The sequence below is a fragment of the Acomys minous genome (genome assembly GCF_964271855.1).
Source record: "Acomys minous genome assembly, chromosome: 13".
In the NCBI taxonomy this organism is placed as follows: domain Eukaryota; kingdom Metazoa; phylum Chordata; class Mammalia; order Rodentia; family Muridae; genus Acomys; species Acomys minous.
Window position 1 is genome coordinate 64977010 of NC_140495.1, and position 144179 is coordinate 65121188.

General features: G+C 45.3%; 1 protein-coding gene and 1 long non-coding RNA gene across 2 annotated transcripts in view; one reads left to right on the top strand and one right to left on the bottom strand.

Annotated features, from left to right (window-relative positions):
• The window catches only part of LOC311581226, an 18182-nt gene extending 1687 nt beyond the window's left edge, over positions 1-16495 (top strand). Inside the window, exon 4 of the long non-coding RNA XR_014773701.1 lies at positions 16333-16495. This is a non-coding gene — a long non-coding RNA (uncharacterized lncRNA). The remainder of the gene's footprint in view (positions 1-16332) is intronic.
• A 5205-nt stretch (positions 16496-21700) lies between these two features.
• Positions 21701-98869, bottom strand: TNFRSF21 (TNF receptor superfamily member 21). The gene is made up of 6 exons (XM_084753312.1): positions 98303-98869; positions 76326-76977; positions 74377-74871; positions 46588-46853; positions 25360-25588; positions 21701-23122 (listed from the first exon to the last, which is right to left on the bottom strand). The coding sequence occupies exons 1-6, from the start codon at positions 98396-98398 to the stop codon at positions 22893-22895; spliced, it is 1968 nt and encodes a 655-aa protein (XP_084609438.1). The 5' UTR covers positions 98399-98869; the 3' UTR covers positions 21701-22892.
• Positions 98870-144179: the final 45310 nt, after the last annotated feature.

Here is a 144179-nt window from a genome sequence, read left to right on the forward strand (position 1 = left end):
TATGGGAAACCAGGTGGATCTGGAGTAAACACAACTCCAATCTCAAATGAGAATGAGAATTTGAGGTATCGAAAAAGGAGGCGGCTGTCCCCAAATACTGAGGAGCATTAAGAGCACTCAGCTAGTCCTTGTTTGATCAATAATTGCTTAATTAGCAGCGGGGAGAGTCAATCCCTTAGGAGAGATGCTATATGCTGCTTTCTCTTTGTTACTGAGCGTAGCTGTGCAGGTCCAGACTCAGGAGACCTGTTGTTACCACATTAGGGTTATAACCTGCACACCAACCAGCCAGGCTTGGCCATCTATCCTCAACAAGCCAATTAAAAGTGCCAAATTAACAGTAAAAAGCAGAAAAAAATAGAGACTTCTTTAAGGAGGCCACAATGGAAAAAGGACCAAAGGAGATACAGCAACCACTACACCCAACACCAATTTCAGGGCTCAGGGTGTACATAAAAAACAAGAGGTACATGTGATTAAACAGTCCAGTCAAGGAGTGACCTCTGCCCATTCCTGTCTCTGCTGCAAGTTTTTACAAAGTCTTCTAGTAAGCCACAAGGTTCTTCAGAAGGAGGTAAGGTCCTTCTATGGATGTCGCCAAGGCTTTGGCTATTTTTTCTCTCAGCTGGAGATTCTCAGGGAAATTCTTCTTGGGGTCCATTCTTTCAATAGCTTGATAGCCAATCTAAATATCTCTTGAGAACAATTGCTCTCAACTTGTGGGTCACAGTCCCTTTGGGGGAGTCAAACAATCCTTTCACATGTTGTTGTTCATCAGAAAACACACATATTTGCATTACGATTCATAACAGTAGCAAAATTACAGTTATGAAGTAGAAACAAAAATAGCTTTATGGTTGGGGGTCACCACGACACAAGGAACTGTATACAAGGGCGGCAGCGTTAGTTGAGAACCACTGCCGTAGACTGTATTCATCCCTGCCAGACAAGCTGGCTGCATGATGGCCTTGTGACAGTACTGACAACATAGAACCACTCATGCCCACAAGGTCCTTCATTTGTAAGGTGGGCAACCCAGGGTCATTGGTATTATCAAAAGTAAACTCAATGGACCCGAGGATTATGAAGAACCACAGAACCTAGGGACAAAGATGAGCCAAAGAGCCCCCAGGAGAGCTGACTTCCAAGCACTCTGTTGCCAGGATGGGGACCAGATGCTCCTCCTGACACCAAACTTTTCCTTTCTTCCCGCTCAATACAACATTTATTGAACAGCAACTGAACTTAGCACCAGTAGTCACCAGTAGTGAGACATCGTTGTCCTGTCCCCCCTACCCCTGAGTGCCTCCTCAGTGAATTCCCCCAAATCTCAGTTTGTAATGTCCACAGGAAACCCATGTTGAAAATCTACTGGGTTAATCACTTTAAGCAACTGCACTGAGATGCCCCACCCCCAATAGCAAAGGTGCTCTGGATTTGTAGCCACGCCCCACCCCCAATAGCAAAGCTGCTCTGAATTCGTAGCCACACCCCATGCCCAATACAAAGCTGCTCTGGATTCATTTGCGGCATTAACTCATAATACAATCCCTGCCATCGAAAGACGACCTTCTATAAAATGCACAGCAGCTGGGCAAGGTGACACACTGCACTCATGTCCTATGGGAGCCCTCCCTCACCCTCTCAGCTCTCCAGGTCTTCAAAGATTTTTTTTATGGTACTGCTAGTTTTCCCCCTCACAGGACAGCTGCCACATCCATCCTCTGCAGGGTTCATTACCTGTCTTCCTTAAGCAGACATAAACTTTACCCATACTGAACCCCTGGCCTGCACTGATCTGTACAGCACCATGGGTTGTGTGGGCACACTGGGTCCAACCTATTCCATCACCTACTGACTATGGCTCTTGTGAAGACAGAATAGCAGAGAAGGGAACTGAGCAGAACCCAAGAACCAAAGGATGGTGGGACTTTAGAATCACAGGAGCGTACTAAGTATGCAGATTTCCTTTTTGCTTTGTCTCAACTAAGTGCCCTAGCGAGGTGCAGAAGTTTATTAGGGACATGGTACAGGTGCTTTAGTCATATAAGATTCTGAGAAATGCAAATGAAGTCTGATACAGTCATAGAAGGCACTGCGTGTGTGTGTGTGTGTGTGTGTGTGTGTGTGTGTGTGTGTGTGTGTGTGTATTCATGTGTATACGTCCATGTGAGTGCACATGGGTGTGCACGTACTTGTCCCCCTGTGGGTATGACTATTGTTAGAAGTTCTGGCTCCTCTATGGTTCTTTCTTTATCTGCCCTCTCTAGGTAACCCTGGTTAGACCCAGGAGTCAACCGGGTCAACACACTGACATTGAGAAGGCTTGAGCTCAAAAGGGCTCAGGGAGGGAAAGCCCTGAATCACTGCTGTGGAATCAGACCTGGGGATCTGGAGTTGGTGCAGACATTAGGCCACAAGATGGCTGAGTAGGACCTGCAGCTCAGGCTCACCTCCTGCTCTGCCTGGGAGTGAAGCCCAAACACCTGCCCTGATCTGTATTTGTTACAGAAAAAAAAGAAAAGAAAAGAAAAGAAAGAAAAAAGAAAAAAGAAAAAGAAAGCAAGCAAGTGGGAGGATGGAATCTCCCCTTCTCATTAACTTGCCTTCCTGGGCTTGGCAGCACAAAGTGTCTTTCCAAACTATGCCCCTTGGCCTAGTGACAGAATTTTCCTTAAAGGTTCTACCTGAGGAAGCAAAGGGGGGGTGGATAAGGTTTGTGTAAGCCTGGTGTATAAACAGGTCAGGAAAGGGCTACCAAGAGGAGAGGGGCATTGTGGGATGGACCAAAGAGAAGCCAGGATCGGCTGTGGCCTACAAGGTCTGCAAGGATCCCTGGTTAAATGGGCGGGGGGGGGGGGGGGGGGGGGGAAGGGGGGGGAGTTCCCTCTTTGCTCTTCAGGAGAAGTCAGCCAGGCCAGGCAGGTTCCGGAGTTTAACTTTTGAAAATCCTAGCTTCCTTGGGCTAACGTGGCCTGGAAGTGTTACATAATGCCACAACTTAGAAATGAAGCTAGTGGTTATAGGGAACATGGAGATGAGTTGTTGGGTCCCCTGAAATCTCCAGAACTCCCAAGCAGCTTGGCAAAAAATGCAGCTTGGAGCCTCAGGCTGGATGAAGCCTAGAAATCTCCAACTCCATAGAGACGTCTCATCCCCTGGTCTGAACCTGCCCAAAACCAAGATACCTTACACTTCATGCCAACCTAATCCTCCTGAAGTATGCTTTCATCTCACCCCTCCCTGGGTCACTCCCTGGCCCCACAGGGCCTCCTGCTTCAAGTTTCAACTTTGCTGCCCCATTCCAGGCCCACCATTATCCAGCCAGCCTTGCCTCACTCCCAGTCCACATCCCTTCCCACCCCTACACACCCTGCCTAAGTTATACAGAACTGCACCCTTGCATAGTTTCTCTGTTTGTTCCTACCTCTGGTATGCCCCCCCCCCCCCCGCTTATATCCAGAAACTTGTGTCTTCTTTCTGTCTATAAACTGCCTACCCATCATAGTGTGTGTTGTTATCAACCCATACTCTTCCCTTATGATTCCAAATGCTATTCTAAACTGCCCAATAACTATTGACCTATAACACTAACTCTAATGCAGACACTAATTCTGATAGTAAAGCACGGGTATTATATGCTAACTATTCACTAGACTAAACTTTAGGTAATTTTGTATGTTAATACATTTACTCTACCATTGGGCCTATGATTGAGCATTTTTATTTTCTCCACTTTTCATGTCTGAAAATAAGAAAGAGGATACAGCATTGGCCGTGGTAACAACTCACAGATGTGGTGGCTGTTGAATATAATAGGTCTTCAGTGAGAGTGTGACAGGAGGAAGCAGTACTCCACCCTCAGCCCCTAAATAAATCTTCCTTGCACAGTGCCACAGTCCAGGAAAGGCAGAGTTCGGGCTGAAGCCAAGAGCTGAGGAAGATCTGTGTTCATCATCCTAACTACCCAGTGCCTTGTCAGGGAATCTCATACAGTGCATACGCACATTCCATCTTGTCAAAGGCGCATATAAACATTCGGGTAATATTTCATGCCCTCTGATTGAAAAAAAAAAAAAAACCTCATAGCCCCCAGTGAGGAGTTGTTTTGTGGTTCTATTGTAAATAAGTGTCAAACCCCTACAAAAGAAAAAGCACCACATGAACCCAATGCAACCGTCACCCAGGGCCTAAAGAATCAGTGCACAGTGACGTTTGTCACACCTGTTCCCCACTCACACACATACTGGGCTCCAAACCCTGAGCTATTGTGAACAAAATCCTAGATGCCACATTGTCTCAAGGTGAAGATAGCTGAAAAAATAAATGACAAGTGTTGGGCCCTATGGCCGAATCTGTCAGCTCTCTGAGGCCTTGAGGACAGAACCGAGCCTGGCTCAAGTTTCAGCAACAGTCTCTGGTAAATACTTCCACATAGGAATGATTCAGCATGGTCTATCCGGGTACATCCTGGTGCGAGAGCCCTGCTTGCCAACAGCCACGTAACACAAACCAATTGGTCCCACAATATCAGGCCACTGTCCTGGGAGACTTATGCCCTGCCCACTCCCAATACTTTATATAAGAGAAACCTGCCACAATAAAGTTGAGACCTTGCTCCACGGTATTTTTCCTCAGGGCCTCATAGGAGGAGACTGGGTCGCCAACACTCACCATCCCGCTCAGCCCCCAGGGAGAGGAACCGGTGGGTCAGGGTCCCCTCCCGTTCCAGCCCTACCTGCCGGTGTAAGAGACCCGACAAAAAGTTCATGTGAAGTTAACTTTTCCTTAAATGAAGAGTAGACCCTATGAAAGACTAAAACACACATTTCCCAGGACAGACAGAAAACAATTTGTAGGCTTTGAATTTTTTTCAAACTTAACTTTATTTGGGGTTCTTTTAATGCTTATACCTCCCTTCCAACCCACCTACCCTAGATAGGAGAGAAAAGAAGTTAATGGGAACAGGAGAAGTAGACCTTTTTAGACTCTGTTCCTTGGAGCAACTCCACTCTGCGTTGTCAGGATTCCAGTAGACCCGGTAAACAGCAAAGTCTAGCAGCCAAGAGACCAGCAATTCAGCAAAGGTGACTGCAACCGCAGTAGCAGGAATCTGGAGCAGTTCTGTCTAAAAGCATGTTGAAGTGGGGCACTGAACAGCCAAAAATATGGATATATATATCCTTTCAGAGAGTCCATACTAGGATGTTTATCAGTTGTCAAAGACCAAGCCCCAGCAAGAGACAGATCCTCTTCTAGTGGGCAAACACCATGTGTTCTCTCAAATGTCTATTTCCAGCAGACAAATACAGCACATGCTCACACAAGTCTGTTTCACAACCCACACTTGGGATCAAAACAAAAGCATCTTTATAACCACTACAACAATTCTGCTCTACTTAGGTTGCTTCTTAACTCCACAGTTACCTTGTTTGTCTTTCCTTTTCTTTCCCATGTGTATGTGTGTGGCGAGCATGTGTGCATGTGTGTGTGTGAATGCTTACCAGTGGTCACTCCTAGGTGCCCGTGTGAGTGTGGGTGTGGAAAAGAGAGGTTGACTTTGGGTGTCTTCCTCTATCACCTTCACTTTATTCACTGAAGCGCGGTCCCCAACTGCAGCTGGAGCTCTCTGATTTTGGTAGTTCAGCTAGCCGCCTAGCACGCTGGAAATCCCCTGCCTCTGCCTACTTAGTATTGGTGCTCTCAGTGGGCTGCCAGGCTCACCCAGAGTGCACACGATGCTGAGGCTCTAAAATTCTAGTCTTTTTGCTGCCATCTCTCCAAGGTTCCAGTTTATTCTGTACATCTGTTGTATATGTTGCCCTGTACTTTATCGCATTAATGGTCTCACTCTTGGGTTTGTCTCTCGAACATTCCTTGCATTGGGAACAGCCAATTAGCAAGATCCATGTTCTCCCCTGACTGCACACAACACTGGTTTCGTGTAGCTCCATATGATTTGTCACCCACTCATCCTTCCTTCTTAGTGTCCTGCCTTCCTTCCAAACCAATCTCTCGTAAGGGGAAGAAAGAATTAGCCAATAAAGAAGAGGGGGGAGAGAAACAGTTGGTGGATGACAGGCATTTGTAGGGCAAAGGAAACATCTCTGACAAGAAGAGCTTGGAGAAATCCAGGGCTATCGGAGAACAGGAAAAAAAAAATGTGCCACAGGGCTGGCTCAATACGTTGGCTTGGATAGAGGGGCAGATAGTGAAGCTTCAAATAGACTTGGGTCGCAATGCTCATTAGAATTTGGGGAGCTGGATGGAGAAGGTTAATAGTAGAGAGAAGAATTCCTCTTAAAAGAAACAGTTCTGAGGAAGTTGGCCTTCACCTGGTTTCTCCAAGGTGTTTTTACCTTAGACACCGTCTCCTATTAGAATATATTATCCCATGCCCAGCTCCACGTAATCTCCTTCTACGATCTGTCCTCAATGAAGAACTAACTGGCCTGGCTTCTGAGACTGTTATCCAATGGCAACGCATGTCTATTTAGTTTACAAACACCTGCTTTCCCAGAAAAAAAAATGTTCTCAAAACAGAAACTAGCCCAGATATTATTTTTACCCATTTGCTTCACTGCTACAGCAACACGGAAGGGCGCTGGTGTAAATAACTCATTTTATTGCAGTGAGTGTTTTTATTAGATTGACAGCAATTTGCAGCGCACCTGTGGAAACCTAGCTAGAATGGTTGATCTCCCAGCGCAAGGGCTGCCAAACCACTTAGCCGAGACGTTTGAGGCTACGTCTATAGAAACCAAAATAGAATCTAAGCTGAGTGAATACCCTCGGCGTCGGGGCAGTGCGCGTGCACTCACTGTCACCGGTCCGGTCTGTTCAATGCCTGTGCTTAGCCTCTGAAAATAGTATCCTGTGCTCTGGGCTTGCTGCGCTTCACCAGTTTCCGAGTTCAAAGGCTGATGGGTAATGTTTTTAGTTTCAGGGACCGTGACTTTGAATTGCTGTGAACTATGTAATAGAAAGCTCTGAAGTGACAAGTGTCATTAAATGACCTCTAATGTACCTTCCTTTTACATAATGCTCCAGCCTTCACGTCATGGATAGCTAAAGCACTTAAATTTATAGCCAGCAATTTTTTTTTCTGTCTTAAAAATAAGCCAGATTTTAACCCACAAGTCGTGGACTAGTTTAGCTGGTGGGAGGGAGTGTTTGACTGCTGGATGCAGCGTCACACTTGACAAAGACTGAAGTTGGCAACCTCATCTGGGTTTCTCAAACTTAGTTTCAGGGTCTCCACCCAAGACAGAGCACAGCCATCTCTCCAGTCCCCCTCCCAACCAGACAATAGTTAATTTCTACCTATCTGTAACGCCCTGTTTGAGCCAGGAGTCCACAGGACTGTGTTCTTCCCTGGGGCCCATGTTTTGGGAGGGGGGGTGTTTTGTTCGGTTGGTTTGTTTTGTTTCTAGGCTCTAATTATATCATTTTGGTTGATGGCTGTTCTCCCAACTCTTACATCACCTGGAAGCTCAGTTGTGCCCCTTACCCTGGGAACAGATCCAGTCATACAGAGGAAGAACTGTTTGTGGAATTACTTAGAGCCTACAGTCCCCCGTCTTTAATAGACTCTTCCCTCGGTATGTCATGATGGGTTTTTTGTCTTACCCCGTCTTCCAGGCTTGACTGTCCAACATACGCTACTAGCACGCTATACCAGCGTCTGCTCTCAGGGCCTAGGCTGGGCTCCCACCTACTGCTTAGACTCTAGATTTTAAAGTGTGAGACCTTGGAGTTAGTCCTTGCAGCCTGCAAGTGCTGTATCCCAAGACACCGTATCTTTGGAGCCTGCCTCCTTACATCACCAGCTGTGGTTACATGTGGACCTTCAGACCTAGTCTGCTTTACAGCTCAACCAGGCTCATCGCCCTGTGAACACAAGAGAAAGCAAGTGTACATGTCTGCCTCAGCCAGGCCTTGCCTGGGTTACCTGTGCCACGTTACCACCTTCTAACTGTTGGATTCTCTAACTCCGGACTCTGATTCCTAACCAGAATTGGCCTGACAATAGTAATCATGTCTGTCACATGACCTTTGGTCCCTCAGAACCCTCAAAACCTCCCTAGGAGGCTCTCTTACTCTGAACTGTGATATCCTCTTACTTTGAATTTGGCTTAACTGTAAAGACTTCATTAACAGTGACAGGGGCTGTCTTCCCATGTGAGGCGGGGTTGCCTATCTCAGTGTGTCCTATATTTGCCTCTGAAGAAAAGAGCTGTTCCACAAGACAGTTTTACAAACTGCATTTGTAGAAGCAAGCAAATTAAGGGATTTTAAAATTAGATTATATATTAATTAGTATATGTTACATCGTCATGCGAACTTAATTAAGTTCTGGGTCAGCAATGTTAAACGGGTTACTGCATTATAGACTTCTTGGGTCCTTTAATATACAGCTGGTGAGCATGAAAATATTGGCAATCCAGGCTGGTGGGATGGTCCAGCAAATAAAATACTTGTACACACAAGCCTTAAGACTTCAGGTCAATTCCGAGAACTCAGCTAAAGGTAGACTAGAGCTGACTCATGAAGCTGTCCTCTGGCCTGTGCACATGTGACATGGCACACACACACACCCTACCTCCACTCATCATAAATAAAATAAATAAAATACCAGCAATAAGTTGGTAGAGGTAGTCAGAGATGTAGCTGTTTTTCAGGGTACACTGCATATTTTACCATAAGTACCCTCCCCAAAAACACCATGTAAAAGATACTATGCTAAGGGTCATTTTCTGATACCAAGCAGGAGCTGCCTGAGGAAAGGGCCATTGGCAGAACCTTGACTGAACAGGAGAGTCAGGCATAGCTGGGGCTTCCCTAACCATTAAATGAAATAGTACCTACCTGGGATGTGTAGTCCCTGGTTCAGTCTCCAAGACTACCTCATTTTTAAAAAGAGCTGTGGGGACAGTTAGTAGGAGAGGAAGGCTCCCCATCTCTAAGGACTAGGGGAGGAAGATGGAGGGAGGGTGGGGCCGGAGGAAATGAGGGAGTGGGCTCCAGTGCGGATGTAAAGGAAATAAGTTTTTAAAATATCAATTTAAATTTTGAAAAAAAGAGCTGGGCCTTTGTCTTATGATATATTCAGAAGCCAACTCTAAATGAATTAGAGACTTAAAGGCAAAACCCCAAGCTATAAAACTCTAGAAGAAAACAGAGTCGGGAAGTCCTTTGCCCCTGTTCTGGGCAATGAGTTCATGATGATGTCACCAAAACCACAGGCAACAAAAGCAAACGTAGACAGTTGGGACTCTGTCCGCATCAGTTACCGCCCTTCTGCTGTGACAACACACCAGGCACTTTATAGAAGGAAGAACTTACTTGGCTTCTGATTCCCGAGGGATAAGCGTCAGGCATGGTGGGAGGCATGGCAGCCGTTAGGCATGGCGGCAGGAGGAAGAGCTGAGAGCACATGCCTTGAACCATGGCACAAAGCAGGGGGATGAACCAGCAGGGTGTGAGGTGTGGCGATCTACTCTCAAAGTCTATCCCCAGCCATATACTTTCTCCAGAAAGTGTGTGCTGCTTCCTTAAAACCCACCACCAATTGGGGACCAAGTGTTCAACGGCCTGAGTCTATGGGGGGGACTCTACTCACTCAGACCAATAGAGCATCACACAAGAAAGGTCTGTCCTGGAAAAAAAAAACATAACGGAAAAAAAGAGACAACACAGGAAAAAGGACAAATGTATCTACAAACCACCCAGCCACTAAGGGGTTAATTATCAAAGTATATAAGGAACTCCCACAAGTTAATAAAACTCCAAGACTTCACAAACAGCAGCAACAACAACAACAAACCCATTAATATCTTGTTGTTAGAATAGGCTGAAGAATTGTCTCTCGGCCTTTTGGCTAAGATCAAGTGTAAACTAGGCTGAGGAACTGAACAGTGCTGGTTAATACAGCTCAGAGGTAATGTTCTTGCCTGGCATGTGCAAGCATGCTTAGTACTATCCAAAAAAAAAAAAAGTATAATAATTGAAATATTTTTACAGAGGAGTCATGTGACTAGACCACAAACATATTGTCACTGGCATCAGAAAGATGCCAATGAATACCAACATGAAATATTGCTTCATATCTCTCAGGATTACCATTATCAAAATGATGATGATAATTGGTTATAATGTTCGTCATAATGAATCAGTGCTGTTGAGTACAGCGAGATTCCATAAGCTTTTTATACTCCTGACAGAATAAGAAATGCCACCACAGAAGAATATGGAAGGTCCTCAAAAATCTAAAATACATGAGACCAGGAGATGATGGCTCAGGGCTTAAAGGCACTGTCTTCTCTTTGAAAGGACCCATGCCTGTTCCTCAGCACCCACAAAGCAGCTCCTAACAGCCTGTAACACCAGTTCTAGGGGAATCTAACACCCCCTTCTGGTATCTACAAGAAGGTACTATAGACATGTGGTGCACATGCATGCTCACAAAACACCCATACACACAAAATAAAAATAAATAATCTTTTTTTTTCAAGACAATCAAAATTTGAACTCTCACATGATTCGGTATTCAAAAGAATTTTACCCAAAAGAACCAGTCAAAATCTCAAAATTAGATATTTGCACTCCATAGTCATTGTAGCTCTAATCACAAGAGCCAACTCATAGAAACAACCTAAATGATTTCCCCAACAAATAGACAAAGAAAGTCGGTGTGTGTGTGTGTGTGTGTGTGTGTGTGTGTGTGTGTGTGTGTGCGCGCGCACACGCACATGCCTGGGAAAATTAGTCAACCTTAAATATTATATATTTCTGTAATATATGACAACATAGGTGAACTTTAAAGACATGCTAAGTGAAATAATTGCCACACAAAGACAAATGTTACATCTGTCAGCATATATGAAGTATCAAAACACATAGTCAATTTGTAATAACAAAGTATATGCTGCCTCCCAAAGATCATCCCTACCAGCCAGAACTAAGGACACATAGGGAATTACTAATCAGTTTCAGCTACAAAAGAAAGCCAAGTTCTGACATGCACTGGGATGGCTGGCCTTAAATGTCAACTTGTCACAACCCACAATCAGCCCCAGTTGAGAAGCTGCCTAGATCAGGTTGACCTGTGAGCATGTCAATGGGAGAGTGTCCCGATTGTTAAGTGACATAGGAAGACTCAGCCCCTTGTGGGCAGCACCATTCTCTAGGCAGGAGACCTTAAACTACTTGTGACCGGAGAAGAATAAAAGCAGCTACCCAGCAAGCAGGCAGCATGCGTACACTTGTTTCTCTCTGCCCTTTGCTCTGCATGTGATGTGACTACCCTTGAGTTCCTACCTTGACTTATTCTTAGTGACTGACTGCCACCTGGAACTGTGAGCCATAAGAAACCCCTTTCCTGACCTAACTGGCCTTGGGTCACAGTGTTTTATCACCACAACCAAAAAGAAAGGAGAGGAAACTACAACAGGTCTATTTGAAATTTTGTATGAGGATAGACTTCATTGTGGGACGTTTCCCGGGGAGACATGAGCAAGCATCTGCTCAGCCCGGATAGAGCACCGATTACAGACTAAAGGAACTATTCTACCAGAGTCTACCTTCAAACACCAGCAAGTTTATGGGGATTGCTTACAGAAACGTGGGTGAGGAGCTACTTACAGGAACAACAAGTAATACAAAGGTAACTGCAACACTCAAAAACCCATCAGTGAGTCATGAATGCTGTACCCCCAAGAGCTCTCTGCATGATCTGCAGACAACACAACAGAGTGGAGAGTATCCTGTCTCCCCAGCAGTCCTTACTACTCATGTAACCTTGGGGAGAGAGAGAGGTGCATTCATTATTTTTCTGTTGATGTGATAAGATATCACGACAAAGCCACCTCATGGAATACAGAGCTTACTTGGGCTACTGGACCCAGAAGGATGGAAATTCCGTCAGCAAGTGGCAGGCACGGTGGCAGGAACAGGAAGCCGAGAGACTGGCTACTCCTTCAACCACAAACAAGAAGCAGAGAGAGCAAACAATAAGTGGAGTGAGGTCATGTATTCTCAAAGCTCTCCCCTGAGGACATGCTTCCTATAGCAGGGGCCACACACCCCAAACCTCCCCAAACAACACCCACAACTGTGGACCAAGTGTGTAATGCCCAAGCCTATGGGAGACATTTCTCATTCAAATCAGAAAGGTCTCTTATAAATTCAACTTACGCTTATCTAGTGTCGTGAATTGAGTGAGATGTCACCCATGGTCTGGACAGTTAACTACTTGGTCCCCGGTTGATGTCTATATGGGGAGGCTTAGGAGGTGTGGCCTCACTGGAGGAAATGTGTCACTGGGAATGGGCTTTGGGATCACAAAAAGGCTTGTGCCACTTTGAGTTTGCTCTCTCTGCTTCCTGTTTATGGTTCAGGACATGAGCCCTCAGCTGCTGTTCCAGCCGCCATGCCTGCCTGCTGCCATGCTTCCCCACCATGGCGGTGATGCTGATAGGCTCCTCCCTCTTGTAGTGTAAGCCCCCAAATAGACCCTCTAGAAGTTGCTCTTGGTGTGGTGTTTTTATAAAAGTAACTAATACTCCTAGTGATCCTGCTCCCAGATGTTTGTCAAAGAAATGAAAAGGCATGTCTATACAAAGCTGTTCTTAAATCGTCCTACGAACTTTATTTGTCATAGCGTCAACTAGAAATGATCCAAAAGCCCTTCAAGGTGAGGATGCATAAACAACCTATGGTACATTCATATCAGGGAGAAACGTGAGAAAAAAAGCCAGTCTCTGTAGATGTACATGTTGTATGATCCCATTTCTAAACACTTTTGTAGGTGTGTGCAAAGGGGCCCGCAAGTTTATTGCTGTGTGGGTGTGTATAAACACGTACGAGTGCCAGAGGTCAACCTTGAGTGCTCTTCCTCGGGTCTTGCACACCTTGCTTTTTGAGACAGAATTTCTCATTGGCCTGGGCAGGCCTAGTGGGCCTACATGTTAGACTAAGTAGTAGTGGCTTGCTTACAAGTCCCAGTGGTCCACTGTTTCTGCCTCCCCAGGGCTGGAACTGCAAGTGAGTGCCACCACATCAAGCTTTTCCACTGGTTCCTGGAACAAAACTCAGGTTCTTGTGCTTGTGTGGCTGGCACACTCTCCCCAGGCCTCATGTGTGTAAGACTCCATAAATGACAAGCGCAGCAGTGTAGAACAATGGCCATATCTTGGGTTGAAGGAGAAGGTACAACTGTGAACAAGAATGTCGTTGGGGAAATTTTGTAGTGCTGTTTCCTAATTCCTGGTGGGTATGTGAATCAATATATCTGATAAAGTTTAAAATGCACCAAAAACTAGTGAACCACATAACATCTGCATTTTGCTTGATATTATAATAAAGTCAATTTCCTGATTTTGATTACATCTAAGGCTAATTTATTTGGGTGAAACTGGATGAGTAGAAAATGTGAACATTATAATATTAATTTACTTCAAAAATTAAAAAAAAATCCAATGATTAATGTCAGACATGATGATGTGTGCCTGTAACACTGGGAAGGTTGAGGCACAAAGCTCATTAGTCCAAGGACAGCCTTAGCTATATAGCAAGATATAACCTGTGTAAAAAGAATTTTTTTTACTGAGTGGCCAGCAAGTCCAGTCAGTGGATAAAGCTACTTGCTACCAAGCTTGGGACCCATATGATAGAAGGAAAAAAACCAACTCTTGAATGTTGTTCATGATCTCTACATACCTGTCATGGTATGTGCGTTTGCACACACACACACACACACACACACACACACACACACATACACACACATATAATTTAAAAAATTTAAATATATCAATAAAAAAAAGCTGGAGGGATAGTCCAGGGTTAAGGAATGCCTGCAGAGATAGCTCAGTGGTTAAGGAAGAGCTGCAGAGATTTTTCTAGTGGTTAAGAGTGCGAGTTGATCTTATAGAGGACAGGAGTTCAGATTCCAGGGCCCACAGACAGCTCATAGTTGCAGAGGATGCCTCGAGAAGCCCTTTTCTAGTCTCCACAGGCTCTTGCAAACACATGGTACACATAAACTCATGCAGGCACACACATATACATATACATCTTTTTAAAGATACCTTTTAAAAAATCAATAAGGGGATTTTTTGTTGTTGTTGTTGAGTCCAGGCAGGCCAGCGTCAAATCACCTTACTTGCCACCTGTCCTTTTATGACCTTGAGTCACTCGGTTCTACTGATGCCCTTCCTGGCCCCACCCTCTACTAGCTGTATAATGCTAGGGCAGTCACAATCTGTGTCTCAGCGTCCTCATCAACGGGATAGAAATAGTGCCTGTTCCTACAGCGTCAGCTCCAAAGTACAACTGAGCGATGAGCACTGCCAGAGCCTTTGAACACTTTCTCAGAGAATAAGCCTCCATAAAGGGGCTGCACACAGCCTGTCTTCTGCAATGCAGCCACACGACTGGTCCTCGTCTCACCTGACAACGGTTAATAATAAGCCAGGAAATGGGGGAATAGCGAGAGCAGAAAAGCTATGATCTGACACCCTGGCTTATGTGATGTGACCCACAGCACACCTGCCCTTCCCACGTGTTCCACGGCTCACCTGCACTTTACTCTGGAAGAGTGGTTTTCAACCTGTGGGTCATAACCCCTTTAGGGGGAGTTGCATATCAGATACCCTGCATATCAGTTACTTACCTTACGCTTTAGAACAGTAGTGAAATTACAGCTGTGAATGAGCAGCGAAGTCATTTTACGGTTGGGGGGTCACCACAGCACCAGGAACTGAATTAATGTGGTCGCAGCATTAGGAAGGCTGGGAACCCCTGCTTTAGAGTCTGAAGTTTAGCCGCCCTCTCCCTTTTCATCATGGTCGAAGATCTGAAGTGGGTAGAATCACAGCCATCAGCTCCTAACTTCTGATATGATTTTCTGTGACAATACTAAGAGGGACGGCTTAGGCTAGAGAGTTTTAAAGTATCCCTTTTCCTTGAGTTATATTTGGCTTCCAGCTCTTCAAATACTATAACATATAGTGATTATATTTGTATATAATTAACTACTGTGTGCTTATCTCTCATTATTGTATAAATGTCATTCTTCGTATCTCTTGTGGATTGCGAACTTCTTGAAGTCAGGAACTTGCATCCACTCACTTATTCGGCCTCTAGAGTGAATGCATGTTGTGTACATTGCTCTGGATGTCCAGGACGAAGCAGTGAGCAAAGGGCTTCCCTCTCTCCACCGGCAGCTACAACACTCCATCACATTCTTCGCTCAGTCAGCCCGTAGCTCAGAACCCGGGAGCTGCTCAGATGTCTCAGGCTGGCTGCCTGGAACAACGCATGTGCGTTTCTGTGGATGCGTGTGCAGTGTTCAAACAAACGGAATGGAAATGCGATGTGAAATCCGGTTGCCTGCAGTTTTGGGGGGAAAAAACCCATCACGTGGTTTTGAAAATGAACTCTCAGCCAGGCAGTGGTGGTGCACACCTTTAATCCCAGCACTTATGAGGCAGAGGCAGGAGGATATCTGTGAGTTCGAGGCCAGCCTGGTCTATAGAGAGAGTTCTAGAGCTGTTACACAGAGAAACCAGAAGAAGAAGAAGAAGAAGAAGAAGAAGAAGAAGAAGAAGAAGAAGAAGAAGAAGAAGAAGAAGAAAAGAAAAGAAAAGAAAGGAAAGAATCTGCCTCAGGTTCCTTCTCTGTGAGATTTCCCATGGGCATTATGCAGTGGGTGAGACAGAAGATGATCAAGTAAGACCACGCTAGCTATACAGAACAGGTGCATCTCCAATGGAGGGTGAGAGGATGGCAGAAAATTCCAGAAATCTCTCACTTCTTTGCTCAGGAAGACATCAAGTATGAGGGATTCCTGTTCTAAGAAATAAAGATAATAAAGAAAAGACCTATGGTGTTTCACTTTTCTAAATGTTGAGTTTAAAACCCCTGCATTTGGACTTTTGTTTGTGTGTTCACTGAGGAGGAATCCTCAGGAAAAAGCGAGAGAGTGGGGAAAGATGGCTACTTAGAAGAGGCAGAGCAAAGGCTGGTTCCTTAGGCAGAGTCCCAGACTGTTTCTCACCAAGCCATGGTTAGCACGGCAGGACGGCTCGTACAGGCCTTGCTGTAGCGTAGCACTTTGCCTGCGAGCTCTGTAGACCCACGGTTTGGGTGAGCATGGCTCCCGTAGGCTCACATGTTTGAATGCTTGCTCCCTAGTTGGTGGAACTGGTTTTTGGGAAGGATTAGGAAATGTGGCCTTGATGTAGCAGGTGTGTAAGAGGGAATGAGCTTTGAGTTTTCAAAAGCCCACAAGGAGCACAGTCTCACTCTCTGCCTATCTCTGTCTCCCAGGTATGACGTAAGCTCGCAGCTGCTGTTCCAGTGCTATGCCTGCCTGCCGCACACTTCCCGCCACGACGATCATAAGCTAACTCTCTGAAACTGCACGTTTTATAAGCTTTCTTTTATACGCTATTTATAAATTGACTAATTAAAGACTGTCTTTTATAAGCTCCCTTGGTTGTGGTGCCTCTTTATAGCAATAGAAAAGTACCCACGACAGGATCAGATATCTGAACACCGGGCGAGATGGTGCAACCTTGCTGGGCCCAATTCCAGTTCGCTTTCTCTGCTTTTTTTTTTAATTGCTCATGTATACATATGAACACTCTATTTGCATGTATGCCTGCATTATAGAAGAGGGTATCAGATCCCATTATAGGTGGTTGTGAGGCACCATGTGGCTGCTGGGAATTGAACTCAGGACCTCTGGAAGAGCAGCCAGTGTTCTTACTGCCCTGAGCCATCTCTCCAGCGCCCACTTCGTCTGCTTCCTGACTGAAGCTGAAAATGTCATCTTCCTGTTCTAGCGGCCTGCCCTGTCAGTGCGGGCTCTCCCTCAGGAACTGGAAGCTCAAACTTTTCCCCTTAGATTGTCTTTGGTCGCGGTACTTTGTCACAGCAGCAGCAAAGTACCCGCTCCACAGCCCAGTGCTTCAGTTTGGAAGTGAGCCCCAAAGGCCTTGTGCTAAAATCTTAGTGGCCAGTTAATTAGTCGGAAGCAGTGGAGATGTTAATGGGCGGGGCCTAGTGGAAGGAAGTCCCGCCATTGGGGAAATGCTCATCTAGGGGGATATGGACTCTTTGACGCTTCTTGTCTCTTCTTTTTTCTGGACTCGCCACAAGGTGAACAGGAATCCTCTGCCAGGGAGCCTCACTGTAGCACCACTTTTTTTGGGGGCGGGGGGGGGGGGGAGACTCAGCAGATGTCTATTTGCCTCAGATAGGGCACCGACAACAGAACAAAGAAACGATTCTTCTCAAGTCTCGCTGAGTTTATTGTGGTTGCTTATAGAAGTGTGGGTGACTCAATGGCAAATGCACCACGGAGAAGCCCACTCACAAAACCCGCACCCCTAGAGATCCCTGCATAAACTCCACATACTGGGCCTGTGAGGAGTACCCTTCCTCTCCAGAGTTGCTGCTGGAGGTCGTATGACCATTCAGTGTCTTCCTTGATCACTTTTCTACCTTATTTAGGCAAAGTCCCTCGTAGAACCTGGGGCTGGGAAGCCAACAAACCCCTGGTGTCCTCTGTCCCTACCTCCCCAGTACTGGGAGTGCGGGGCATGCACCACTATACCTGGCTTATTTTCTAACGCGGGTGCTGGGGATCCGAATTCAGGTCCTCACGCTTGTGCTGAAGGCACTTTACCAACTGTCACCCCAGCCCCAACCAGCTACAAGTTTTGACCAGTTTTGCTTGCTTCTGGGCGTTTCTTCAGGTCATCAGAATTTATTTTCTTCCCTCTTGTGAAATGGTTGTAATCACCTCCCATATTTGTTTCTGCCCCTTTCGTGAAAGGGGGGCACCATCTCAGGCTACCCAGTTTCATGAAAAAACAAACAAACAAACACCCAGCAGTGCCCACACCACCCAAGAGCTTGGAAGAAACACAGGATGCCTGCTGCTCTTTCCCCAGGAAAACTGAGAGTCTGCATTTTAACAGGACCTGCAGGTGTCTCATTTGCACATTAGAAGGGCAGACAGGAGGCCTCAGAGGGCGCAGGTCTAACCAGTTTCCCTTAGCTGGTCTCATCCCCAGCAGGAGCAGTGGAAATTCTCTAAAGATAGCTTTCTAAGTGTGGTCCAAAAACCTGCAATGGCTTCATTTGGGATTTCACCACAAACCTCACCACTCAGGCTGCTGATTCCCGGGTGACTTATTTACAGGAAAGTTAGAGAACCACAGATGCCTGCCCTTCTCCTTGAAGCATTCTCTGCTTGAAAAGCAGCCCATCTGAACGACATTAGCCCAAAGCAGTCAGTAGTAAACTCTATCACTCCAGGAAGAAAAAGAAATGGTCTTGTTAAGGCTCCATTTTATGCTAAGCTTGGTACCCATCAGCCGTCTGACTCCAGTCCCTGGAAGATAAGTTCCCAATAAGTCACCCTGAGTCAGTGGCCCCCACCCACACTTATTATGATATGACTGATTTTTTTTTCTTCTGTAACTTGCTCACACAGATGCCCAAAGCTTGTTTTGAGTTGCCTTAACCACTTGGCAGAACAGAACAGTTTTGCTTGCTTGCATAAGATACTGACGGTCTTCTTGTGTTTTTTCCCTTTAAGATCCTTCGCCATACCTCCTACCCCCTTCACAGCAATCTCAAATTTGGCTCAGGGATCATTTGTCCTGCTAACAGCTGATGATTACATCTTTTAATTATAACTGAATTGAGTCTGTGAGTCTTTTTCCCAGGGTCACAAAGTTTGTTAACAGTCTCTTCCTTGGTCCTTCAAATTTCTGAACAGCCATCTTCCTGCCTGCATGACAGCCATCGGGCTCCGACTTTCCAACAGTTGCTTCTGTTTCTTATTCTTCTGGGTACCCTGCCACGCCCTCCTTCCTCACGCTCACAGCCTCCCAGCTCGGCGTCTCTACCCTCCTCGAGGAAGGGCAGCCCAAACCACAAGACCTTTCTATGGTGCAAATGATATGAGGGCCATCATCAGTTTTGATCAGCACTTTGCATATGTTGGTATTTTATGTTGTTTTGTTTCGATTGCCTTGGTTTTTAACAGCATCTCCTATGTCCCGGGATGGTCTCCAATGGCTTATGCATCCAAACATCCCTCTGAGCTTTTTATCCTCCTGGCTTCACCTCTGGAGTCATGGGGCTTGGAGACAGGCAACCATCACACCCAGTTTCTGCAGGGCTGCCAATCAAACCTCAGAGCCTCATGTATACAGAGCAAGCACTCTACCAAATGAGTCATAACCCCAACCCCTAGGTGGCTATTTTGAAACAAGAGTCTTACTATGTAGCCCAGGCTGACAACCTTCCTCCACCTCATCTCCGTGTGTGTGTGTGTGTGTGTGTGTGTGTGTGTGTGTGTGTGTGTGGGCGCGTCCACGCGCGCACGGGCGCGCACACGCATGCATGTGTGGTGTATGTTTGTGCACATATATGCATGCATACCTGGAGGCTGGAGTTGAATATTAAATGCCTCCTTCAGTCAGTCTATACCTTATTATTTGAGACTTGGTGACTTGGCTGAACCTAGTGCTTACCAATTCAGTTGGGCTGCTCAGCCAGAAAGCCCCAGAGAACTTGTGATGCCCGTGCCCAATACTGAGATTGCCAAGTGTGCACCATGGAGCCCTGTGCTGTACTGTGTGAGGTATCCAAACACAGGTTCTCGGCTTACTGACTGAGCCATCTCCCCAGGCTGACCGTAAGGTCTTGGTCTTTCAGCCTACAACTGAGTGCTGGGTCTCAGGTATGTGCCCCCACCCTCGGCTCTGTGTTCTTCCATAAAGCAGCTGATGGTCCTCTCTGTCTCCTGGAAAAACTATGTACCATGTGATTACAGTATAGCGTTTATATTTCGTTCTCACGCCTACATTCCCACCACTTATGTCTGCCCATTGGTTCAGCTGGCAATGTATTCTGGTCGATGGCCTTAAAAACAATGAACAGTCTTAGATTAAGGCCACTCCATCCACCCCATCTCCCCAAGGCACACACCACACAGATTCAAGCCTAACCTTTTAAACATTTCGGTGAGGTCTTAAGCAAGTGCCTTGGTGTTATGCTTTGGCTATTAAGTGGCCCCTCAAAGGCTCATCTATTGAAGATTTGGGCTTCACCTGGTGGTATGTTAGGCCATTGCTGAGCTCATGTCTGATAGACTGAGGTAGTGGGTCCCTGGTTAGAAGGTCACTGGATCTGTGCCCCTGAAGAGTTATCCTGTCCCAAGACACTTCCTTTATCTCTCTGCTTCCTGGCCAATACGAGGTACGCAACTTTCCCCCACTGTCATGTCTTCTCACCATATTTCTTCTGTCTTACTATCATCTACTGAAAGCAACAGAGCCAGCTGGCCATGGACTTAAGACTCTGGAAACCATGACTCGAGGTATATCCTTCCTCCCTTAAAGCGATTTCCCCAACTCAGGTACTCTGTTCTAGTGTTAAGAAACTGCCTAATATACTTAGCTTTACCAGCCTATTTCATCTCTAAAATGGGCACAATAATAGGTACCTGTCTTACAAGACGGATATATTCAATAAAGTAATATAAAGAGTATCTTGTAAAATATAAAACTACACATTTGGGTTGTTAATAAAAGCATCCCCATATAGTTTATAGATAAAAATCTATAAACTAAACCATAATAGTAATTATGAATGTATTGCATTTCTCGGAGTCCTAAAATCTCTGCAACAATGAACACCTTCAGTTTGTTTCTTCCCTGACCATCACTCCATCACTGACTCATTCTTGTTGTTTTTGATTTTTTTTTTTAGATCACCCCCGCCCCCCTCCCGAGATAGGCTTTCCCTGTGTAATAGCCCTGGCTGTCCTGGACTCCTTTTGTAGATCAGGGAGGCCTCAAACTCACAGCAATCCCCCTGCCTCTGCCTCCCAAGTGCTGGGATTAAAGGCGTGCCCCACCACGCACAGTTGTTTTGTTTTTTTAAGGCAGGGTTTCTGTGTGTAGTCCTAGCTGTCCTAGAACTCCCGCTGTAGACCAGGCTAGCTTCAAACTCAGAGATTCTCCTGCCTCTGTCTCCTAATGGATTAAATGTGGGTGCCACCACCACCTGGCCTCAGAATTCTTGTCTTCTGCCGACGAGAAGGAAGGGAAAGCCAGCCTGAGAAGCAGGGTGTGTCAGGGTGTTCTTCTAGAACGCAGCCTCAGGGCGATGGGTGAAACCAGAAGACACTCCCAAGTTGCTGACAAGGACGGAGAACTTCCAGGTTCTCACCAAAAGCGGAAGTTAAAATTGCTAGCGCTTGGTCATTGGGATTCTGCAGAGGGGAGCCCAAGTTAAGGGAAACCTGCAGTGTGAGCTTGAGATGTCCCACCAACACGAGACCACACCCACCGCCCCCCCCCTCTCCCCACTGCTGAGAAAGGCCTCTGGAGTTTGTTCGGGACACAGGACACGGAGGCTTTGGCTAGACCCCTAGCTGTGTACAGGTAACAAATCACCTGGAGGAAGTAAAAGCCTGGCAGTTCTCACCAAATCCCTGTGCGATGAACCTCCAGGTACCTCTCCATGCTAATTTACATGATTTATAGAGTAGCCAGGAGGAGGGTTTCAGAGCACACATCCTTCCGGAAGCAGAAGCGAAGATCAGGGCTAGAACTTGGGTGCAGAGGCAAAGGGGGAGAGTTAAGTAGTAAATTCACTCAAATCACTCAAGTAACAAACACCTAATATTTATTAATAAATTAGTATACTTGAAGGCATTTTTCTGATCTCAGTTCCTCACCACTAAGCCCGCCCACACAAAGGCAGTCCACGCCCACCTCTGCAGTAGAATCTGACAACTGAGCATTAGAGGGCAGGTTGGTAAAGAAGAGCATAGTTGCAAATTTATCAGACAAGAGTTCTTACAGCTGCAGCCATTTTTAATTAAAGTGATTGAATGACAAGAAAACCCAGCAAGGCCTTGAGGGCGGACTGGACCTATTGACTATGTGTATAAAAAAAAAAGAAAGAAAGGAAAAAAACCCTGAAAGATATCTTCCAAAGCAAAGCTGGGCAAAGGTGCCACTGGCACTCAAAGTTGACTTTCCAAGGTGCAGCAAGGTGTTCCTAAAAGATAAAGATCAAGTTCTTTGATGGCCCAGGTGTCAAGCCACGGAAACAGCGAGTCCTGATGATTTGAGGATTTCATTCTCCAGCCCAGAGCATATTAGCATTTAGAAGAGCACAAGTTACCAAGCAGTGTATGGTGTCCAGACGAAAACCATACAATGAGCGATAGATAGTGTGGTCAAGTTTCAGCCATGACTGTGAACAAGGCATGAAAAAGATAACTCAGGGTCTAAACACAGTACAGTAATTAACAGGGCCTCAAATTCCCCCGGTCCGTAAGAACACTTGTAAAGGACAAACGATAATAACAGTAGTAATAATAATAAAAACAAAGTAGGTGTGGATGTTGAGAGACTTATGTCTGCTTATAGAAGTCGCTATTAAGTGTTTAACAAGTTAAGAATCTCAGTTCCCAGCATGTGGGGAAAGTCATACTGCATTTACGTTAAGATTTTAAAGTGCACAGAACAGTTTTGAAAATATATAAGAAGGCAAAAGTGGAGACTATATGGAATTAAAAAAATTTAGTGGTGGGCATTTTTCAACAGTTATACATCGAAAAGGCCTTATAAGTTCATTTTCAAGAAGAGGGGAAGAAAGGAGAAAAAAAAAAGAAGAAAAAGAAAAAGAAAAGAAAGAAAGTAAAAGAGCGAGCCACAAACTCAAGCACCGGCCACGAACTCTATTAAACACACACACATACGCGCACACAACCGAAACACAAAAGTCAGAAACAAAATGAAACCACCCTGCCGGTAGGTTGATTCGCAGAATGCAGTGCCCCTGCCTGCACTCTACAATAGGTCAGGAAGATGGCTGTACACCGAGTCCAGGAGGGTCTGGCTGGCTTCTTGGCTCTTGACCCCAATGATCTCGAAGAGCCGGTCCAGTTTGTCCTCAGCCTGGGGTATCTCTTCAATCACCCGTAGCTCCTCAGGATTCAGGATGTGCATCATGTCATCAAAGATGGGCTGCAAGTCACAGGGGTCCAGGCGGACCTGCCGCAACACCGTGTCCTTCTTTTCTGCAGGCAACGGGGAAAGAGAAGGAGAGAGGTCAAGAGGGATTGGTGTTAGCAGGTAAGGAACTGCTCGCGTTCTCAACCCTAGTGGGCTCCCTCCAACGCGAGCGAGCGACCTGGTACACTTTAAACAGCGCAAGCCTCTTTATTTGCATGTCGCATATAAGAACAGTGAACAAGATTCGAGGGCACGTGGTGACCCAAGTCTGTAACCCCAGCACTCGGGAGGTAGAGGAGGAGAGGTCAGGAGGTCAAGGTCATCTTCCAGCCTGAGCTACATGAGACGCTGTCTCAAAACAAAAACACCAGTAGAAAAAAAGGTCTGATTAATAGCCATGAGGCAAGAACCTTGTGTGAATGGAGTCTCTTAAAGATTTTTATTTTTATTTTAAATTATGTGTATATTTATGTGTCTGTGTGTGAACGTGCACATAAATGCAGGTACCCACAGATGCCAGAGGCATCAGATCCCACGGAACTGGAGTCACAGGTGTTTGTAAGCCACCCAATATAGGTTCTAGGAATCAGGTCCTCTGCAAAAAAAAAAATCAGTCTGTGCTCTCTGAACCATCTCTCCAGTACCCTCTAACGAATTCTTAATGTGTTAACGTGACATTTACCAAGTCTTTAACGGTGTCTGAATTCTTCTGAAACTCAGATTTAAAAAAAAAAAAGTGCTGACGTGCTTGTGAACCAAAGTCCCAAGCCAATGTAACCTGCTCATCTCTCTTTATGATTGCAAATACTTAATATATATATATATTTTAAATGTTTACATTTATGCATATCTGTGTATGTGCCTTAGTGAGTTTATTTGCATCCTATGTAAGCAGTGTCCAAGGAAACCGAGAGAAGGTAAAATCCTCCAGAACTAGAGTTAGAGATCTGTGAACTATCGTGTGGGTGCTGGGAACTGAACCTCTGCAGTAGCAGCAGGAACTCTTATGCACCGGCCGTGCTCCCAGCCCTGGCATTGTGGTGCTTCAGAAGCAAACCACTGGGGGACTGACGGCACACTGTTCGGCAAAGAACTGCAACTCCTATTAAAACTGCCAAATACTTTCTCTAAGATAAGTTTATTATAATAAAGTAAATCTATTGTAACATCGATTACAGTAGAAATATTTCACATAAATGAATTATCTAAATGTGTAAAGTATATGAAACATGAAGTGTCTTAAAAATGAAATATAGAAGAATTCTATAAAAAAAAATACTCTTAGCTGAGATGTAGTGAAGACTTGCCTAAAAAGCAGGAAACTTCTGGCGAAACTCTGTCACTGGCATAGTGTGTAATCAGATTCACTACCTTGCTATCAAGGCTGTGTGAGGTGGCCTATGCTCAGAATCCCCGTACTCAGGGGAGGCAGAGGCAGGAGGATGACAGCAAATGCCAGCTCAGCTTGGTCTGCATTTAGATGCCAGGCTAGCCAGGGATGCACTGGGAGACCCCGCCTCAAAACAAAGCCAACAGATTATTTACCATTTTATAATTTTTAAATTTTAATTTAATATTTTTTAAACAGCTCATGTATCTCAGGTTGTCCACACACTCACTATGCAGCTGAGGATAACTGGATTTTTCCTTGATTCTTTTTTCTTTTGTTTGAGAGAGCCTTACTGTGTAGCCCCAGGCTGGGCTGGAACTCCCAGAGATCTGCCTGCCTCTTCCTCTGGAGTGCTGGGACTAATGGTGTGTGCCACCACATCCAGCTGACTTTGAATTTCTTATCTTCTCAAGTGCAAGGATACTAGTTCAGTGCCACCGTGTCCTGTTTTTGTGGTGTTGGGCTTCATGCATGCTAGGCAGACACTTTACCAACTGACCCATGGCCCCAGCAAACCGCTCCCCCCCAAATCTATTCTGCTAAAAATATGTGCAATCCAGCTTAGAGTGAATTTTAGGATCAATTCTAGACACCGAAACTACTTCTGATTTTTCCAGGTGGGTTATCCTTTTAATCCTTAGACTTACCAAGTGTGGTATATCATTTTCAGAATCAGCTACACTGCACTTTAGCAGATGTCCCACAAGGACGCATTTGGGAGCATCCAGAGGACAGAAGGTATGTGTCAAAGCTAGCTCTGGGACACAGTTGTACAGACTTTCTAGCTGTGTTAACTAGTGATGTGGACTTCATATTGGAGGTCTTCCTGAACAGGCCATTCAATTGGCTCCGCTAAAACTGGGGTGTGGAAGCAGCCAGAGAAGTGGCTGCAGGCTTCAGAGATGCTGGTACCTTTGGTAATAAAGGAGCCATTCCTGCTCAGTGCTGAGGAGCCACTGGACGTGGAGTCGCAGCGCAGAAGGGGCTCCGACTCATCCACGAAGAAGCCCTTGTTCTTGTCCAGGGGCGAGGGCTCCACCGTCAGGAGAGCGGAATTCTCAAGTTTCACGTTAGGACTGGGAATGGGGCTCGGGCTAAGAGGACTGGGGCTCATGGGGAGAGCCAGTTTGTCGGTTTCCAACTGTGGAAAGGAAAAAAAAAGTAACTTTATTATATATAATCAAAATTATATAGGAACAAAATGAAATTAAACCCTCCTCCCTTAATATTTTTTGTCATTAAATATTTTTTATTCTTCCGTATATATGAAATTTTGTTTTCTGTTACCTTATTATTAAACACATATTCACTTTTAGATAGTGTCTTACTATGTAGCCCAAGCTGGCTTTGAACTCACAGAGATCCACCTGTATCTCCTGAGTGCTGGGTAAGGGTTTATGCTACCACATACTACCCCCAAGGCATTCCAAATACTTGTGATGCTAGGTGGGTGGCAGACTAATATTGGGTTTGAGGATAGCCTGGGCTAACAAGATTTTATCTTTCTAAAAAAAAAGCACGTGAGTGCAGATATTGTAATATTAAAAATTTAGGAGACCTGTAAGGTGACATGTACCTGTATTCCCACCTACTCTGGAAATAGCAAATTTGGTGCCAACTTGAAGAGCAACATAGCAAGGCACCTCTCTAAAATAAAAAATAAAAAAATAAAAAAAACCCAAAAAACAAAAAACAAAAACTGAGAGGGTTTTAGTCACCTTTGTTATTGATGTGATAAAAATACTCTGTCTGACAAAGGGAGAAAGGGTTTATCCCACCTCAGCTACAGTTCAAGGCACAGTCCATCGTGCTGGGAGACTCAGGCCAAGCAGCAGAGAGCGATGGAAGCAGAAATTCTAGTGCTGGCCTCCATCATGCTATCCGGACCCCTGCCCTGGGAGTGGTCCTGACTACAAAGAAGATGAGTCCTCAGGCAGGGTATGGTGGCTCGTGCTAGCAACATGGAGGGCTGAGGCAGAATGGCATCTGGGACTCTGTGAACGAGGGGTGGGGGTGGGGCTGGGGGTGGGGGTGGAAGTGGGGGTGATGGGGGTGGTCTTCCCACATCAGTCACCATGAACCTAACCAGAGGCCCATTCCTGAGCCTTTATAGCTCTTGTCAAGCAGACAGCAGGAGCCACCACACTCACCAAGCTGTTTCCTCAGGAGAGTGGAGCTGGACACAGGTAAGAAGGAACTAACAACAGGAAAGAATTTTTCCTAGGACCCCAGCTGCTCCCCTCAGTCATGAGCTGAATTTCATCTCAAATGTGCACACTGACGTCCTAGCCCCCAGCACCTTACCTCAGACTGTGGTTACAGATAAGGCCATTAAAGAAGTTATTGAGGAACTCAGGCCTTGAGGATGGACCCTAATCCAGCATGCCTGGCATTTTTAATGAAGAGAGAGAAAGACACAGGTGCACAGAGTGGGGTCCTGGGAAAGCACTGGCTTCCAGCGAAACTGAGAGCCCCAAGAAAGCACTGTGTCTGCTCCAAGGCTCCAAAATAGGGTGAAAACAAGGCACCCCGTTTGCGGTGCTTTGCTACTGTAGCCCTGGCAAACTGTAACAGACCCCTAGACTTTAGCACAACTGACGCCATGATGGAAGTACCTTTCAGGCCTTGGAATCCAGCATACAGGCAGCCCCCGCAGCTAAAACTAGAACAAAGACCTAATCCATCAAAAGCCATAGCTCTGGGAAAGTCCCTAAATGTACTAACCTTGCCTTTTGGCTTCTGTGATTCTGATTCTAGCTAACTGCTCTTGATAACTGAGGTATGTCAACCCAAGGTATGATTTTGTGCTGAAAAGCTCACCCCCGAGAAAAGCTTGGGGCTGCTCGTGTCCCCAACACCCCATGTAAATCACTGGCCAGTTAATAAAGACTTTCTGTTGGCTTAAATCTGTGTCCGAGTGGTCTTCTGTGGTGGATAACCTAATAACAAAACTAATATAATATCCCAAACATGTAGAAACTTCAGCCTGGAGATGTGAAATAAGTTCTTTATATTTTAATGTGTGTGTGTGTGTGTGTGTGTGTGTGTGTGTGTGTGTGTGTGTGTGGTGGGTGAGGTATGCACACTAGTGCAGGTACCCAAGAGACCAGAAGAGGGAGATGGATACCCCAGAGCTGCAGTTGCAGGTGAGCTACCTGAGGTGGGTGTTGAGAATCAAAATCAGATGGTCTGCCAGGAGCGCATGCTCTTAACAGCTGAGCCATCTCTCTAGCCCCTCCCTTTTCTTTTTAAAGGCTTATTTTTATTTTTATTTTTTTATTGGTGTGTCAATGTGTGTGTATACCACAGGTCTGCACATGACTATGAAGGTTATAAGAGTGCAACAGATTGGCCAGAGATGGAGTTCTAGACAGCTATAAGCCATTCGATAGGTACTGGGTCTCCAACTCGGGTCCTCTGTGAGAGCAGCAAGCACTCTTAAGCACGGAGCCTTCTCTTCAGGCTTGGTTGCATGATTCTTAAGGTCCAACAGGCATGGAGCAGAGCTAACATCACACCTCAGGCTTCCTGCCCTTCCTTTCCAGAGGCTGACAGCAGAGAACAGGAGGAGCACACCAGCCCCAAGGATGCGGCAGAGATCACAGGGCTTGCTTTCCACAGTGGAGCCAGAGCAGTGGGGGCCAACAAACGGGACAGTTCAGATGGAGACAGTCAAGGTCCACACCACTCGGCCTGCTCTGTGAAGAATGGCTTCAGGGGGCGAGAAGCTGGGAACCTGGAGAGATGCTCCTACAGTATCTCAGTGAGGGATGACCACAGCTTATGCAGGGGATGAGCAGTGGGGCTGGCAGTGGGGGCTGGGGTGGGGATACAATGTGTATGGATTCACTTTAAGGGTAAAGAGATCAAAGCCCAGAGAGGGTACACAGTTACTCCCAAGAACACCCAGTGTTCATTTCTAGTCTATTTGACCTCTCCACTCTGCCTTTTTCTTTTAAGAAATGCTTTAGAACTCCATCAGGCACTTATGTCATCTGCCAGCTCATTAACTTTATGCTTTCTCTGGCTTTCCGGGCATACTAGTTAGTACTAACTGTCCAGTTGACAAGATCTGCAATCACCCAGCAGACAAACCTCTGGGAATGCTTGTGAGGGTGGAGAGAGTCACCCGAACTGTAGGAACTGCTCCATTGCTGGCCAGAATACCAAGCCAAAAAAAGGGAGGGAGTGGGGCTAGAGAGGTGACTCAGAAGTTAGGAACACTTGCTGCCCTTGCAGAAGACCAGAGCTCAGTTCCTACCATTCACAAATGCCTTAATAACTCCAGCTCCAGAGGCTCTAATGGCCTCCTCTGGTCCTCACAGGCACCCTCATACACTTGGGGCACACATATCCACACAGAGACATAAACTAAGATAAAACGAATATTTTTAAAAGAAGAAGTGAGCTGAGTGCTAGCACCCACTTCTCTGTTCCCTTACTATAAAGGCAGTGTGACCAGCTGCCTCGGGTTCCTGATGCCATCCCTGGTCTGGATCCCCTTGAATATATAAGTTATTATAAACCCTCTTAAATTGCTTGTTGTCAGGCGTTTGGTCACAGGAACAAGGGAAAGGAAAAACAAACCCAACAATTAATATACTCAGCATGGATGAGTATCCAGGAAGCAGATGGCCAGTCCCAAAGGACAGTGTTGGGAAGACCACATCCACTCGCCTGAAGCTGCTGATGACCACCCTGGGAACTTCCTCCCATGATTCCCAAAAGCCTTTCAAGTCAGAGGCCGTCAACCTCTCCAGACAAAACACCGTCTCTGGTTTTAAATGACTACATTAAAGGGTTACGGAAGACTTGAAGGAAGCATGCCTGCCTCTTTGACTCCGCTGAGTGACTGAAACATGTTTTTGCAAGAGATCGAAGAGCTGCAAAGGCCACCGATCCCTGCAGACCGCGCTGACGCTCTAGCAGGACGTTCCTCTAAACCACCACCCACAACCTGCTGTGCTGCCAGAGAGGGTTCCAGAACTGGTTAACACGCATGCCCGGAGGAGCCTTTCTGACCACCAGATAAGAGTTATGAATACGCTCTGAGTTTTAATTCAACAGGCCCTGGCATAGGGTGCTGCTCCCTGGAAATGCACGCAGTCACCCATTCATGCCGACGTCCTCCTTTGTGTCCCCAACTGACAAAGAACACTGGTCTATATTCTGGTTCTCAGGGACACTACACTGGTTGACATGGCCCATCAATATAGCGCACTGTTCTTGAGGGAAGGGGGGGAAAAAAAAACTTCCCACCCACCCACAGACTGATGCCAACAAAGAAGTCCCACCCACGTATTTCCCGCATTCATTTAAAATGTTCCCATCTTTATTCTCCCAGCAACTTGGCTACAAGTTGGAAAGTAAATACTGGATTTCCAGCAGAGTTGCACAAGGCGTTGAGCTGGTGGCCTCGCAGTTAACAAGAGCCAGGTGAATATGGAGGCACCACAAGCATCACCACATTGGAGCTAGCTAGTAAGTATGGCTAAAGCCAGAGACCACGTGACAAGCATCCTTTTAAAAATCTACTCTCTGGCTCTGGGCGCCTGGCTGCAGTCCGGATCTATCTGACAGTTACTTGGGTTTTCCCTGTAAGCTCCTAGAAATGTCTTTCCTCCTCTTACCTAATATTTACAAGCTCCCAAAGCCTATATTAGGTACTGTGTTTCCTGGAATATCTCTAACAATAATCATCCTGTTCTGTGGAGTAAAATGATCACTCCATTAATTATGAAAGTTCATGATTTGGTGTCTTGCGTTTATAGCAACAAAGAGCATCAACATTAAAATGACAATACTATTTAAAAGAGAAGATATGGATGTTTGGCATTTTTAGACACAATCTCATCTATCCCGTGCTGGCTTCTAACTCACTATGCATCCAAGGATGACCTTGAACTCCTAATCCTTTTGCGTCTCCAGCCTGGATTATGCAGGGGTGGGGAATCAAACCCAGGGCTTTGTTTGTACTTAATAGACAATCACCCTTCCAACTGAGTTGCGTTCCCAGCCAGAGAAGACACCAAAACAAGAAAGCCAGATTTTCTCAGATGAGTCTTCTCTTCTTCTTAAACAAAACAAAACAAAACAAAACAAAAAACATGCCATGCACAAACTTTGTAAGACTAACCACAAAACAGAGTAACTTAATTTATTCCTTAAGCATCTTTGGGCTCTCCAAATTCTCTGTGGGAGCATATTAATTTTATAATAGAAAAAAAAAAACCAAGGCATTTTATTTTTAAAAGGATCCCCACTGATAAGTATATTTCCCTTCTGCTAATTTGAAGCTATTACGTCTGTGGTATCTTGTGTTTATTTTGGGTTGAAAAACAGGACTCTCTGCAGCTCAGTCCCCCTGTACTTTCATGAAGTATTCATGGACCCGAACTGCTCAAACAACCCCAGCTTGCCGAAGAGCGGCGCCCTCTGAGACCTAAAAGAAAAAAGACTCTGGGAAAACTCAGCCAGGAAGCAAATACAACCACCAGATACTTGTTGCTCCTCCAGAAAAACTAGAAAGCCATGGTTCTTTTTCCTTTAAAGCTGTGAGGTGAGATAATCATGAGACATCAGAGAAAAGACGGGAAAGCCAGAGAGACACGAAAAGAGGAGGCACAGGGCGAAGGGGAGAAACGCCTCCCTAGGCAGTCCAAACCCTAACAGTTCTATTGAGTGCGCTTCCGGAACACGCTATTTTGTTTGGCCCAGTGAGTCCTTGGTGCTCCCTGGATTAGTCTCAGTGCAGGTACTCTTAGTACTTCCAGATGCTTATTAACCCAAAGCACTAGGGAGGGTAGATAAACAGCCGCCCCCACCTTACAGCTGAGTCAGCCCTCTAGCCCCGTGGCAGGTGTGGTTTCCTTTCAGAATATCAGGATCGTGGAAAACAGAGGAGCCATCTAAACCGATTTGATAGACATGGCGGAGTCTGGGGCCCAAGCATCTCTCAGCTCCGGGGACTGTGACGCTGCATCTAAGTTACACTGGACCACGGCGACCATCTTCTAGTCCCATTTCCAGAGTCCTTGTCAGCCCTCCCAACTCTAAGCGGGGAAACTTCCTCCGCTATTATGGTGCTGGAAATTCCTGGCTGGCTGTTCCAGGGAAGGCGAACCAGGAAGGTCGTTGGCTTCTGGGGATGGTGAGCCATGAACACCGAAGGAAAAACCTTTCCTCGCCTTCTTAGTGACAAGGGTGCTGTTGAAATCAAGCGAGATTTTGAGTTGTACGTCCCTTACTGGCAGGAATAGGTAGGTGCCTGCTCTAACCTCCCTGGGTCTGTCTTCAGAGTGTGGTCCCTGTTCCCCACATTAAAATGCTCCAGAAATTTTGAAAAGTCCCAGAAAATCACCACAAGAGAAAAAGGAGGAGACACCCCATTAACCAGCTGTGTGGTCTTAGGAAAAAAAAAAATCACTTCCCTCATCATACGGGCTTCCATATTTATTTCCAAACTGAAAGGCGTGTGGTAGTTCACCTCTAAGTAGCCTCCACCCAAACTCTCTCACATGCTTGTTTTATTATTGCCATTTCATTCTCTTTAGCCCTCACCCGACACACATGACCAAATCCCTTTCTCCCTCTTTGCCAAGTTATCCCCAATTGGTTCATTCAACTAAGGTTCAGCACAGTGGTTGTCGCCATTTGTGCCCAATTACCATCTCCCTGTGGTTGCACAATCTGCATTCACAAAACAAATGAACCACTTTGATTCATCAGTGATCCCCGCAACGAAGCGTTAATTATGAAGCCTGGATGCTCCTTGCCAGCCTGTTAAAATAGTTCAACTTAACCCTTGTGCCCCTGGTGGCACCCCAGGTGGACATTACCAGGCCCTCTTCCCTAAGCTGTGGTAGCCACAGATGCCTGGTGGTCTCTAAGGAAGTTCCCAATACGCAAAGGCCCCTCTTTCCAACCTATCGCTCCCTCTACCTCTCACCTACCACTGCACAGGAAGAGACGGTCTCAGCTTGCTGGTGAAAACTCTTGTCATTTTAATAACGGCTTCAAGAGCACACTGTGCCAAGTCCCGGCTGATGCTCCCAGCTATTCCATGAATTGAATAGCTTGCCACCCAGATGCCACTAATACGAAGGGGCTTTCAGTCATACCCAGGGCTCGGGATGTAGCTCAGTGGGCAGTGTGTTCCTCTAGCGTGCGTGACGGCCCTGAGCTTGGTACTCAGCACCACAAAAAACTGGGCACATACCTGGTGGCACATACCTACCTCGAAGGAGATAGGGGCAGGATGGTCAGAAGTTCAAGGTCAAGTTTAAGAGAAGCCTGGACTATAAGACCCTATCTTTGAAAAGAGTAGGAGAAGACAGAGAAGAAGGCAGAAAAGGCGGCAATCACAAAGTCCGAGACAAATCTGTACCAGCTGTTTGCGATCCACTGTTGAAGAGCGAAAGCCCCACAGTGCTTAGAGAAGCTGAGTCCCACAATCTCATCACAGGAAGTTGCCCTGGCCTCTGGGCAGTGGAGGGTCGGCTTGGTCGGGCCGCGGGGGTGGAGGGGGTGGGGATGTGGGGAGGAGTGGGAGGGTGGAGGGGTAAGGGGGTACACTCAGAGGCCTTACTCTCGCCCAGCTGCACAGCTGCCCTAGCATAAAAGGATAGATGAGGGATTCTGTAAACAGCACCCACTTTGACCGAGACCAGTCATTTGTTTTCTATTTGAAAATCGTTCGGATCCCAGCAGACCAGAGAGAGGCCAGTTAAGGAAAACAAACAAACTGAACTTCCGCTAAAGGTTTATCTCAAGGGAATTGCAGTCACAAAGAAGCATGAAATGACAGCTATGCGAGGAGTGCAATGTTATCTCAAGCCTGTTTCCCCTGCCGTCCCAGCTGCTCACAGGATGAAGATGAAATTAGATTTCAGACCATCTGCAGGTCTGTGGCGGAATCTCAGCTTGCGCCCCATCTTCCTGGCCAGGTCAGTATTTTGCAATAGCTGACACCCTCGAATCCACTGGGCCTTAGGTTAGCCAACAGGAACTCAGATGATAAAGCAATAAAGTAGCTAAATTCAGGGCTGGAGAGATTTGGTGCCCGTGGGTTAAGAGCACTTGTCGCTCTTGCAGAGGACCTGACTTTGATTCCCAGCATCCACCTGGTGGCTCACAGCCCTCTAAAACTCCTGTTTCCGGTGATCCTGTCCTTTTTTTTCCCCCCCTGACCTCCACAGGAACCAGACATGCTTGCAGTGCACATACTCATATGCAGGCAAAACACGCATACACACCAATTTTAAAAAGGAATTTAAGTCTGTGTGCTTCCAGGACTTCAGATAAGGAGGGTTAAAAAACTTTATCTGAAACTATTTCAGAATGCCTGAGATAATGGTTTCTTAGCAATCACTGATGAAAAAAGGCCATGCACTTGGAAGAGAGCAAGATAGGGCATATGGAAGGTTTGGAGAAAGGAAAGGGAAGGGGGGAATGATGTAGTTACATCATAATCTAACACGCGCACACACACACACACACACACACACACACATACACACACACACACACACACACACTGCCTTCACTGAAACGGGGAGTAGGTTTCCTTTTTTAAAAATTTTTTTCAAGATGTATATGATGTTCTGCCTGCATGTGCGCCTGCCCGCCAGAAGAGGGCACCAGATCTCATTATAGATGGTTGTGAGCCACCATGTGGTTGCTGGAACTTGAACACAGGACCTCAGAAAGAACAGCCAGTGCTCTTAACCTCTGAGCCATCCCTTCAGCCTTCCTTTACATCTTAAATGAGAAGAGACAGTGATTTTAAAAAATATTTTTATTACTATTTATTTGTGTGTGTGTGTGTGTGTGTGTGTGTGTGTGTGTGTGTGTGTGTGTACACGTTTGTGGGTATGGTCAGAAAGGTGTGAGATCCCTTGGAGCAGAAATTACAGGCAGCTGTGAGCTACCTGATGTTGGTACTAGTACTCAAACGCAGGTCCTCTGCTAAAACAGTATGCTCTCGGAACCACTGAGCCATCTCTCAGCCCAGGCAGTGGCTTTTAAATTATCTTCTGAAGTATGAATTCTTGTTGGACCCAACTCAGAACAAGGGGTCCTGCCTAAATAAACCAAACTTACTGATTTTTTTTTTTTTTTTTTTGGGACAGCGTTTCTCTGTATAGCCCTGACTATCCTGGAACTGTAGACCAGGCTGGCCTCGAACCCAAAGATCAGCCTCCCTCTACCTCACAAGTGCTGGCATTAAAGGCATGTGCCACCACCGCTCAGCACAATTTCCCCCCTAAACAAAAACTGCATAGATGGAAATGGCATGATGTTGATTCCCAAACCTTTCAGGAAAAGATGGTCAGTTATTTGATATTTGAGGCCACAGAAATGGGAATAAATAGCTTTACTGAGATGAAGCAAGTATGTTGAAATAAAAAGGATTATTGGACAAGCCTCTTACTTTCTTTCCTTCTGTTTTCCTCTCCAGCCCAGCCCAGCCCTCAGGAAACACTCGAAGAGGTGTACTGATTGCATAAGGAAGGAACTGTGCTACCACTTCCAGTCTAAATCGCCAATTAGCAGGCAGACAACACAGGCCCACTACTGTCTAACTGTCTCGGGGGGTCACTGAAGGTCACGGGATAGAAGTGTGAGCAGGAACACAAGCCAAGATGGGCCTCCCTGGGAACTCCCAGGCCAAGCCACAGAAGAAGCACAGATGAGTAAACAGGGAAGCTGGGAGCCAAAGCAAAGGCGGTAGAGCATCAACTTATCCACGGTGCAGAGAAACTCAAGGTTAACCTGGCTAGCCAGTGCCTGAGGCCACTGGGAAACTATTGGAAGAAACAGTTTCTTTCTCTCTCTGATTAGTTGAGGCCCTGAGAATCAGTTAGGACTGTGCGTAAGTCATCGGGGGAGGGGGCAGGGGGTAATTAGCCACGATAGATCACATGTTGAAACCCCCCCAAATCCAAACCAAGACAGTGACTGTAAAGTTGCATCTCTACAGGCATCCATGAGTTAGTTTCAGAAGGGGACCCCCAAAGATTATACTCTTGTCAAAGTGTGAACAGTCAATCTTTGCCCTTAGCAAAAGAACTCTTCATTTCCCGGGTGCACAGATGGAAAGTTGTGGGAAGCCACAAGATGTGCTTCAAAAGCAGCCAAAGCTGGTTGGAACCAGCTGGCTCTGGAGCGAGGGAGGGAGGGAGGGAGGGAGTGCCCCGCCCAGCTGCCGGGGCGGGTGCCTTGTAAGCTGTCCAGGCTGCTGACAGCAATGGTGCTTCTACTGCAGCCCTGAGCTGACTCACCCGACTAGCTTTCTCAAAAATAAAGGAAGTAAGGAAGAGAGGAAGAGGACTTTCTTGGTTCCCAGCGACACATTATCGGCAAGGTCCGCACCGGCAGGGACCGCCCAGGTCCTGCCGTTTAGAAATCGGGGGTTCCCTCAGTGTGGTCTAGACACTTCCAACCATGAAAACGCGGGGCAAAAACTTCTTAAAAGCTTGCCCCCAGGACCTGAAGAACAGAAAGTAATTTCACAGGAAATAATGCCTTGAAGTAAAAAAAGGCTCAGGTTAGTCTTCGTTAGTAAGTTTTTGTTTTGTTTCCTGAGACAGGGGCCTCTCTGCCCAGCCCTGGGTGTCCTAGACCTCACTATGTAGACCAGGCTGGTCTTGAACTCACAGAGACCTTCCTGCCTCTGCCTCCTGAGTGCTGGGATTAAAGGTGTGCCTGGCCTAACTAAGTCTTTTTTTTTTTTTTTAAAGATTTCTCCTTATCTTTTATTGTTTAAAACATTTACTTATTTATTGTGTTTGTATATATGTATGTGTGAGTGAGTCTGAGTGTGGGTGTGGAAGTGTGCACATGCGCATGTGATCTGTGCTTGCATCCAACAGCAATTTTGTGGAGGTCAGGAGACAATTATGTCAAGTTGGATCGCTCCTTCCACTATGCAGGGACAGAACACAGGTAGCCAGGTTTGGGCCAGATGCCTTTGTCCACTGAGCCACTTTAGAGGCCCTCAGTTAGATTTATTTGAGCCTTACAGATTTGGTTAAATTAGCACTGCTTAATAAAGTCATCGAATTTGTACTGTTGTAAACCCCAACATACCTGGTTTCAACCCTAAAGGCACCCCTCTTCAGACTTGAAGGTTTCAGCTGCTCAGACCCTGCTCCCACGGAGGTTAATCAGTGCGTTAGCAATTTCCTGCTTACTGTTCCCCAAGTCTGTGTGTACACAGTACCAGTGCAGAGCCAAACGGTCTCCACCCGTACCATTCTTGAGGTTAGCTGATAGAAAGCTGACTCACTCCTCTGATAAGTGTGGAGATGTCCACAGCTGACCTCACCTGCTCTGGCATGCATGTGTCCCTGGCAGTGAGTGTGCTAGGATCTGCATCTCTCTGCCTGTAAAAGCGTATAGAAGGGAAATACTTCTGAAAGCAGAAGGACTCATGGTGCCGAGCCCTTTTCTCTCTGCCAGTCTGAGGCTAACACCTGTGGATAGTTCAAGGCTTCAGTTCCTCCTCCCCCAACACCAACTAACTTTTCTCTTACTTTGTACAGACTTCTCTCTCTCTCTCTCTCTCTCTCTCTCTCTCTCTCTCTCTCTCTCTCTCTCTCTGAAATTAATACTGTGCCGTGGACAGTCCCCCCTAGCTGTGTCTATCTGCTCAGACTAGAACGTCACTCACTGTACGCAATTCACAAGACTTCATACGGCCTCTCTGCAGGGGTCTGGCAGTTATCACTGGAGTGTAAACCAAGTGACCCAGGATTCCACGTTTACAGGGCTCGTGTTTATTTTCTGTGTTCTCTGCTATTTTCAGGAGTGCCTCACCTATGGATGGGATCGTAGACACACAAAAATACCTCCTCCCGTGTTTTTGGCAAATGAAGTATATTTTAATGATAGGCGATCCTGCCCTACTGGACATAAGTGGATTTCTCTAGTGACGATTAGTACAGGAAAATCAAAAGCGATGTTTGTCTGTCTTTCAAGGAAAACGTTGAAATTAATGGCTGTGCAATAAAACCTACTACAGATAGGATGTGATTTTCTCATGACTGTTTAGTGACACAGGGTAATAACAGATGAGGGACAGTCTCCAAACACAGGATGTGGAAGCCTGGCCAAGGTGGGAGCTGTCATCTTATCTCTACATGTGTTTGAGATACAGAACAATAAAATAAAACCTGCTCTCCACTCCTGATAACTAATGGAGAAAAGCTTCCCTTCCTCCTCTCCGATAATATGGACTCTGATTTCCTCGATTTTGGAGAAAGTCAGTAAGGGTGTGGATTAAAAGGATTAAAAATATCATCAGTAATAGACTTAGCCCTTTTGGAATATTGGGTCACTGTCTCAGGGGTGGTGGGGGGTGGGGGAGGAGAAGATTTTCTAAAACCCACTTCAATGTCTTTATAGCAGTTTCACAGAATATATTACTAAAAATTGTCCCTCATACCTGTCCTTCTTACAAGCATGACAGCAGCTGGGGAGAACCCTCAATTTGTCCTTTGCTATTTTGTAGGGTGTGTCTCAGTGCCGGTTATGGGGCTCAACACACAAGGGACACTGGATTAATATTTACTAAATAAAGTGCCTATGTAAAACCATCCTACCCGTCAGAGAAAAAAACAAGAACAACAATAATAGTAATAATAAAGTATGTCTTGGTGCATGTTCTATGCATAGGGCAAATTCAATTCCTATATTCTGCTAGTTATATGATGCACATTTTTTTTTTTCAGATTTTACTATCCAGAAGCCGGGCTGCCAATCCCCATTATCTATTATTCAAAGTCTGAAGCCTCACATTTGATGTGGAGGGGGCATTAGAACCTCACTTTTATCCCTTTCTTTCTACAGACCAGTCCAAAGTTTCTGTGCAGTGTAAAGGCGGGACGTAAGAAAACGCATTGTTTACAAAGGTGACGGTCGGAGAAGCCCCTACTGTAAACAGGCAGATGTCGCTGCCTGCTGAAAACAACAGAGAAGTCTCGTGGAAGAAAACTAAAGTGCTTTTCTGAGGGAAACCATGATCTTGTCCTTTAACACACACAAGCATGCATCAGCTTTAGCGTCCCGGGCATGCGCAGACCGACGGAGAATGCCCCCGATGCTGTAGGCTCTCACACACATTTCCAATGTAACATCTGCTTGTGCCAGTGAATTGTAATTATCAGTCCTTGCACATCTGCTCATTTGCCAGGAAGTGCTTCAAAGCACTTCCTGGAGAGGGAGTGCTTCCAGAGGCAGGGACCACCTCTCTTCCTTACCTAGTCCCAGGCGTGTGAGTCACTGTAGGAAACTTTATAGAGCATCTTGGTCCTTGTTTTGTTTGCTGTTTTGTTGGCTTGCTTGAGGGGTTCTTACTGTGTACCCTGGCTGAACTGTGTAGCCCAGGCTGCCCTCAAACTCTTGGTAATTTTCCTGTTTCAGCATCTTGAGCTGGTCTTACAGGTATGCCACCATCTTTAGCTGAGGGTTTGGGATACGGTAATAAGGAAATCAGCCTGAAGTGCTACTAAAAGCCTAAAATCTACTCACAGATATGGCTGCCCTATGCCCCATAGCCAGCAACATGAAATATACCTGAGCCCACACCTGACCCTGAACATGTGAGCGAACCCTCAGCCCTGTTCTCCCCTAAAACCCTGGGAAGTTCTCCGGAACCCACAGTCATGCCCTGTGATTAAGTAACGTGTCCTTAAATGACCCTGTGTGCCGCTGTGACACAGCAAAGAGCAGGGCCTAGATCCACGCAAGTTTGGCTAACAACTTGGGTCTTAGTTCCTGAGGACCATAAGCTCTGTTTTCTAGAAAATCAGCAGCAGCAGCAACAACTACAGAAGAACAAGACAAACAGGCAACAACTCAGTCGGATCACTAAAAAGCCAACTGAAACTTGCAGCTGGTATTTACCCCAACTCACTCTCACTACATTTCTGAAAATAGCTAGTCTGGGTCAGACCCATAGATAAAGACAGCTGCATCCTGCAGCTTGGCAGCAAGAAGCCAGGAGCTGTGACCACTTCAGCAGCCGTGTCCTCAGCGACGGGAAGCTCACTCCTGCCCTAGCACTTGGGATTCGCCCAGCTGCTAGAGCCACTGCTGCCACCCAGGACCTAACACACAAAGGCTAGGATAGAGGACTGAGGGGGAGGAGGGATGGAGGGAGGCCGGGGAAAGGGGAGGAGGGACAACGTAAGTGTGGCCAAGCACTCTGACCCTGAGAGGGATGGGTCTCCAATGTGGTTCTACAAAGGCTGAAAATTCCCTAAGGACAAGGGATCATTCAGGCAACGGAACAACAGAGTCAGCTGAGTTCCCTGGCTGTGAAATCGCAGCATAGTCTCACCTGCCCCCATACCTCACTGGGCAAAGCGGGTAAGCGGAAGTCAACCAGGCTCAACCACCCGACATGCACACTAGCCGCTCACAGCAAGCAGCTGAAGTCATGTTTTAGATCAATTAGAATGGTAGTGCGTCCCTCTTTCTCTCTCTTCCTTTTGGTCACCCCCCCAATACTTCTTCCTTCCTTCCTTCCTTCCTTCCTCTTTCCTGGCTGTGTTAAGCCAGGTCACCCTCAAATTCCCAGCCCTCTTGCACCAACCTCCCTGCCCAAAACAGGAGTGTTCTGCTACACTTAACTTTCTGTAATATTCATTTAGTTTTATTTTATGTGTATGAACATTTACTTTTATATGTGTGTGTGTGTATGTATGTATGTATGTATGTATGTATGTATGTATGCATGCATGCATGCCTGGTGTCCAAAGATGCCAAAAGAGGGCATCAGACCATCTAAAAGAGGACTTAGAGACAGTGTAAGCCTCCACGAGGTGCCAGGAACTCAGCCTGGATCCTCTACAAAAACAGCAGTGGCTATTAACTGCTAAGACATTTCTCCAGACCCTTAGTTCTTAAAACAAACAAACAAAAAAACCCCTATTATTGTTATTTTATAACAGGGCCTTCCTCCTATATAGCACTGACTGTCCTGGAACTCGATGTGTAGACCAGGCTGGCCTCAAAACTCAGAGATCTGCCTGCCACTGCCTCCTAAGCTCTAGGACAGCTGGAGTAACATGGTGAGACCCAGTTTTTAAAAAATCAGAATGAAATAAAACATAAACCAGATTATCAGACCCTTCTAGAACCTAGTCACTAGCTATTGCTCTCACACCTCATTATCAATTCTGATAACCATTTTATGAGGTGTGGTATGGTCTTGAATTCCCACACAGATGAAAGGTTTTACCCAGGACTTTTGGGGGAGGTAGGCTGTCCATTTGCATGGGAATTCAAGGCCACATTCTTTTTTTTTTTTAAAAAAGATTTATTTATTTATTATGTATACAGTGCTTTAGCTGCATGTACACATGCAAGCCAGAAGAGGGCACCACATCATATTATAGATGGCTGTGAGCCACCATGTGGTTGCTGGGAATTGAACTCAGGACCTCTGGGAGAGCAGTCAGTGCTCTTAACCTCTGAGCCATCTCTCCAGTCTCTAACCAAGGCCATATTCTTACCCCACTAAAAGGAAAGGGATTGTAAATAAAAGAACAGAAAACAAATACTGCACTCACTAAGCATTCACAAAGGGCCAAAAATAAAAGCAGGGAAAAGAAGAAAATGTAAGCTAAAAAGAAAACTCAGAAATTCAGCTAGCCAATGTCATTTCTTGTCTCTTGCAAGCAAAGAAAGGGGAGTATATTACCGTCACACAACACCTCTGTTTCCTCGCAAGGAGAACATTCCAGGCAGCACTCGCTCAGGCAGGAAGGAGTAAATATTTACAGTTACCTGGATTTTCTAGTTCTTGGGCACTGAAGCCAGGCAACTCTCCGCCTTGACAGAGCATCCACTTCCAGCAGCTTCGAAATCTGGTGAGCCTCCCTGCCCAAAACTATGTGACCCCAGCCTTCAGGATTTAAAAGGCCCATTATGTGTGAGTGAATTGGGGCTGCTTAGGACCGAGCCGGGAAGTCATTACGTCTAAAAAGAAATAAACATACACGCACTGCTTTCTGGCAGCCACACCACAGTCATTCCCCAAAGCGACCCACGAGCACTATGTTTTGTCAAAAGGAACAGTGGCAGAGAAGCACAGTGGTTTACCCAGGGTCCTCACACTGATCACACCCTGAGGGAATCCAGCCTGTTACTCATCTCCACTCTCCTATTCTGACAGGAGCCTTAATGGCTGTTTTCAAGAACCCTACACTCGTCCTCCAACCTCTTGGAGCCACGCCCTTCATTTACACAGGTCTGTGGGACTTACTTCTCTGTAAGCTGTAAGCTCCCTTGAGTGCAGTCTGTCTGTCTCACTCACCTGCGTGGCCCAGAGTGCCTGGGCATCATACTGTGCTCATAAATACTTACATAACAGAGACTGAAAGATAAAAATCCACATCACTCCCTTGCTGTTCCAGGAGGAGAATGATAAAGCCAAGCATTAAAGATAAGAGCAGAAGAAAGTAACGGGGATGCTCCTAGCTAGCCCTCAAAACGATGGCGAAATAATATTCTTCTTCTATTAGCTTTTTGCTTATTTATTTGGTGCCAGGTGCCCCCAAACTGAGAAGTATTGTTAAGACAAAAAAGAATGACCCAGGTCGCTGTGGAGGCTGCAGGAAGGACAACAGAAAAGGCAAAAAGCAAAGAGATCAACACAAATCCTGACTGCGCAAGGACACATTTGCCATGCTTTCCAGGGCAGTACGTTAATAACAGGAAAATTCTTCTTATTTTATGGTTAACCCCCCCCCCGCCCCCCTGAGATAGAATATCCTAGGCTGGCCTCAAACTCTTTCTATAACTGAGGGTGATCTTGAACTCCTGCCCCTCCTGCCCCTCCTGCCTCCATCTCTGGAGTTCTGTGATTACAGCCACGGGCCACTCTGCCGGTTTATGCAGAGCTGGAATGGTTTTCCCGAATACTAGGCTGTCACTCTACCCACTGAGCTACATTTCCCTGTGCCCTAAAATTTTGACAGTGAAAGCAAAACATAAGAGAAAGATAAACAGGGTTAAAGTTTTCTGAAACATGGTAAAAAAAAAAAAAAAGTACCCATTTGTGTCATACTTTATAGCTTAAGTACAGATGTCATAGTGTTCAATGTAGTCATTAAGAATAAGGTGTGTATGGGGGTGGTGTGTGCACGCACGCACGCGCGTGCACAATGTATGGTGAGTGTGCTTCTTAGAGCGGGTGTGTGCAGCTGTGTATGCCGCATGCACATGCGTGAGGAGGTCAAACGTCGACATCTTAGTCACTCTCCACCATTATTTTTTAATACAGGGTCTCTCACTGAACGCAGGTTTCACTGATTCAGCTAGACTAGCTAGCCAATGACGTCCCGGGATCCTCCTGTCTGCCCATTCCCCCAGCTCTGGGGTTACAAGTGTACCTGACTAGTCCTCACTTTTTTCCATGTGGTCAATAAAAGCTTTTACTAGGGGTGAGGAAACATACAGACAACAAACACTCAGAGACAACAGGGACACACGCACACATGGACACACACACACACAAACACACACACACACAGAGACCTTTTTAAAAGAATTTAATAGATTCATCAAAATCCTCCAACTATTACCCCCGCAGCCTAGCTACTTCTGGAAGTAGAAGCACATTGCCTGGAAAAAAAAGGGGAGGGGGAGTTCGGAGGACCTAGCTTCAGCTTAGACAGTGACCCCCACAAAAACAGCGCCTGCAAAAACGCCCTTCACATCCTGGATGAAGAAAGAGCCAGCCTCGGGATGGACTTAATAATGGCCGCCAGGGTTAATACCAAACCAGCTGTTCTGGACACCGGTAACTAAGAGGCACAGTAACACCAGTCCCTTGAATAGCAGCTTAACGTGGGTGTTCTCAGCCTCCTGAGCAGGAAGAAACATTAACCAGTAACAATGAGTCATTTTTACACATTAAGAGTCCATTAACTCCTGGGGCAAAGTCCCAGGTCTCCAGAAGTACCACAAGACACAGAGAGAGCAGTTCCACCAGAAAATGTGAAGAGTGAATCTTAATTGCGGCCCCCTGGTTCCTGAGTCTCTTGCTTGACTCAACAAATCTCAGAGAGAAGCTAGGGAGGGCAGCTAGGGAGGGCAGACTGCCGTACTGTGCGGTTGGTAAGAACCGGCAGCCGGGATCAGGCTCGTTGGCTCCTAAAGTTAGAGTTAGAACTGAACTGGACCCAGAACATCGCAGTACAATGATGCACATTATTAAAACATGCAATAAGAGGCTTAGTATCGCCGTCTTGCCATGCATCCTAGCACCCAGGCTACAGAAAAATCAAGCTAGGAGCTAAAGGACAGTCTCTTAAAATACAAACAGAAAGAAAAATAGGCGTGGTTAGAGTTTGGGCTTTGCTTTGCTTAAGTACAAAAGAGATGAGAGGTAGGGAAGAAGTCTGCATGGGATTCTAGCATACTGGAGGAGGCATTTTGTGTTTTAACTCATTATTATAAAGTTCTTATGCCTAGAAGATTGTTGCTCATTCCATTGAATACCCAGTCAACTCTTTGTGCATTTCATTTTAGTTAGTTAATTTGGGTTTTTTGTTTTGTTGAGACAGGGTCTCACTATGCAGTCCTGACTGTCCTGTAACTCACTATGTAGACTAGGCTGGCCTCGAACTCACAGAGATCCAACTTGCCTTTGCCTCTCAAGTGCTGGGATAGTGTGTACCACTACACTCAACCACAGTCACTTCTTAGCCTTTTGGGACCATCATAGATTTGGGATAACCAAATTCTAACATGGCCTGATTTGCATTATCTTTCTTCTAGGTGTCTTCAAGGAAATATGGCAGTTTATCACCAAATATCTGAACCTGTTTTCAATGTGTTGTTGTCTGACCAGTTCTTACCCTTAAAGCCAACATACATAAAAGCAAACTACACTTTCTCTGGGCTCCCTATATTTTAAGGGCAACTATCTTATTTAAATGGAGGATAAATACTTCACTTGCTTTTCCAAACACAACTATTTAAAAGCCTAGCTGGACCTGCGTATGACGCTCCTCAAGCATGTCTCTTATAAGTTCACAACACAGGGCTGGAGAGATGGCTCAGCAGTTTAGAGCCCTGGCTGTTTTCCCAGAGGACCCAGGTTCAACTCCCAGCACCCACACGGCAGCTCACAAATATCTGTAACTCCTGTTCTAAGGGATCCAACAACCTCACACGGATACACGTGCAGGTGAAGCACCAATGTACATAAAATATAAATAAATAAATTATTTTTTAAAATTCACAACATCTTTCGAGAGGTGGCTCAGTGGTCAGGAGCGGCTGCTCTTGAAGAGGGCCTGGGTTTGGCTCCCAGCACCCACATAGAGGCTCACAGCCATCTGTGACTCCGGTTCCAGGGGATCCTACACTGTCTTCTGGCTTCTGAAGCCAACAGGCACATACATGGTGCTCACATATACATGCAGGGAAAAAAAACACATACACATTAAAAAAACCCTTTTTAAAAAATTGCAACACATGGATGTGTGCCTTTTAAAATTCAAACTGCCTTATTAATAAACTTCTTTTCTGAAATTCCACACATTTCAAAGAGGTTAATATAAATAAATACACACATACACACACACACACACACACACACACACACACACACACACACACACACTAGGAGCTTTGAAGGCCACCTTCCAAATCAGCCAAGGCCTACCCATTCTGACCCTAACATCACTATTAAACAACAGTATTGATCAACACTGACATTACGACAGAAGAGGCACTGCAGCATTAGTGCAAAAGGATAAAAGCAACCCTGAGTCCCTTGTCCAAAACGTGGAGCAGAATGGTCATGAGTTGAGCTGAGTTAGCAAGTTAATCTCTTCCCAGCTCTTATGAATAACCGATGTGGACTTCAGAGCACACAACACATGCACAAGGGCTTTTAACCTCAGGTGGGCTTTATCAAGTATTTTTTTTAAGCTCTATTTATTTATTATTTATACAATATTCTGTCTGCGTGTGTGCCTGCAGGCCAGAAGAGAACACCAAATCTCATTATAGATGGTTGTGAGCCACCATGTGGTTACTGGGAATTGAACTCAGGACCTTTGGAAGAACAACCAGTGCTCTTAACCTCTGAGCCATCTCTCTAGCCCATGGCAGAGTATATCACAAAACTTTAATCAGAGTCCACTTGAAGTATGATCTGATACCAAATTTTTACTTAATTCATGTTTTTCAGGGAACTATTAAATAAAGGACGGCTGAGTGGGGTGAGTCTCATGATGTCAGGAGTTAGCAAGCTAGAGAACCGTCAGTAACTCAGGCAGCTGACACTCCGTAGTCATACTGCTGTCATTAACGCCTGGCGAGAAGGCTTGCAAACAGGACCAGAAAGCCTGCACGCAGTCTATCTCTGGTCACTCACCTGACAACTGTCAGAGCTGGGATTCAGATCCAAGGTTGTCCGGCTCCAAAACTAGTGCTCACTGACGCCGATAACATACACTCCCGGAACTTCCTCCGACCCCCAAATCTGATCAAGGCAGTTGAATAACCAAGGAGGGTCAGTCCTGTTACCAAGTGCCACTGGTACCATCCGCATTCACAGGAGGTGACAGCCAGCAAGGAGGGCCTTCCTACCTAGGCCAGATACCTCATGTGGCATGTACACAGCCTCTGCAAGGAGAGGGTTCCCTGTTTGCTTTTGTTCAAAACATGAGGTTTTTAATTGGTTTTTTTTTTTTAAAAGAGTTCTGGATTCTAGAACCTACTCCCAAAGACATGAGTTCTCAACTCTACAGACTGGAATCATTTGGAAAAGCTTTCAAAACATAGGAGTTACAATGTCGTCTCTCAGAGATTCTGTTTGACAGGTGCACAGTGGGGCTCCAAGCATCAATGTCAGAATTTCTATGATGACTGTAAAACACAGTCATCGAAAAGTTTTGCCCTAAAAGGTATATAACGGGGGGATAAAGAGAGAAAGACAGACAGAGAGAGAGAGAGAGAGAGAGAGAGAGGAGATTGTATGCACATTCACGCACCCACGCTTATCCAAACACTTAATATCAGCTCTTTTTCCTTGCAAGCATACCAGATAAAGTGTGACGTTCAAAGACAAACAGATTAGTGGCGAAGCAGACAACCACGGAGGGCTCATGTTACCTGCGTGGTATCTTCCATCAGCCCACGAATCTTCTCCACAACATCATTGCGTCGGTGCTGGCGCAAGGCGCTGATGAGCTGGGCTAGGCTGGCCTCAGGGCCACGGATGGTCCAATGCTGCAGAGCTGCATAGGCCCGTTCGTGGTCTGCAGTGTATCCATTGGAGAAGGCAGCCACCTCCCTCTCGCTGGCATTGCAAAGAAACTGATAGATGTCCTTCCACTGGCTTCCCACCTGGGCGGCTACAAGCTTCAAGATGTCAATACCTGTGCCAGGGATGAAAGAAAATAAAAGTAAGTTCATGAGTGTTCTAGAAAGATGCTCTTCTGTTTTGCTTTGTCAGAAAATTGAGTCATCACCCATAAGTACCTGGCATACACAGCCCACCATGTGGACGGCTAGACACCATTATAAACTTTACTTTTAGAGGAGAGATATGGATCAGAGTCCAAGCACTTGCCTAGCATGCACGAGGTGCTGGGTTAGATTGCAGGGTGGGGGTGGAGGGAGGGAGAGAAGAGAAAGAGAGAGAGAGAGAGAGACAGAGAGACAGAGAATAACACGAGCCTTTTAACAACAGGTTAGCTTCCTGCATGCATACCAAAAGAAGGGTTGATCTTAGTGATGTAACAAATCATCCCCCAAGAGCTGCTTTGAAAGGCAAACCAATCAAAACAGTCAATCTTCGTCACTGCTAAATACAACTGCAATAAAATAAACTAGACACCATCCCCTCCACATACACACACAAAGTGGTGACATCACGTCATAGAATTCAGAAAAATAGCAACCACAAATGAAGACTTTAGTGTACTTTACATAGCCTTGGCTAACTAATATGCAAATTCTAGGGCCAGTGTCTTTTCTGTCAACTGATCAGATATCCAACTGTTCCAGTCCAATGGAGTCATTGTTTAAGAGCATCTAACTAGGAGGCTAGAGAATTGATTCAGCAGTTAAGAATTCAGAGTGCTCTTGCAGAGGACCAGTTCCAGTACCCATGTCCAGTGGCTTACAACCATCTTAACTTCAGATCCAGGGGATCTTATACCTTCTGCTCTTTGAGGGTGCACACACACACACACACACACATACAGAGAGAGAGAGAGAGAGAGAGAGAGAGAGAGAGAGAGAGAGAGAGAGAGAGAGAGAGAGAGAAGAGAGAGGGAATTAAAAGTAATATAGCTTGTTCAGTGGGACACATCAGTACACGTCTGTAATCCCTGAACTAGGCAGCTAGAGGCAGAAGAATCAGTTTGAAGACAGCTTAGGATGCATGGTTGCATGGTGAGACCTTGTCTCAAAAAGAAGACAAAGAAAAAAAGAGCATCTATCATCTCAGATGTCCCTATGTTCAATGAGCAATTTTCTGCTCTATTAGTCAGTCTTCTCTGTTGATGTGAACAGTTATAATGCAGACAATGGTCCAAATGACAGCATCAAACTAACAGTAGTTATTAGCTTCCAGGTATTGTGTTAAGGCACTTAGCCCATGCAACCTCTCATAGGACATTAACATTCCTGCTGCACACCAAGGAGAAGGAGGACGAGGAAGAGGAGGAAGAAGAGGAAAACATCAGAAAAGCTAGGCTACATGACCCCAGTATTGCAAAGGTAGATGGTTGGGACTTGAACCTACTTAACAAGTTGGACATAAGAACTCTCAGAGAAGTGACTACCATTAAATATGTAAATACATGCTGCCTTCCAGGACAGAGACAAGGTTTTTGAGTAAATAATCAAGGCTGGTTGATAAGATATCTTTACCTTACCCCAAGATTTACTATTCACTAGTCCCTCTCAGGCACAGGATATAATTAATCCAGGACTCTCCATAGATGCTTAAAAACACTGACATGCCCAACCTTTAATCTGATGCCTTTCCAGTCTGGACTGCCACTTATCACATATGTCATCCATACCTTCCAGTTTGAGGTACAAGACAAAACTAGCATGAATTCCTTCTTTCTTCACAACTGAACAGAGGGCTCGTTGTTACTGTTGTCAACAGACCACACACATAGCTATTTCAGCCCAAGACAACAATTCCTTAGGAACATCTAACGTAACAGGTCATGACCGAGCATGCCTGCAACCCTAGTACTTGGGAGGCAGTATGGCGCGTCCTCAGTACAGACATTTTCTCTTCTTTAAGTTTAGAACTGCTACCTTTTCACTTAAAGGAAGGAACTTCATGACTTCCTTTTGAGTTATCTGAATGGCCAGCCTTGTTTACTTCAGCACTGCAAGACCACTGCTAAGTGAAATAATGACCTTAACCTGTTAACCAAGACAGCTAGCCACCATGTGGCCATGGTGTTAACCAAGACACCATGTGATCAGAAAGCGGGTAGTATACACAGTGTGAACACCCTGGGCAGAGGGTAACTTCTGGGCAGAAGGAACTAGGTGCTAGGAGACTTTATCACATGTCTATGAACAGAATGTGAGTGTCAATAAGCAGAGGATTATTCTACGGTCATTATGCTATCGGTCACTTGTCAACTCTACGAACATGTGTGTTCATCCTGAAATCTGATGGATCTAGGGTGAAATTAAATCTCTGGATCCACACACTTAGATAAGCACCTGGCAGAAGCCTCTGTCATGCAAGGGTTTCTGGTGTCTCCTGCTTGCTTCTTCTGTTTGCAATTGCAAGTTGGTTTTGCTTAGATTTATGGGCTGTGTTTTATGTCAATAGGAGTGTGAGTGATTCCCCTACACCAGAACTGTTAGTGGCAGGGATGTTTTAAAAATTGCTCTTTGTTACTTATTTCTTTTTAAATAAGGTCAGGTTTCTAAGTGAAGTTTAGGGAGGAAGAAAAGAATAATAATAAGAATTAATCATCATCATTTTTAAAATCCAATTTTTGATGCAAATGTTTATGAAATGAGCTAGCAAATTCTGACTAAGAACAATAGTAACTACAGCAATCTCTCTGACAGTGGAGGGCATGGCAGTTGGCTCCTCAGCATGAGGTCTCACCCTGCCACTCAGTTCCACATACGTAGATGTGTTGGGAGACCATGTATACATACAGTCTAGGTGAGCCCCTAAAACCTCCTTCTAAAACAAAAGCTTCTAATAGGAGGCTCCTGTCTCAGGTACTAAAAACTAGAATGCTACACAAAAAAATTTATCTATCAGTGCATTTCACACACACACACACACACACACACACACACACACACACACAGAGAGAGAGAGAGAGAGAGAGAGAGAGACAGAGACAGAGACAGAGACAGAGACAGAGACAGAGACACAGAGACACCCAGACACAGAGACACAGAGATTGCTACAAATTGAGCAAATTGAGATACTGCTGTCCACCTCACGGTGAGCCACAGGCAGCTGCTTTTCAGTTTTCCCAGCAACACTTCGCCAAATGTACAGCTTTTGATCTCAAGCAAACAAGTGTCCTTCATAAAAGAAAAACCCCAAGGCCTATTTAAAACCTCTGCAGGTAACCCTGAAGAAACAAGCTGGCTCTTTGTGGTTAACGTGGTAGGCTCACCCAAACACCAAAAGGCTTGTTAGTCCCTGACTCTTAATTTAGGTCAATTTGACTAAGGCCCACAGTGTCTTACATGAAAACATGGGTGCTTTTGCTTACAAGTAGGACCACTGTTCCCATCCTTAGGATGCCCATGACAGTGTGGCTTTGGGCAAACCACTAACTGTCATGTCCATTTCCTCAGCTTACAATGGATCGCTCACTGTCACCCCTGGCAATGAGAAGGTCAACATTTTCTATGGAGTTAATTTATTTTAAAAATTAGCTACATGGTTTTCAATGCGTCTTATATGCTGAGCATGGGAACTTGAGCCTCAGGGCATTTCTCATGCAAATACACACCCTTTGCAGAGTAATTACAGAGTCTAAAAGCCTTAAGAATGGTCCCTCATCCAACACTCGGTATTTTTTTTAAAGTCACAAAAATAAAGAGAAAGGAAATGGGGACGGGGAGGTGGGGAGAGCGCAAAGAAATGAAAAGAAAAACACAAAAGGCTGGGTCCGATGAGGTCTGCCTTCAACTCAAATGAACTTCAAACTAAATTTAAAACCTCCTAGTTGAGTTTCGGATTGCCCTCCTCCTCGGTGAGGCGTCCCCATTGTGAATGGTGGAGTCCACTCCAGAAGCTCACCTGTGCCAGCAGCGTTCTTTGACACTGCAATCTCCCATGCTGGAGTTGATAATTCAAAGATAGAGTAGACAGTGGCTCTCCCAGGAGACAATAGCCTTCCAGCATATTGTCACAAAATCCCATGGAGAAAAACAGTGTGAACTAGTGCCTGGTTCACCAAGCCATCACCACCAGGAAAAAGAAAGACTTATGGAATGCCTCATAGGTGTCTAAGGAGCGGCCACTGTGTCGGGTGTTTATTAACAAGAAAGTGAATTAATACCAAGGAAACCCAAAGCTGTCAGACTTTGAAAGCGTTAGGGAACTGGGCTCGGTGGCCCTCCTATAATTCCAGCTCTTAGAATGTCAAGAGGGGGTCCCTGGAACAACAGACTGGCTGAATTGAAGAGAGACCCTGCCTCAGTGGGTAAGGGGGAAGGATGACAGAGGAAGATTCCCCATATCCACCATGGCCTCCAGAGTCATGCACAGACAAGTGAACGCTCACATGGACAGGGAAGCACATCAGACACACACACACACACACACACACACACACACACACACACACACGCACACACATGCACGCATACTCGAGGAGAGAAAGGATTAAAAAGAAGTAATACAGGCCAGGTGTGGTGGCGCACGCCTTTAATCATAGTTCTTGGGAGGCAGAGGCAGGCAGATGACTATGAGTTCAAGGCCCTCCTGGTTTACAAAGTGAGTCTAGGACAGCCAAGGCCACACAGAGAAATCCTGTCTCGGAAGAAGAAGAAGAAGAAGAAGAAGAAGAAGAAGAAGAAGAAGAAGAAGAAGAAGAAGAAGAAGAAGAAGAAGAAGAAATAGAACTACAGAAAAAGCATTAGGAATGATAAGGCAAATTGCAAAGAATGAGCAATGTGCTTAGAAAGTCTTCAAAGATGGTTTCTGGTTCCTATTTCCTTATTACTTTATCTTATTATTCCTTTCAAAATGTATTCAAAGCATATAAACATCAAACACACACAGTCACCCTTTGTATAAGTGACTTCTGTGTCTGTGAGTTTAAACAATTGTACATAAGAAAGAAAGAAAGAAAGAAAGAAAGAAAGAAAGAAAGAAAGAAAGAAAGAAAGAAAGAGGGCCTCGTTTAATTCTTCTGGTTTCTTTGCTGTTTTGTTTTGTTTTGTTGTCTTGAGAACAGGCCTCATGTGGCCCAAGCTGGCCTCAAACTCCCATGAGCCTGAGGCTGGGGAGCTGGAGAGATGGCTCAGCCATTCCAAGAACACACTGCTTTTGCCAAGGACAGGGTTTGGTTCTCAGCACCACGTCTGACAGCTCACCTCTGCCTGTAATTACAGCTCAGGGGGCCCCACTCTTCTGGCCTCCTCAATCAACTGCACATACGTGCAGGTTCCCACACATAAACATACACACATACCTAATTTCAAAACTAAAATTATCTTTGAAGAAGAAGAAGAAGAAGAAGAAGAAGAGGAGGAGGAGGAGGAGGAGGAGGAGGAGGAGGAGGAGGAGGAGGAGAAGAAGAAGAAGAAGAAGAAGAAGAAGAAGAAGAAGAAGAAGAAGAAGAAGAAGAAGAAGAAGAAGAAGAAGAAGAAGAAGACCGAGGGGCTGGAGAGATGGCTCAGTGGCTAAAAGCACTGTCTGCTCTTCCAGAGGTCCTGAGTTCAATTCCCAGTAACCACATGGTAGCTCACAACCATCTATGAGACCTGGTGCCCTCTTCTGGCCTGCAGGTGCACATGAATATAGAGGACTCATATACATAAAATAAATTTTAAAAAGGAATTAAAAAAAAAAGAAGAAGAAGAGGAGATGCTCCCTCAAAAAAAAATGTTTAAAGGTTTCCTTAAATTTGTGATTGTTGCCCTGTGTCTAGCTCCAAAAATTATGGGTGTGCACCTCCACGCCCATCTTCTACATGTTTTTTTTTAATCTTCATGTGTACTAGACACGTCTGGGCATTTATGATGATGACTGTTCTGAATAGTACAGTAGGAAAGCAATTTACAAAGTATTCATGTTGTGTAATGTAATATAAGTAACCCAGAGAGAGGATTTAAGGTATCCAGGAGGGTGTGTGGCGATTATATGCAAGTACTGTGCCATCTTATATAAGGGACTTTAGTGCCTTCAGACTTTGGCACACATAAACATTCCTCAGGACAGTCTCCCATGCATACCGAGAGACCACGGTACATAAACAGCCTCGAGTACCACTCTCCCAAAAGACTGATATCAAAAGACTGATATATGTATCACATATGTGTATGAATGCTGAAAGATCACCGTACAGATGACACCTATGTGTTTGTGGACACTGAGAAACCACTGTAACATGAGTTAGATATGTGAATATGAATACCTGTGTTGGCTAATTTTATCTCACCTTGACACAAGCTAGAGTCACTTGGAAAGAGGGAACTTCAATTGAGAAAAATGCCTCCACCAGACTGGCCTACGGGCAAAACCCATGGGGGCATTTTCTTGACTGGTGATTGGTGTAGGACTCACTGTGGGCACTGACTCACTGGGCAACTGGTCCTGGTGCTCTAAGAGCGCAGGCTGAGCATCCCATAAGGAGCAAGCCGCAAAGCAGCATTCCTGTGTGGCTCTGCTTCCATTCCTGCCTCCAGGTTTCTTCCCTGCCTGAGTTCCTTCCCTTATTTCTCTCACTGATGGAGCATGACCTGAGAGTCATAAGCTGAACAAACCCTTTCCTTCCCAAGTTACTTTTGGTCTTGGTGTTTTATCACAGCAAGAGAAAACCTAACTCAGACAAGACAGAAAGAGTACTGTACTTATGACATACAGAGGTGCATGGAAACTCTGAAAACATGTATTGAAAGCATTTCATAGCATTAGTAGCGTGTCAAGCTCAGTAGAGAGGTTGGGACCATTCCAAGGCCACTCAGCTAATTAAGAGTGCATCTGCTGTCATTAATTGGGAGTGTGACACAGCAGAGGAATGGGATGCGTCCCTCTAACTCTCTTCTTCATTGAGCAGGACCATCTGGTGTTGATGGAAGCACACTGCAGGCTGGCCATGAACGGGTGCTTCTTCCTGGACTATTAGTATTCACCATGCTGGTGTTAGGACAGTTTGCTCCGAGGCTACCCAGTTTATTTCTTTTCTTCAAAATTAAACCTTAACCACAGCAGAGGTTTCTACAATCTCTACACTGGCAAACGTATCTGAGGCTTTGAGAACTTGGTAGTCTTTGTCAAGTGACTCCTCAAACACTATTGCAGTAAGAAAACTACTCTGGGTACAAATGAGTGCACCAGGATCCCATCACAAGTTGATCTGTAGAAATACCTAGTGGGGGCTGGAGAGATGGCTCAGCAGTTACGAGCACTGCCTGCTCTTCCAAAGGTCATGCGGTCGATTCCCAGCAACCACATAGTGGCTCACAACCATCCATAATGAGATCTGGTGCCCTTTTCAGGCATTAAAAAAAAAAGTGTATAATGCAGGTAGAGCACTGTATATGTAATAAATATTAAAAAAAAAAAAAAAAGAAAAGAAAGCCCAGCGTGGTGGCACACACCTTTAATCCCAGCACTCGGGAGGCAGAGGCAGGCGGATCGCTGTGAGTTCGAGGCCAGCCTGGTCTACAAAGCGAGTCCAGGACAGCCAAGGCTAACACAGAGAGACCCTGTCTTGAAAAACCAAAAAAAAAAAAAAAAAAGAAAAGAAAAGAAAAGAAAAAAATAGCTAGTGGGGTGCATATGGCCATGGGCCATACAGCTATGTAAAGAGCTGATAGCTAGACACATACACATAGCAACCTCATATTGACAGGTATGTTAGTGAAGAATATAAAAAGGACAATGAACAATCCCACTCTGGTCATCAGTTTATATATGAGATGACAGTAAAGGAAACAGAGGTCATTTCTTAGCGCACCTCTGTCCAAGTAAAGTTCTGAATCCTCAAATAGAAATAGACTGATCTGCTTCATTCAACTTAATGGAAGGCCTATTCTCCTTTTACTTACACTGAAAATTAACAAGACCCTCAACCCACTAATGGCCTGGTACAGAGACACTGGAACCCAGTATTACTTTTTTTTTGTATGCTGCCAGGTACTGGAGTTCTAGAAACTGACTAACATTCTCCTGACTGGCCTGGACCTTTCTGTCTAAACTAAGACAGCTCCAACTATCAGCTCTCCTCCCGCCTCTGCCTCCCAGGCACTAGACTTAGAAGCTCAAACCACTACACCTGGCTCTATGATCAACAGTTCTAAGGAGGTTGTTGAGGGAATCAAATCATATGAGCCAGAGGCGCATCTTCCAGAAACTGCCTAGGAAGGCAAGTTTCAAACTCCTGCATCATGCCCTGGGCAAAAAACAACCTCAATAATGTCAGTATCTACCTCTTGTCAGGTAGGAAAGATAAGAAGACTCAGGGTATGGAATATGAAATGCTTATTTCAGCTCCTTGGCACTACGGTAGCATGCCTTCCTCTGCCTGCCTCAGGTGCGGATTGACAAGGGACTCTGGGAGAGTGGACACAAGACACTCAGTGTTCAACACTGGGTGACAGGCTATCAATGGATTTATGCTGTTCATGCTTCATGAACCTCAATACTACATGTCTGGGGAAGTCATGTCCAAACTCATCCACAGAAAGGTAAATGGAAGGGGAAGTGCCATTGCCACAACCCTACCACGTTCAGGGAATCATGGCAGTGTTCACTGGGCTCTTCCAAGGGTGGTGAGACTGTGCCAGTCCACAGCAAGAAAACCTAAGAATAGAGGCATGGAGTGCTCAATGGTTATCATGGTGGAAATGGTAATTCTCCAGAGCAAGCTAGAGCCATGAGTTAGATATTATATGAGAATGCTGGTAGCCTCAGTCAACTTGACACAAACCTAGATTTATCTAGGAAGAGGGGATCTTAACCCAGGAATTAGCTTTATCAAGTTAACCTGTAGGCAAGTCTGTGGAGGATGTTTTCTCAATTAATTATTCATGGAGGAGGGGGAATTGCCACAACTGGGCAGGTGGTCCTAGGATTTATAAGAGGGGAGGGGAGGGCTGAAGACATGGCTCAGTGGTTAAAAGCACTGGTTACTCTTCCAGAGGACCCAGGTTCGATTCCCAGCACCCACATGGTGGCTCACAGCCACCCGTAGCTCTGGCTCCAGGGGACCTGACGTCTTTTTCTAACCTCTGTAGGCAACAGGCACCCACATGGTACACAGACATACATATAGACAAAGCACTCATGAGAATAAAATAAATTAAATCTTGCTAGGCTGTGGTGGCGCACACCTTTAATCCCAGCACTCAGGAGGCAGAGGCAGGTGGATCTCTGAGTTCAAGGCCAGCCTGGTCTACAACAGTGAGTTCCAGGACAGCTAGAGCTACACAGAGAAACCTTGTCTTGAAAAAAACAAAGACAAAATAGCAGGCTGAGCAAACCACAGGGTCAACGCACCAAGCAACATTCTGCCATGGCCTCTGTTTCAGCTCTTGCCTTGATTCCCAGATCCAACTTCCTCCGATGATGGATTATAAGATGCAAAATGAAATAATCCCTTCTCTTCCTGAGTTGGTTTTTTTGATGATGATGTTTTATCACAGCAGCAGAACAAACTAGAACACACTAGGTGACCAGCCTGGGAAGCCTCATTGTTTAGAACAGGGGTTCTCAACCTGTAGACGGAGACCCCTTTGAGGTTGAATGACCCTTTCCCTGAGGTTGCATATCAGATACTTACATTTTGATCTGTAACGGTAGCCAAATGACGGTTATGAAGTAGCAATAGAAAAATGATTCTACAGATGGGATCACCACAACATGAGGAAGTACATTAAAGGGTTGCAGCATTAGGGAGGTTAAGAACCACTGCCTTAGAAGCTCGCTGTCAGCTTGTCAGCTTCAATGTGGAAAAATAAATAAATAAAAATAAAAAGGTTCCTTCTGTCTTCATAAACCCCTGACCTCTGACCTTTCCGTTGGAAGAAGGGTTAAGGGCGCTTTCGTCCTTGGAGTCAAATGTCTGAAATAACTGTCACCAGGAAGAACCTATGTGGAAACCTTACTTGGGAAGAGAGGTATGAAAGACGGAAGTCATGAGTCAGAAGAAACAAAGGCTGGCTGTAACCACGCAACAGACACGGTGCTCTAGGTGTCCTGGCTAGTCTTTGTCACCTTGACACATGCTGGAGTCACCTAGGATCTCCACGGTAGGGAGACTGTGCACGTACAAAACTAGATACAAGGGTGAAACCCGAGGATGTGGAGGTCAGAGAGGAAGGAGGCACCAAGCGAGGAGACCGGGAAGAAGCAGCCAGCAACACACGGGGAGAACAGGGAGTCCATGGAGGGCTCAAAGTCTCATGGAAAAGGGACGCACATGCCAAATGCTGCTGCAAGCCAAGGGGAGGAAGGCTGAGAACTGCACTAGGGCGGTGTGGTCAGACTGCACGGACCAACAGTGTGCAGTTTTATCACTCTGACTATCCAAATGCATGTGAAAAGCCACGCCTTTCCATGGCTTAGTCGCATCAATCATGGGTTTTCGTTCCTTCTTACTCATATGGTTCTCATTCACTAGAGTCTCAGATTTGATCAAATACAACCTGTTATGATAGCTGGAGGTAATTGCTTTTAACTTACAAGCTTGAACCTACCCCTCGGCCCAAGTCTGATGAAATCCACAAACCAGATACACTGAATTCTGTACATTGGCTGTAGTGTTACCAAACCAATAGTTTATGAAGAACCATCAGCACAATTTCAGAAAGCCTTTCTCCTTTGTAAAACGTGTGTGGATGTCATACCTGACCAGACTAATTTAAGGGCGCACCATAGGGACTTTTTTTTCCCCCTTCTTCTTTCATTTGTATTTGGATCCCTTGTATGGGAAAATGCTAACTTGGTTTTCACTATCTGAAACAGGTTACATTGGAAGACAGCTGGGTAAAGTCTTGAAAATAGTATTGTAATAGGAAATTTATTTTCCCTAAGGACTGTAGGCAGAACGCACAGCTGGCTGGCTAATCCAGAGAACATAGCTGCCTCATATGTACTCCCTCCTGGGGATGCAGTGCGGTAGGGGGTGGGGGTGGGGTCCTCTGGCCACTTGGTCACACGGTCACTCCATGTGCTTGCTACTGAATGCTCAAGGCCTTAGCTGTAAGAGGCCTTGCTCCTACCGCACTTCTGTGTGCTTCAAAGTCTTCTGATGCTTTCGGGGAGACGGACCAGTTGGTAAATGCTTGCACTGCAAAGAATAAGGACGCGATTTCATCCCAGAATGCCCATGGTAGTGGCGTTGGGGTGGAATCCAAGTATGGGGGCAAACAGTGCTCTTATAATCCTAGCACTAGGGGAGTGGAAAGATGCATACCCCTGGGGTTCACTGGCCGGCTAGCCTAGCCTACTGGCCACCTCCAGGCCAATGGGGAGAGCATGGTGGCACACACCTTAAATCTCAGCACTCGAGAGGCAGAGGCAAGGGAATCTCTGAGTTCAAGGTCTGTAGAGAGAGTCCCAGGACAGCCAAGGCTACACAGAGGAACTTTGTTTCGAAAAAAAAAAAAATGGATATTGAGGGAAGGGGGCAAGGTGGATGATGCTTGAGGGATGAAATCTGAGGTGGTACTCTGGTCTCTATGTACACACAAACACACACACACACACACACACACACAATCATGCACATAGGCAGGCAGGATCGCACCCACGCATGCACATAGTAAGTGTGATAAAATCTAATATCTTAACAGGTTAAACGCACAGGAGAAGCTGAGGTTACTGAGGTTATATAGCTCAGAGGTAGAGCGCTTGCCTAACATGTGCAAGCCTTGGGTTCTAGCTCTACAACAGCAATAAGTAAAAAGAGAGGAGAGGGGGCACAGGGGATAGAGAGGGCTGGGTGGGGGGGATGGAGGGGGGAAGGGTGTGGACCTGAGAGTGTTAAAACAGGACTGTGCTATCTGCAGGGAAATGGCATTCCGGAGAGCAAATGTGTCTCAGGTGGTGAGGTGGGGGTCTGTGGTGGAGGCCAACCCATCCGGTCACCCTGTATAATGGCTGCAGCGCGGTGGCAGCCCAGGGCTGGAGTGGCAGGACGAGCCAGCTCCTAAATGGAATAATCTGCTCCCTTTCAGCTAGGCCTCCTGGTGTTTACACTCCAAGTCTACTTCCCAAAGGAAATCTGGGCTGACTGACAGGATGACCGTCTGGGATTCTGGGTCAAGGAGTCTCTGACAAGGCACGGTGAGGAATGCTCATGAGTGCTGCTGATGGTGGTCAGACAACAGCGTCAAGCCGCACAGGCAAGTGAGCTGGATCTGCAGGGCAGGACGCTGGTCATCTCAGACACTACAAACAGTGTCTCAGTTTCTCAAATAGCCCTGGAAACTGGTCAACCACTATCTGCCTTTTTTTTTTCTTTTCTTTTCTTTTCTTTTTAATTTTCCACTCCAATCACTTCACAGAAAGTCAGGAAATTGGAGCAGAGTCTAAGAGAAAAAAAAACTCATTGTTAATGATAAACTATGGGTGTTTTCCTTCCGAGCAAGCTGGGCTTTGCTAAGGGAAATACAGTTGCCTTGACTGAGCATGTTTTAAGATATCAACTCTAGGGAGTTGTAGGGCAGCTTGGTGGTAGAGCACTTGCCTAGCCATCATGGGCAAGAAGACCCTTCAATCCCTAGCACTGAGAATAATATGGATAATAATAATCACTATAAGAACAGAAGTGTTAAGTGTCAGTTAATAGGTAGGAAACTATCTGGGGTGACCCTGAGTCTTCGGTTTAAAACCTGGCATTGCCGCTTTCTAGCTATGAGGCTTGGAGGGGCGGTTAGCTCAGTGGTAGAGAGCACTGTGCCTTGGGTTAGAAAAAGAAAAGCCGGGCGTGGTGGCACACGCCTCTAATCCCAGCTCTCGGGAGGCAGCGGCAGGTCGATCGCTGTGAGTTTGAGGCCAGCCTGGTCTACAAAGCAAGTCCAGGACAGCCAAGATAACATAGAGAAACCCTGTCTCAAAAAACAAAAAACAAAAAAAAAAGAAAGAAAGAAAAGAAAAGAAAATGATAGCCAGGGGTGTATGCACTATATCCCAGCGCTCAGGAGAATCATGACGTCAAGTCTAGCCCTGGGATAGATAAGGAGTTTAAGGTCCTCCTGGGACCATGCAGCGAAAAATGAAGTAAGCAATGAACGCGTAATGGTAGCAGGTAGGAAATCTTTGCCAAAAATTGTCAGGATTTGGAAGCACCAGGGTGTGTGTGTGTGTGTGTGTGTGTGTGTGTGTGTGTGTGTGTGTGTGTGTGTGTGTGTTGTGTGTGTCCATCTGTCTGTCTGTCCGTCTGTCTGTCTGTCTGTTTCGAGAGAGACTTAACTGGGGAGAGAAGATCTGCCCTACAGGTGAGTGTATTACCCCACAGGTTGTGGCCCCAGGCTGAATTAAGTCAGGAAAGGAGGAGATGCACCTGTATCTCTCTGTTTTCTGGCTGCATACAGACACGTGACCAGCCACCTCACGCTCCTGCCACCAAAGGCTCCCTGCTGGGGTGGACTGTAACCCTCACGCTATGAGGGAAGCTAAACCTCTCTTCTCTTTCTCACGCTGCCTCTGACAGATGTTTAGTCACAGCAGTAAGAACGGTAGCTAGTAACCCCTTTTTATAAACTTTCTGTTATTAGGGGCCAGGGAGAGAGAGCTTTGTGGGTAAAGGTGTCAATCCTCAACAGGTAACATAGTTTGAGCCCCCTGGGACGCAGATGGTGGAAGGAGAGAACTGACCTCCACTAGTTATCCTTTGACCTCCACACGTGCATGAAACATTCCCATCTCTCTCTCTATCCCCCCCCCCTCTTTCTCTCATTAAAATAAAAAGAAAAATCTATTTGAGTAGACAGTCTTCAAGTCTGCACCCTGAAGTCACCTTTGGATCACTATTGGCAAACATCCCATAACCTCACTCTGAAGCAAACTGGAAGGGAGTAGCACTGGCTTAGCTCTCCAGTTCCTAATACGTGATAGTCTCTACTTCTGCACACTGCACGTTGTAGATTTATTAACGTGGATGATGAAATGTTTCCTTAAAGTGCTCCTGAGTCCTGGGTTCATTATTTCCCTGACACACCCAGGGCACACCTGTCACCTAACCATTGCTATCTCTGAGAAACATTGACATGTGAAACACAAACACAGTCGCAAGCCAGAATGGCACTGCCTTGGAAATCAATGCCACAATTGGAACAGATCTACCACTCCCCCTAGAAGGAAGAAGAAACCATCCAGACCTGCACTTCCTTGACAGTCCTCACGCTGGGGCAGGCTTGAAGACAGAACCACACTTGGGGACCAAAGGAAACCTTTAAGCCAGTGAATGAGGCTGAGAAAAGCCATTTGTCTTTCCACACCAGGTAAGGTGGGATGGCGTCATGTTTTCATCTGCTTAGGCAGTGAGGTTGAGAAAGGGATAGAATGGAAGAAATGACAAATGTTATCTCCAACATTTCGAGACTGAAGCCATAGCTTGGTTCAGCAGCACTGCCTAAACCTTTTAAATATGAACACTAAGTAAATTAAGCCTATGCGACACTGCTGCTGCCCTAAGCCAATTTTACATGCCACTGGGGCATAAACATCATGCAAACAAGAGGACTGGCCACCCAGCCAGCCAGTTTACGCTTTAACTTTAGTTTTTGAGTTTCGACTATATATGGAAGGAATTTGGTTGTAAGTTGGGGCTCTTTGTTTTCTGAGACAGGATCTCACCCTGTAGCCAGGGTTGTTGGCCTGGAACTTACTATATAGCCAAAGCTGGCTTCAAACTCACAGACTCTTCTCCTGCCTCAGCTTCTAGAAGCTAGGATTGCAGGCATGAGCCAACAGACCCTCAGCTCCTGTTTCAGCTCTTTGTATTATCACCGAGGATGGGTGTTGGTCTAATGTGTTTTGATGCTAATTAATAAAAGGTCATATCACACCTGGGCAAAGGCAAATGAGAAAGGCGTGGTTAAGGTTCCAGGCATGGGGGGGGAGGGGGTGCAGAGAGAGAGAATCTTGGGAAGGAGAGAGACCCGAGGAGAGAAGAAGGAAGACCACCATGGGTGAGGTGGAGGAGAAGCCCATGGCTGGTGTGGAGGGAGGGTTTGGCCCAGATGAACAACATTAGCAAGTATTTGGGATTATGGATGGGAGGGAGCTTGATAGAAAGTATTAGAAGCAGATGGCATGGAATTGGGGCAGGGATCCCATACTTGCCCCACTATGGGAAGTAGTTTAAATGATTACTATCTGCCCTGCCCCCAGGTTAACTAAGGCTATTTTAAAATATAACAGGTGCCTGTGTCTTTGCTATCGGGTTAAAAAAAATACTACTATAATAATAATTATAGGCTTAATAATAAACATTATTAGGCAATACTGATAATTTAACAACAACAAGTGATACTTGACGTGGGGCAATTATTAGGCAATACTGATAATTTAACAACAACAGATGGGATTTTAAGAAAGAAGGGGGGGAGCATTTACAGTTATTTGAACCTTCATGATTTGGGTAAGTAAAATCAAGTCTCTCAACACTCTTCCTTTTGTTTCCCCATAGGAACCAAGCTAGAGTTGCCCCTTCTACTCCTCCCTCCTAGAAGAAGAGGTGTCCATGCCTGCCTGTGCCTGGAGCTGCCCCTTCTCCCGCACGCCTAGCTTGTACCATCACCCTAGCAAGAGTTCCACTCTCACTACCAGTACAGGCAACTGGAACAAAGGTCTTTGCCTCCAGCCTCTGAAAGGGTTAGAATCAGGCTAGCCAGGCAACGATCTAACTTTCTATTCCAGCTCCTTTTATAGTGGACAATTAGACTTTCTGGTACTTTTTTTTTTTTTATAGCCAAAGTTCCTTGGGCAAATATTTTCTCCCCCTGTAGACATTGCTCATGCTACACATAACTCATTAAATTTGGCCTGTAAGAATTTCTAATTGGGTTAAAAACACTGGGTCTCTGTCCTGACCTCAGCTCTCCATGAATGTCTCAGTGCAGCTCATGCCATTGTCTTTGTTGGGAACAGGGAGCCAAGCTAGTGGACCTATTAATATTACGAGTGATCTCATTCAGTCCACAAGAGGAAGGCCAAGAAAGAGGAGCCACGCCCACAACACAGGTGAGAAACCAAGGAGAGGCTCAGGCACAGCACAGATGTTGAATCCTCGGTAAGGTTGACTCACGGTCTCTTCTGTCACTCACTGCACCATGCTGCTTCCTGGGGACCAAGGGTTCACTATTCCTACTTTACAAGTCTTGAGTTGTCTGTGTGTGTGTGTGTGTGTGTGTGTGTGTGTGTGTGTGTGAATGTGCACATACGTGTGTCATCTTCACATGGGTTCTGGGATGTGAAGCACCATGGATGTGTCTTTTAACATAAATATTGTGACTGTGACATCCCACAACTGCCCATTCCCACTACAGGGCCCTAGAAAGGCAGACAGGTAGGGAAAATGGCTGTAATAGTATAGTTGCAATGCTCTGCCTTCCAACTGTCTGTCCACATCTCAACTCCCCTTCTCCATAAAGGGCAGGAGTGAGAAGCAATGTATCACATTACCAGCTGAGGTCCAAGGGTGGGCGCCTGAGTGCCAGTCCAGCCCTGCTACCAACTGGGTATGAACTCAGGGCACTGAATCATCCTATGTCTCTCTTCCTGATAGGCACCATAAAAATTCTCCTGAGTATTAAATAAGAACCCACAGATAAATTTCACAGTGCAGAGGAAGTGTTTTTTTTTTTTATACAAATGAACTATGCTTTTTCTTTCTCTTCCCCAACTGGCAGCAGCAATAAAATGTTTTTCTAAACGGGGCTAAGGAATGGTTCAGTAAGTAAATTGACTGTTTTACATGCATGATGAGCATGTGGGTTTGATGCCTTAGAAGCCAGGTCAGTGGTGAGCCTCTGTAATCCTGGGGCTCTATGGAGACATGGGAGGAAGAGAGGGGAGTATCTCTAGAAGTTTGCAGATCGGCTTGGCGGGCATATGCAGCAAGGAGCAAGAGATCCTGTGTCCAAACAGGGTGGAAGGTGAGGTCTGACATTAGAGGCTGTCCTCTGACCTTCACACACACACACACACACACACACACACACACACACACACACACACACACACTTGTACATATAGAGATAAGGGTGAGGAAGGAGAGAAGAAATGAGGGGGAAAGGAAGAGAGAAAAGAAGGAAGGAGGATAGAAAGGAAGGAAGGAAAGAAGGAAGGAAGGGAGGGAGGGAGGAAGGAAGGAAGAAAGAAAGGAAGGAAGGAAAGAAGTCTTATAGATTTTCCCTAGACAAGAGAATGCCAAGAGAAACTGAGTCAGGAGCAGTCAAGGGGCGCCCCATTCTCTGAGGGTCAGGCTGTTGGGGTGAAAGAAAAGGAGAATTGCAGAGGATTAGGACTGCCTTTGCTCTTCAAGACAGAGGTGGGAAGGTTTTGCATATGTCACAAGAGTTTAACAAATTTAAGTTTCTTCCCCCTTAGGACCAAGGCCACGACACTGATTTCATAGCTATTGGCCTTTGTCTCCCACAACCTGGAATCATCCAGCTGAGGTGTTCAGCAAAAGACACCAGCTCCCTCCTTTGCCTAATTATTACCCATGTACCATCACCACCCTCACTGAGGCAATCTCGGAAGAGGTCAAAGAGTTCTCCTAGTCGGGGCAGGCCATCTATCTGTTTTCCTCACCCTCATCTACTTCATGGCCACCGCTGATGACCAACGAATGCCTTTCCTCCCTCAGCCTGCCTCAGCCTCCAGGATCTTCAAAAGTGAATTTGCAAATCACAGTGTTTCCTGTACCAATGAGCAAAATCATGCCATCCTTTGATTAGAAAGAAAATGTGGACAATATACAGAAGTCAGGAGACAGGACTTACTCCTCTGACTGCAGCATGACATCTTGAGCAAATCACATCCTTGTGCCCAGTTCCATCAACTGTATAATGTGAAAACTGGACTACAGGAGTTCTCTCCCCTCCCTCCTCCCCCTCCCTCTTCCTTCCTTTTCCTCCCCCGCCCACCACCCCGCTCCCCGACCCTTCACCTCTGTGATCTCATCACTTCGAGGTTTTCCAAAAACAAAACAAAAACACTCTTCATGTTACCAAGGCCCTGTAAAGCCCTAGTCTACTAAGACAATGCCTCAATCTTAGTGTTCAAACACACATAGTTAAATGAAAACGTCAGATGAAAAACAACTTAAAGGGGCGGGTCCTACAGATCTGAAACTACAGGATCTCCATGACACAGGGCAACAATAGGATGGGACTCTGTGAGGAGTCCTAGTGAGGTTCCAGTATTGATAGAGCAACAGAAGCCAGAGGCCTCGTAGCAGACCAATGGGTCATTGCAATGAACATTTGCAAGCAAAAAAAAAGTGTGGACAGATAGGTATACTGTGGGCCATACTATGGCATGCTACAGCTTCTACAACAAGATTTTTTTTTCTCTGTTGGGGAGGAGGTTGCAAGGGTAGAGGGTGAGTATGAAGGAGACAGGGAGATGAGTGGGATTGGGGCACATGATATGAACTTCATAAAGAACCAATAAAAGGTTTAAAAAGTTAATAATCAGATCTCACTTCGGCAGCACATATACTAAAATTGGAACGATACAGAGAAGATTAGCATGGCCCCTGCGCAAAGATGACATGCAAATTCGTGAAGAGTTCCATATTTTTTTCCCCGAAATTTGTGGACAAATGGATTGAGCTAGAAATGATCATAATGAGTGAGTTAACCCAGAAGCAGAAAGACTCAAATGGTATATACTCACTTATATCTGCATAGTAGCCCATGGAAACTGGGACAGAGGGGAGGACATCCTATTGGGACTCTAGATGAGAGAAGCATGGGAGAATATCAAGGTAGAAGGATCCAGAGAGTCCTAGAAGCCTACAAGTAGAACATTATGATAGGCAGATTTGGGCACAGGGGTCCCGCTCAAACTAAGGCACCAGCCAAGGACAATACAGGCGGTAAACTTTAAACCCCTACCCAGATCTAGACAATGGACAGAACATTCTCCACAGTTGAGTCGAGAGTGGGATATGACTTTCTCACGTACTCTGGTGCCTCATATTTGACCATGTCCCCTGGAGGGGGAGACTTGGTGGCACTCAGAGGAAGGACAGCAGGTTACCAAGAAGAGACTTGATACCCTATGAACATATACAGGGGGAGGTAATCCCCCGCAGGAACAGTCATAGGGGAGGGGAATAAGGGGAAAATGGGAGGGAGGGAAGAATGGGAGGATACAAGGGATGGGATAACCATTGAGATGTAACAAGAATAAATTAATAAAAAAAAAAAAAGAAAAAAGTTAATATTATCAATCTTTTTTTTTTAATCCCAATGTTTTCTTTACCGATTCTTTAAATGTGAAGCTGGCTACAAATGCCCCCCCTCACATTTCCCCTGTTGCCTGAGACTCGGCCACCATGATGCACCTGGGGACACCTACTTCCTGTATTGCCCATACTCATCGTTCAGCCGGAGCAGGCTGGCTATTCGGGCTCTACTCAGGAACACACATACAGTTAACAATTACTCCCAGAAGAGAGGAGTGCAGCGAGAGGCAGAGCAAAGAGGGAGGAGAGTGTAACCAAGGCAGAGAGTAATCTCCGCTAGCCTAACATCGCTTGCTTCATTTGTCCCTGAGGAAAGCCATGGTTGTCATGGCTAAAGATGTCCCCGACGGACAAGAGCTTTACATCGATCCCTGGAGAGTCACCTTCTTTAAGGTACTTACCCCACAGACAAAACCAGGCTGTGCCATGGCCTTTCTGCACCTGAAGTAACTCATTTCTGGAACTTGAGCTTTCTACCTCTGTATGAGTGACAGTTGTTCCACCTAGGACCACTTTGGATTATCCTATGGAACTTAAGAGCTAGCTACATTCACACTAATCAGCCGCGGGTTAGAATATATACAATTTAAAGAGGCTTCAGGTTAGCCTAAACCTTATTTGTGAATACCAAGCAGGAATTAGGGAAGGGGGGTTGGGGGAGGGGGTTGGCATGTCCATCCCCCGTCCTGTTCTTTATAAATACACAGAAACTGCCCATCTCCTCTCAGCTGACATGTGTGATAAGAAAGCTTCCAGAAGCTTAGGTGATGTAGCCGGGGCTCCGCCATGACACCAAGGCCTCTCTTAAACATTCAAGGTCAGAACCCAATGACAGCCTTGGTCAATCATGGAAACTTCCTATAGCATTCAAAAATAATGTGTCCTAGAATCTACAAACAATTGGCATATCCAACCCACCTTAACAGCCTTCCGCCTGAGGGCTGGAGAGACGGCTCTGTGGTTAAGAGGACACGCTGCTCTTGCAGAGGGACCGGAGTTTGGTTCCCAGCACACACACACACACACACACACACACACACACACACACACACACACACTGAATGGTCCACAAATGCCTGTAACTTCAGCTCTAGGAAATCCAACACCCTTTCCTGGTCTAATGTACATATTCCTGCATGAATGTGCATATGTCCCTACACGGATTCACATAGTTCAAAATGAAATAAATCGTGAAAACAAAAATCTTTGCTTAATTCCCTAACACAACATCATGATAAGCCAATAGGGACAAACTCAGCGTTTCAATGGCTTTAAATTTAAGCAATCTCACCTTACAACCCTGAAAGAATTAGTAGATTCATCTCTGGGTGTTCGAGGCCACTGCTATCCTGCAGAATGTTCTAGATGATGGAAACGTCCTGCCTGTCCCAATGTGGTCAGGCAAGTACTGGCTATGTGTGACTACTGGGCACTTCAACTGTGACTAGTGCAACTGAGAGGCTGAATGTTGCTTTTTAGTTCGTTTTAGCTTAAATAACTCAAGGTTTGTAGCAACCACAGGGCTTGAGCCAAGTGTAGGGGACACGTGGTAAAACCTAGGGTCCCTCCTCTAAGAATTTACAGGTGGTGGAAGAGGACGAAGCAGGATAAGTATGGTGCCAGATGGAAAGAACTAGAAAATTCAGAGGTAGTATCATAGAACGGATTACTGTTAGATTACTACAGATGTAACTGGCAGAGTATTTGTCTGTGTACACAAAGCCCCTGGTTCAGCTCTACGTATCATAAAACAGGCCTGGGATGCCTGGGGTTCCAGGATTCCAGGATTCTAGGCCTCAGGAAGTGGAATCAGGATGAGAGAAAGCTTAAGCAACAAACTTAAAGCCAGACTGGGCTACATTAAACCCTTTTAGAGCCGGGCATGGTAGCTCCCAGCATTTGGGAGGCAGAGGCAAGTGGATCTTTGTGAGTTCGAGGCCAGCCTGGTCTACAAGTGAGTCCAGGACAGCCAAGGCTATACAGAGAAACCCTGTCTCAAAAAACCAAAAACACCTTTAAAACACATGTGAGAGGGTCCCAGAACCCTCTCAATGCTTGTTACTGTCCACGTAAGGAAAACGCTGTCTCCACAGGCCACGCCTATTACACGGACACACTGTCAAATGCATGCTAGCTGCCTAAGGCAGAGGGCACTGGACAACGAGGCTGGGCGGAAACTGAACGCACTTTGCCCTGGGTAAATCCAGTTCCCCTTTCTCACCCCCTTTTCTACTTCCCTTTTTTCCTCACAGCCTAAAATCTCAGAGCAAAAGGAAACATGATCCAATACAGTCACAGCCCAGTCACGTGCCCATGCTCACTTTCTGGCACTTCCTCTATGAGTACTTTGAGGACACTGACATTCTCTAGCCCAGTTTCCAAACAGCCCCCTTAAAGTTTCTAGAAAAACAGGTTGCCTGGTCTCCAACTTCAGGCACTCTTGCAAATGCAAGGAACGGGGAAGGGAAATAACAGAGGGAAAGAAGCAGCAGTGGCACCGGTTAGAAACAACCAAGAGAGCACACAGTTGGTTCCTACTCCCAGCCACCCCTCCGCCAATGGCGCTGGATGAAGGCTTTGTACCTTCTGTAGACATAAGGAAGAGAACATAGTGACTTTTTTTTAGATCCTTCTATGCTTCCTCAGTGTAGTAGGCAGCCAATTGTGAGGAGACTAAGCCCACTAGGTTTTACTATCTTTATCATTTGGTTTGTGTGTGTCTGCAGGCTTGTGTATGAGAGGGGGGAAAAGAACCAGGCCAAACGAAAAATATTATTTCCTGCATCCCCCACACTTATTTCACTTCACTCGTTTGTTTTGACTCACTGCGAGGCAGGCTAACCTGCAATGCATCTTGCTGGCCTAGAACTTCCAGCAATGGTCCTGCCTCAGCCTCTCAAGTGCTGCGATTACAGGCATGAGCCTCTATGCCTGGCTTTGCACTAGCTATTTTTAGAAAATGTTTATTTGTATACAGAGATATTTGCATGTGAGAGCAGGCACCCACAGAGGCCAGAGATGTTAGATCCCTTGTAGCCAGAGCTATATAAGGCTGTTAAAAGCGCCTCTGGGTCCTCTGGAAAAACAGTGCGAGCTTTTAACCACTGAGCCACCACCACTCCAGCCTGTTCTTTTTCATTTTAAATCAAATAACACTTTTGTACTCCGACCCACACTGACTCCACTATCTTGGGGTTAAAATAATACAAGAAGAAATCTATTTCCACAAAAAAAAATGACAAAAGAATGATAATTAGAGCCCAAACAATAGACTCACATTGTTATGACAGCTTAACCTAATAATAAAATCTTAAATAGGTTTCATAGATAAAAATTCTCAAGGGACTTACTTAAAATCCCAAATGCTAAAGTGGATATGCTGCCTGACGCCCTTCAACCTAGCAGCCATTAGTCTCTTCTCACTTAGGAAGGAAGGAAGGAAGGAAGGAAGGAAGGAAGGAAGGAAGGAAGGAAGGAACCTACAGAGTACTGTTGCAACTCAGAAGGTTCAGCTCCCGGCTTCAACTATGGGACTCCATGACAGCAGGACTGCAGGGCTGGGAGCATCAACCTTAGAGAGCATATATCAGCGGACGACAGAGAGGCGTAAGGGGTCTTCACAGTGAGAAGACAAGAACCGAAGACCAAGCTTCAGAGTGCTGAGGTCCAACACAGCCATTGCAACCCTCAACACACAGCAGCAACAGGTACCTGCTCAAGATTGAGACTTTCATGGCTACATCACGGAACCCGGAAGTGATAATGAGCCCTGCCCCCTTCCTGAAGATCTATTTATTGACCACCAATGAATGCTGGGGTGAGTGGAGGATGGGGGGTTATACCATTTTCTTTAACGGGAAAACAAGTAGGAGACTAGTTAGAGCAAAGTGTTCAGAGAGAACAGAAGACTGACTCCAGAGCAATGGTGGCTGGATGTAATCACAATGGACTACATGTATTACGAAACTGTTACAGTAATAATTTTGTAAAGAAGAGCCCAGCATGTCCCTCTTACAGTGTGGGCAGAGGTAAAGGATGTCTCACAGGACCTGGGTATTCAGTGCTCGTTCTCATCAGCCATTCGGTGCGAAGGGACAAGAACCAGGAAGGGATCTCATGATGCGTGAAAATCTGCTGCCAGAGCACAATGCAGTCCGCTCAGCGAGGCATTGTTCGCAGGGACCTGGGTGCACCTGCAGTGGGTCTTACAGTACAGAGCCTCTCTTTGTAAGAGGATTTCACCTGCTTGCACCTTTGAAACCAGCAATTTGGAAAGAAAAGGTGTCCCTTAGAGAAACACCTCAAACAAATATCCCAAGGCAGAAACTCAAGAAAGGCTAAACGACACGGAGGGCTATTTACGGCTGACAGACCCGAGTGACAGGCGCCACGCTGGAATGACAGAAGGGTGTGACGCAGCTGGGCTTCATTTTACACTCCCATTGCTTTTTTTTTTTTTTTTTTTGTAAAATAGGATATTGTTATAAGGACATGAGGCATTTCATAAGGTAAAAAATTTTTAAAAAGCTGTAAGAATTTTGAAGGTCAGGACAGTGAGACGGCTCAGAGGAAACAGACCTTGTGACTAAGCCTGAAGACCCGAGCTCCATCCCTGGGGTCCACATACTATAGAAAGAACTGACCCCTGCAAACTGTCCCCTAGCCTTCATACGTGCACCATGGCACGCACGCACCCCAACACATGACGTAAATAAAATATTAAATAAATAATGCAATACATTTTTTAAAAGAATGTTTAAGGTCATAGTAATAATATATTGCTTTCTGCTCCTAGACTGGCCTTTATTTCTACAACTAGCTGCGCTCTCTATCATTTTAAAACTATGCCTCTGAACATAGTTTATAAATGTATCTGATCACAAACTATAACAGCAACTACTGATTAATAAAACGGTCACAGAAGGATTTTCCTAGATGTACATAGTCTTAAAAGGATAGTCACATTATCTTCTACTAACAAGGTAAACTCAAAGCATAGGTAGCCACAGGGGGCAGATTAAACCAAAATCTGATCCTAGAACAGCTCTTATACTCAAAGGAGAAGGTCTACTTCCTAAGGTAAGAAGACAGCTCAGTGGATAAAGTGCTTGCCTGCCTGATGACCAGAGTCACTGTCCCCAGCACCTATGTAAAAGCCAGGTGGTGCAAGCCCACCTGCAGCCCCAGCACTTGCAGGGTGGAGATGGATGATTATGGAGAGTTAGCCTAAACTCGGGGTTCAGTGAAAGGCCCTGCTTATTAAAGAGAAGGAAGAGAGATCAAGGAAGACACCTGATGTCAACTGCTGGCCTCTACACCCATATGCACACATGTTCATACATACGCCCACACGTGTACCCACCTACATGTAAAGACAAATACAAACACCACATACAAAAACAAATGTTCTTTCTATCAAGGGCCTTGCTAGATGTCCTGGTTAATTGTTTGTTTGCTGAGGATATTTTGGTGTTTTGCTTTTGTTTGTCAACTTGACACAAGCTAGAGTCACTCTTGAAGAGGGAACCTCAATTAAAGGAAAACGTCTCTATTGAATTGGCTTGTAGAAAAGTCCGTGAGGCACTTCCTTGATTAGTGGTTGATATGACATGACTAATGACTGTGGATGGTGTTACCTCTGGGCAGGCTGTATAACAAAGTCAAGCTGAGTGAGACATGGAGAGCAAGCCAGTAAGCAGCGCTCCTCCACGGCTTCTGATTCCGTTCCTGCCTCCAGAGCTCCTACCTGAGTTCCTGCCTCAATTTCCCTCTGTATTGAACCTTGACATAGAAGTGTAAGCCAAAGAAACCTTTTCCTCCCTGGGTTCCTTTTGTTTATCATAGCAACAGAAAGCAAACTAAGACACTGGGCCAACAAAAAAAAAAAAAGGCAACAGCATGTATGCGACAAAGTATTGTTCCAGTTTACTGAGCTTGGAAACTACAAAATATTTTACAAAGAGAATATCTCTATTGTTAGGAAATGCACTAATATACTGAAGGGTAAAAGTCCACGAAACAACTTGGGAAATTTAATTTGCCTATTAGGTACATGTGTATATACATGTGACGTGTGTTATATATGTCATTAACTATAACAAGGGAACCTATGTAAAACCAGCATTTGGCATCAGAAGCAAAGAATAACTGATGATGAGTACGAGGTTAAGCTGGATGTGGTGGCACATGTGTGTAATTCTAGCACCAGGGAGCCTGACGCAGAAGGATAAGGAGTTCAAAGGCAGCCTGGGCTTTGAAAGACACTGTCTCAAAAACAACAGCAGCAGGAGGCGCAAGATCAGCTTGGGCCCAGGAGTACAGGGATTCTTGACTCTCACCTCGCAACTTCTCTTAACTTAGAATTATGTGCAGATAGGAAGCTTTTAAGATGTTTTTACTAGGAAGGCAGAGGGGTGGTGGTGGTGCCGCTTTTCCAGACACCAGGTTTCCAGAGGATTGCCTTAATAGGGTCTACAGAGGCTGTCAGCCAGACATGTCCAACCAACAGCCCAAGGGTCACAGGCATCCCGGGACAGCTATGAAGACGGCCCATTATACTCACGGTGACAAACTCAGGCTGCACTGTCAGAAAGCTGGACAGTGTACCAAGCAGAGAGCGGCCATAGCATCCCACTGGCCAGCCTCCCAAGTCAGAAAGGCAAGCAAGAAAAGTTGGGTTTTAATGCTTTCATCAACTTCCTGTAATATTTTCTTTATACAAAGCTTAGAGGAAATGTGGATTACTAACAAATATAGGGAAAAGAGGACAAAAATCCTACCACACTGGGAGCATTCTTCACTCTGGCATCATTCCTCTCAGCCTCTGAAGGCTTAAAAGAGCCGGGACTGTTATAAACTATGTAGTCTGTCTGTCCCTTTTACCTAATGTAAACATCTCTTTGGGTGGATCAAAACATTCCATTATGCATGAACACTTCACCATTTACCTAGTTACGTCCCTACACAAGGCTAAGTTAAATGGCTATGTGGTTAGGCCAGTCTAAGCATTGCATACCTCTCATCCCAACACCAAAGAGGTTGACACCAGAGAATCACAAGTTCAAGGCCCGCCTGGCTACAGAGTCAGATCCTGTTTAAAGCTAACCTCCTCTCCCCACAAAAGAGCGTTTATGTTTCACTATGTTTACTTTATATATATATTTTTTAAAAATCTGTTTATGCCTCTGTGATAGAGTCCCAAAAATAGAATCCTAGACCAAACAGTATAAGCAGTTTGAATATTGCATAGAAAGGCAATAGGAAGGTGAGCACACACCTTTATGTGGAAACGGGAAAGGAAACATCTGATGCCATTTCCAGAGCCAGCCTTCACTCAGGAGAGGAAGTTACAACCACAGCGGGGGAACAAAATAGCTGCCTTCAAGTCAAAGGGAGCTCAGAGACACATAAGTACTGTAAGCTATTTTTGTCCTTAAAAGAGAAAAGACCAAAATATTCCAGCCTTTATCAGCACACAGAGACTAGTCTAAGGGAGGGACAGAGGGCGTGTGGTGCATAAGGGGTGTGTATATATGAAAACATAGACAGAAAAAGCAAGGCTCACATCTCAACCTTGCAGCCCGGCCAACTTGGAGCTCTTTAGATTTACATTTCCCCCAGTGCTGTGGCATAGAAGAAGGACAGGGCGTGTGGGCTGGCCAGACAGTTCTGTGTGTTAAAAAGCTAATGCTACACAAGCCTCAGTTTGATCCCTGGAGCCCACAGAAGAAGGAAAGGCCTGATTCCCAAAAGTTGTCCTCCGACCTCCACATGTGTGCCATAGATAGCATGTGGTCTCACACACACACACACACACATACACACACACACACACACCATAGCCCCCACATACAAATAATATGTTTTTTTTTAACAGAAAAAAAAAAAGGGCTCCGGTAGTAAAAGATGTGTCGCCTAGTGCCAGGTGTCCTAAACAATCAGCCCCTTGTTTGGGGCAAAACTTCTCTGAATTAAATTCCTTCATTCGCTGAATGACACAGTTAGACATAAGGTCCCTCAAAGTGACTTTCAGGATCTCTGGTTCTGCAGCCTTTCCCAGTTTCAGTAGTACCAGGGAGGGAAGTTTCCGGAAGGAGGCGATTGCCTCTGAATGCATTACTTGTAGGAGATGGCAGAACCCTTTCCTAGAGCACACTAGATTTAGAGGCACTCGGGGGAAGGAAAGGGACTGCGCACACACCACAGACTTCCCGCTCCTTTAGAACCCAGGAGTCGGGCTGAGAGCTCGACACGCGTGGAGGAGACAGAAACAGCAGCTCACCATGGCCGTTACAGTAGTAGATCCACTTCTCCCGGTTCTGGGTTGGAGTCAAGGATTTCTTCAGCCCCGCCTTTTCCACAATGGCACTGGGGTCCTGCCGGGGCCCCTTCTTGAGAGTCCTGGAGCTCTTGCGGATGCTGCACACCACTATCAGCACCAGCACCAGCAGGAGGAAGAGCACAATCATCCAAGGCAGATGATCGTTGATGTCGAAATGCTTGTGTGGGTTCTGTCTGGGATGGCCCCTCTTGGGGGCCCTGATGGCTGTGCTAGACTTCTCGCCGCTGGCCTCCATGGACGGGGGCAGCAGCTTCAGGATGTGTCTGTGGTGAGGGCCTTGCTGGTGGGTAACTTGTGGTGGGTCTGGGAGGGTCTTGTTCACGCCTTCCTTCCCCCTTGTGGAGCTCGTGTTATCAGGAACTGTCCCTTCCTGGATGCCACTTGGTACCTTTGGTCTAACAGAGGCAGTAGAGTTGGGTTCTGTTGAGTTCACGCCTAGAAAAAAGAGTAAGGTGGGGGAAGAGCTTTTCCATATTTGGACATCTACACATCCTGTCCTGTCCCTTGTCATCTCCAAATGAGGGTCGATAATCAAAGAGGAGATGACCGTTGGATCTTAAGACCAACTATTATGTTGCATATTTTCATAAAGGTCTTAATAAGCATCTTTATATAAAAGATAAACATCTGAATAATTAAACTCAGTTTCTGTACCCGGAACATGGGCATCTTCAGGAAATCAATATTTGAGCTCTCATGGGCGCCCCTACACAGTTTCCCTTGGATGTCAAGTTCCAAGTGGACAAGAGTGCATCTGCCTCTAGTCAACGCTCCATCAGCGTGATTACACAGAGAACCTGTTTCCATTAACCTCCTTTGCTCATTCTCCTCCTCCCTCGCCTTTAGTTTATTTCATGACTCACTGGTGAAACAGAGCCTGTGACTAAGATAAAGAAGAGAGCTCAGGACCAAGTCCAACCCTGTACAACAACAGGCCGCTAAATAAAGTAAGGCTGGACTCTCCTGGCCCCTAGCAGCTGTAGCCATGATTATACAGGGTTGGGCCTAGCTTTGTGGACTTCTTTCTGAAACGTTCCTGCAGTTAGTGCTCATGAAAGGGTGTGAGGGATGGCAACTGAGAGACTCTGGGGACAGAACCTGGCCTGCGTCAGCCCCTGGAGCTCTTTAACCCTTTTTTTTTCTTTTTTTTTTTTTTTCATTTTAAAATGGCAGGCATGAGAAAGAGTTGTCTGCCATTGAAGGCTAAACAGTGTCTAGTGTGCTGGGGCCACAATTTAAGTTGGCTATCATCTCCTGGAAGCTAAATGCAATGAAAAAGGACTTGGCAAAATCTGAACTTCCGCCTAAGTGTTGACTGGAATGCTAGGCAAACAGGGTTACCAGACAGAGGACATGACCGCTGGAAAACAACATTAAGTCTTTTTTTCCCCCCAGATGTGAGGGGGCTGGTCACCTTTACGCAGATTTAAATGTGCTTGTTTTCTGAAGTTTCTAACTTCCCTTCTTATCTTTTTGCCCTACCTTCCCTTGCTGTCTCCTGCCTTTGTCTAGCCAGGATTAACTCCATGCTGCATACCTTTTTAGCCTGACAGAAACCTTAAACGTTTAAAATTACTCACTCACTCAGGCAAGTTTCAGGCTGAGAGCTGAAGGGGTTACGTGATTTAGATAAGGTCACACACTGTCCCTATTTCTCTCCGCGTAACCTAGTTTTTAGATATCTGTTGTCTCCTAATAGAAACCTTCTGAGTTTAAATATTTCTATTAAGTCCAAAGAAGCCAAATTTAATTAGCCACAAAAAATGAAGGCTCTCTCCTCCAAGGGACGATTTTAGATTTAGTCAAGTGGAGAAAGCATCTTTGGTTATAAGCCTACTGTCCTGGGCTCAAAGGCTTCCTCGAGCGAGTAATTCATGAGGTTAGGTTACCTTGGGGCTCATAAGTGGAGGAAGGGACATCGTGGGACTCCATGTGCCCAGGGTGAGAAAAGATAGTTGTTCCAGGGGAAGGTGAGGTTGTGCTGGAGAAAGACACGTGTGTGCCACAGACGTTGTCTGTCTCCTTGGTCCCTGGCTTGACCACCACCAGGTTCTGACCCAGACAGTCTGTGTGGGCTTTGCATTTCATCACACTGGAAGGCACATCAGAGAAAGTACCCCGAGCACACTGCTTACACCGTACGTTCTCATTCTCTGTCCCTTTCTTCCGCACACCCCAGCCCACAGGGCACACCGTATGGGGAGCGCAGGTGCCGTTAGACTGATACATTCCAGGTGGGCAAGTGCATTCTCGGTCAGTCAAGGCAGCACAAGGTAATCTCTCAATCATCGGCCACGGGCATGGCTGACTACAGTCATGGCATCTCTCTATGCCGTTCTCGTGCCTGGTAAAGGTCCCCGCGGGGCATCTGCTGCAGACTCGCAGGCTTGTGTTGGTACAGTGCTCAGAGACATAGGTTCCTGCCGGACACTTGTCACAGGTCAGCACCTGCCCAGTGGTCCGGTCGACATGGTGGTATGTGCCCGTGAGACTTGGAGTCTTTTGTTCTGGCTGAGCTGTGGTGGTGCTGAGGAATCCAAGCTGGAAGAAATAAGAGAGGCTGTCAGATAGGTACAGAGGAGAGCAAAGTACTAGCAATGACAACAATACTGTCGTCGTCGTCGTCATCATCATCATCATCATCATCATCGCTGTTCAAGATCTGGTGGTACCACATCAGCTTGACATCAGGAACAGGGAAGGGTCTGTTGAAGTTCTCAGTTCTACAACCCCTGAATGCCTGGTGATAAACTTTTTTTTTAAACCAACAGGCATACTTTTGACATTCTTGGTATGGACATTATACTATAGAGCCGATGCTTTTAGAATCAGACCCTACTTGGCCATTTTCTGAAGGCCACAGCCAATAGATGCCTACTCCTGCAGACACTCACCGAGGGAATCTATGCATTGAGCTGGGTCCAGCAAGAACAACTCAGTGGCCATGTCATGCATAAAATAAAAACTCTGCCCAGCAGGCCAGAGTGACACCAGCTTCAAATAAAAACTTGGGGGACCTGTCAGGCATCGTGGTGCATGCCTGCAATCCCAGCACTTGGGAGGCAGGGGGCAGGCGGATCTGAGTTTGAGGGCAGCCTGGTTTACATAGTGAGTTCCAGGACAGCCATGGCTACACAGGGAAACCTTGCCTAGAACAACCTCAACACCTTAGGAGGCTGTAAGTCCTGAGAGGCTGAGAAAGAAGGTGGAAAGTAGCAGGGAGCGAAGGCTTGAGTGACAGCTTTTCTGAGGCCATGGAAATGGACAGGTCCTAACAATTCTTGCCATCCTCCGTGAGATGGAGAAGTTTATTAAAACATTTTTTTAAAAAATTTAAAAATGTCTGCCTCAAGCTACAAGCCACGGCACAAATTCCTTCGAGGTTTACGGCTACAAGGGTAGCTGAAAGAACAAAGCAAGAACTTTTGCTAAGTGAGCCAGGAGTTTCTGTCTTCGAAGCATCTTAAAACGTAACCCAGGTCTACTCCTTCCCAACCCCCATGGTTGAGTGAAGTCGGGCTACTTCCTTGTCTCTCACCCACTCTGAGTGTTCCTCCTACTGCTTACGATATACTTGGTGTCTCTTTAGTCTGAGCCTGAAAGGGGGGGCAGAAGTGGCCAGGGGTGGATTGTGGCTGATCTTCCCGTTGAGAAACTTAGTTTAATATTAGAAATTGAGAAAAGAAGAGAGCCTGCGACTTGGTGATAAGTTCTGTGCCTTTTCCTTTCGCTTCCTTTTCCTGCTCCTCCTGCTTGCACAAGGAGCCCCAGACACCCTCTTCTGTGGCCGCAGATGCACTGGGTGGAGGAAACCATCTGCCCAATAGAACCCAAGCACAAGATTAGTGCCGTGCCTCCTCTCTTCCACCTCAGGCTGGGACGTGTGCACCCTGGGGAGACACACAAAGCTCTAGGAAGCTGGAACCTCAACACCAGCCTCCTCCACCCAGGCCTCAGATTTGTGGAGCCACCCTGAGTGCGCATGTGGCTGACCGCCTACCAGCCCAGGCGAAGATTCAGACTTGCACTCTGAGCCTAAGACGAGGATAGTAGGTACTGAGCCAGTTCTCTGATGTCTGACTTGTTAGGGTACAAAAACATTGTACGTAGACAAACAGCAGTGTACAAAACCCACCACCCCCAACCCCACGTGCCCTGCGCTCTATACCACACTTTTGCTCTTTGGACTTCCTGATTTCTTGGGGTGAAAGGAGGTTGTTAAGTTGTTAGCTCATTTCGTAGATATTTTTGTTTTGAGATAGGGTCCTACTTTATAACCCAGGCTGGCCTCAAACATGTGGCAATTCTGACTCAGACTCTCCAGTTTCTGGGATTACAGTTTGAACCATCAAGGTGAGCTATTTAGTTGTTCCCCCAACCCCTCCACCGCTCCCCCACTCCCCCACTCCAATATGCAGCTCAATCTGATGTGAAACTTGAAATCCTCTTGCAATGGCTAGGATTACAGGTATGCCCAACCGTGCCTGGCTGATTTATCAGCTCTTAAGAGACTATTAAACTGACCTATAAATTAAATCCTGCTGCAGTCAGCAATTCTATCTCCTCCAAACAGACTAAGGAGAGTGTGAATCAACTGCGCTTGCTGAAGTGGAAGGGGAAAGAAAGCAATGGGACAGCAGCAGTTCACCGCGCAGTGAACTGGACGCAGATCACAGGGCCGCCTCTTGGCCAAGGAGCAACGGGAGGCAGGCTCCAGGCCCTCGCTTCTGCCTCAAACAGAGCAGCTCTGCTGTGCAAAGCCTAATCAGGCTTCCGAGTGGAGGTCTGATTAAAGCAGAGCTTATTACTCAAGCAAGGCCTACAGGGGCCTCTAAAGTCTCTTCTGACTCCAGAGTTGATGCCAATCCCAGTTTGCTTTAGAAACGACAAACAAACAAAACAAACCCAAAAGCATGGAAAAGCATCCCATGGGTTACCTTTTCCTCCCAGAGACCTCAATGGAGGAGACAGAGGGCACCTAAGAAAAGCTGTTCGCCTAAGGCCTTTCAGTCAACTAAGGAGTCCCTCTCTGAACTAGAGCTTTTCTACCAAGTGTGGAGGCGCTTGCCTATAGCTCCAGCACTCGGGGGTTGAGGGGAGAGAAACACAGGACCCAGACCAGTCTGGGTTACTTAAAGAGCCTTGGTCCCTAACAAAACATTATCCCCTTGGGATGGCACATGCTTGTAGAGCTAACACATGAGAGGCTGAGGTAAGAGGACCAGGAGGTCAAGGCTATCCTAGACTACAAGACAAGTGTTAGATTAGCTTGAGCGACCAGAGAGCATGTCTATAAATAAATGATGATTGATAGATAGATAATAGATAGATAGATAGATAGATAGATAGATAATAGATAGATGGTAGATATAGATAGATGATAGAGCATGCAACACACACACACACACACACACACACACACACACACACACACACACACACACACCTCTAACCCCATGCCTCTGGGCAGAGATGAGATGGATCAAGTGGAAGACAATATATAATATAAAGATAAGGTCCCTGCACAATAGAAAAAGATGATATAGTAAAAGCTAACAATGGGGGGGGGGGGGAAACAAAAAATCAAACCAAATCAAACCAACCAACCAGCAAATTACTGGAAGAGTGAGGCAAGGTCATTGACAGGTGTAAGATAGACCCTTGATCCCCCTCCCCCTCCCCCCACCCCCTCATGTGTGTATAGGCATGTACTGACATGTACTGACACATACGGACATGTATAAGATTGGAAGGGTCGAACGCAGTCTCAGGCCTCGAACACGGCACTAAAATTGCCTGGGAGGAGTAGGGAGGTGGCTCAGTAATTAAAGCATTTGCCACACAACAGGAAAGCAGTTCAGATCCCTGGAACCCATGTAAACAGCAAGAGGGTACAGTGTTCTGCTTGTAATTCCAGCACAGAAGTCATGGATGCCTAGAGCAAACTGGCTGGAAAGACTGGCCCCATCAGTGAGCTCTGGGTTTGACTGAGAGTCCCTGCCTCGCTGAATATGAAGATTCCCAACATCAACCACAGGCGCGCGCACGCGCGCGCGCGCGCACACACACACACACACACACACACACACACACAATGGAAAAAGAAAAAAAATGAATACTACTTGGGATGATTTTTGAAAATATCTTCGCATACCCCATCTTATCTCTGAGGTCCTTGTGAGTTTACAATGGGGTGAGGAACTTACTTTGCTGGGCTGTGGTTTTTCATTCCTTTAAGCTCTCTAAGTGCTCTTGACTTCCAACTAAGTTTTGAGCCCCTAGCACTGAACCAGGAATCCTCTGGCTTCTAATCTTTGATCCTGAGCTGCATTTTTGGACACTGCCAATCCCCACTATCAGAGTCACCGCCTCCATCTCTACCTAGCCTGGCATTTTTAATTACCTTAAGAGCGTTCCCCGTTAGCATTTTACCACCCCAAATAAACATCTTTGTAATCATCCTGCAGATTTGGAACTACAGATTCTCCGTGCAAATCGATTCATCTCGTCGCTGTAGACCTCAGCGGCCACCTTCCCCGGGGGCCCTTCACTGAGCATTTGCACAGAACACATAGACACTTGAGTCAGCCTCTCCCTTCTCTTACTTAGGTTTGGCTTTATGTGTGTAAAGGGGGAAAAGCCAGCCATGCTGGTCTGTGAGTTCCTTTTGACTAACGTCTGTTACTGTATCTCTGAGGTGCCTCACTCTAACAACTAAACCTCCTTCAACACACTGAGTACGTGCTAGCGAGCTGGCTCAACTGTTGAAGGCCCACAGCCAACAGAAGGGGCGCGTCTCACTTCGGAGGGTCTTCCTACCAAGGCTGTGTTGACCGCTTTCTTGTGAAGAGGTCAGTGTACATTTTTCTATCTTGCATAACTCCTTCTTCCCCTCCATATCCCCCCACCCAGCTCCTCTTTTCTTTTTTCCTCAATCCAAGCAGCAGGCACAAGCACACTGCTGCTCAGCCTTTTGAAATCCAAAATGCACTCAATACCCTGAAGCCACTCCAATCTCTCACCCATAGCAATATAAAACATGTATACAAACATGTGTACATAAACATGCATGTGTACATACATGCACCCATGGGTGGATCAGTCTAGAGGCAAAGGAAGAATTGGACAAAGACTCTCGAAAACAGGAGGCATAGTCTTACCCGACCTGTCTCAAAGTCAACAGGATCTTGGTTTGCTCACTGATGAAATTAACAGGTTGGACTGGGTAGTACGCAATAACTCTAACCTTCTGTGTGCTGTGATTTTGTCAGGTCCCACCATCCTTTATGTAGCTGCTAGAACTCTTCCTAGACACCCAGATGCCAGGCAGATGAGCAAGCGGCCCATCACATTTCCTGTTTCTGTCCATCGTATCAGCACCTAATTACACAGTGTCTCGTAATGTTGATTGGCAGCCTCGTAAGTGTATATACTTATCGTCCCTTAATGGTTACAAGCAGCTCGAGGCCAGGGACCGCCACATAGACTACATTTCCTCAACTTGCTCAGCCACCTAATGAAGACGAGAAAGATAATAAGCAAAGCATCCTTCAAGCCAGAGGCCAGCAAAGGAAATCCAACATAGGAAATCCAACGTGCCCCAATGGTTCTTAAAAACAAGCTTCCTAGGATCCAGACACCAACAGAGGCAGCACTCATAACTACTTTCATGCTGCTGTGGAAAAGCTGCAAAGCTACCACATAGACCATTCTGCCCGGAAACCTCAGTGACCTACTGTTATCATCTGGTCCTTTATAGACAAAATCTGCCAACTCCCAGCACGAGCATCCAGAGAAATACAAACAATCCAGAGACCAGAAGCTCACCAACCCCCCCCCTCGGGCCTCCCCCATGAGCTTCTTGGTAAGCACCCAGTTCTCTCTCTCTCTCTCTTCGTACGCCCCCTCGAACTCAATGCTCAATCTGATCCAGTCACACCCAGCTCCAAACTCTCACTGCCCACCTGACATCCGGTGAAAAGCAAAATCATCCAGAGAGAAAAGCCTTCCTCCTGGATGCCAGCCCAGCCTCCCATCCCCAGCTGAAAAGCCCTCCTCTGTTCCTCCGTTTCCCTCTAAGGCTGTCATCGTTTTTCTACTTACATATTTATCTACTTGTCTGTCTTCCCTGGAACCTGCAGGGCAGGACAGCACGGGGACTCAGCGCCCGTTCATTGGACCACACAACCTCATTTCCCCCTCGTGAAGAGATGGGGTGGGTTGGTGTGGCCCACTGACACCCTCCAAATTCTCAAGGACCCAGTTCCTGGACTACCTGCAAGGACTTGTTGACTAAGAGGATGAATGTGAAGACCACAAGTAATCAGAATTAGTAAGTTAAAGGGTGGTGTTGAAGGGCTCGCTGGCAGTCAGAAACTCCCCAGAACTTCCACCAGGGTGCCATAATATTAACTGAAAATCTAAATAAAGTGTCCTGGTTCCGTTCAGCGTGAAAGCAAAAAGCTCATTCACCTCCAAAGACCCTGAAGACATTCCTCTCTCTTAACAGAACTACAGTTGCCTTGTAAGAGTGGGTTTCTTCATGAGAGTCAAGATAAAAAGCTAATGTGCTAAAGGGTTCAGATATTCCCCTCTCGTTAAAAAGAAAGAAAATTCCAGCTTTGTGCTTACGATTAGAAGCAGCATAAGAAGCTCAGATTCTCAGTGTGTAAAACTGAAGTTGTTTTGAAAATTCCATTTATCCAAGAACCAGCTCGCCTCACAACAATGGATACATGAGGTAAGTATCAGCACACTGTCCCAAACTGCATATTCAGTAAAAAACAGTGCAAGTGCTTATTTGCTTATTAAGTGATTAAAAGCTTTTTAAAAAGAAAACAAATGCCAAGTGGAAAGCAGTAGTTGGTTACACGACTCCCTGCGAGACTTCCAGAGTCTTGTTGCTCATCCTGGTGTCCTGCTACACACCTATGATGTGTCACCTGCATTTTACAGCACAGAGATGGGCCTGGCAGAAGACGAGAAGTGCCCGGATGTGTGAATACACGAAAGAATGTTGACATCGACTTGTTCTTTACCAATTCCCCTCCTGTGCCCGCATCCTTCAAACAAGCAAGAGATCCCTTGTAGTTCAAGGGTTACAATAGGTCTCTCTCTCTCTCTCTGTGTGTGTGTGTGTGTGTGTGTGTGTGTGTGTGGTGTGTGCATATGTGTGAACAGAAGCACATGCCCATGGGGAGGCTGGAGCAGGGTGTAGAGTGTCCTGCTCCATTGCTCTCCACTTGGCTGCCTTGAGACAGGGTCTCTCATTGAACCTGGAGCTTCCCATTTCATCTACACTGAGGGTCAGCAAGTCCCAGCAATCCTCCTGTCTCCAGCCTCCAACAAGGTTGGAGTTACAGGTGCACAGAAGGCCACACCCAGGGTTTTACCTGAGTGCTAAGGATTCAAACTCAGACCTTCACGCTTGCACAGACAGCATCTTGCCCACGGAGCCATCTCCCCTCCCCCAGACTCATGTCTCTGTCATTCCCTATCAGGTTCTCATAAGCATTTCAAAGTGAAAAGAGCAAATGCAAGGCAGAGGCAGACATGCTTTTCCTTATTGAGAAGCAAGCAAAGTGCTCTGAAGTTTCCAATGCTGTGTGTGTGTGTGTGTGTGTGTGTGTGTGTGTGTGTGTGTGTGTATCTAGTCAGATGTCAAAGAGTAACAGCCATGGAAAGCTGGTCAGCCCTTAGAGTTGTTGACCATTTTATCTGGGGCATCAGTCTCAATTTATGATATAAACACACTGGATGGCTAGAATTCCCCAGATTTAAGGTGGGGTGGGGGAGGGGTGCATAAAAAGGAACCGTTCAAGGATAAAGTTTCCACAAACCGCAGACAGAATATTTCCAGTTATGTTATATAAACACGGTTGCCTCTCTTATTTCCTACTGCCCTCTCTGATAAGAAGGAAAAAGAAAGCATAAAGGAAGGAAGAAAGGAAGGGAGGGAGGGATGGAGAGAGGGAGGGAGGGCTGAGCAGTCTCCTATTGCCAAAGCACAAGAAGCAGGGACTGTTTTTAAAGCTGGTGACTATAAAGAATGCCAAAGCCAGAATGTGCTGACTGTAGGAACAGAAGGAAGCAAGCTCCGGGGACATCGGAGAGGAAAAAAACAAGGAAGATTTTGCCCAGGAGCTGTTTTCTCTGGAACCTGCAATGCAGGAGAGAGAGTATACATACAGCCCTCAGTCACTGGACCACAGAACTGTCTCCCTCTACTACAGTAGCTATCTCTCTGTCCTAGGCTGACTGAGAGATGCCAATAGGGCGCCCGATGGACAATGAATGAAGTAGTCTCACATAGAAGACAGTAGGAGATGGGAGGAAGCTACTTCATGCTGACTGGGCATGTCTGGAAGAGCATATAGACTCAGCCAAAAACCACTTTTCCAGCCAAAGCAGCAGCTGAGGTTTCAAAGTATAAGGAAAACCCGTTTGAGTCTAGACTGTGCCACCTGCCCTTCCAGGTATGAGCTGAGTGTGATGCTGTGATAATAAAAAACATAGATTTGCTCTCTTTGCCTGGTTCCCATCACAAAGTGGGAAACCTCAAAACACATGTGTTAGGGTCTTCTTTATGTTAATGAGATGTCAGGGGCTGAAGGCTCGAAGACAGCTTGACCAAGATGGAGACCAGAGGTCAGAGCGCACAAGGCTTTTATAGACAGCTTGGCACTTGCAGCTACATCCTAATCTCTGGGGTGGGGGGAGGGGCTGAGGGTTCAGTTCATCACCACTGGCTAATGATGTCGTCAAGCATGCCTACGTAACGTCACCAACATGAAACCCTGAAAGGACAGGCCCAGAGAACCCACAGCTAGCTGAACAGGTGCAAACACCTGGAGGGTGGTGTGTGCAGAGTGGGCACCGCAGCTGCACAACGCTTCTGGTCTGGCTGCCTTATGCAGGCCTTCCTCTGTGTTCTTTGTTTAATCCCCTTTGTATAGAGGGGATTCAGAAAGTGTTTGCCCTGAGATATGTGAGGCGACGCTTACAAGTTCACTGAACCCCGGAGGGGCACGGGAACTCTCACGTATAGTCAGACAACACGGAGCACAGATGACAACCTTGACTGTTGATGTTTCGAGTCAGGATCCATCTTACGGAGCCAAGTCTTTCAGCCTGTAGCATTAGATGCTGTCTTCAAGCAAATAGCATCTGTTAGCATCAGCTAGGGACTCTGCTTTCTGGTCTGCAAGCAGGCAAATCACCTTATCCTGGAAGTGGCTCAACTTCCGAGCCTCCACCTCCCCAGTTGTAAAATGGACACGGCAGTAATAACTGTTATTCAAAGTTCTTTTGATAATTAGTGGTTCATACAAAAAGACCATAGAGAGCATGCCTGACGTGGCCATTGCTGCATGAATGTTAGTTTGGTAAATTATCACCCTACTAATTTATTATCTTACTATACTTTATGATGATTTCCTTGAGATCATCTCAATTATATCTCCTGAGATACATAATAAATAATTGAGGGGGTTTTTTTCTTTATATTATTTGTATATTACTTGTGCTGGAATTAAATCAAGGTCGTGTATGTGCTAGGCAGGTTACATGTCCAGGCCCCAAATCCTAGATCTTAAAAAGGTGTAAACCAATAAATAAATAAATAAATAAATAAATAAATGTGTAAATCAACACCAGAAATGCCTCACACTTGTAGTTCTAGCACTCAGGGGACAAAAAGCCCAAGGGACATCGTAAGTTCAAGCCCAGCTTGAGGTACATAGTGAGTTCAAGGCCAGCTTGGTATACATGTAAGCAAGGTCAGACACCGATCCACACAAAATTGGCTCAAAACAAACAAATAAAACAAAAACAGTCAGCTAGGCACTTGCCTATGTACATGGTGGTACGCCTATTTACATGGTGGTATGCCTATTCACATGGTGGTACGCCTATTCACATGGTGGTTCATGCCTATGATCCAAGAAGTTAGGATGTAAAGGCAGGAGGATCACAAATCCAAGCCAACTGAATTCCTATCCAGGCTGATTTGCATAGAGAGATTCTTTCTCAAAAACCAAAACTTTGCTTATTTAATTTAATAAAATATTATAATCCTGAAACATACTTCCCTCAACACAAAACACACTATAGTGGTTTGTTTTTAAGGCAGACATCAGGATAAAGACAAGAAAAACAAAAATCAAATACTTGAGGTTCGGGGATGTTGCTCAGCTGGTAGTGCTTGCTGGCACACACAAATGCCCGAGTTCCACCACCAGCACATACTGTAATCCCAGCACTCAAAACGGACGCAGCTTAATGGCTAACTTATTCTGGAAATAAGTTAGTTAATTAATTAAAATGAAATAAATCTTGTTTCATAACAAACAAAACAAAAATACACAAAAGAGAAGAATTTACAATTCATAACTTCACTCTGGATGCCCATAGCGTAATTAAGTAAGGGTTTTTCAGAGTGAGCTTCCACAATTTGGTCTCACAGAATATTAATGCCCTGGTCTAGAAACAGGCTGGACCCCACCACCTCCTGTTTTTTACATAGCTCATAGGCTAACAACAGCTTTATATTCTGAAAAGCGTGGAGGTAAGAAAATGAAAAAAAAATGAAACATGAAAATGAAAAAAATGAAACAAAAAAGAAAGCTATGTGAAGTTTAAATTTCAGAACTTACAAATAAAGTTTTATTGAAACACAGCCAGGCTTATTCTTTGAGGCATCATCTGGCGATGCTATGTCTGCACAAAGGCAGAATTAAGTCGTTACTACATATATAAAAATACTGCCCAGCACTTTACAGAGTTTACTGATCTCCTAGAGTTCAGAAAACACTCCTTATGTCTTCTCCTGACAGACACAATTATTATATCAGCCTATGACCTATTCCAGGAGACTCCGTTGAAGAACAGCCTGAAATGGCAAAAATTGTCTGTGCCCAGCACTCCTCTGTGTGTTTACCCACAAAATCTTTCACACACATACAGTGTGCATAGATATCCTTCAGCACACACTGAAGGGGATTCTCACCAGGAATAGGACATCAACATCCAGAAACATCAGCAAGCACAACGGTCAGACAATAACATTATAAAATTCAAAGTCATCGGGATTCCTTACACTACCTGTGAAAGGATTAATTCCTAAGAAAATGGGCAAAAAAACCATGACAGCAAAAAGGCTATTCCCAGACCCAGAAAGGAAAGGGGTTAACAACACAAGCCTAGTTTTTCATGTTATGATAGTAGTATTAAAAATAGAATATAGTGCTAGTGAAATGGATCAGTGGGCAAAGGGGCTTCACACTGAGTCTGACAGGTGGGGAGTTATATCCCCGAGACCCACAGACTTCCTAAGTTGTCTCTGACCTCCACGCATGCACTGTGACACAGAGATGCCCACACACACCATACGAAGACATAAATGTAATCAGGAAAAAAAAAAGAGAGAGAATAAAACAAAACAATGTCAAGTGTGCCTAATAAGAACTTACAACCAGAAAGATAAATAGAATTAATAAAAATAGGACTAGCTTAACTACTACTCAATAGCGAAACATGAGCCGTTAAAAGACAAGCATCATGCAGCTAAGTTTATTATGTCCCTAAAAATGAGTAAAATGTCACCGAGACGACCAAAAGCCCTTACATATATATATATGAATTAAAAAGAGGAGGAGTAATTTGAAATAATGAAGTCCAGTGCTGGCTGGCAGGTTCATGGGCTAGAAAGCACATTTATAGGTGGCTGGTGGCATTCCGAATTGATTGTCTTCCTAAAAAACAATCTGGCAACCTTCAGCGAACGCCATAAAACCACTCATTCGTTTCCGGTGACCTAGCAATGGCACTCTGAGGAAGGCACCCGGGGGGGAGACAAACTGAAGGGGGGCAGAGTGTTGGCGTATACAGGGATGTGCAAATGCTGTAGGAGGAATGACGGCAGGCCCAAGCACGGGATGACAGTTGCGACGTCTCAGCACACTTCGTACCTGCAGAGCATCGGCTATTTTTAAGTGGCAAGATGTTCGTCATAGACACCTCAAACTTACTCAACAAACGTCTGAGCCTTGGGGTTCCCATGCCATGCCCAAGCCTGTCATTCCCACCATAGACTTCCATTTAGGAACCTAGGACACCACTGGCCCCCCTCCCATCTGACGGGCAAACTCTGGAAAATTCTAAGGCTGTCAAGTTCGCCACTAACTACCCTAGGACCATGATAGCCACCCTGTGAAAACATCCGGCCTCCTGCTTCCTGGAGTCCTCTCTCTAACCCCTCCCCCACCTGCCCGGCTTCCAGAGGAACCTGAAAACAGAGAGTCTAAGTTCCATCATCGGAGGCATGAGAAAACACGCATTTTTCTTACTGTCTGTGGCCTGACGACACCAACAACTGCACTCAAGGCAGGGGGGTGGGGTGGGGTGGGAGACTAGACAAGGTTGAGCAAGAAAGGGGGTGCAGGAGGAGCCTGGGGAGAGGTGATAGAACCAAAACACACTGAATGAAATTCTCCGGGAATTAAGTAAAGCTTCCCCCCTCCCCCAATGTTTGCAGGCCAAAGAGATGCTCAGTGGCTAAAAGCACTTGCTGCCCTTATAGAGGACTGGGATTTGGCTCCCAGTACCATATAGATGCCTCAAAATTGCCAGTAACTTGCTTTCCTGAGGATGTGATGCCCTTTCTGGACTCTGAGGTCTCGCTCCCTCTCTCCTTCCCTTCTCTCTCTCTCTCTCTCTCTCTCTCTCTCTCTCTCTCTCTCTCTCTCTCTCTCTGACCTCCACTACATGGTTTCTGGATTGGTTTCTTGGCTGTCCTGGATTCATGTTGTAGACCAGGCTGGTCTCGAACTCAGAAACCTGCTGGCCTCTCCCTTGAGTGCTGGGATTAAAGACGTGGGGCACCATACCTAGCTTCTCTCTCTCAAGTAAGCAATGTTTCAGCTGGGCTCTGTGGTGCATGGCTGTGATCCCAGCCCTCGGGGCAGACAGAGGCAGGCAGATCTCTGTGAGTTCGAGGCTAACCTGCAGCCATGGCTACCAAGAGAAAGCCCGTCCCGGGGAAAAAATTTCAAGCCATGTTGCTACACAGCTTCTCATGCACCGAGTGATGCCTTCACACCTTCAAGGGTCCCCACGTGAAATGACCGGCTGCCTGTTCCCATGGAGCGTCCACTGCCCCTTTTCACAGAGCCCCAGCCATAGTGGCCGGAAATCACAGGACTCCATCCTACGCTTGGGCTTTTCCACATACCATTCCCTTCTGCTGAAATCCTGTCCCTTCTGCTTTTCGGCGATAATCATGAAACTTCACCATTCCCATGAGCTCCAAGGGGTGGCCAGGGATAACCTCTTACTTCTACCACGCCCACAGTGTAATCCCACCTGGTACTTAATCGGTGTTCCTTATGTTTCAGAAAATGAGTGAAAAACACAAATAGACCTCTATAAGAGAAAGGAAAATAACTACGGAAAGAAAAGTGGGACATAATAAGCGCAAACACACTAGTTAGGCTGTTCTGAGAACCTGTCACCTTTGCCTGCAAGCTTCCTCATGCCTCACTCTCCTGCCTCTGCCATCCTTTGCGGGGCAGAGCCAGCCCTGTCTACAGTGAAATTAGTCAGTGGTCTTGTCTCAAATGTTCTTGGGAGACAAGATTCCAATCTCTTTTCCGGGACTAATAGTCAAGTAATTTCCTCGCAGCTTTTGTCTTACTCTGGTCTACGAAGTCTAGAAACAGTCTACAAACAGATGTATTTCAAAGCTCGTTAAATTAGCACAGTTCTCAACCCTCTTTGGAGACAGTGCTCTGCGCGGTAGATGGAGACCAATAAAGAGACCTACAACTGGTCAATGGACAGAGACTGGGAGACTGTGCAGTGCTCAGCTCTAAATGGGATGTCTGTATCACACCTCCTCCCCACAAGGGTCCGGGATATCAGGGAAGACGGGAGGAGAAAAAAACTGTATGATCCAAAAAGATCATATGACTATGGTGAAACAGTGTTTGCTAGAAATGCCAGGCCATTGCACACATGAATTCAGGGGTTGGGGCAGCACATACAAGGCCTGTACCAAAGACCAAGCCAAACCAAAGCTTGCGTGGGCAGGAGAGGGAGCCACAAAGTCCCATGCTTAGGTGGGGTGCCATTGGGAATTGATGACTGCTTGGGGAGGGGGACCCTATTTTCTCCATGGATGGGGCTCCTGGCAGGCAGTCCGTGCCCCAGGCAGTCCTACCCTCGTGAACATGTGGGTAGCACTACATGAGACTCAGTGGGTTCAGAAAAAGAGCACATAAAATTAGGAGGGAAAAATGATGGCAGGAGTTGGGAGAAGTTGGAAGGGGAAGGAACAGATTATATGCATGTATGAAGTTTTTTTTTTCTAACAGATTGCTTATGAAGGTGCCTCCAGTAACTGTGGCAACCTACATGTCACTTTCACAGCATACATGAACCACTCAAATCATCAAGTTAAATCCATTTCCCAGAGAACTGAAATGGTACAGGCGATTAACTTATCCTATACAAATAATTGGGTTGGCAGCAAAGAAGATCCTAACAGGTCCGCGGATGCTCAGAAGAAGTGAAAAGAAACTACAAGGCAAAGCAGAACCCACACCGCACTGTTACTCACTAAGCAAATATTTTTCAAAGTGACCCAGGCTGCAGGAGAGCAACACACCCATCCTCTATTCATAACATCTCAATTTGCAGGAGCGTCTTTCCACCTCAAGCATGGCACCATGGTCCGTCAGAGTCACACCATAGGAAAATGCTCACCCATGTCGCCACACACTCCCCTTTCAACACCATGGCAAACCATCCAGCGCCACCATGAAACTCAGAAAATAAAAAGAGTATGCTCAACTCTTGGGTAAAACCATTCTGTCTGGAGGAAACAAATGTATGGTAAATTGATGGGAACCATTCCGCACCCACTACTTGGCAGGAAGAGCTAAGTGTATGAAACTGACATAGATTTTATTCCTCTCTCCAGGGCCTAACAATGGGCAGAAGAGTTAAAAAAAAAAATTTATCAAACCTCCTTCTGGGATCTGTAAAACGGGATTTGTAAGATGTATGCCGTACTGCTTTACAGAAGACATCCAATGCAGTGGTTAAGTACTCAATAAATGAGAGCCGTTTATAGAATATATAAATTAATACATATGATTTGTATCATATATGAATTAAACAAAATCTCAATAGCAATGGTCACCAGCCATTTGCTTAGCCCTCCTCTGAAGACTGCTAGCACAGGAGCTCTACTGATGTCACAGCTGCTCTCTTCTGAGTCCAGGGAACATAGACACCCTCCGTGTCCTCTTCTAAATACAGTAAGCAAGTGTTCCTCCCCTCAACCCCAACAGAATTTGCAACCAGTGCCAAGCAACAGAGTCACCACGTGATTCTGGTTGCAGAAGAACAAATGGAAAATTACATAGACCTTAGATAATTAGCCTTGCTATGATTCGGGTAGTCGTGTGCTTCTCCATTCCTCTCATTTGTTTTAATCCACAGAAGAGTCATGCATGGTCTTCACATATTCTGAAGAGAAGACGAAAGGGCATGGTGCAGTATCCTGCCACCTCACCCAGGTCCTGCTGCATCCCACACCTTCCCCAGAGCCCTCTGAGCACAACCTTCCCAACACTACAGACACATCATCTCCAAAGCCAGCACACTGACGCCATGCCAGGACACGCATGGCACCAACCCCAGCACTCTTCATGGACCATGGGTGATGACTGTGAATCTGCCTTCAATCAACAGCATGATGGTCGGTCCCTCTCTCCATCAGCAGAGGACCCACCCATACTTCTGGACCTCTGCCAGCCTCCTCCAGGTTAATAACCATTGCCCAACCAGGTGGCAGCATTCAGGCCAATTTAAGATCCTGTTGATTTTTAGGTATTTGACAAATATAAACACTGGAGAATGCTGGTGTTTATTCACGGTCTCAGCCCTATTCCTAAAGAACACGAGCCCGGCGGCCGCTAATACAATAGTAATGCCCAGCCTTTTGCTGACAATGGAGATTGAAAACCGAAACCCAGCTGCTCCTACTAACGGCTTCAGTTGTCACTCTGTCCATCAAATATACCTGCATCCCACGGTCCAAACAGATTTGACTCCAAATGACCACTGGACACCCACCAAAGCTCTGAGATAAATCTGGGCTCCTCTTGTCACAGAGAAGAAGCACCTGAGTTTGCCAAGAAGTTGCTGGTGGTGACCTGGCTTTACTGCAATTTGCCAGGCCTGTGTGGGGAAAGGAAGCCAGCAGAGTATTAGCGCTTTCTGGAAAATGGGCAGAGCTGTTTATGCAAGGAAAAGTCACTCAATTCATCCTCAGCCCCTGAATAGTCTGATGATGTGTCTCACCATTTCCCGTCACCAAAAGAAAAAAATAATAATGATGATCTTTACTTAAGCCAATTATAGTTTACATGCTGGCTGAGTAAACACAAAACCAATTTGCAACTTTTCTACCAAGCTTCCCAAGAGGTTCTGCCTCTCCTCAAGATGGAGTCAAGTGCAAAGTCAAGGTGTGATGCCTCCAAATTCCAACCTCCAATAAAGAGAAGACACCAGCTGGGTGCGGTGGCGCACGTCTGTAATTCCAGCACTCTGGGATGCAGAGGCAAGTGGATCTCTGTGAGTTCGAGGCCAGCAGGGTCTACAAAGTGAGTCCAGGACAGCCAGGATTACACAAAGAAACTGTCTCAAAAAACCAAGAGAGAGAGAGAGAGTGTGTGAGGATACCAGCCACTCACCAGACTCACCCAGAAGCTAAACCTACCCCTGACCACTGACTGGGGAAGGCAGCAACCTGCAAACTACCCCCTCCCCAAACTTGTGGCCTCCACCATGCTTGCTCTATTGAACTTGATAGACATTGTCCAAATGCATAAGGGAGGCAGATGTGGCTCTGTGCTCATATAGCCATAGAGGGGTTTTTTTTCTTTCTTTCTTTTTCACACTAAGTATAAATCTTCTTTTTAAAAAATATTACTCTTAGAGATTTAGCTTAATTGTGCTGGAGGCTCTGTCTGTCTGTCTATCTGTCTGTCTGGGACTGGACCTGAGAGAGAGCCAGACATATGCCTTTACTTCAAATAAGAAAGCCTGCTCCGGTTCTACAGTTGGATTGTGGGGATAACTCATCGGGTAACATCAGGACTTGTCCGATCCAGTACAAGATCTGGATTGCTGCTTCTTTCTCACCTACCAATTTCACATAACTCAATTTCTCTACTAAGACTGATCACATTATTCCAAGACAGGAAAGGTTTCCAAAATAAAACTGCTTTCCTCCTCTGGCTTTCATATTTTAAAGATCTGAATATCACATATTTGTGCGTGTGTTGGGACCTAGCATGCTCATCCATTGATCCGACTGGAATCAAACTCAAGTCAGTTAGTTCTATTGACAGCGGCCATATGTTTTATGAGCCATAGAACCTAGCTTCACGCCAAGGCTCTAATCCCCGCCTCGTCACCCGGCTTCCACGGCTTAGGATGCCGCCTCGCTCAGAGGGGGTGCACCGTGTAGATTTGGTAACATGAAATGTAGTCACTTCCTCGGTGTGGGCTGTTCTTTCCCTCAGCCAAGCTGTGTGGAGTGTTAGATCCGTAACAGCTTAGGTTCCCTTCCGGCTTCCACAGTCTAAGTGGCTACAGGTAAAGTATATAAAAGGGAGAGATGCCTCTCTGCACAGTGCCAGCTCTGACTTAATGTGCGACTTGGACTTGTCACCAACTCTTGGACTTGAACCCACACCAGATGACCTCACACATGCACACCTGTCTAGGCAGATAGCCATTTATTGTGATAAATACAAATCAGAAGGTAGAACTCAGTAATAGTGGCCAACAGGAACATTTGAAACTCTCTAGGTAGAAAGACAGTCTAATGATGCATCTCACCGTTTCCCTCCACCAAAAGAGAAAAAAATATATGTTTTTTTTTTCCTCTTGGTGATGAGAAATGGTGAGATGCCAACTGTCTAGAAAAAGGATGGCAGGACAGCTGGACGGGCTATTAAGCAAATGGTCCTGTATCTAAAATGTTTTTCTCCCCTCTCTTTCCTCCCTCCAACTCCTCCCATGTACCAATCTTGCACTTTCTCAAAATCACAGCCTCTTTTTAAATTGTTGTTACATATGTGTGTGTGCAATGCATATGTATATATGTAGTATATAACCACAAGCACATATATGTACGTGTATGTATACATGTGTGGACGTCTGGACATACATTATATGCACACACATTCCTTAGTTGCCCACAAGTCTAATTATTTTATCTAGGGTTCGGGCCCCATGAGTTTGTGCCCTTCCATGTTAGCATGTCTGCTGGTACTGTCCCTGTTCAGGTCCCGTGCAGGCAGCCATGTTGTGGAGGCGGCATGGGTGAAGGTGCCCTGACACTTCTAGGAGACACACTCTCACAGCAGACTTGTGTTCCTTTGGCTTTTAGAACCTTCCCACTTCTTCTGCTATGTTCCCTGCACCTTTGGTGCGTGAATTCTCAGTCCGTGGATAATAGTAATTTCTAAAACTTCAGATCCAATGTCTTTATCAAGGAGGCCTCTTTTCTCCCTAGCCGGGCCCTAGCGATGGGTCTATCTGTGTAATCAAAACGAGATCCCTAAAAGCAAGAGGGCACCTCTGACTGCACCCAGTGCTGCCCTGAGCAAGTCCTTCTAGGACAGTCCCTAAACTGCCACAAATCGGAACGTCTTGTTGACGGAACTTTAGCCTGCAGCATAGTATGCTGTCTTTCAGTTTGTGGGTAACTTCCACACATGACACAGTCACCTCAACTCAACAACAGAAACGAAGACAACTAGAACGGCTCCTCCCAAAGGTCGCTGTGTAAACTCTCACTTATGTCTCCCTGCGGCTAACGAAGCCACCGTCGCAGCTTTTCTTCCGGTTCTACGTCCTTTGACATCAAGCCGCTCGAAATTGTGAAACAAGCTGTGTGGTCCATGAGTGAGGGAGAGAAGGAGCCAAGGAGTTCCAGCTCAGGGTCATGACACACATGTGGTGTGTGACCCACAACAAACCAGTGAAATTCTTGGAGACTGTTTGCTCGCCTGTGGAATGGAGGCAACACCTGTTTGTCAAGGATGGTGGGGAAAAAATAAGACACGGTGCATAAAGTACTTTGCTGCTCTCTCAACAAGCTCACACAGTTGCTGTTCAAATATATCAATATATTAATATATTAACATATTAATATATATATATCAGAGCCTATAGTAAGTTTTCATGTAGCTAGCCCATCGTGATAAAAAAAAAGTGTCACAAAAATAACAGTAACAAAGACTGCTATGAAAAAAAGGGGAGGGGACAATTGAAAGCCATTATGAAACATATTGCTGACATCATTATTTTCTTTGTCTAACCAGACTGCATAAGCACAGCAGGAACTTTTCTACATCCCTCATTAGTCTTCTAGATACCTCACACCATGTTTACTTGAGCTATTCTACCTGGTGTCTGCCATTAATGCAGCCAAGATTACCAATGGGGCAAATTCTCCTGAGAGCAATGTTAGCAGTCACTGTTGTACACAGTATCACATAGTTCCCTAGGTTCCTGGCTCCCCCTCCCTCATCCTGCGCTAGGACGATCCAGTTACCCTTCTACTGTCAAAATCTGTCTGTCTGTCTGTCTGTCTGTCTGTCTTTCTTTCTCTATAATTTCCAGAAGACCAAGGGACCCTGTAGTATTATCACCTCCAGATTGCCTCTAAAACCTTTCGTAAACATCAAGCTTACATTGTCAGGCCAGCAGTTGCAAGTCTGGCATGCAATTGGTAGGTAAATTGAGTTTGATAATTAAATAAAAAGGAGCTGGGCCCTTTCTTGGTTAGTTAAAGCACACATTTTTATTATCCTGAGAACTTCAAGTACCTATTTCATGCTAAAAGGTGTGTGTGTGTGTGTGTGTGTGTGTGTGTGTGTGTGTGTGTGAAATGCTACACTTAATATTGAATGTGTGAGTGGACTAACCGACAAGGATTATATGCGAGTGGAGCAGGGGGTGCACAACAGTGTGTGCTATCAGAGCAGCACTAAGGCCTTCAGAAGGAACTCAGCAAGGGACCTAACTCTAGTCATTAGGATCAGTGGTCCCGTGAACCCTCTCAGTTAAGACCGTCAATTCAAGTTCACTGCCCCCAAGGACTCTCTGACTGCTGAGTATCCACGCTTGTTTAAAGAGTACAGACTTGGAGCCGGTGCGTAGTGGCGCCTGCCTTTAACTCCAGCCCCCAGGAGGCAGAGGCAAGGGGATCACTGTGAGTTCGAGGCCAGCCTGATCTACAAAGCGAGTCCAGGACAGCCAAGGCTACACAGAGAGACCCTGTCTCGGAAAAACCAAAAAAAAAAAAAAAGTACAGACTTGGAGTTTGCGGTTATTATAAAGGGACAGAAAAGAGTCTCCTAAGGGATACTGAGACGTGTCTCATTATAAATACTAAGAACAACAAACTTTCTTTAGTCTCTCTCTCTCTCTCTCTCTCTCTCCCCTTAACACAGGGTGAGGGGAGAGAGAGGAAAAAGAGAGCAAGAGAGAGAGAGAGAGAGAGAGAGAGAGAGAGAGAGAGAGAGAGAGAGAGAGACCCCAGAGTGTCTGTAGAATAAATTCCCAGGCCATAGCAACTGCAATGCCTTGAGATGGGAGCAGCAGATCTTGGCTGGCCAGGCAGAAAGCCCTTCAGAGGAAGGAGACAAGAGGACTGCCTTCCCTTACACAGCCCAACCATGAAAACAGACTCTTTTTTGTTTTTGTTTGGTTTTTTTTTAGTGAACAATATTTATCCTCCCCGAAGGGATAAAAGACATGGCTGGTTTATGGCGGCTCAAGGGTTGGAATTCAAATTTTCTTCCACCTAATTCCCCACTTGGCCCCGGTATTAGAAATAAAGGGACAGGCTGGAGTAAGTTTTGGGTAAGGGATGATGTCAGGCTTTAATCAGATAAAGTGATGGAGGACTGCACTCGGGGCACGCCCCAGATTTGGGTGCTGAGGGAGCCTGCATCATCTTGCGTGGTGACATGTCTAAACACAGAAAAGGAGAAATAAAGGGATGGAAAAAAATTAATCTTCCTTTATGTAGCTCTTTCCCCTCCCCCTCTACTGAGAACCAGAACACCGGTTGGCTCCGAGCCGGTGCTTTGGAGGCGCCTGGGAATGGGTCTCTGGGTCCTTTCTCCCACCCGCCAACCCCCTCTCCTTCGTCGTCTTCTTTTGGCGTGCAGAAAGCAGGACTCATCTGAGCCAAGAGAGAGGACCGAAGCGAGGAGGCTGAAGGAAGGAGTGGCCTGCCCCCTACTCCAGAATGCTCGGCGCGCGGACGCCTGCAGCTCCAGTCCGGAGCGCACGGGTCCCGCTGTCTCCACTGCGGTAGCATCCGGACATGACATTGCAGCAGCGACAAAGCCGCGGCCAGGGCTGGCAACTGGCAACTGACAGGACTGCTTGCTCGGGCCTCGCACCGCGCCGAGGGGCTGGCGGCGGATGATACTGGGGTGAGGCTAGGCGTTGGGGTGCTAGGTAGGCCGAGTCGGGGGCAAAGCCCTGAAATGCGCAGGGCGCCTGGGCGGCCACCTCTCGCGCCTCCTCCAAGCAGCAAGACTGTAAGAAAAATAATTCTCTAACACTCCCTAGCCTTAGCTCACCCCCCCCCCCAAGGAAATTATCTTGTAGAAGTCCTCTTCCGTCTGGCTATTGCCTTGTAATCAACCAACCCTTCCAACCCAGCTGGTCCCACCGTGCGCCGCCAGCACTCCGGGCCCGAGGACCCGCCCCGCTTCTGGACATAGGCTCTAACGCAGCCGCCACCCTAGAGTCCCCTCCGATTGCTCACCAGGAGAAGGGAGCCGGCGATCATCGCGGCTCCGACTTGGCCGGCGATGCGGCTGCAAGAGGTGATGGCGGTGATGCTGCTTGCCGAGGTCCCCATGGCCGAGGCCGGGGCTCGCAGGGGCGCCCTGAGAGCGCGGCCCCACGGCAGCTGGAATCGGTGGCTGTTTCTGCCCAGCGCCGCATCCACCGCCGCCTCCAGGGCGGTGAGCCCATCTACCTCCAGCAGCCCATGTGCACTGCAGCAGCCAGGCAGCCGGGCGGAAGAGGGAGGCAGCCGGGGAGGCTCGGGAAGGCGCTCAGCACCTGCCCAGGGGCGCTGGCGCCCGGGCGGAGAAAAGCAGGCGCGCTTGCAACCCGCGCCTCCCGGTGCTCTCCAGCGACAGCGGCTGTGGAGAACCAGGGAGCAGGGCTGGCCGCGACAGTGCAAAAGAGCGACTTCCCATAGCGAAGCCTCCAACCACTACCAACTACTCGCTTCCTCCGCTGCCAAAACCGGCCGGCGAGGAACTGAGTCGGGTGGCCACTCAGCACGGGGACACACGTGGTGGCGCCGAAGGGGCGGAGTACCGACCCTTTGTGATGTCACCCTGAAGGAGGCCGGGCTCTTTGTGCAGATGAAGAGAGCTCAAGGCGGTCCAGAAACCGAGGAGAGGGAGAGGGTGCCCCCTGGCGTTATCTGGAGGAATTGCGTTTGCTTGTTAGCCTGGGAGTCCTGTACACGCCCCTCAGGCCTGACTTAACTTTTTTTTTTTTTAAACCGATTCCAAGTAGATTATATGTAAAGCAGAGACTACTTTTTTTTCTAACCAAAATGTTAACAACAAACAACATAACCTGCGCATGATGGCGCTTGCCTTTATTTTCCTTGCTAGGAAAGCGGAGGCAGGATTTGGAGTTGGAGAAGTCTGAGCTACACAGAGAACTCCCATCTCACAGATGTCTACATACGTGCATGCATGCACTAATGAATGAACGACCTGAGCATAATAGTGCCATTAAGTACTCTGTAGGCTGATACATGAAGCTCTCCAGTTCCAGGCCAGCCAAAGTTAAAGTTCGACACAAGCCTGGCTTACAGAACAAACCCGTCTCAAAATTAATTAATTAATTAATTAATTATATTTAACAAGCAAGAACAAAACATGGAGCTTATACCATCTGTCAGGCCAGAGACTTGTGTGTTGACTCCCAGACTCCACTGTGTTTTGGTGTGTTCTGGGGTCTCACATTGGATCAAAAAGAAAAAGCAAACCAGACGTGGTGGCCCATGCCTTTAATCCTACCCAGCACTTGGGAGGCAGAGGCAGGAGGATTGCTGTGAGTTGAGGCCAGCTTGGTCTACAAAGTGAGTCCAGGATAGCCAAGGCTACACAGAGAAACCCTGTCTCAAAAAAAGAAAGAAAGAAAGAAAGAAAAAGCAAGTGGCGGATCAGCATTTATCCATGGCCTTCTCTGCTTCCTGACAGCAGATACTATGTGACCAGCTGTCTCCCCTCCACTCCCACAGTAACTGTATTCCTAAGCCAAACCAAACCTCTGCTCCTGCAAGTTGCTCTTGTTGGGTATTTGATCTCAACAGTGAGAAAACCAGTACATAGACACCACACTAAGTGGCCCTGAAAGGAATCTGCTTGGTAGGGCTCCTATTTCCTTCCTTATAGGTTAGTGCATTGAGTGTTGGTTCTTTTTCTCAGCATTCTTTGGAAGAAAGAAATGTACTTAAAAATTAATATGAGGAATAATTCAAATCTCATCTTTCAAACATCTGCCAGTTCAAAAAAAAATGACTATAACCCTAAGGGAAAAGCTATAATATTGTCTCTGGTAAAATTCAAAAAAGTTCTGAAAGATACCATCATTAAATGCAGAATCTGGGGGAGGGAGGAGGGTGATATATCTATTTGAAATTCTCACGCTATCTCCAAGGCTTCCAGAAATATGTGTCAGGTGGGGTGGGGGGTGGGGTGACTAGGTCTCCATGTGTGATAGGGCAAATTAGTTCTTCAAAATTCGAAATTATCAACCAGTAGTATCATAGGTCATGTTGTTTAAAAGAAAGTGAAGTGAAATATTAAGGAAAGACAGTCAGTCGACACCTTACAAACAAATGAGTTAAGAAAGGCAGCATATGAGCTGTTCCTCTGAGCTGGGAAAGCTTAATTTGGGTAACTGCGGTTCCGAACTCTTCCTTCTTTGCACGGCTTTCACATTCCATCAGGTCTTTATGGGGCATTAACCACCTGAACTCAAGTTTTAACACACCTTTTAGCTTGGATTTCGTTTGACTGGTTGGGTGGTTTTTGTTTTTTTAGACAAGGTCTTGCTGTGTAGCTCAGGTTAGCCTCCCACCTGAATTACAGGCCTACAACCCCTGTGCCTCTTAATGAAGCACTTCAGTCAGGTGACCCTGCTTACCGCTAATTAAGTAAAAAGTGCCTTAAGGGCCTGATGGTGCTGGTGGTGGTGGTGGTGGTGGTGGCGCACACCTTTAATCCCAGCACTTGGGAGACAGAGGCAGGCGGATCCCTGTGAGTTCGAGGCCAGCCTGGTCTACAAAGTGAGTCCAGGACAGCCAGTGCTAACACAGAGAGACCCTGTCTCAAAAATAAATAAATAAATAAATAAATAAATAAATAAATAAATAAAACAAAAACTCCTTGGTATCAGTGATAAGCCAAACAAGAATAAATTAAAGTGGTTAGAGCATAAAGTGCCATTTCTCTTTTTGTATTTTAAAAGAGAGAGAGGCCCTTCACTTCACGTTGTAAAATGCTCTGCTCACTGGGCGCTTCCCAGGCACACAGTCACCATGGCTAGGCAGATGTCTGTGTTTACTCATAAGCGGGGACTGTTCAACTGTAAAGAATGGGTTTTCTGCCTGAGCTCTGAGGAAACAGGAGATAAGTATTAATAAAGCATGACTGTAGATAGAAGAGAAGGAATAAGTGAGGCTCAAATGGGTACAACCGATGTTATCTTTGCTATAAAATACCTGCCTCTGACCTCCAGCCTAACTTGAGCTTCTGGTACGTCTTCCAGCACTGTGCAAATCTGGCTTCCTAGCCTCAGACTCAGCACCTCCCCCAGAGTTCCCCATTTCCTTAAGGATGTTCCCCGATCAGTGCGTATTTTTCCACAGTGTTGTTGTTTATCATTATTATTATTATTTTCTAGTTAAAACCTGCATGCATCGAAGGAAGCAGCAGTTTTGCCGTCTTCTCTTTGGTTGTGTCGTGATTCTAAACTCCATCTTGCTTTCCCCTGGAAGACGTAGCAATTTTTTCAGTTCCAAAAAGTGTAGGTTTTGGGAGTGTTGGAGAGATGGCTCCACGGTTGAGAGCAGTTGCTGTGGTATTGTGAAGTCGGGGGCGCTGAGGCGGGGCAGGGGAGTGCAGGACGGGAGGGGGGCGGGGGGCGGGGGGGAGAATGGAGAAACCGGGGCAGGACTTTCATGGCCAGAGGGAGGGTAAGCTAGAGGGGAAAGGAGGGAAGAAGGATAAATAAGACCAAGTGTGCTTGAAAAAGCCATAGGGAAATGTTATTTCATTTGTACCTTAAAATGTGTACATAGTGGGATACTGGAAACACGGCTAAGTGCTTAAAGTACCAACTGCTCCTGTAGAGGACCCAGGTTGAGTCCCCATCATTCACATGGCTGCTCATAACTATCTGTAACTCCAGTTCCAGAGGACCTAGTGCCCTCTTCTAACGTCCTCGGGCATCAGACACTCACATACTGCACATATGTGCATGCAGGCAAAACATTCATACACATATAATGAATGTGTGAAAAGAATACATACATAATATATAAATGTAAGTATATATGTGTATTGCATATGCAACGCATGACATATATGTGGCTTGACTGGAGTTACACCACTTTGGCCTATAAGGCTCCCTGCAAGAGCTTTGGAACAAGAAACCTAGCATCAGGCATGAAAAACCTCCAAGCTGTTGGTCAGAGAAGCCCATGAGATTTCTGCTGCTTCCCTTTGTTGTCTTCCAGAACTTGAAGGTAAAACCTTATGGATGAAGACTACACACACACTTTGGACACAGGACTTGAAGGACTCAAACTGAAGCTCACCCAGAAGCCTCTAAGAGGATTGCGATCTCACAGTATACAAAGGGAGAAAAGCCGCAGAAGATTGTTAACTGCAGTTTCAGAGAATCTGACGCCCTCTGCTGGCTTCGTTGCCATGCACAGATCTACACGCAGGCAAAACACCCACACATAAAAAATGAATTAACAAGTCTCCAAAAAGAAAAGAAGGGAGCCTTTAATCCCAACACTAGGGAGGCAGAGGCAGGTGGATCACTATAAGTTCGAGGCCAGCCTGATCTACAAAGCGAGTCCGGGACAACCAAGGCTGTCTCAGGAAAAAGAAAGAAAGAAAAAGAAAAGAAAGGGTTATAAATTTGAAAGAGATTGTCTGGGGGCAAGGGAGGAATTGGGATGAGAGTGGTGAAAATGATGTAAACGCAGTATCCATGTATAAAATTCTCTAAAATATTAAATTTTTCAAAAGCACTTGCTGCTGCTCTTGCAGAGAACCTGGATTTGGTTCCCAACAATCACATATCAGCTCACAGTCATCTGTAACTCCATTTCCAAGAGATCCAACACCCTCTTCTGACCTCTACGCGCACCAGGCATGCGCATGGTATACATACATACAAACAAAACACTCATACACATAAAACAGATAAGTCGATTTTTACAGCGCAGGTCCATGGGAGTGTTATGGGGGTAACCAACTGCTTTCTGATGGGACTTAAGGTCTGCTCTAGGGGAGGAAATTTGTGTCTAACTCATAAACCCATTCAAAAGTCTATATTGTGGGTGAATGGCAGGAGTTTAACAAGAATAACTTTGAACACCCAAAAGTGTAAAAGCCAAGTTCAAGGGGAGAAAGAACCAGAAAAGCTGTCTAGGCAAGAGTGAAATTGGTCTGTTTCCATGTGTCCTGCAAGTCTATGTCTGTAGTGTGTGCAGGTTACTGTTGGATGCCATGGATACAGTAAGATACAGTTGGGAAATTCCACCATCTCCTCTCCAGATGAAAAGGACAAGAATAAGTTAAAGAGTACAGCATAGCACCAGGGGATGTAGCTCAGTGGTTAGGTGCCTGTCTACCATGTGCAAAGGTCCAGGGTTCAGTGCTGACCACTGCTAATGTGTGTGTGTGTGTGTGTGTGTGTGTGTGTGTGTGTGTGTGTGTATGTTTAAGACAAGGAGTGCAGCTACAACATAGGTATGGATGGTAGGAACTGCCATTGTCCCCATGATAATGCACACACCTATTTTCAGCTGACAGCATGGCTGCACAGAATAAGAGGATGCATATCACCCCCGCCACACACACACACACCTCACTGCATGTGGCTAAAACATCTGTCCAATTAGAATTGCTTTGTGTTCATTCCTTCTAGAAATCTTCCCGTTGGCCAAGTTATCATCATCACATTCATGCAGCATCTCTGAGTCTGGCTAATTCCACCTTAATTCAAACTGACTTCTATCCCCTGTGGTTTAACACTTCTGCTCAGTGAAGCCTCTTTTCTGGATGCTTGTTATCCCTTCTGCTAGTTTTCTGTGGTTTCTTGGCCCTCTGATAAATGTATTCTTCATATGGGGGAGAGAGAGACAGAGACAGAGAGAGAACAGAAAGAGACAGAGAGAGATCTTTGGGGGTTATCAAAAGCCATGTCAAATGGTACTTTATCTAAAAATAAATAAATAAATAAAAAGCAATTTAAAAAAACAAACTCCCAAAACAAACCAACAAACAACAAAGCCTTTCTCTACATTTCCTATGGAAGAGAACAGACTTTTTCTAGTTTCCCCTCACAGGGCTCAATGGTGGCTTGTCTACTGTCATCCTATGGCCAGCTTACCTCTGTGTGCTTAGCCCAGCCTTTGAGGTCCTTGAAGGCAAAGTATCTGTGTTAATCAAAATTGGAGGTAATGACCTCGACCAATAAATATTTGCTAAGTGAAATAGCTTGGAGAGTTTGGCAGCAATGGAGTAGTTCACACATGGAATACGCCTTGCTTTTCCAAGACTTAAACATCCCAAGCTGTGGACAACAGGCGAAGCTTTAGTCTAGTGTATTACCAATGTCCTGCTCGGTCCTGGACTCAGATTAAACAATTTCTCTATAGCTCTGATTCTTTACAGTAATTCACTTAAGAACCTCCTGTTCTTTGGTCTTGGAGGGAACATCCACATTTACTGGCAGATTGCAAGATCGAGGGCCCAGCCATGAGTTCTATCAGGTCTCCATGGTGACTGTAACAAAGACAGCACCCTGGGATAAGATTAAGTGGAGATAGAATTGCAGAGTGGGCACAGCTCCAGAGGCTTCCTTCTGTCTTAGATGATAAGGATGGGATGATTTGAAAAGGAAGATGGCCAGTCTAATCAGAACGTGTGAAACCTCAGCTTTGCTCCCTAGAACAGTAGGGTGATTAAATGCCCACCATTTCCTGAAAGAATACTGGTCAATAATAGGTATAGCACTATGCAGAAAGATGCTTGCCTGAAAACACCCATCCCATGTGCTCTTAGGCGTTCTACCTCTAACGTTTCATTTTACCATAAGATTTGGGGGGGGGTTGTTGTTGCTCTTTGTTTTGTTTTGCTGAGACAGGGTCTCAAAACGTACCCCTTAATGACCTAGCGCTCAATTTGTAGACCAAGCTGGCCTTGAACTCACAGAGATCTGTCTGTCTCCTTAGTGCTCCAATTAAAGGTGTGCACCAACAGGCTAGGAAGATTTATTTTTATTTTTATTTACATGAATTTGTGTGTGTGTGTGTGTGTGTGTGTGTGTGTGTGTGTGTGTGTCTGTGTCTGTGTCTGTGTCTGTGTGAGTGTATGTCTTCTGTGTGCAGGTAGTCTCAGAGGCCAGAAGAGGGTATCCAACTCCCTGTACCTGGTTGTGGGGTCTCCCTCATCCCGCAAGCCTCATAACCATACATGGGTCCTAGCTGCAAGTACTCTAAACAACTGAGTCATCTCTCTAACCCTTTCTCCTCTCTCTCTCTCTCTCTCTCTCTTTTGCTTTCTCGCTCTCTCTCTTCCTTCCTTTTCTTTCTTCTTAGCTTGGCCTTCACAATAACAAGCAGTATTACTGGGGATAAATCTCTGCACTTCCTTCCTTCTATTTGATACAGTTTTTAGAAGACTTATTTATTTTTATTTTTGTGTTTGGCCTGCTTGTATGTATGTGCCCTGTGTGTGTCTAGTACCTGTGGAGACCAGAAGAAGGTTTCAAATACCCTGGACTAGAGTTATTGATGGTTGTGGGCCACCTTGTGGGTGCTGGAAATCAAATTCTGGTCCTCTTCAAGAGCAACAAGTGTTCTTTACCAATGAGCCATTTCTCCAGTCCTCTGGTATTTTAAGCTTCCTGGAATACAAAATGATAAATAATGGAGTGTGTGTGTGTGTGTGTGTGTGTGTGTGTGTGTGTGTTGTTTGTTTGTTGTTGTTGTTGTTCATCAACCCAAAGCTTCATGAATGCCAAGAAACAACTCTACTATCGGGTAGACCCTGTCCCTAAGTCATGGTTTGTATCCTTTCTACTACTGAAGTTCCACAGCACTAATTGGAAAACATCATATGGGTGTTTTCTCCTGGTTGTGAGTTGTGTAGGCTGTCTGAAGAAGGAAGAGAGATAAGAGTTAAGAAGGAACTATTTGAGCAGGGGCTCCAAGTAGATGCTGAATGACTCCTAAAGTGGCTGATCTAGTTTGGGATGCATCATCTGTTGAGTTCCTTACTCTTTTCATCTTCTCTGACTGATCAGCCTTCATCTGTCAATCGCCAGGATGTCACTGAAGGCTTGGTCTGGCCCAGGAGAGTGTTAAGGGACAGGGCTATTGGCAGAATATCGAAGCTTCATCAATAGCCAACAACAGAGGTAACTCACACAAAAACAGTTTCTTCGTTTCTTCTGTCCACAGTCTCTTCAGTGTGGAGTCCAAAGACTCACAGGTAGGAAGATAACTTGGAGGTTGCTATGCTTGGGAAAAGCTAAGGGAGTTGTTCCTGAATAGGGGAGATTTGTACTGAAATAAACTTGTTGGGTTGCTGGGCCTCAGAACTCAAGAGAGACATGACACATCATTTCAAACTCCCAAGTTCTCCATTTTCAGACTAAAGGCCTTTTTTTCCCTCTGCTCTTCAGCCCTAGTAAACTCAAGCTGGATGCTCACTCGCTCTGTGCATCTCTCCCAGCTCTCCTGAATTGCTGTCCCTCTTCCAGTTGAGCCATGACTTGCCCTAAGGTCACACCCTGTAGCCCAGCATGCTCGCCTTCTGACGCTGCCTTTCCTTTGTGTCCACAGCCTTCACCTACTGATGCTGTTCAGTAGATGAGTCACTGACCTTGTTGCCAAGGCAGCAAGGATCTTGACTTGGCAGCTCCTGCCTCCAGTTTCCTAATTTCTTTTCTCCTTCCATCTTAAAGTATCTCTCTTTTCTGGTTGTCACCGCACATAGGATACCTAGATGTCATCATCTCTGTGTATAGAAGTAAACAAAACCACTTAAGTGAATAAACCAAACCTTGCCCTGTTATCCTGCTACCGACACCTTCACATTGTTTTAAAATTGGTATTTGATCTTTTTCTTTTCAATCAATAAACTTTTTTTAATTCCATATCCACAACCTTATCCCTTTAGTTTGGTTTTTCCTCTCATCAATATGCCATCTCCACCATGCCCTGTTTTGTGCTACTGGTCCCCAGACCCTTCAGGATCTGTGGGACTGAGTATGGCTTCCTTCCTGAGAGCAGAGTGTTGGCTTCCCTCAAGGAGTCTGTCCTCGCTACACTATCTTCACCCCAGTTCCATTTCCTTTAATTTCCTATAGTGAAAGCTTTGGTTTCTTTTATGTGTTTTTTGTTTTTGGTCCCAAGCATAGGCTGTGGGAGTGTTTTTCCACCACCGAAGACAGTCTCATGACCTTTGTTAGCAGAAAACAGACCCATAAAAGGTGACATGAGGGCTGAAAACTGTCTTGTGAGAAGGCACATGATATTTTTCTGGAAGCTGTCTTGTGAGAGGGCGTGTGATGTTCTGCTGAAAATAGACACGTCAGAGGTCTCGTGACGTTTAGAAAGAATACAGATAGAATATGCCACAGACAGTGAGAGGACGCTTTCGCATTGCTACGTTGAGCAACGATTCACATCGCTTCACTGGTCTTCGTCGCTCTTTGATTCACAGAGAGAACAGTTCTAGAGATAACTTCTCGTGGTACTCCGGCTGACTTGTGAAGACTCGGTGGAGCCGTGCAGCTCCTGCTGGATCATACAGCCTCTACTGATCTGTGTTGCTGTTTGGTGTTTGCTATCGGACTGTACCGTTGGCATCGTGATGATGCAGAGTAGAACTGGCCCAAAGAACTAGGTCTAAAAAGGTCCCCATTCCCCTCTCCTATTAACTTTTGTCTTCTCCTACCTCTGGCCAATGGGTTGGAAGGGAGGCAGAAGTATATAAGAACCCTAAATAAAGTAGGCTTTTGAAAAATAGGAGCCTACAATCCCTCTGGCCTTCACTTCTGGTCTAATCTTTCCCTCAACACCATCCAGAAGTTTGCTAAGTAATTCTTCCTGGACAAAGTGTCCTCACTGGATTCAGAAAGCACCTCCTCCCTCCTCTTACTAAATCAAGAGCTCAGTGTGTTACTGTTGCCAGCTTGTTTATGACACGTTATGTTTCTTTCCCACCCATAAGCCAAACTTCCAGAACCATCCTTGATGTCCTCTCTTTGCCGCTCCCACCTTCCCCCCTCTACTTTGCTGCTAATGCCTATGCTGGGAGTAAGTCATCTGTCTGTATACATCTTTCCTTCTCTTTCTGCCAACACAGTAATTGAAAAATAATTGGTACAACGGGCTGCCATGCTTCTTCGGGTCTTTACTTCCAAAAACATATTGAATTGTGTTGTTTGTTCCTCTCTATTAATCTGTCATTAAAGGTGTCTTAACACAAACCCTTACAGTAAAGGAATATATACTTTTCATCTCTTTATTTAAACATGACTACCTTACTCAGGTTCAGCTGTCACCTTGACATAACCTAGAGTTACCTGAGAGGGAAGTTTCAACTGAGGGGTTCCTTAGATCCTATTGGTCTGTGGCCATGTCTCTAGAGAATGCCATAATGATTGCTGATGTGGGAGAACCCAGCCTACTGTGGGCAGCACCATTCCTAGGCTAGTGGGCCTGAACTATATAGTAAAGCTAGTTGAGCAAGCTGGAGAGTCAGCCAGCAAGCAACATCCCCTTGTGATTCCTGTGCCCTGGCTCCTGCTCAATGTTCTTACCTTGACTTCTTTCAGTAATAGCTGAGAAACCTTACCTACAGATGACAGGCTCCTTAACAGCAGGAAGCTAGCCCCTCTTCACGCTGCAGCCTCTGTCACCATCCCTCCTGGCACAGCCTGCAAGGTTCAGCTGGGGTCATCCTCATCCTCCTCCTCCTCCTCCTCCACCACCACCACCGCCACCACCACCACCGACTCCACCCACCACCAAATAAATAATAAAATAAAACCCTCTGACTTAACCAAATGTGTTGACACTGAGCTGTGATCCCAGCACTCAAGAAATGGAGGCAGAAGGGACAGAAGTTAAAGGCCAGCCTCTGTTACATAGTGAATTTGAAGCAAGCTTGGAATATGTGAGCTCCTCTCTAAAACAAAGCAAAACAGAACACACCTCTAACATGATCAGTCTGAAGTAAAAAAAAAAAAAAAAAGATTGGTTCATTTGTTTGTTTGTTTTCTTCTTTCCTTTCCCTTCCCCTTCCCTTTTCCCTCCTCCTTCTCTTCCTTCAGCTTTTGTGGCGAGGAAAATGTCCTAAAATTGGGTTCAAAATGTTTTGCACAGTTTGTAAATTTACCAAGTAGGATTGAGTTATTTACTAAAATGTCCCAGTGCATTTTTGGGGAAAGCTGTCAGGTGATGTGAGTAGGAACTCACTTTACACGGACAAGAGCCGTGCATATGAATCTTCAGCATGGTTGTTGAAAAGAGAAAGAAGAGCCCCCTATGCCTTCTGCTCCTGTAACCTCTCAGCATGCAAGGATGGTTGACCTTGGAGGTTTCCAGGGTGCTCAGGTCACGGCAGCTGCTCAGCAGATAGATACGTGCTGCATAAATCAAACTGTAAATAGACTGAAGTAAGTACCCTCTATATTCCCTCCTTCTTTCTTTTCAACCTCTATCTCCAAACCTAACAATGTAAGATAAGTCAAAAGAGAGGCATCACCGAGTTTAACCTTGTTTTCTTTCTCAATAAGACTTATAATAACTTGTAACTGACTCCCATTGATAATAACCCTCTATAGCCCAAGAAAGCAACCAAAATCCTACCAGATGCCCCCTTAAAGGAAATGGGGTGTCATTCTCTTAAGGTTTCTTCCAGCTGATTTGGGATGAATAATACCTTTGTAGGGGCCCAAATAAAATTGGAGAAATGGTTAAACAAGCTAGGAATAGCATTTGTGGTCCAGTTTCTAAATGTTGAGAAATTCCAGATTTAATTAGAGTCCTGTGTGGGACAGTCTGAAACGCTGGACCAACTGGGGTTGGAAACTTTCTTTGAAAGTGTCCTAGGAGCTGTCTTGTTCTGATGAGGAACAGCAATTGAAGCACTTGGTGCTGGAACATGAAGGATACAGGATGTCAGTGTCCAGAATGCTGAGAGGAATGTAGCCTTTCAGGACTGATCCACTGTCAGTGTCCATATCTTTTTTTTCTGGAAGCATGTAATTTCTCACAAGCATTATACAGTCCTAACATTATAAGTGCATAAGGTGTGTATGATGCACAGAACAATTAAGGCTGGTTTTCTCCTCTTTGTATGAGCAGGAAAAAAAAAGACCTCTGTAAATCTTCATTCATGCCATATGAAGAATGGCATCTAATAGTAATTCATAGGGGTTCTGTAGCCAGCAAGAAGCATTGTCTATGCCTAGACATTCATGCCTCAGTCAGTCTCAGAACTATTTCCATATGGTGGGATTACTAGTACAAGTTACCTACTTGTTCTGCATTTTAACAAAAAGTAGATTAGTGAATCTATTCAACTTAATGCCTCAATTGTCACTCACAAGGTTATTCTTAATTCACTGGTATAGAATTTTGTATATAGATGCAAAATAAGTTTAATTCTAGATACAGTGGTATAGAATTCAAATGTAAGATTATTCTTCACACTAAATACATATGTATATATATTATGTTTCTACTCTAATATGAGATATTGTACCCATATAACTCAATTATAATGCAAAGTTTACTTTCAATGCTTTGAAAGTGCTATTGCAGGCTGTTTGGGTAAATAAGTTATACAAGTTAATTGTTAGTTAATCAAATCATGGTCATATCAATTGTTAGTCTACTTTTATCACAATAATATACATCTTAAGTGCAATATATAGACATGATTCTATAGAAAGATAAGGTAGAATAGTTACGTAAAGTCTTCAAAAACCTCAAAGACATGCAGAATATGGCATTTAAAAATGTTTTTATTATTTTATAGATTCACTGACAATGAGACAAGTTAGCTCCTGGAAACACCGAGTCTACCTCAAAGAGGATGATGAGCATCAAAGAACCTCCTTATGGAGATTGCTTCAAATGTGGCAAACAAGCCACTGGGCAAAATGTCCTCATTTCTACCACAGACAGAATTCTGCCTTAAAAGGGGCAAGCTTGGGTGCAGGCAGAGTCGGTGGCCAAACTCTACCAAGACAGGGTAAACAAGTTCCCAATAGTTCCTGCCTCACAAATATGTCTATCAGATATATTGAGCCAGAAGGTTGAAGAAGATGCTCCAATATTATAGTGAGTTTTGGGTGACTATTCAGGTAGCAAACTGTGTCTGTCATCTTCTCATTTAGAAAGCTACTAACCTGCACTCCCAGCATACTCAGATAATCAAGTTTACTCCTTCTCAAGTCTTTGATGGAGTTGAAGACCAGGTGGCTTAGTTTTACAATGAAGCTTAGTTGTTTAGGGGTTAAGATATTTTTAGGTCTACGTAGATTTTTTTTTTTTTAATTTTTATGTGCCTTAGTATGAGAGTGTCAGATCTTGGAGTTACAGACAGTTGTGAGCTGCCATGTGTGTGCTGGGAATTGAACCCGGGTCCTTTGGAAGAGCAGGCAGTGCTCTTAACCACTGAGCCATCTCTCCAGCCCCTACGTTGATGTTTTAAGTTGATAATGAGAATAAGTGATGGAGATTGATCTACAGTCTGAATTTTAGACGAATCCAGATAGAAAAGATGTTTTCTTCAAGACTGCCAAATACAAATAGCCAGAACACTGAGAATTTAACATTTATATTATTCCGTTTTATGTCATGGTAATCTGTTGTATATATGTGTAATAATATAAATGTATATGTAAAAAATTTTAAATGTTTAATTAATTTTTAAAAAATTAAAGAAAAAAGAAATAAGTACCGTCTGCATAGTAGCCAGAATACCACGGCTTTCTGTTCCTTTGAAGGCCGTAAGTCCCACAGCGGGGTGTGTGTTTTCTCTGGGCATCCTTGGGCCGCTCAGTGATGCTCTTGGAGTGATGCTGAAACTAAAAGGCCCGGGACGTGTTCCCCAGCTGAGCCCACAACATTTTGTCCTGGAAAAGCAGGAAGCCCCTCTTTTTCTAGTGAATAGGAGGGGGATGTTAAGTGATATGACCCTAAAATCACATGGCTTAATGGCTTGATTCTAAGTAGTGTAGTATCACACCTCCATCATTAAAATGAACTATTTCTAGATTTAGAACAGTGGGATGAAACCAACCCCTTTTGTAAAATTAAAAATTGAAGTCACATAGAAAAAAGAGAGACCCTTCTGAGTGGGAGTTAGCACGCTATTTGAACAAAAAGAAGATTCTTTCTCTTTTTCTGAAGACTACATTCTTCACTTCGTTTTCTCTCCGTGAGGTGTTTTGTGTGGAAAGAGGCGCTTCCTCGGTCCTTATCTGTAGGCAGCCCTTTGGCAACAGACAGCCAGGCTGCTGGTTTCCTGTGCCGAGGTTGCAAGCACACTCTATTTACTGGTTTTTATTTAGGTTCTGGGGTTCCAAATTCAGGATTTCAAGCTTGCAAGGCAAGCGCTTTACCAATTGAGCCATCGCCTCAGCCCTGAAAACGTTTCAGAAAGTTTTTCTATTTTAGAACGCACCCCTACGTGCGTGCGTGCGTGCGTGCGTTCAAGAGTCTCACTAGTGTATGTGAATTCAAAAGGTTAGAGGACAGCCTTAGGCCTGTACCTTCCACCTTGTTTGAGGCAGAGCCTCTTGTTCTCTACTTCTCACATGCCCGGGAGCTTCTGGAGTCTCTCCTCTCTCAACCTTCTCTCCTCCCACGGGAGCACCAGAACTGCGGATCCATTCACCGCTGCACCCAGCTTCCTGTGGGCTCTGGAAATCTGAACTCTGGGCTTCTTCCTTGCTCGGCAGGCACTTGACCGCTGAACCGTCTCCCAGATACGGACAGCTTTACTTCGTGCTGTGTGTCATGCGATCGTTTTGTCTTAGCTTGGTAATAACCCGATCGCCCGGTTATGATGCCTCCTGACGACAATCCTTATGGAAAGGCCTAAGATTTCTGGGACCTCCCCTGACCACGTAACATGTTCTTGCTAAGATCTAATCCCATCCCATCCTCTTTAGGGAACCAAAAAAACCAACATCCCTATACCATCTCCTTACTCACTGAGAAGCCTGGGGGACCTTCTGGGGAGCCATTTCCATATAGTGCCTCATGGGATGGAGATGAACATTCCTTTTTCCTTGATCCTTATCTACCCATAGAATAGGAGCAGTGAAGCTCTTGATTAAGCGCCGGATATGGACCTTGACAGCAACCAAGCTCTCAGTGATTCACTTCTGTTTATTCAGTTGCTAAGTAGGGGTAATAAACTACATACAATATGCATGCCTCACAGGTCTAAGCATGAGGTCAATAAACGGGGAGGCCGTTGCTTTTATCCTTCAACACAGAAGCAAGGGCTTCGTCTGCTGAGCAGGATTCTCTATCGGCTAGGGCGATGCTGTATTTGAATAATCTAGAAGAGTTAGAGCCATTTTCAGCTATACACAGGGGAGCTCTGGGGCCACCATGAATGCCAGAAAGGACTGTCCAGTGGCCCTAGGAAGAAACAGTAATGAGGGGACCATAAGGAAGGTCCATGTCTGAAAGGCTTCCCGCTGGCTGGGTAAGGTAGGCACTGCCAGGACACTGGAGAAACCCTGGAGATGCAGCCATAATCGCCAATGTCTCCTGCATTCAGACAGTCCAGCCAGAACATTTTCCTCCACTTTCTGGCAATGAACTTTTTCAATGCGGACATCCCACACCTGACTGAGACTTTCCTGGAGTCCACTAGTGGGGATATCTGAGGATTTGCTAAGAACCTCTTTCCCTGAAGAGAACCTTCTCCCTATAGAGAAGAAAGGGAGAGAAGAGGCAGAGGAAGGGATGTCAGGAGAGAGAAAAAAAAATATCCATGCCAAGCACTTCCTGTTAAGATAAGACTTAATTCATGCCATGAAAGGAGATTGCAATCTGGGCAGTAAATTATGGGGCTTCACTTCCGAGAGTGGACAGATGGTCTGGGGTGAGAGAAATCAAGGACCATAAGGAGTAATAATGTGAAAATATTGACCGAGAGCTTAGTTTATTTAATTCTTACAGCGACTCAAAAACTATATATCATCTCTCTATTTTATTCAGGAAATTGCTGTGTAGTGGAATTAAAACCACATGTAAACCCAGGCAGCTGGTGAAATGAGTTGAACTTCCTACCAGACGTGCCTGTCTCTCGTACCCTCTCTTGGACTTGAAACGAGATCTGGGCAGTTGTTACAAGTTGGGTGCATGGCAGTACAGAAGTTAGAGGCATGCAAGACGACAGCTGGGTAAGAGAAAATGTAGTTTGTCCCGTTGGCTTAGCAGTGTAAGCAGTCTTGTCCCGAGCTAAACACCGAGATAAAAGAGGATGCGTGTTACTATTTTCTTACTCCCTTACCGATTCCACTGATGAGCCAGGGCCATGGGGTCTTGCCCAGGCTGCTTTGTGGAGACAATCCAATGCAGTAGTGGAAAGTTCCAGAAGCCTCTTCAAGCTTTGGTGAGCAGATGGTACCACTTGGACCATATTTTCAGAACTTACAGATCTCATCTAGTGTGTTTTGTTTTGTTTTATTTTATTTTCACTTTCAATGTATAATTCACACAAGCCGTGACAGCTTGCCTTGTTGAAACCTTCTCTTTTTAAACTCTGCCCTCCTGCTTGGTGGTGCCTTTTTACCTGACTAAGCTACTGGCCAGTCTAAACAAGTAAATAGGACCTTTCAAAACAGCAACTCAGAAATTCAAGCCGTGGTTTTTTTTTTGTGTGTGTGTGTGTGTGTGTGTGTGTGTGTGTGTGTGTGTGTGTGAATTTTCACAGTCTGAATGAAAAGAGATGCGGCACCAACCAGCCGCACTGCCCAGCACTGTTGTACATGTCTCATTTTATCATCATCACTAATTTTCAGATGGGAAAAACCCATCATACTCCTTGTCTGTGGCATATTACTGACAACACCACTTATATTTTAATCTGTGTGTGTTGTACATATGTGCACATATGTATATATGCATGTAAAGGCCAGAAGTCATCGTGGAATGTTCTCTTCAGTTTACTCCAAATTAGGTTTTGTTGTGCATGTGTACATATACATGCAAATGGGGTGTGTGTGTGTGTACTGTATAAGCACGTGGGGAGGTGTCCACACTTGTACGCAAATGTCAGAGAAGGAGCCCCGTGCTCTAGCGCTCTCCCTCTTATTTCCCTGAGTCAGGGTCTCTTGCTGTGCCTGAAACTAGGCTGGTGGTCAGGTCAGCATGCCCCATGATCACCATTCTCAAAATGGGGTCACAGGCACAAGTATGGCTACACCCAGACGTCCACGCAGATGTTGGAATGTGAATGCAGGTCCTCCTGCTTGTACCATTTCTGTTTTCACCCACAAGGCTGTCTCTCTAGCCCCCTGTCTACTTGGGGGAAAGGGTTTGTTTCAGCCTACAACTCTGAGGTCACCCTCCATCACCGAGGGATGCCTGAGGGGGGCAGGAATGGAGGCAAGGGCCACTGAGGAGTGCTGCTTACTGGCTTGCTCCCCACAGCTTGCTCAGCCTGCTTTCTGATAGCATCCAGGACAACCTATCCAAAGGTGGTGCCACCCACAGTGTGCTGGGCCTTCTCACATCAATCACTAAGAAAATGCATCACGGACCTGCCTGTGGCTCAGGCTTGCCCGGGGCTCAGGCTTGCCGTGGCTCGGGCTGGTGGGGGTGTTTTCAGAATTGGGGTTCCTACCTCTCACACGACTCTAGCTTGTGTCAAGTAGAACTTAGTCCTTGCCTCCTCTGTCCATTTCTATCTCCTCTCTCACCGCGTTCTCATGCTTATTAGCCGAATGCCTGCCATCCTACCAGCCACAACTTCATCCACAAATTTATGTAGCTAAGACTACACAGAGAAACGCTTTCTCGAAAAGCAAAAAAAGAAAAAGAAAAAGAAAGAAGGAAAGAAAGAAAGAAGGAAGGAAGGAAAGGTAAATGTCCTCCTCTCTGTCTCAGTTTCCCGGTAAGTGAAGGCTTTCGTGGGACATGCCCCTTGGGCTAATATGCAAATATAAGTGAGTATATACCATTTGAGTCTTTCTGCTTCTGGGTTAACTCACTCATTATGATCATTTCTAGCTCAATCCATTTATCCACAAATTTCGGGAATTCCTTGTTTTTAATAGCTGAATAGTATTCCATAGTGTATATGTACCACAGTTTCTTTATCCATTCTTCTACTGATGGACACTTAGGCTGTTTCCATGTTCTGGCTATTATGAATAAGGCTGCTATGAACATGGTTGAGCAAATTTTCTTGTTGTGTGCTGGAGCATCTTCTGGGTATATTCCAAGGAGTCCCACGAAAGCCTTCACTTACCAGGAAACTGAGACAGAGGGGAGGACATTCTAGTGAGACTCTAGATGAGAGAAGCATGGGAGAATGGCAAAGTAGAAGGATCCAGAGGGTCCTAGAAGCCTACAAGTAGAACATTATGATAGGCAGATTTGGGCCCAGGGGTCCCGCACAAACTAAGGCACCAGCCAAGGACAATACAGGCGGTAAACCTTAAACCCCTACCCATATCTAGACAATGGACAGAACACTCTCCACAGTAGAGTGGAGAGTGGGATATTACTTTCTCACATACTCTGGTGCCTCAACTTTGACCATGTCCCCTGGAGGGGGAGACCTGGTGGCACTCAGAGGAAGGACAGCAGGTTACCAAGAAGAGACTTGATACCCTATGAACATATACAGGGGGAGGTAATCCCCCTCAGGAACAGTCATAGGGGAGGGGAATAAGGGGAAAATGGGAGGGAGGGAAGAATGGGAGGATACAAGGGATGGGATAACCATTGAGATGTAACAAGAATAAATTAATAAAGTAAAAAAAAAAAGAAAGGTAAATGACTGTGAGCCTGGAAATGTGCCTATAAACACTCCTCCGTGGTCTCTGTTTCAGCTCTCGCCTCCAGGCTCCTGCCCTGCCTTCCCTCAGTGTTGGGGTGTAATGGTAAGAGTAAAGTGTGATCTCAATTTAATTGCATTTTCATTTTAAAACGTATTTACATTTATTTTGCATGTGTTTGTTTATGTGGGCATGCATTTGTGTGGGCATGAGTGTACCCTCAGAGTGTGTACGGAGAGGTCAGAGGACAGCTTTAAGGAATTTGTTCTCCACTTCTGCCGAATGGATTCTGAAAATGAACTCATGACTTCCAGCTTGGCGGCAAGTGTCCTTAGCCACTGAGTCATCTCAATGGCCCTTAGTTCTATTTTAAAAGATTGTTAAACCTCTTCATGAATTTACTTACTTGTGTGTGTGTGTTGTTGTTGGGTTGTTGTTGTTGTTATTGTTATTGTATGTGGATGCCTGTTTTCAAATGTGCAGACACATGTGTGTGTGGGTGCGTGTGCATGCACTTGTGTCCACATACGTGTAGAGGCCCGAGGTTGACACTAGGAGTCTCTGTCACACTCCACCTTATTCACTGATGCAGGCTCTATCTCTATCCCTTGAACCCAGAGCTTACCAATATGGCTAATCCTATAAGCCAGCTGGTTCTGGGGATACCCTGAGCCCGCCTTCCAAGGCTGCCATATCCACCTGGCACTTGCCTGGGTGCTAGCATCCAGACTCCAGCCCTCCTGGTTGCCTGGCAAGCTCTTTAACTGCTTAGCCACCTCCTCGGTGTTTAAATGCATTCTAAAGGATTTAATATGGTTAAACCCTTATTCATGAACCTGTTATTTTGAAGAGTTTTGTCTTCTGTGAATTGCTTATTTATATCTATTGTCCACTTTTTCTATTAGGTTTCCCACTGTTTTCATGTGTGCTTACAGGAATTGGGACACATTCTAGACTGGAATTCATTAACAGCAGGCAGTATCTTATTATCCATGTATTTGTGAACATCCTACTTTAATATGCCTCCTGGTGTGCACTGGTTAACGTCTCATCTCTTTACTGACCAAATGTTCTTCTGGAGCTCTGAGATTTTTCCTTCTCTTTGGTTTTAGAGTTTGTCTATAAAACTCACAGCTGCTTCCACTTCCAGAACAGCAGCATCAGGGACCCTTGAGAACTCACACCAAGGAAACAGAGATGATTCATAGCAATTGTGTAACGAGCCTCAAGCGGAGGCGCACACCTGTAATCCCAGCACTCTGGGAGGCAGAAGCTGGCTAGATCTCTGTGAGTTCGAAACCAGCCTGGTCTACAGAGTGATCCAGGACAGCCAAGGCTACCCAGGGAAACCCTGTCTCTAAAAACAACAAACAAACAACAAACAAGCAAACAAACGTGTAACGATAATTGTGGAAATTGTTTTCAGGACATACAATAAGTGAAGAAACATTTGTTCAAGACACTTCCTAAGTCTCAGAACACAGCCAGAGCTGCCATCACTCTTCATCTTTGGCCGCATCTCAGCATTGGAGCTCCAACTACAGCGTATGGCTAAGAGAGCAAGCTCCTTTCCCTGCAGCCAAGCAGTAGGCTGGCCCGCCAAGCAGGGGAGTCCGGATTGGTGGTGTTTATCCTCCCTCTGTCTCCAAGCTGCTGAGGCTGAATTCTTAGTAAGTGTGGCTAAAGGTATAGGGCATCTGTATTCATCCATCTCCCATTTTTAGGGAGCCAATATTTGACCCCAGATGTGGCAAGCTTCAAAGAATGGGTGCCTTACTTCAGCTAGTCCAGATTACTCATGGGACTGAGATGCCATGCCAGGAGACACAAGCAGAGGCAAGTGGACAGCTGTAAGTTCGAGGCCAGCCTAGTCTACAGAGCAAGCTCCAGGTCAACCAAGACTATACAGAGAAACTTTGTCCTGAAAAAAAAATTAAGAATAGGCAAAAGATTTGAATACACATTTTCCAAAAGAAGATAAGCAAATATCCAGGAGAAGTCATAAATTTTATTCTAAGCTATCCAGTAGTTCCATTTTACGAAGTGAACTGAAATTAATTTTAATCAACTAATTAACTAACTTAGGTATATGTGGAGACCAGAGGTTCACATCTGTATGTCTCCATCAGTTGTTTCTCCACCTTCTGAAACTGATTTCAACATTTAATTTAATGCAATATACTCACACCACAATTAGTTCAGCATATAATTAATGTGGCAAACCTGTTGGTGATATTGTCGACTTTATTTATTTTTTTAGCACTAAATTTTCAAAATCTAGTGTTTGTTTTACTTACTCTGCACATAGCAAATTTTCAAGTTCTCAATACCCAGCTGTGCTGGCAAGATGGTTCAGTGGGCACAGGCTCTTTCCAGGAAGACTGAGAACTTGAATTTTACTTCCAGGACCCACATGGTAGAAGGACAAAACTGCCGCCCAAAAGTTGTCCTTTGACTTACACACACACACACACACACAGAGAGAGAGAGAGAGAGAGAGAGAGGAGAGAGAGAGAGAGAGAGAGACTATTGAAGTCAATACTCATACATGGCTAATAATACAGATACTAATGGTACTTTTCTCAGGGGCGTCATTCAGGTTTGATAGCCTGCTACCCCCTTACCAATAGGCCCCCTAAAGGCAGAGACTGGATAGAGTCCTTGTCACCGATATGTTCCAAACATCCAGCCCGGGTCACACTGCCAGCTTCCTGAACGTGTTTTGTTAGAAGGCAAGTAGGTTGACCTTATTTTTTTTACTTTGAGATATTTGCCTTTTGACCTCTATCTGCCCAGGGTCCTAAGAAAAATGTCTTGAGTGTCCTTCCCAGAAAGGAGTGTCACTGGAGTCATCTGTAGAATTTTTGCTGTTCTCAGTCGTTCTCTTTTTTTTTTTTTCAAAAGTATTTGAGGGGCCAGAAAGGTAGCTTCTCACTTAAAAGTACATATTGTAAATGTAAGTGTTTAAAATACTTCTTTATTTTTCTCTGAGCAGAGGGCACCGTAATAAGGAGGCCGTGACTTGTTTCATTCGCCAGTTTCCATGGTTTGAATGTTTCCCATCTCTTGAACTTCAAGCTACCCGCATGATATCAGCTCCTGAAGTGGAAAAGAGATTTGCCCAGTTGAAGATAGTTCTGACGTCAGGCAGCCCCAGCACAGAGGGCTTGCCAAGACAGATGGCTTTTGACAGGTAGTCTAGGTAACGTTGAAGATATTTCAACAACACCATCTTAACTCATCATGATGATGAATGTTTGGAATAAGTACTGTCACCATTTTAACAGCTGTGGAAAATAGGACTGAGTGTAGATAGTGTAACTAAAGTTACTTGCTAAAGCATGGAATTATACCTTGGCTAAATTAATAGCCAACCCTTCCTTTTTCTTCTTCCCTCTTCAACTCTCTCCTTGTGTGTGAGTTGTCCTTATATGGTCTTAGCAAGAACCTTGTTTGTTGGTTTGTTTTTTTACATAGGGTGGGTTGTGTTCCCTAGGGTTGTGTTCCCTCAATAAGGTACCCGAAAGATATAAACACACTCATGCGCGCGCGCGCACGCGCACACGTACACGCACACGCGCGCGCGCACACACACACACACACATACGCTTGGCTCCTCACCCAAGGTTCCTACCGCTTTGCTTCCTGCTCTGAGAACTGTGTGCTTTCTCCTGACTTCGCAGAAACTGCACAGGACTTCAAATAATTGCACGGTTACTGTGGTTCTGAGGCGTTCCTCTGCCTACTGGGCTCACGGGACACAAGATGTGGAAAAGGCAATGAAACAGAGTGCCTAGGGGTGCCGGAACAGCAGCCCAACACGCTTTCCGGTTCACTTTCACTTCCTTCCCAGCAGTCTCTGCAGCAGCCAAGGGCAAATCCATCCAGAAGATGCTTCCGGAGAAAAAAAAATGAAGCAAAAACCAGTGGGTAAGGAAAACAAGGGGCAATTTTTTGAAGCAGAGTTCAGTCCTTAAAACCCACAATTAGCCTGTTTTCTTTTAGCATATAAAGTCATACTTAGCGGCTCTCTGCCACCTGCACACACAGGACCAGTCGTTACGCTTCCCTTCTCTGTGGCGTCAGAGACAGTCGCTTTTGCAAATTATCCAGTGGCACATTGAGGCATGTGATTTACATACATGTTTCTCCCTTTCCCTAAGGTCCTGTCATGATCCCTATTTTAATCTTGGAATCAAAACTAACGCATTTAAGTAATTAGACCTTCGGCTACGCTGCAAAGCACAGATGCGAACCGAGTTGGCCTTTCTTCCATACACGAATGTGTCTGCTAGGCTCCCCCCTCCTCTGGAATGGAGCGCTGAGCCCCCCTCACTCAGGAGCCTCTCTTGGCCTCTTTCTCTGTCTTCCATCTCTCCTTGTTTACTTTGTCAGCTGATGCAATCTGTGCACATGGGGCCAGTGGCACCTGGCATGTGGGAGGACAGATAATTAAGATACGTGTCCCACCCCCTGTTCCCTTTGGTCCGATGAGCAGCAGCTAATGAAGCTCGCTGGCATCAGATACAGTCCTGTGGGAAGGTGTGGTGCTCACACACCCATTCCACAGATCAGCTGGGCGAGCAGAGGAGTAAAGGAGCGAAGCTATTCCAAACAAATAGGAAAGAAAAACCCAACACACGTCTCTTCCACTGAGCCTCAAACGCCTGCTCACCGAGATCACGTCTGAGATAATGCTGAATATGCATTTCTGACATATTTCATATGCTAGACGATGCTTTCTGCTACTTTATGAAGAAAGAGCCTCTTCAGTATTTTTCTAGAAGGGCAAATTATCTGAAGGGCTAGGTGTGTTTTCTCCCATGCTGTACTTCTCAAAACCATTTTGGTGTTCTATGAAATAGTAAATAATACATACCTTTTTAAAAGTACATTATGTTTTTTAATATTTATTTATTTATCAATATTCTGCCTGCATGCCAGAAGAGGATACCAGATCTCATCTATAGATGGTTATGAGCCACCATATATATGGTCGCTGGGAATTGAACTCAGGACCTTTGGAAGAACAGCCAGTGTTCTTAACCTCTGAGCCATCTCTCCAGCCCCCCCCCAAAAGCACATTATGTTTATTTAGTGTGAGCACATGCATGCACACGCATGTGTAGACATTAAGAAGACAACTTATGGGAGATAGTTTCTTTCCTTCCACCATGTGGAATCCAGGGATTGAACTCAGGTCATCAGACTTGATGGCAAATACTTTAACTGCTGTGCCAGCTTGCCAAGCCTGACAGTATTGGATTCTTCACCCTGAAGGGGACTTTGCAAAGAAATACAGTAGCATTGCACTTTAAAAGACAGGTGCACATCTCCCTTCCAGTTAGAACACACACAGAGAGAGAGACACACACAACACCCAGGGATCTGCAGGGATGGATGCACAGTGGCATTTAGAAAATGAGACAATGATACAACCTGTGACATAGGAATGACGTCAAGCCACCCTGGGCTGCTCTCTGACTTCTGTGTCAAAGGAACCCTCCCCCGCCAACTTCGTGGTTAAGGAAGTCAAAGACACGGTTATAGACTGACTCTTTTGGAGTTCAATCAGCTTAATAATATGGGGTAGGGGCTAGAGGGATGAGCCAGCAGTTACAAGCACAGTCTGCTCTTCCAGAGAACCCCATGTGGTGACTCACAGCCCTCTGTAACTCCAGTTCCAGGAGATCTGGTGCCCTCTACTGGCCTCCCCGGGCATCTGCATGCAAGTGACACATGGACTGGCAAGCAAAGCACCCATACACACTAAAAATATATACATGAAGTAATGCATGTGTCATGTATTGATTGACTCAACAGATATTTACTGAGCCTCTTCATGATATAATATGCCTTATGCTAAACTGAGGACTCAGAAGATGGACAGATGGACAATCTTCCACTTTGGTCCAAATGCAAAGAAAGATATTTAAGTACAAGAGTGTTGAGTTTGCTATAAAAACAAAAACAAAAACAACAACCATACCCAAGGTATCTGGGGGAGAGGTGAGTGTCATCATTTTGGAGATAGAAAAGTAAAACACCAGTAAAATCTAGACTCACAAATTTAGAAAATGTCACTGACCTAGTTGTGACTCACATTTCATTCCTGCATATGGTGCTATGTCCAAACGTAGGGACATCCAGTTCAGTTTGCATCCTCTTAATTGAAAGGCTAGAGGTAAACAAGACAAAAAGGTAAACAGTAAGATGAAAGCAAGGCCTCCTCAGAGTGGCCGAGCACAGCCAACGTGAGTAGGTGGAGGGCACAGTACTAGCCACTTAGCCATGCGTTTTGTCCCTCTCACTTCCTATCTGGTGAGGTAAGTGTCACCCATCTGCCATCCTCCAAGCACCCTGGATGAGACAAGCAAACACAGTGAGAATTAGGGATGGTACTTCCTCCTGGACCCTGCTTCCTCAGCCATCAATTGGTTCCATCTTTGTAGTGAACTGCCAGGGCTGGCTCAACAAAGTTGAGTTGATTGGAGCCTTAGAGCAATGGACTGAGAGAAGCCGGCAACAAAAGAGACTCAGGCCATAAACTCCCTCTGACCTGGTTTTGTATCTTTTTGTTGTTGTTGTTGTTGTTTGTTTGTTTGTTTTGTTTTTCGAGGCAGGGTCTCTCTGTGTTAGCCTTAGCTGTCCTGGAGCCGATTTGTAGACCAGACTGGCCTCGAACTCACAGTGATCCGCCTGCCTCTGTCTCCAGAGTGCTGGGATTAAAGGTGTGTGCCACCACTGCCCGGCTCTGGTTGCCTGTCTTGATGTTCTTTTCTCCCTGTGCTACAACAGCACCAAGACCATCCTAGAAATGACAAAAACAAGAAAGACCAGAGCACGCATGAAAACTGTCATCGGCATCACTTCCCAGAGTCCCCTCACTCACCTTCTTTTAAAAGCATCTTTTAGCCGGGTGGTGGTGGCATACATCTTTTATTCCAACACTTGGGAGCCAGAGGCAGAGGCAGGTGGATCGCTGTGAGTTTGAGGACAGCCTGGTCTACAAAGCCAATCTAGGACAGCCAAGGCTACACACAGAAACCCTGTCTCAAAAAAAAAAGGCATCTTTTGTGGCCCAGCTTACTCATTAAGCACTTTTCTAAGTGTTGGAGACAGCAAGCTAAGCAAGACAAACAAGCTGTGGGGACTAGAGAGGTGGCTCCTCTGTTAACAGCGCTGCTGCTCTTCCGGAGGACCCAAGTTTGGTCCCCAACACTCACACTGCACTGCCCACGACCTCCTATAACTGCACTTCCAGAGGATTCAATGACCTCTTCTGGCCTCCATGGGCACCTGAGTGCATGTGGGGCTTGTACAGGTAAGCAGGCATAGACATGTATGTATGAACAAAAATAAATAAAAGTTTAAGAGACAAACAAGATAAACTTCAACTGATGATCCATACAATAATAACCAGCACTGGCATTATGACACGAAGAAAAAAAGAAGAGGGTTTGTTTGTTTGTTTGTTTGTTTGTTTTGTTTGTTATTATCTTCCAGGGTCTCCAACTGAGGCTTGCAAACTGGGCTGGCGAAAGGCAAATTCACACGAGAAACGACAACAGGGGTTTCTCAGCAGGTACACTGTGTTCCCATAGGAAGGAATCTTATCCACGAGACACTCAAAGGGCTGATTAGGACTCGGGTTTACATAGCAGAAGAACCACAGATTATCCGGTGACAAGACAAAGTCACCAAAGGCTGCGCTCGGCAGCTCAGTGTGGTGCCCAGGTGGACAATGTCTGACAGGAGGTAAAGGCCATGTAGTCTGTCTGGCAGCTCAAGGGCCAGAGTGCAAACACGGAGGACAGAGAGGAATGCTGAGCAGAGACGGAGCCAGGTTCTGTCAGGAGGGTTGGTTTTTATTTAGTTTTTAATTATCAATATTATATCTATTATTTGTGTGTGTCAGGGAGACCATTGTGTGTGCATGTGTAGATCAGAGGACAACTTTCAGAAGTCAGTTCTCTCCTTCTACTGTGTGGGTTCTGGGAATTGAACTCAGATCATCGGGCTTGGCAGCAAATGCTGGCCCTTCTGTGAGTGTTGTTACGTGGTGACAGGAATTCCATCATACGCCAAAAGCATCATAGTTTCAGTTTTCATTCCCTCCCAGGTCTCTCAGAAGGTATTGCTTTGTGCACATATGCATATGCACGCACACACGCGCACACACACACACACACACACACACACACACACACACACGAGAAAGAGAGAGACAAACAGACAGAGACATAGAGAGCATGTTTCTTTGATATTCAGCTTAAAAAGAGAAGTCACAAACATGGGGCCACCACCTGCCATGAGTGAGTCAATTATAGGAATATTGTCAGGACATTCATTGGAATTTTCAAAGATGATTTTATTTTTAGGTTTATTCATGTATATGTGCATCTGTCTGTGTCTGCTTCATGTGTGCTGGTGCATGAGAGGGCCAGAAGAGGGTTCTGGGTGCTCTGGAGTGGCACAGGTACAGGTAGTGGTGTGTTGAGCCCTTTGACAAGGGTGCTAGGATCTAAACTCAGATCCTCCGCAAGAGCAGTATGCACTACCCACTTCTAAGCCATTTCTATAGCCCTAATAAAAATATTTGTTTTAAGTTGACACTGCTGAATTTCTCCAACATGAACCTCTTAGAAGCACTTATCTTAGCAATATATACATCGTTTAAAAGCGTTTAAATTTTTGTCTGTATTTTTTAAATGCAGTGAACAATATTCTGTTGTTTAAAAGCTTCATAGACTATGCTTTAAAGTCGCCTCCATAATAATGAAAAGCCCAATAAACATCTGCTATTAAAGTGGACATATAAGGCTGGAGAGATGGCACAGAGTTCAGAGCACTGACTGCTCTTCCAGAGGATTTGAGTCAGATTTCCAGCACCAAGCTCACAACTGTCTGTAACTTCAGTCCTAGAGGGAATCTGATGCCCTCCTCTGGCCTACTTGGGCTCTGCGTGTAAGTGTTGCAAAGGGATACATGCAGGCAAAACAACATAAATTGTCACGTGTGGGGAACTTTCTGATATCTATTTTATCCTCTGTGCATATTATGCTGCTAGATAATACATTTCTTTTTTTCACATTAGACAAAATGGTGGCTTTTCATGTTTCCGTAGTTTAAATATTTAATGTGCTTTGATGTTAAGTCACTCTGCTATTGTACGTTACCCAGTGTATTCACTCTGTCTCTGCTGGTTTGTATTAGAAATCCAGCCAGCTAAAATAATAAATAACAAATTGTATGTTAACTAGAGGTATTTTTTTTCTTTTTTAAAGATTGCATTCATTGGGCCGGGTGTGGTGGCACACACCTTTAATCCCAGCACTCGGGAGGCAGAAGCAGGCAGATTGCTGTGAGTTCGAGGCCAACCAGGTCTACATAGTGAGTCTAGGACAGCCAAGGCTACACAGAGAGACCCTGTCTCAGAAAAAAAAAAAGATTGCATCTGTTTACTGTCTCTGTGTGTGTATATGACAATGCTCACGTGGAAGTCAGAGGGCAACATTCAGGAGTTGGTCCTCTCCCTAGGACTGAACTCGGGTCATTAGGCTGGGCAGCAAGCTCCCTTATGCAGGGAGCCATCTTGCTGACCCAGAGGTATATGGTTAAGTACGGCGTCCATAGCCTGCTCTCTCCATAGAAGTTCCTCATGAGTGACTTACAGGCTGCTGTTCTCAGGGCTTAGTGGAACTGGAGGATTTATTAGCCATGGAAGGATGCCTAGGCTGAGGTTAGTGTGTTCTCTGACATATCAAGCATCCGGAACTTTGTACTGGGGGCAGAAGGTCCCCTCTGGGATGCTCTCCCATCTGCTGTATACACTCCAACCCGCTTCTGGTTTTTTGTTTGTTTGTTTATTTGTTTGTTTGTTTTTACTACCCAGTCCTACATGTACGCTTGCACTGGACACCATATTCCTTTTGCCTTCCTGTATATCTTATTTTTGGACATCCTTCGCTACCTTGTAATGTACCAACTTAACCCTTCATCGTCTCTAGCATCCATTGTGTGTCTGCACTAACGTCTCTTTAACACAGGACCCACCAGCACAAGACATGGAGAGCTGTTGAGGTCACTGAAGTCTTTCCAGTCCTCATAACTGACCTTGGAAAATAGAAGTGAAAAACAAATATTTGTTGAATTAAAGAAAGGAGGGAGAGAAGGGAGGAAGAAAGGAAGGGCATTTCTGCTAGAATCGGTGAGTAAGCTCTTGTGGTTAAACAATGAGGCAGTAGGGTCACGGAATTCAGCTTATGTACCCGATAAAACACTAAAGTAAATCATTAAACTTTAGTAAAAAGTTTTCTATAGGTAGTAGTGGGGAAATGGTTGACAATATCATAAGGATTCTACTAGGCTTGGTATCTCTGGCAAACACTCAGGTCTATCTGTAGATTGATGGGGAGGGGGGGGCGGGACATGTTTTTTAAAGATATTCATTTAAAATGTAAAAGCTCCCAGGAAGAGTAAGGAAATAGATAAAGTGAAAGACTGGGCGGGGCTGGCAGCTCTGTAGTAGACTGCCTTGCTAACAGCCTGGAGGCAGTAGCTTGAACAGTCTCCCAGCTTTCACCACTTCCATCCCTACACCCCCCCCCCCCCCGCCATTCCCTGCAAAGCAAGGGAGGGCAGCTGAGTCAAGAATAGCAGAAAATGCCTACCTTTAAAAGGAGATAGCAAAAAAGTACTGAGAAAGCCGACATGAGGAATAAAGAAAGAAGAGTCAAGGGTTGGAGAGACGGGTCAGGAGTTAATAGCACTGTTTTTCCAGGGGACCCGGGTTGAGTTTCCGGCACCTACGTGGTGGCTCACAACCCTCTCCAATTCCAGTGCCAGGGATCTGATGTCCTCTTCTGGCCTCTGAAGGCACTGCATGCACATGGTGCCACAGACGTGAATGCAGGCAAAACATCCAAAACACATAAAAAATAAATTAGAAAAAAGAAAGAAAATTGTTTAAATTGGGTTCATAGATTCTAAGGTCATAAAGGCTTGTGAAGAAGGAATCCACGGTCAGCACATGAAATTCAAACTCTTCAGGAATCTAGAAGGCGGAAGTGACAATGACAGCGACAGGAAAAGAATGATGGTCCGGTTAGCTCGGTTTCCAGGAGAGGAAGGGGAGCTAACGGCAGGCTGGAAACATCGCCGCAGAAGAACAAAATTAAGGCACCTTTTTGAGATCCAGAAACGCGATGGTGTCATGACAGCCGTAGCAATGCCATCGTTATGTGCTATTCACTCAACAAATTATGAGTCGACTTCACTACATTGCATGTTGCCAGTTAATAGACACTACCAGAGAACATTTACCACACACATTAAGTTTATTTATAGCCCTACTATCAAGATTAACTAAATATTTTAAGTCTTTTTAAAAAGATTTATTTATTTATTGTGTATACAGTGTTCTGCCTGCATGTACACCTGCAGGCCAGAAGAGGGCACCAGATCCCATCTTAGATGGTTGTGAGCCACCATGTGGTTGCTGGGAATTGAACTCAGGACCTCTGGAAGAGCAGTCAGTGCTCTTAACCTCTGAGCCATCTCTCCAGCCTCTTAAGTCATCTTTTATTGCTGCTCCAAATTTCACCCATTTGCATGCTACCATTTGGTCACAGTTACTGACTTGGGGTTGTTCTTCCAAGACAGAGACCCTGGACATGAAGAGTTTATGGAAAAGGCAATTAATTCCAGGTAAGTCTGGGGATATGTGAACAAATAACATAAGGAAAAGAAGAAAGCAAACACAGGACACATCAGCATGAACAACTGGAGCTCCACGCCTGCTAGAGGCTTGGTGCAGACCACGCCGCCGGACTGCCTTGACTGAGTCAGAAACTTCAGCCAACATCTTTGATTCAAGATCAGTTCTGGGCTTCCTGCAAATGGCCTACATTCCAACTGGAAGTCACTGGGAGGGAAAAGGTTTGTTTGGCTCATACTTCCAGGTAGGTAACAGTGTATCACTGAGAGAAGTCAAGTTAGGAACTCCAGGAACAGCAGCCACTCAGGAATGTGTTTTCTGGCTCATGTTCAGCTAGCTTCCCTGTATTCTCCACACCTGCTTTGCCTGGGAATGGTGCCACCCACAGTGGAGTGGGCCCACCTGCATTAACTATCACTAAAAACAGTCCCTCACAGACACGCCCACAGGTCAGTCTGGAGTCAGAAATCACTCAGGCAAAACTCCCTCAGGTGACTCCGTGGCAAGCTCACAGCTGAACCTAATGGAAATACACGCACATGAGGCAGTGCAATCACTTGCGAGAGGCCAGAAGTCTTTATCAGTCACTGCCCACCTGCCATGGAGACAGGCTCAGGCGATCTCCTCGCCATCCCCTACCTGGAGCTCGCTGATTTGGCTTGACCGGGAGGCCAGGAGCTCCAGGGATGTTCCTGTGTGTCCCCGGCAGCGGTGAGATTACAGGCATGTGCTGTAGTTATGAGAGGTGGTGCTGGGGCTCAGCCTCTGGACCTCCTGCCCTGGCAGATGGCTTTTTACTCACTGAGCCATCTCCCTTCCCACCTTTTTCTTTTATGTCTGTATCTGTTTGTATGTAAACACAAGTGCCACAGTGCGCATGTGGAGGTCAGAGGAGAACTTGAGTCGACTCCCTCTTCTACCACGTGGGTCCCAGGGATCGAACTAACATTGTCAGGCTTGGCAGCAAGCTCCTTTTTCCACTGAGCCATTTTCCCAGCCCCTCAACCCATTTTTTTTTTCTGAGACAGGGTTTCTCTGCGTAGCCTTGGCTGTCCTGGACTCACTTTGTAGACCAGGCTGGCCTCGAACTCACAGCGATCCACCTGCCTCTGCCTCCTGAGTGCTGGGATTAAAGGTGTGTGCCACCATGCCTAGCTTCAACCTGTGTTTTAAAAAAACAAAATGCAAAGGTTTTTACACTACTCTTAACAGGTGTAATATTAATGATATGTGGCCAGGCATGGTGGCGCATGCTTTTATGGTATTAAAGCTGTGCACCACCAGCAGCCTAATGTAAATATTAAATCAATAGAACAAGTAGAGTTAAAAGCTAAAAGCAGCCAAGTGTGGTGGCAAAAAACCTGTCTCGGAAAAAAAAAAAAAAACCAAAGTGGAATGATAGATAAATGCTATAATACTGAGCTACAGTGAAGCCCCTAAAAATGAATGCTTGTGTGTGTGTGTGTGTGTGTGTGTGCGCGCGCGTGTGTATTCTGAAACAAAATAGGAAAATAAAAGTAAAAGGAACAAAAAGGTAAATAGGACATACAGGGAATAAATTGCTGCCTGGTAAATATAAAAATAACACCCCCAAAGTAGCTGGGGGGTGGTGGTGCACGCCTTTAATCCCAGCACTCAGGAGGCAGAGGCAGGTGGATCGCTGTGGAGTTCGAGGCCAGCCTGGTCTACAAAGCGAGGCTAGGACAGCCAAGGCTACGCAGAGAAACCCTGTCTCAAAAAAAAAAAAAAAAAAAAAAAAGAGAGAGAGAGATAAATAAATAAATAAATAAATACCAACAAACTAGCACTAAATGGAATGGCTGAGGGCTGACTGTAGTTTGGCTAATAGAGTGTTTGCTTAGTATGCACAAGACCTAGTACCACATAAACTGGCTGTGGTGATGCAGGCCTAGAATCCCAGCACGTGGTCACAGGAGGTGGATCAGAAGTCCAAGAAACGTCCTCTCTACTGACCTTCTTCCGTAGTGCCAGAATGTGCTATCTGTGCCACGTGAAGAGAAAAAAATGAACTTACCCATCTGAGGACCCTGCATGCTATAGGGAATGCCCATTGATATATATATATAGTGACATATCAGTTATAGGGATAACCAACTGCTTTCTGACTGAGGTTAAGGGTAGCTCCACAGGGAAAAGTTCATGTCTGGTGCTATAAAACTGGTGAAGGACCCATAGCTGTGGAAAGCTGGTCTCTCGGGCAGTGGTTCTCAACCTTCCTAATGCTGTGACCCTTTAATACAATTCCTCAATGGTCTTGGGTGACACTGTGAGTTATTTGAACACACACACACACACACACACACACACACACACACACACACACACACAATGGGTCACAACCCACAGGTTGAGAACCACTAATCTAGGGTAAAGCTGCTGCCATTGTGTCACTAAGCGGATATGCTGTCAAACTACGTTCTAAACACTTACGTTTTCTACACTGTTGCCCAGAGCAGACTCCTTTTGCAGTGGGTCACAGTCAGTGGAGAGACTCATAACTGCCCAAGGTGATAGGAATACTCCACTACTGAGTGCTCAGCCTTAAGTGAGACATCTACGACAATTCTACTACAAGGCTCACGGTACATCTCGGCAGAGGGGCCAAAAAGAATGTGAGAATGGAAAATAGTGCTGTGAAACTCTGTCTTCTGGCCATGATGTGGCCAGTCAACATCCAGTATGAATGGGGGTGGGGATGAAACCCCATTCCTAGTTGAGAAGTTGCTGGCAATTGATGACACTTAGGGGAGGGAAAGTAACTTTTCTTCAAGGGTGAGGTCACTGATGGACCAGCCTGACGCCATCTTAGGGATGGAAGCCATTTTGTTATAAGGTCAGAACAAATTCACATCTGCGTGATGCAAAGTTCCAGTTGACTGGGCTTTGACATGTTTCTGGGATTCGATATGCTCTCACCCAATGGAGTTTGACTCACACCTGAATTTACCCTGATAAGATAACATGTTCTGCCAAATAATCTTAAAATGTTCAGCCAAGTTCCTGTGTAATCAAAATTGCTCTTGAAATCTCCCAACCCTTGAAAATGCCCTAGCTTTCAAGTTTTGGGAGGCCTATGGAAGTCCCATTTTCTCCTATATTTCATGCTAGACTATCAAACGCTGCTTTAGGGAGCTGGCCTTGTCTAGCAAAAAATAAAGCTTGCTTAATTTGACCAAAGAATTTTGGTAAAAGTCTTTTTTCTCATTTGGTGGGATTAATAGTTAAAAAATATTTTGGTAGTGTCTGCCTTTAATCCCCGCAGTTGGGAGGCAGAGGCAAACAGATCTCTGTGAGTTCAAGGCCAGCCTAATCTATATAGTGAGTTCCAGCACAGTCAAAGCTATATAGTGAGACCCTGTCTCAAAACAAAACAAAACAAAAAAATTAAAGCCTAAGGTCATCTTCAGCTATACAGAGAATTTTGAAGCCAGCTTCTTTCCAAAAGTAAAAATAAAAATGAAAGAAATAAATAAGAGGAAGGGAGGGAGAGGAAGGAAGAAAGCACAGCCTTGTAAAATTTGTGAAATGTAGTTCAAACAGTTTTTAGAAAAAAACATTATACCATAAAAGATTTCTATTTAGAAGGAAAAGGGGGAGAGAAAGAAAAGAAAGAGTCTGGCAAAGTAGCTCAGTCAGTAAAATGCATGACTGGCAATTCCAAGGACCCAAGTTCAATCTCAAGAACCTACATACATAAAACTGCTGAGCATGGTGGTGCACACTTGTAATTCCAGCAGAGACAGAAACAAAATGCCAGGGTTTGCTGGCCACCCAGACTTGCCTAATTGATGAGAGCTGGAATAATGAGAGATCTTGTCCCCAAGGAGGGGACAGTGTTCATGAGGATGATACCTTACGTAGTCTTCTGAGCATGTGCTCGCACACACACACACACATCCTCACACACATACATACATGCTCACACTCTCATAAGCATGCACACATGCACGCACACACACACACTCACACACTAAATAAGTATGTAAATAAATAAATGCCAAGAACCATCTTGTTAAAGGAGTTCAGTAGGCATGTGAGCTCTCTGGAAGGGATTTGGTATTTTGCAAGGTCTGTACCATCATGCACGCCAGAATTGCTTCCAACCTCTGACAGCTCTGTCAATTGTGTACTGCTGTATCTCTCTAAAATCTGGCATTGGTGTGAACCATCACTTTCTGGGTGTTGACCAGCTCTGATTGAACAAAATTCCTATGGGATCTTATTGAAGATGTACTGCTGTTCAGATGAATTAATCTCTGATTAGGGAATTCCTGATTTGATTCAAACAACTTTAAAAGTTAAACTGTTTTAGAAGATCTAAGGTTTATGGCTGCAACAAATACCTTTGTGGACCTCCAGATGGGTGACTAGGGGACAGCCTTGAAGCAGATTTGTGGCCTCAGATAAGCCTTTACTCCAGACTGCATCATGAATCCTGGTATACACCATAAATATAGGCAAGTTGGTTTAAAACTTCCCATGAATGCAAAATATAATGGGGTTACCTAGAAATGTCTAAACTAAATACAAACCTTAATGTACAAATGTACAAACTGTTCTGGCCTAGGTGGTGGCAGCGCATGCCTTTAATCCCAGCACTCAGGAGGCAGAGGCAGGCAGTCTACTGTGAGTTCAAGGCCAGCCTGGTCTACAAAGTGAGTCCAGGACAGCCAAGGCTACACAGAGAAATCCTGTCTCAAAAAAAACCATAACCAAAACCAAACAAACCAAAAAAAGGCATACAAACTGTTCTGTTATGATTCCTGATACCATGTCACTTTACGGCATTATATTCTGTCATTTTACATTTATTTTGTTTCTTAGAATGAAAGACAGATAAAACAATCATCCTGAACTCACTATAAACTAGGAGATATTTTCCAAAATTGCTTATTGGGTAGAAGTTCTGCATGCACTGCTTGTGCTAGCGATAACTACAGGGCTGGAGAGTCTTGTCCTTCTCCAAGCTGCATGACGGGAACCAAGGATATGTGAGACTTATGACCTGCAGATACCATCCCATGAACTTCCCTGTGCTTGTGGACTAATGTACTGAGTGTCAGGTTTCTTCTGATAGCTTTATGGGATAAAATCAATGAACATAACATTAAATAATTCATCTACAGAATCTTCAGCCACAGAGTAAGAATTCCACAGTAGCATCTACCTCCCTCCTCACTGCAGGCCTCAGAAAACCTTGGGTAATTAACACCATGATGGCCAGGCTTGCCATAAGTTGCACCCTGAGGAAATGGGCATTTGAGGCCACCGTAGTGAACATTAATTCTGACCGTGATGTACCCTTGCTTGGCCTTGCATGCATCCAGGTGGGGCAGGGAGCCCCGTGGAGCACGGATTGCTGGCAGTACTACACATCACTGCCAATGCCACTTCTTCCATTGTTCCGGCATGTCCGTGTGTCCGGCCATCTCCTGTCACCCCATGGTGGCTGCCAGGTGAAAAGGAAGCAGACCTTGGTTTATTTACTTGGCTAGCAGATTTATTGAGGGGCACTGCCCCTTCTCCCGCACCACCCTCCCAGCCTTTTCTTGGTAGTGTTTACATGCCAGATATTAAAAGGATAACTATAAGACAATTTTCCCATAGAACAGCAGGAAATATAATGGCTTATCTTCCTTCTGGTAAATTCCATGGCAGAATGTCAACTTGAAAGGTTTCTCTTGATCTAGATTTTTACATGCTGTCAACAGCTCGTCTTGGGTTGAGGAGATAGGTCAGCAGATAGAACCCCTTTCCCACAAGTATGAGAACCCCGTTTGGCATGCCTGTCACTTGTAATTGCAGCCAGGGAAGGTAATGAAAATAAGGAATCTCCAGAACAAGGTCATTATGTAGATTAGCCATATTCCCCAAGCTCTGGGTGTAGCTAAGAGGACCTACCTTGATGAATAAAGTGGAAAGTTATTGAAGAAGAATCTCTATGTTAACCTCAGTACCCTACACTCACATGCACTTATTGTGATCACATGCATATGTACCTACACAAAGTCAAACGTGTACTACACACACACACACACACACACACTTACTTTTATTTGTCCTAAGCCAGTCATGATGATGTATGTCTGTGATCCATAACTCAGGATGTGGAGACAGGGAGATCAAGGGTTCAGGGCTATCGTTGGATATAGAGAGTTCAAGGACAAGTTAGGTTACAGAGGACCGTCTCCAACAGAAAAAGATCATTGGTGGTATGGTAAAGGTTAGTTGCAATGTGTAATCTGAAGCCATGTCACATGGTTTCTATACCTTATCTCACTTAAAGCCACTGGTTTGTCATTCGTCCTATAAACACTGCCTTGCTCTTCTGACAGGGTGGGTCCTAGCAGCCTGCTTTACATATCAACAGATTCACTCACCTCCATAGAGAACTGGTTCACCAAAGTCAAATGCAAATGCAATTCAAAGTCAAATTTGGCAAGATGTCTCATAAAATAAAAGTAAGATATTAAAACTTTCACACATTCATTGCCAAGTCATCATGTACATGGAGTGATTTGAATCTTAAGTTTGCAAACATAGGCAAGCCTTGCCCAGTGTTTCTGCAGATGTCCCAAGCAAATTCTCTCTAGCACCTTGCCCCTTGCAGATGCTCACCCCCTTTAGCATTTCCTAGACAAATGCCCTTCAGAGTCAGAGTCCTCACAGTTCTGTGGCTTTTCTGTGATATTTCATAGCTCACTCCTTAATCCTCAAACCATCCATTAGTTTGCTCTCTACCACTTCTTCTTTCTAGATTGGAAACATGGGTCATAGGTTACCAGAATGGTACTCAACTTTGGAGAATAACGTAGAATTCAGAGGAGGCCTTGGGGCCCCTGTGTAATTCAGTGATAGAAGAAAAAAAACCGAAGGATAAAATGGTAAAGCGTAAGACACTGCATGCAAATGAGCCATGCCTGGAGACTGTGCTCTTTTAGTGCTGAGCAATAGAACTGGTAGTCACTGGGACTAACTGGGGAGGTGGCTGTGCAGTTAAGAGCACATGCTCCTCTTGCACAGGACTGAATTCCAGCACCTATATCAGGTGACTCACAAGAGATGGCTACAAGAGCCTCCAAGTCCAGCTCCAGAAGGATCCAGTACTTTCTTCTGACCTCCAATGACATCTTCACTCAGATATAAACCTACCCCAACACAGGTACACACAGATACACATAATTTTGGGGTTGTTTTGTTTTGTTTTGTTTTGTTGAGGCAAGGTTTCTCTGCGTAGCCTTGGCTGGCCTGGACTCACTTTGTAGACCAGGCTGGCCTCGAACTCAGCAGTTCACCTGCCTCTGCCTCCTGAATGCTGGGATTAAAGGCGTGTGCCACCACATCCAGCCCATAATTTTTAAATTAAAAATTAATTTAAGAAAAAATAAATTTTTATTTAGCCCTTAAGATTTGGAGGTTTTAACAAAGAATAGAACAATGTAGGTGTGGTAGTGGTGTGCACCATTAAACCCCAGCACTCAGGAATCAGATGCAGGTGGATCTCTGCAAGTTCGAGGCCAACCTCGTCTACATAGTAAGTTCCAGGCCTCCCCAGGGCTACACAGTGAGGCCCTGTCTCATTATAACAACAACAAAGGACTAGGACCTTGTCATTTATTTATCACTATTTAACACTTATTTAGTTTTTCTCTCACTGTAGAAACATAATATTCTGAGAACGTTTGGAAAACCCAGGAGTGGAGAAAAAAACCTAATGAAGAAAAAATGTCATTATTGTTACTGCTATTTTTCCTTCCGCTTCTTCTTGGCTCCAGATGCACTGTCAAAGCTGGCGTGTCTTGGTACTTGTACATTTAATATTATACTGTGATCATTTACCACATCTGGAGTAGCATTGAAAACACAAATTTTAGCCAGATGTGGTGACCCATACCTGTAATTTCCACACTCAGGAAACTGAAGCAAGAGAATCATTATGGGTTCAAGGCCAGCCCATGCTACATAACGAGTTCTGAGACAGCATGTGCTACAGAGTAGAGCTACGGAGTAGGACTTTGTCTCCAAAACCAGCTAATCCAAGGTAAACACTGGAGATAACTCAGTAGTACAAGACTACACACCTAGCATGGGTGAGTTCTATCCCCAACACTACACACACACACATACACACACACACACACACACACACACACACACACACACACACACACATGCTGGGGTGACAATTTTACTGGCTATCTAGCTCTTAGCTCACATGGCAAAAACCAGAAGCCACTGGACAGAAGAGAAATCTAGTTCATCATCTCCAAAGAGTCCTGGCGTTTTCCTGCCTCAAGGTACTCAAATAGACATCCCCAAAGAGTCTGACACAAACAGTTTTTAGGCTTTTTTCTGAGTTCTCACAGGCTGCGTGCAAGAATATAAACTCTAAGCCTTTGAAAGCCAGTTGGAAACTATTTCATATAACTAAATATGTTCATTCTCTGATGTGGCAATTCCAGTTTTAGGCATATGTGCTTAAAGGAAATCTTTTGCGTGTGTATACAAGGAGAAAAATTCAAAGATGAGCATTCCAGCCCTGCTTAAAATAGCAAAAAAGTAACTGCGAATATCATTAGGGTGATAAATAATGCATATGGCATTATTTATGTGATGGGATGCTAGAGTTATTAAAGGAAATGCATCCACCTTAGTTTGATTGATTGATTGACTGATTTTGAGACAAAGGCTCCTCTTATAGCCATGGCTATCTTAGAACTTACTATGTAAACTAAGCTGGCCTTGAATTTCCATGATCCTCCTGCCTCTGCTTTCCACGTGCTGGAAGAGCAGGTGTATGCCGTCATACTTGGTGAACCTGTTTACTTATATGCCCAGAGCAAAGGATGAAATGACAAGTGTCAATACAATCCCACTGGGTCTCATTTATAGGTGGAAAAATGTACTAAATATAGAATAAAAGCTGCATAAAAATGGTAATGACCATTTGTCTCTGAGGAAGAAAGTAGTAGAACATCTGCCATATTTTCTATTGTATTTTAAAGAAAAAAGCGAACAAGTGATGTGAAATAAATAAACAAAATCTTGTTCATTGAAATTGCTTGTAGTAGCTATATGAACTTTCCCCATACTCTTTCCAGTACTTCTGACCTTTCTTTTATTTCCTCGCATAAAGGATAAAAATAATCAACATGTATTTTCTCAAATTTATATTCCAATGTCTGTGTGTTTAAGATAATTTTTTAAAATAAACAATTTATTTATTTATCTGCCCATCCCTGGCTGGCCTGGAACTTTATATGCAGACCAGACTGGTCTCAAACTCAGAGATCCACTGGCCTCTGCTTCCCGGGTACTGGGAATAAATGTCTGTATTGCCATGCTCAGCTAAGAAGATTTACTTTTACTTACATGTATGTGTGTGTGTGTACATGCTCATATGTACAGGTATATGGCGTATATGTGTGTGTGCATGCATGCTCATATGTATAGGTATGTGGCGTATATGTATGTGTGCATGTATGCTCATATGTATAGGTATGTGGCGTATATGTGTGTGTGCATGCATGCTCATATGTACAGGTATGAGTACGTGAGTGCACTGCCCTGAGAAGCCAGAAGATGGCATCAGATCCCCTGGAGCTGAAGGCACAGGAGAACTGAACCTTGTCCTCTAGCAGAGCAGCAAAGTACTCTTAACTGCTGAACCTTCCTTCCAGGGCACTGCAATCTCCTCAACAAGTATGTTTATTTTTAATTATTTTGTTTATTTTATTTTATTTTAGAGGGGAGGCTGCAAGGGCAGATGAATATGAAGGGGCAAGGAGGTGAGTGGGATTGGGGTGCCTGACGTGAAATGCACAAAGAATCAATAGGTTTTGTGTTTTTGTTTTTGTTTTCTTTTTTGGTTTTTTCCAGACAGGCTTTCTCTGTGTAGGCCTGGCTGTCCTAAACTCGCTTTGTAGACCAACTTGGCCTCGAACTCATAGAGATCTGCCTGTCTCTTCCTCCAAAGTGCTAGGATGAGAGACATGTGCCACCACGCCTGGCAATAAATTTATTTATTTATTTATTTATTTATTTATTTATTCATTTATTTATTTATTTATACAGTATTCTGCCTACACACCGGAAGAGGCATGGGATCTCATAATAGATGGTTATGAGTTGCTGGGAATTGAACTCAGGACCTCTGGAAGAGCAGCCAGTGCTCTTAACCTCTGAGTCATCTCTCCAGTCCATAAAGATTCTTTTTTGTTTTTAATGTTTTTTTTAAATTTCATGTGTGTTGATATTTTGCCTGCATATATGTCTGTGTGAGGGTGTCAGATTCCCCTGGAACTGGGGTACCATGTGGGTACTGGGAATTGAACCTAGGTCATTTGGAAGAATAGCCAGAGCTCTTAACCACTGAGCCATCTGTCCAGCCTAAGACTTTTATTTTTTTAAGATTTATTTATTTATTATGTATACAGTGTTCTGCCTGCATGTACACCTGCCCACCAGAAGAGGGCACCAGATCTTATTGTAGATGGTTGTGAGCCACCATGTGATTACTGGGTATTGAACTCAGGACCTTTGGAAGATCAGGAAGTACTCTCAAGCTCTGAGGCACCTCTCCAAACCAAGACTTTTGGGAGCTGGGAGGTGGGGGGGCAGAAACAGGGTTTCTCTGTGAAGCCTTGGCTGGACTCACTCTGTAGACCAGGCTAGCCTTGAACTTACAACTCTCTGATCTGTGTGCCTTTGCCTCTGTGCTGGGATTAAAGGCATATACCACTGCGCCTGGTCTGAGAATTTTTTTCTTAAAGACAGATCTGATTTGGAAAAAAATCCATCATTGACTCACAGACTATTACCTTCTTATGCAGAGCAGGCAAGAAAGCATCAAATGCTTGTTCTCTGAAATTGTTATTAAGTTTTTATTACATTTTATTTTTTATTATTTATTGTGTGGGTGTGACCATCCCATGGCATATGTGGAAGTATGCTGACAATTGTAGAAGCTGGTCCCCTCCTCCACCATGGGAACCAGCATTTAAATTCGAATCTTCAGGCTTGGCAGCAGGAGGCTTTAGCTACCTTGCAAAACCGTCTTACCAGCCCTTGTGATTGTTTTTAAATTGCATAAATTTGGGCTAGAAAAAAATGGTTAAAAGTATTTGCTGCTCTTGCAGAGGACCGAGGTTCAGTACCTAGTACATACCCACATAGTGGCTCACAGGCATCTGTAACTGCAGTTCCGTGGGATCGGATGTCCTCTTCTGTCAGTGGTGCACATGCATTTATACACACCGGCACACACTCATACACATAAGGTAAAATGAATCTAAAAATAAATAAATAAATTGTTAAAATTTTACGGATTGATTTTCTATTTTAAAGCCTATATATCTAATTTTTTAATGGTTTCAAGTCATAGTATAGATGAATATTTCTCTTTTCTTTAAAAAGTGTGTGTGTGTGTGTGTGTGTGTGTGTGTGTGTGTGTGTGTGTGTAGGAGTGCACACTTGCAGGGACCAAAGGAGGACACTGATTGCCTTCCTCTGTCACGGTCCACCTTATTTTTAAGACAAGCTCTCTCACTGAACCAAGAGCTTGACATCTCACTGGCTGGCCAGTGAGCCCTCGGGATCTACCTGTGCCCATCCCCCAGGGCTGGGACTTCAGGCACCCAAGGCTCCACCCAGCTTTTACATGAATACTGGAGACTGGCAGTCAAGTGAGTTCAGTTCTTCTGCTTTCAAGGCGTTACTCTTACCCATCGAGCCGTCTTCCCAGAGCCTCTATTACTTTTTTTTTTTTTAACAACTACTTTCAAGTCAGCATCGTTCCAAGATAAAAATTACAGGAAAGTGTGCTGACTCAAAGAGAGCTGTGAAACGTCTCCTAGAAACGCGTTGCCGAGGAGACAGCACATAGTGAACACAATAAAAAAAAAATAATTGGCATGGTGGGGTCCCCAAAGGATTCAACGCATCAATATTAGCCTCGTGGTGTTGGGAAAACACAACAGCCAATATGAATAAATCATAAGTAAGAGAGAACTTGAAAAATACAGAGAGTGATAGGAAAGGGAAAGAAACTTCTATTATTGAAATGTTAATGACAGGGAAACTGAGAAGATAGATCCGAGACTGGATGCTCTTAAGATGCCTTAGCTGTGGCCCAAGTCTTTTGTGCTGGATTTCTAAAGTTTGCTACAGATGCCTATGCAGTCCATGTTAATGACTTGCTTGGAATTTGCATTAAGACATGTTTTTCAAGGTAGGGTTTTTGTTTTGTTGTTTTTTAATACTCTACTCCCCCCACCCCTTTCAATTTTTCAAGACAGGGTCCTGCTATATAACCCTTGGATGGCTTAGAGTCTGGTATTGAACTTGTGACTTTTCTGACAAGTGTCGGAATCACAAACCTAGAGCCACTGTATGTTGGTTAGTTTTATGTCAAGTTGGGAGTCATTTGGGGAAAATAACTCTGAATTGAGAAAATATCTCCTTAACATTGGTCGGCTGGCAAACCTGTGGGGCCTTCTTACCCAAGTGAGTGGTTCAAGCCTGGGCAAGTGGTCCTGGCATGTGCAAGAAAGCAGGCTGAGTAAGCCAGTAAGCAGCATCCCTCCATGGCTTTTGCTTCCGTTCCTACCTCCAGGCACCTGCCCGGATGTCCCACTCTGATGGACTATAAACTATAAGCTGAGAGCTGGAGAGATGGCTCAAAGGTTAAGAGCACTGACTGCTTTTCCAGAGGTCCTGAGTTCAATTCCCAGCAACCTTGTGGTGGCTCACAACCATCTATAATGTGACCTGATGCCCTCTTCTGCCTTGCAGGTGTGTATGCCGTCCAAGCACTATATACATAATAATAAATAAATCTTTTTTAAAAACTATAAGCTGAAATAAATCCTTTCCTCTCCAAATTGCTTTTGGTCATGGTGTTTTGTCACAGCAATAGAAACCTTAAGACAGCCACCATGCCTACCTTTTATAAGAAATCTCTTGAGAAAACTTGCACAACATGCAATCGCATTTAATGCTTGTTTATTTTACCTAAGCATCAAAAAACAAGAAAACCACTGACCTTTTGAGTGAAGTAGTATTTCTGGGCTTGCACTCTCTTCTCTAGGTTCACTGGCAACAATACAGCTCTGGACAGAAAAATCTCAGGTGGAGCTTAGGAGGTATAGTAGTGACCTGTAGGCATAAGGTTATTGTGTAATTCAAATGCTGATTTCCGTACTCTCCATATCTGGTTGCAATCCTTGTTCTGAGAATCTCCTGTCTCAATGTTGTGCAAACACTGTTCCTCAATTGTCCCCTGATACACCAATAGAGCAGCTTACAGCCAATTGCTGAGGAGGGCAGAGAATAGGGCTGGACTTCCTGCCATCTGGGGGGGTTGGGGGGGGGAGTGGGAAGAGAAGTAAGGGATTGAGCCAACCGCAAATGTCTCTGAAAGACCAGGAAAGAGAGCTCAGCTGAGAAAGTCACATCATGCAAATATCTCTGGGATGTATGCTGGGAGAAAGCCAGATTAGTTTAGAGGATTAAGAATGAGCAGGGTCCCAGCACTTGAGAGGCAGAGGCAGGTGGATCTCTGTGAGTTTGAGGCCAGCCTGGTCTACAAAGTGAGTTCAGGACTACCAAGATAACAAAGAGAAATCATATCTCAGAAAAACAAAACAAAACTGAGTTAATACTGGTCAGGATTGTGCTATGAAGCTTGTTATAATAATAATGGAGTCACAATTATTTGTGTGATAGCTGGGTTAAGAGAGAAGCTGAGGGGAAAAACACACAATTATATAAAAAAAAAACCCATAGCAATCATGTGACCTGACCACCCCTGACAATATCAGTAGCCAAATAACAGTTAACTATCTTGGTCTTAAAAATGAACGTTTGGTTGCTGCGTGTGTGTGTGTGTGTGTGTGTGTGTGTGTGTGTGTGTGTGTGTACACTCTCCTGTGCACATGTGTTTATAGGTCAAAGGACAATATCAGGCATCCTGCTCTATCACTGTCTGCTTTTCCCCTTGACACAGAGTCTCTCACTGAGCCTGAAACCAGAGTGATGGCCAGGAAACCCCGTAAATCTTCCTGTCTCCACTCTTTCCAATGCTGGGGTTATAGGCTTCCAGGAGCTCATGCCTGGCCTTTTACATGACTGCCTGAGATTTGAACTCAGGCCCTCGTGTTACCATAGCAACCACCCTTACACACTAAGCCATCTCCCTAATTGCCTCTTTCTATTCTTCATTTACTTTTTTTTTTTTTTTTTGTAGTAGTAGTAGTTTGTTTAGATTAAGACTTTTTAGTGAAGAATAACCTTGAACTTCTGGTCCTCCTACCTCGACCCTTAGCTCCTCCTGAGTGCTAAGGTTAAAGACTTGTAATTGTAGACCACACCCAATGTATGCAGTGCTGAAGAGCAAACCCAGAAATCTGTGCATCCTTGGTGCTCGGTACAGTTGGTAGCACTCTACCAGCGGAGCTACAAACCGAGCCCTGTCTTTATTTTCACATGAAAAATATACTTATTACAATATAGGAAAATGGCTCAGTCAGTAAAGTACAGACTCTGCTAGCATGATAGCCTGAGATCAGATCCTCAGCCCCACATTTAAAGCTGCAACCCATGGCTGCAGCACCAGCACTGGAGAGTGAAGAAAGGCAGATCCCTGGGGGCTTGCTGTCATCAAGCAGTTAAATCAGCAAGCTCCAGGTTCAGTAAGAGACTTCGGCTCATAAGAAAAGGGAAAGCCAGCTGTCGTGGCTGCTTTTATAGCCCCAGCACTCACACAGGCTGGGAGCAGAGACAGGAGAATAGCCCATGGCAGAAACAGGAGATAGCTGGTCTCAACAAGGTGGAAGGAGAAAACCAACTACTAAAAGTTGTCCTCTGTCCTCCACACATGTATGTCTGTGTTCACACATCACACACACACACACACACACACACACACACACACACACACACACAAATAAATATTTTTTAAAATAAGAAACAGAGCTAGGCGTGGTGGCTTTAATCCCAGCATTTGGGAGGCAAAAGCACTGTGAATTAAGAGTCCAGGAAAGCAAAGGCTACACAGAGAAACTCTGTCTTAGGGGGTCAGGGGCAGGGGGCAGGGGAAGAAAGAGCAATAGAGGAAGTCACTAGACATTGACCTCTGTCCTCTCTACATGTGCAGGTACACACATATGTGTTTATATACATCACCACATATAAATGCACACACACATGCATATACATATGAACACATAGGCACACTGGCATATAGCTTCACAAAGGTGAAGAATTATACAAAAGTAATGTGTCACAGTTTGGGTTTGTTTGTTTGCTTGTTGTTTCCCTTTAAAAAAAGAAAGAAAAGAAGGTGCTGGAGAGATGGCTCAGTGGGTAAGAAGAGCACTGGCTGCTCATCCAAAGGACCTGAGTTCAATTCCCAGCAACCACATGGAGGCTCACAACCATCTATAATGTGATCTGATGCTCACTTCTGGCATGGAACCATACATGCAACAGAGTGTTTATATACATAAATAAATAATACATCTTTTAAAAAAGAAAAGAGTCTAGGGCTAGACAAATGGCTCAGCAGTTAAGAGCA

Excerpts from the sequence above, each read along its gene's own strand:
- TNFRSF21 (XM_084753312.1), bottom strand. The coding sequence starts at position 98,398 with ATGGGGACCTCGGCAAGCAGCATCACCGCCATCACCTCTTGCAGCCGC. Across the intron at positions 74,872-76,325 it reads CTCCACTTATGAGCCCCAAG|GCGTGAACTCAACAGAACCC; the intron begins GTAACCTAACCT and ends TCTTTTTTCTAG. Across the intron at positions 23,123-25,359 it reads TGGCTCCTTTATTACCAAAG|AAAAGAAGGACACGGTGTTG; the intron begins GTACCAGCATCT and ends CGTTGCCTGCAG.